The 144,179-nt window shown below is 40.7% G+C and overlaps 2 long non-coding RNA genes across 2 annotated transcripts; one reads left to right on the top strand and one right to left on the bottom strand.

The window, feature by feature from the left end:
• The first annotated feature begins 32,043 nt into the window (after window positions 1-32,043).
• On the top strand, window positions 32,044-105,464 carry LOC135297415 (uncharacterized). Its single transcript, XR_010359426.1, has 6 exons — window positions 32,044-32,152; window positions 34,741-34,852; window positions 80,016-80,554; window positions 82,396-82,485; window positions 84,396-84,544; window positions 103,280-105,464. It is a non-coding gene; the product is annotated as an uncharacterized LOC135297415 (long non-coding RNA).
• Window positions 105,465-130,806: 25,342 nt separating this feature from the next.
• On the bottom strand, window positions 130,807-135,236 carry LOC135298230 (uncharacterized). The gene is made up of 3 exons (XR_010360242.1): window positions 134,910-135,236; window positions 131,510-131,762; window positions 130,807-131,111 (listed from the first exon to the last, which is right to left on the bottom strand). It is a non-coding gene; the product is annotated as an uncharacterized LOC135298230 (long non-coding RNA).
• Window positions 135,237-144,179: the final 8,943 nt, after the last annotated feature.

Raw genomic sequence — 144,179 nt, 5'->3', positions numbered from 1 at the left:
CTTAGCACAGCTTCAGCATTTACAGGCCAGTCCTGTGCTTGTTGAAGCCACAGATTTCTAGGTGTGTAGAAGGGAGCCCTTCATGCCTGTTTTTGCCTTCTCTGCTCTGAACTTAACTCTTTAAACACAGTGCTCAAACTTCAGTCTGAGTTATCCAGCCACTATTTGCTCAAGGCACTTACCTCATCATCAAGGGATTTTACACCTCTCAGTCTAGGAATTTTTATGCCTCCAGCACTTTGTTTGAAGGGAGGAAGCAGTGTTATCTCTGGATTGCACAGGGATAGCCAGTGTACAGGGAGAGTAAGTGACTTGCCCAACACTCCTCACATGCTCAGTGGCCAAGAACATTGGAGCCTCTGTGAATGTCCACTGTTCACTCCATGCCCTGTCCCTGAAATATATTCTGTGAGAAGAGACCTTTGTATCTTGATAGAAATGAGCTTCTTTTTTCCAGCAATAGGAGAAACTGGCTTTCCAACGTACCCTTGTGAAGTACCATCCTTCTAGCATATTGGATAATTTGGGTAATTTGCATTAAATGCTACTGTTGAGGAAAAAAAGTTAATCCGTTGTCATTGAGGATATTACAGTGTTGCACACATGTTGAGGGAAAAAAGACTAGTGGTAAATAATGAAGCCACCTGGTAGGAAAAGTATGAAACAGAATATTCATTTTTCTTCAATGGGAATAACAGATGACAAAAGCGAGGCTTTCTTCAGATTGTTTGTTTACAGAAAATTCATATCCACTGAGACTGTATGTTAAATTCACTCTCTGATGTTGCTGTTTGCCGGATGCATGTGGCCACTAGAGTATGTTCTTATGATCTTACCATTTATTTACCTTGATACAAAACTCCAATTACTGTCAGAGATGCTTCTTGTTAAATATGGTAAGATCTCTAGCTTCTAAGAGAGTGAATATGTATTCTTTACTCTGGGGCCACACTGAGCCTGATGTTAAGGAATGAAAATACTGGGGACTTTGGTGCAAATTAATTAAGTATCTAAAGATAACAGTGTAATGAAAATAGTTTGAAGAAGTTTGGGCTTTAGAGACAGATGAAATTTGGAAGAGAGAGTAACAGTCCCATGTTTGTCTTTCTGTTTAGGAAGCTTTTTTGAAGCATTGGTTTTTCTTTTACATAGATATAAAGTCTAGTGCTTCCAGAAGGTGAGGATCTATCACTTTTATTAGTGTTAATTCTTAATAATTTAACAAATGCCCAGAGTAGTTTTAGCTATGGTCCCTGTAGACACACTGAGTACTTGGAAGCTTATGTTGTAAAAGTCCCCAGCTTTTAGTTGTCATTGTGATCTGAGGAAAAAATAAGGGCAGCTGTAACATTAGAGGTGAAGCAATTTTTTTTTAGGGAAAAAGTCATATAAGCCCATTTTTGGACCACTTTGTGTCATTGTCTGCATGTGAGCCATTAAATCACATCCCTCCATAGTAGTCCAAGCTGAAAATCTTGCTGGCAATCCAGAATGCTTTCCTTTAAATCCTGGCTAGTAATGGCAAATTATTTCTGGGAGAACTTTTTGCTGCTGAAGCATGTTCTAGACTCAAGGAATTTCAGTGTCATACTCTCAAAAACAGTCAGTTGGCTTAAGTGTAGTGACTGAAGATGAGCAGCTTGGGATCAAACACTGAGGTCAGCATAAGTTGGAGAGATAACAGTATCTACACAGTTGTTGGTGTGATTTTTTTGGTTTGTTGGGTTTTTTTTTAATTTTTTCTTTATTTTTAATTTTTTAAAATTTTGTGGCTCAGAGAAGGTTCTGAGTATCCCAAAATCCAGACTCAGTTATTGTCATGGTTTTAAGAAACCATGGACAGCAATAAAAAGAGAAAAAATATTCAGAAGGAAGGATCAGTAAAAGAGAAATATAACTTTTCCAAAAGTATTTTATCTAAATGTCTTTGGATTAATTCCTCTTTATAATAATTTCTTAAACAGAAGAAATTAGCTTGATCTGCTGTATGGCATTGATGTTACACAGGCAATTCTTCGTTTAAAATGTTAAGGAGGCAGCTGCTAGAACTGTAATGTGGAGTGGAACTGGTAATAGACAAAGCAGTTATACTAAAAGAAATATTGCTATGCTGAAAGCAAGTTACAAAAGGAAAGTCTCCTGAGTGAGTTTTGGCACTGGATTTGGTTGAAGATTTTTCTTTAATGATGCTGGCATGAAAATTGGAGCATGCTTGCATTGATGGGGAAAAATGAGATGCACTGGCAATACAGAGGAGGCCTTAAATCTCCCATGGGAAAATAAAGATAACTCTGAGAAAGCAAGTGAAAGAAAAGGCATTAAATGCACTAGTGAAAAATGTAAAGCCACACTCATAAATATCCCATTTCCACTGAAAACTCATAATTTAGAAGTATGTAAGTAGGAGGGAGACTGGAATGTAGTACTTGCTTTGAGATGATTGAAATATGTGAAGTATCTCCATAAACGGTGTTCTCGGATGAGAAAAAGATCTAACCTCTGTAAATATTCCCATGTGCTAATGCGGGCAAACCATGTTCAGGAAGAGGAATTTGGAGAGGAGTTCCTAGGGTACTCTGGGTTTATCTCCTGTGGGAGTACAATTTGTTTAGCCCAGAGAAAACAAGGCTGAAATAAAATAATATTGTTGTAAAATCACAAATAAAAGGTAGGAAAAGGCTATGTATGAAATGAGACTTACAAAACACCACCATGAAACAAACCTGGAAGAACTTAAAAATACGGGTTTACCCAATGGAAGGTGAGCAGATATAGAATGCATTTAGTCTGAAAAGCAGAAGGTGGTTACTAGGCATGGAAAAGGCTGTTTCCCTGAAGCAGCTTTAGCAAGAGCAGAATGTTCTTTCTTGGCTCTGTGCCTGCTTCAGGGCCTCCAATATCATCTTTAAGGATGAAATTCCTATGTCTATGTATCCCAAGCTTTGAAAAAAGTGTAGTGCTTTCATCTTTTTTAGCTAAAAAGCTAATAAATGGCTAACTCTGACTCCATCTGGTTATTGCAGGTGTCTTGAATCTTTCTTCTGCTATGATGTAATCCAAAATGATGACATTTATGTTCATGAGTGGTCTAGTCTTTTTTTGGCTATTGGCTGACATTTTATGGTCATTCATGGTCCTGTGGCTGCGTCAACTGTTCCTGTTACCACTACTGGTTTTAAAGCTGCCTTTTTTACTATAAAGTTGTATGAAGATTTTTAAGATGGTGTTTTTTTATTCCTTTCAAAAAACTCCAAGAAAGCTGGAAGATTTGTAATGGGCAATTTAATTTCATTCATCTTTCCAACAGTGCTCTATTTTAATTTTATTTTTTTTCCCCCGATCTCATGTCATCTTACTCAGCATCTTTCTTAAGTGTGTGGTGGAGTTTTTGTGACAACTGGACCCCCATAAACATGCTGTTGCACATCATCTTTATACCAGAGGCAAATGACTCCTTCTCCAGCTTTTTGCATTGCCTGGGAAAGATCAGTACCTGGATGAAGGCCAGTCGGCTGTAACTGAACCCCTTCCACAGGAGATAAAAATGCCCGGGAATTCATCCATCCACAGAGCAAAAAAGCAAGATTTGCTGGCTTTCCCACAATCAGCCAAGCTGCCATTAGTGGGTGGACAGAGAGAATCTCTTATACTTAGTGCAAGAGTGATAGCTTCCTGGATAATGTGGTGATAAACACAGCATAGATACCCAGGGCTGGAATTTTTGTGAAGCACGTCATTCTGGCTTCTACCTATACAGGCAATGGGGAAAGCTGTGTAGATTTCAGTGGAAGCAGAGACTGAGTAACTTCTGAGTTATTCTGAAAAATTTCAGTCAAGGTTGAAACAAACACAGATTTTGTTCAAATTTTTTTCTCAGGTATTCAAAAAGTATAAAAAGCTTTTCTTTAAGTGGTGATAGTTCTGTAAGGTGACAAGTAAGAAAAATACCAAATTGTTTCTGATAATAATTAAAGCAGTTGCTAAGCCTTGCTGATTTATTTTGTTAGCCTGAGCTGTATTTGAGCATTTGTTTTATTTATCACAGAATATTGTAATAACAATATCAAAAGAATTTACAGTGGGGTATACTAGTTTACTTTCATCAAAAAAAGTTACAGCAGATGCTTTGAATTTACTGCAGATGGTGGCAAATATTTGCCTTATTATGAGGTTACACTAGTAGAGTGTCATGGCTGTTATTTAGAAAATCAGCTCATGATTCAGGTGGTAATATCTATTAGCTGTAGCTGGCAAGGCTCAAGTGAAATCGAAAATAAACCAAATACTCAGCCAGTTCTTGCTCTTGGAGCAAATGTTTTTTCTTTGGAGAAACAATATTTTTTTTGTTTTGTTTTGTTATTAACTCTCTAATATCCCTCTTTCCTACTTGATTGTGAGAATTCCTGCAGCCCTGCAGGACTCCCACCTGCCCAGAAGCAAGGCTTCAGCATGAGCAGAGCTGCTGATGTGCCCTTGCTGGTGTCGCCCATCACAGAGGGGGTCTAAGGGGTGATGTTTAACAGGGGCCTTGCTGAATCCAGTGCTGCCTTCTGCTCCTGACTGTCACCTGAATGGCTTTGTCCAGGCCAGAAGCATGGAGCCTGCTCCAGAGGCTGGGCAACACAAGACATTTCTTTTTCCTCAGGAGCTCAATGGAGCTGAACATTACTCCTGAGCAGTAGTGTGATGGTGGATGCAGGAACCTGCATATAAGAGCTTGATATAAATGGATTTGACATAGAGGTGCAGGGGTGTGACCTTGTCCCCTGGGATCAAGAGGGTGCTGGGTTTGTGGTAGACCAATCCCTACAGTCTCAGAAGAAATTGCATTTTTATTGCCAGTGTCCCAAGTACACCATCAGACCTTAATGGTCAGCATCACCAGGAGCATCCACCACACCCTCTTCCCACATATTTGAGCTCTGTCCCTGCCTGAGCTGAGATTTGTTAAAGCAGCTTTAGTTTCCAGCTCAGCTGCAGCTGTGCCCCTCTCTGGCTATGACTAGCCTTAATCTCACTTGTTCTCTTGGGCCTGTTTTGTCACCATGGATGTCCCTGGTGACCCTTGGGCTGTGTCTGACTTGGCTGCCCTCAGCAGGTCTGATCCTGGCTCTGAATTGTGCTCCCGGCCTGATTTTGGTGCTGCCTCCTCTCCCCGAGCTCTGAGATGATCCTGGATGCCATCCTGGGACTGCCTTTCCCACCGTGCCAAGGAGTGGTGGGGCTGGGGTTTGCTGGTAAGGCCTCAGCCATGGGATTCCCCTCAGGAAGAGGGGACTCTCCCCTCAAGGAGAAGCTGACCCGTATGGTGCTCTGGGGTGGGTTAGTCCTGCCCCATTAGTCCTGCTCATTAAAAATGTCAGATGTATCTGAGCCCTTCTGCATCTGGGGAGTGAGCATAAACCAGGAAATATTACTGGGGTAGGTTCACATGTTTTCCTCCATCTTTTTCTTCTCCCCTCCCAAGACATGTGGGAGGAAGCCAAACATGAAGAAAGTTGCCTTTATTCCGTCTTATCAGCAGTGCTGCTGCACCTGGTGCTGAGCTTACCCACATGAAAGGACATCACTGCATCCTGTGTGAAGTGACGAGAGTGCCAGCTCATGAGGTAATTCTGAGCCGAGGGGGAGCAGGAAGCACAGCCCCTCTCCTCAGATATCTCACTCCCTGGGCAGACTCTAGAGGCTTGAACAGCTCAGATAAGTCACTAAAGTTTTTCATGCTTTTATCCCAGCTGGTTGCAACATATAAATCTCTAAGAGCGCAGAAAGCATAAAAGGTGTACTTGAGGTCCTTGAGTTTGTTCCCCGAAAGATGTGATGGTTTTCCTAGGTGAGAAGTGCATCCACACAGACCGAGGATGAACAAACATTGCTCCTTATAGAGCTTGATATCGTAACTGTTGAAAATCACAAAATCTTCTAATTCAGACACTTTGACAGGGTAAAAATTGTCTTATTTTGCCAGTTTGATCTTATGTGTGAGATAACTGATAATTTTTGGTGTGCCAGAATAGGTGTTAGAAAACAGGAGGAATAAGACAGGATTAAAATATTTGGGATAAGATCAGAGAAAATACTCCTACTTCAAATTAATAACTGCATAATTTGAAATATTGGAGTGCTCACAGCCATTTGCTGAGCTCCTTTTGGGAGTAAGGGAGTGTGTAAAAGTTAATCCAGTTCCACAAAAGGTAATCTTGTTATGAGTTAATACTAGCAATTTCTAAGTTAATGGATATCCATGAGGAATTGTCCAATGTTTATGCTATCTAATGCATGTCTACGTTATGAGGGGAGTGGGATTCACTACTCTTGCATATTTTTTAAGAAAACAATTGCCATTAAAAAAATGTATACTTTAGAGAGTTTTAATTATGTTAATTATCACATATTTTGTTAATAACATTTTCTTTTGAAGATGCCCATTAGAGGTTTTAAAGTGTTAATTTACTAGAAAATCAAATGAGAATGCTGTTTGAAATTTCCTTTTAAATTAACTTTACTTACTTTTATGTCCTAATTAAGTGGAGATAATAGTATTGATGGAAATATTACAGAACTAGGAATTAGTGCTCAGATATTTTACTTAATACCGAGACTTTAATCTTAGTGTAATGTATCTTTTGTTCTAATCAACATATAGCCTTTGCATTTAATTTACTGATGTGCTTTGATCAAAATATCTAAATAGGAACATTGATGCAGTGAGACTATCCTAACAGATAGCATTCTGATACTGTTGAACTCCTTCTGAGTAATAGGTTCCCCCCACAGCAGCTGCAATCTCTACTGGAAAAAGTGTTGAGAGTTTTTTAGTATTTTAGCATTACCTCATCGTGTATTAGGTAATACACAGTGATCCCACTTAAAACAAACTTTCCGTGGTGTTTGCAAATCAGTCTAGGATGTGTAATTCCCTTCAAGTTTGAACTGTTCTGCCTCCTGGTCCCACAAAAACCATGGAATTTGCCTATTGCATAGATCTTTATGTTGTGGCAGAGATATGTTGTAGTGATAGGGCTGTTTTCTCTGCAGTAGAGGGGGTGACATTTCTATGTGACATTTCTATGTATCATGGGTTTTGTATCAGTAGAACTGCATTAATTGCAGGAGATACACGGGAAAAATAAGTAAAAACCCCTTACTATCTAAGCAGTTATATTCCTGCAATATTGGTGTGGGGATCAGATCTCAGGGGAAGCTTCAGTCCAGCTGAATGAAATATCAGTTTTGCCCTGACACAAGGGAGTCAGGTTTTCCTGCGTGTCCTAACCCAGCCTGAAGGGACTGTGAGGTTTTGTGAGGTTTTCACATGCTTCAGTACAAAATGGAGAGGCAGAAGTGGTGGATGCCTGCTTAGCACATGCACACTCACACTCGGGGGATGCCCTTCAAGAGAATTCCACAGGTTTTTGTGAAGTTCATGCTTCCTGTATCAGGAACACCAGTGACATCTGTTCATTGACTTTTACCTCTATGTTCACTCACAAAAGAGCCATTCTGCAGTGCTTGGCCTTCATGTGATTTTTTTCCTCTGAAGTCCATGCCTGACAGTCTTATAAAGGGGTAGAATTGATCTGAACCCCTGGAAAACCCATTCCATGTTTCCTGTTCTGCATGTATCACTACATTTTTGCCATTGAAGCAAAACTTGTGTACTGTTGGGCTTGTGGCTTGCAAAGCTGTGGCATAATGTGATGTCTGTGACAAGCTGAAGAAGATCTAAGCAGAGCAGTGTGATGGGTTGGTGACTGAAAGGGGGCACTTGTAAAAGCAGTGCAAGATATGTAAACCAAATATCCAATTTGCTCAGAAGGGGTAATTTGAGTTACTTTTAAATAGTTAGCTTTTATGGTCAATTGGGTGCTGCCACATTACTAGTAATAAGCCATAAATCTATTTGGTATAATATGAAATCATTTTTTAAGACTCTCAGACTGAATTTTCAGGTAAAGAGGAGAAATTGAAATTTATAATCCATACCCCTTTTTTGTGTAAGTGTTATTAATAAATTAGCAAGAAAGAGGCAGCAGATGGAATGAATTGTTGTAGTTCATTAATTTTATGATGGCTTTCTTTGCATGAGCCAATTATGTCTGTCATTGTATCTCTAAACTGCAGTGGTGCCCAAAGGAAAGGGCACATAGACAGGGACAAATCATTGAGGGGATTTCCTGCTTTCTGAGGTTGCCAGAGAAAATTCAGTCTCTGTTCTTACTAATAGCTTTGGTGAAGATATCAAGCCCCAGAAGCTGTTGCAAATGTGGTTCTTAATCCTACCTTCAAAATCTTGGTAAAGAGATGATTAGTCTTGTTCTGTGCGCACAAAACTGGAATCTTCTGTCTGAAATAATTATCAATTCATGATGATGATTACAATTTCCAAGTTTGATCTCAGTGTGCCTTCACGTTCTCAGGATGTGTTCAGGAATGCTTTCCAGTGATGCTGTTCTGCAATTTGCAGAAATGAGTGCCTATGTGGTTAAGGACAATAGGAAGGAGAATTATACTTGTGGTGCCTGTGTCTCAGGAAAAGTTCCTTTGAATATGTCATTGTGACCTCTTTAATTAGAAAACACTCTGTTATCTCCTGAGACCCTCTGTGGTAATACACTGATAGAGTTTCATGTGGAATATGGGTTGATTTGCTTTACCTTCAGACCTTGTATTCTCGACTTGGAGATAGTGGTTGTTTTTTCTGTCAGATGTATGCTTCACTTAATGACTGTAGTTTATTACCCAGCAGGTCATATCCTGTATATATTTTAAGAACAAACGCCTCTGAGATTGTGACTTGGTGGAAGGAGGTGACATGTGTCATTGCTGTTGTTTTCACTACAGCCTTGTGGAAAAAACTAATTACCTTTTCATCTTGGTAAATTCAGAGGTCAGTTTACCACTACTATATCACAACATGACAGGGAACATGGGTAATTAGGTAGGCTGTGTAACCTGGATATTCCATGGATCTCATTACATCTTATTTAGAAAGGCTATAATTTGATTGGTGGAAAATTAAGGCATCTCCTCATGGGTCATTTTATCTTTCTGCAATAATAATTCTTGGCTTGATTAAAAATTGATCCAGTGTCTTAAAGTGAATTTATTATTGCTGCAATCTATCACCCACAGACAGATAATCTGGTTCCCATCTTTATCTGATTTGAAAAATCTGTCACTTATTATGTGTTGTTTTTTTCCCAATCATTTAAATTGATGGTTTGCTGAGGCAAGGCGTGCTACCATAGGCTTCTTGGAGAAAGCATGCACGAGACTTTCAGCCAGAATTTTTTACTGCAAGGAATCTGATACTGTGTCAAATATCGATTGGAGCTGTGTTGTGGCATCATTTTCTCTGGGAGGAAAAAAACTGAGCAGAAATTTTGGATGCAGAGCATCAAGGACAGGCAAGTCATACTGCTGGAGAAGATGGTGTGTGTGTTCCTGAGTGTCTGGCTGAATTCCTGCCTTGTGTACTGCAGCTCCTCCTGAAAGCAGATCTTAAATTGATAAGGTTATGTAGAGGCTGGTCCCAACCTGTTAGCCTCAGAGTCCTGAAACCACCTTAGCTATGGAGCTGTGTGCTCAAAACCTGACCTGTTCTGATAAAAGACCAGAAAAAAACAAAGGTTAGATTCATGAGCAGTCTCACTGGAATCACAGATTTAAGAAATATTTTTCCCTCTATTGTATGCTTGAGCTTTGATAGATCTTCAGGCTTCACTTTTCATTTAATTTGCTCATGTAAAAGCAGAGTGGGAAATTCTGATGAAGGAAGAGTGATCTCCAAATTACTTTAAAAACATCCTAGTTGAAGAAATGTTGCAGTAAGCATCACACTAAGAATACTAAAAGGATTTGACACATGCTCATCTCTGAAAACAACATTTATAAACCAGATGTAGTTGTTGGAAAGACACTATTTATGGTATAAGCACTAGAGAACCTCCATGATTCCTAGGCATTTTAACATACTTTCTTTCCAGTTTTCCAAAGTATTTTAAAAGAAAGGATCATATTTGTTCCTGTCCAGAACCCTAGCAGATCCAGTATACCTATACCTATACTTATAAGGGAACACTGGCAACTATTATATATGGTCTGATTCCTGCAACTACCCTGGAGAAAAAGGATGAAAGAAGATTGTGCAGCCAGCTGGTCAAGGGGTGGGTGTGTGAGAGAAGAAGTGATTATTAACAGTCCTGCTGTATGTCTTTAGACTGAGGCAAATACGTGAAAAAATAGAGGAACACAATTTTTGGTTGAATTTCTTGAAGCAGAGTAGAGCCTGGGTCAGGTGTTTCTCTCAGATAACTTCCTATTGTTTAAAATATGCTGGCTCTCATTAGATAAAAGATGGAATTCAGCTCTGGAAATTTGCGTAGTTTGGAATAGAAGACTGTCTATAAATTTGGACTGAAAACAAATGGTAGAAAATAATTGATGTAATAAACCCTTGGTTACGGAAGAGAAGCTGGCTGACAGTCTATCCTTTGGGCAGTCAATGGGAATTTTGCTGCTGACTTTTGTAAATCTGAAATTTCCCTTTGTGCACATTGTAAAATGTGTCCTTTTTAGCCCAGAATAGGTTGCCAGACCCATCCAATCAGTGTAATCCAGGGTTTATAGTCTAACATGACTTATTAAAGAAAAAAAAAAAAGTAAGAATTTCAAATGGCATGTGCAAAATTTAATCAATTCTGTAATGTTGAACGAGCATAGTTGGCTCCCTTTCCCAGCCTGCAAAGGACGGGTGTAACCTGTGATTCTGGATACTAATCAGACCAAGAAGTGATACTCTCAGAAGTGGGGGAAAATAACCTTTGTAAATTAAATGTTCCCGCTTATGTTCACTTACTGTATTTGTTCAGTCTTGCTGTCCGGTTTCACTCTGGGAAAGGGATGGCTCAGAAATGACCTGTACTGATGTATTGTGAGGTCCCACAGTCTGGAGACGGGCAGTCTTTGCAAGGGAGCTATGACAGGTTGTGCTTTTCTCTGTTTTGAGATGAAGCTTGAATTTGGGACCCCGGGGCAGGCCAGGAGATGGTCCTTCACCAGGAAGCATTTTGCTGTACCCTGGCCCTCAGAGCAGTATCTTGCCTTGGGGGAAAGCATCAACTGCTGGAATTCAGATGCGGGAGCCTCGGGGTGGCTGGAGCTGCTGCCTCTCCACAGTGTTCATTTTGCACTAGTCCTGCTCCCAGCTCTGGGCTGTTTCATGTGCTGTTTGAAGTCTGACTCCAACAAGCACCAAGCTGCTGACCTTTGGCTCGGGTAATGACTGATAGCAAGGGAGAAGGTTGTCTGAAGAAGGGGCTTCCAGTTGCACGATCCCTCATTGATTAGCTCTTGTCGCTCTTCCCGAGTCACTGTTGATGTGATCTTGCTGCTGTTAATACTTTCCCCAGAGACTGTGTGTTCATTGCTTATTGCTTGTCCATATTCCCTATAATTAGACCCGACTACAGGATTGGAATGCAGATAAAAGCAATAAGGTATTACTTTCTCTGTGATGTGCTACCAGCAATATGTGCAAAGCCATCCAGATGGGGAAAGCTGCACGTCATCTTCAGACAGCAGAGATCAAGCTGGTAGCATGGAGTAGTTTTCCTCTCTTGATTTCCCCTTTCACTGAGGGTAGCAATAACAGCTGCTGTTTGGTCTCCTTAAACCCAAATTTCAGTCCAAGCAAGGCTTAAAATTCATAATTGAACAAGATGTTTCTAGAAGCAGGGGATTCTTACATATACCAGTAGATTTTGTATTTGGGCTAAATATCCCTCGTGCCTAAAAAGCCCTGATGTTATTTTAATATGGATTTAGTATCTCCACTGAGAAAGTAATGCCAGTAGAAAATAGGGTCAACAGCACAGTAGCAGTAAGAATAAATAAGTAAAACAGAACTGCATGAAAAAATACCCTCATTGGTTTTAGTGTCCAAATCAGCATTGCAATCTGTAATTGGTGTTGCAAGATCAGGCCATAGTTCTGTGCCTCCTATTTAATTATTAATGAACTTTTCTGCTGTCAACTTATTATAGAAGGAGTTTTTGCACTTCATACCATTTGGGCTGAATTTGGGTTTTTCTGACGCAATGCAAGTGTGTGTCTGTAGCTAAGGACTCTTGTGCCAACACTGGAGATTCCCAAGGCAGAGCTGACATGCTTAAAGGCTCTTCTCAGTCACCTCTTGCCCTGCAGGCTGCTCAGGGCCTTGTTCCCATGGACTAGCAACCTGGGCTTAGGGTGCTGCAGTGGAGTTCTGCTTGTGGTGTTTAAAAACTTGTTTTACATTAGAAATCATAACATCACATTTTGTTCAATACAAATTACCATATGAGATTGTCTTGGAATTTTTTCCTCGGTAAGGCCATGCTGGCTTTAATCTTCCTGTTGTGTAAAAATGCTTGTGCTCATTTTCAAGCAAATGTACAGTGTTGTTCTCAGAGTGCAGGCTTGTCTTGTGGGTGTGGGCACTCTGAACAAGTCAAAGGGATTTGGTGGAAGATTGCTGTGCCCACACTCTCCTGAACATGGCATCAGTTACTCGGCTTCCTAAATTCACCTGCAGGCTCTTGGGCAATTGCTTTAGAAGGTGTTGGTCTGTATTTTCACTTTCCTCTTCCCTACCTTGTGATTTTCTCACTAAATAAATACCCAAGAACATCCATCTTCTGTCTTGTCTAATTAGATGAGCCTTCAGAATCATTGTTGGGTCACTTGTCCTGTCCATTTCTTCTCACAAGTGACAAACGAGGCAAAGCTCCTGCTGTATTCACCACCAGCAGTGATACCAATGAAGAAGGGAGAGAGGAAAATGGTTTACAAGGTATTGACACAACTGATAGCCCTGAACACTGTGCTGTATCTGAAACCAAATGGCACTTCCCCCTACTCTTCCCTTTATTTATAAATTCTCTTCTTGCCTTTATTTATAACTCTGTTTTCCCAGTACAAGAACTAATTATCACATTGTGTAGTTTCATTTACTCATCCTGCACATAAAAAGTACTTCCTGTGCTCAGAAAGTAACAAACTGCAGTAAAATCCAGTAATCTTATATACAAATGATCCAAGCACAGATACACTGTGTGTCAGAGGCTGTGTATGCTACCAGCTCTCCTGATAGAGCAGAGGCAATTCCACCAGGGCATTGGCAAAGTTAGCAGTTTCCCATGCATTATTGAATACAGGGAGAGGTACCAAATAAGCTGAAATAAAATTAAGTTAGTGCTGGTGATCTCAAGTTATTTAGTGTATCATATGTAAGGGTTTTTTTTTTTTTGTTTTTTCTTTTTTTTTTTTTTTTGTTTTGTTTGTTTTGTTTTGGAAGCAGGCAGGGAGGAGAGAAAAGAAAGGGGAAGACTTAATTAATTAGAAAATGAATCACATGAATTTGTAACTTGTAATTTCACATGAACAAATAGTGATTTTTTTTGAGGAACAGCTATTATAACCCCTATAAAACCAACCTGAAATACCAAAATAATACCTGCTGGATCAGCAGATGTTCTGAGGAGTCTCATACACAAAAGGAAAAGCTCTGGATCTTCAATCCCTTGGAACCATCTCTTCAACACAGTACACCACTGGATGTGTCTTGCTATGATCCTTTGAAGCCTTTGTACATGTTTTCTGGGATCCTTCTGGGTTGCATATAAACTAGTAAACAGTGATTTTGTGTAAATACACTTTCTTTCCAAGTGTTATATGGGACAGAAGATATTCTTGTTGGAGAGATGTTCAATGTGTGCAAATTTGTTGTGGGCTTTTTCCTTTCCCAGATGGTTCTCCAAAAATAATTTTATTACAAAACATAAGTCAAACAGGAGTGCAGGGTGCTAGGAGGTAGCAGGCAGCTGGGCTGTGCAGGAGGCATGAATGGGGGTTCAGAGTCTCCTTGTCAGTTTAAGCCCTGCCTCTTCTATATTTGCCTCCAGTAAATTAGTGCTCATCTGTGGGTACCTCAGAAAGCGTAACTCAACTCTGTAGCAGAAGTAGAAAACTGTATGAAAAAGATGTTGGAAGGGAATTCTGTTGATCACCTGGTCTGACCTCCCTGCTGAAAACTTTTTCCAGGACCCTGTCAAACTGAGTCTCTAATGTTGCCAGCAAGGGAGATTGCACCGCCTCTCAGGGCAACCATATTTCACTGTGTTGTTGTTCTCATGGTGAACAATATATATGTATTAATAGAGAATTTGTCCTGGAGCAACTTTGTTTTCTGCATAGAATTTGGTGTGTTCTTTGTCGCTGTGACTGAAAAGCCATTTTACAAACTACTTAGGTCTATTTGAGTATGTATGTTGTAAATTAACACATGCATGGGAAATGCAGATTTTTAATGAACATTCAGGAAATCTTTGAGAATAAAAATAGCCTTTGACCATCACTTTGAAATTATATCCAGGCCAGTAAAAAGCATCCAAGTTCAGTTCCTTTATGGATACAAGCTTTATTTACTAACTATGGCAATGATGGAATGATATTGCCTTCCATGTTACAAAGCTTTGATTCACCTGTTGATACCAATAGAAATATTAACGCTCTTTTGTGGCTCTTCCTTCCTTAGCACAATGCAGACTCATTTTGTGTACATGCTCTCCTATCAAAGGCATCCTGACAGTTGTTAAATCTGTTCTTCTTTATTGCTTTGAGTTAAGAGACATAGGCAAAGATGAAAAGAATGGAAGGGAAAGTTGAGCATTCAGGAAGAGAAATAAAAACCATTCTGGTGAACAGAGGCTACAGAATGGGAGACTCATGGCAGCAGGGAAGAGATTTGTCTGAGGGGACAGGCAATAAACCCACACAAGAAAAGTGTGGGGACTGGGGCAGAAGAAGAAATGGACAAAGGCGACTGTAAATTGATTCCTTGGCTTCCTGGAGATGTGCAATCCAAATGATTAACTACAAAATCTGTGATTTGATAGATCTGGTGCAATAGAAAAAAGATCACATCCTGCTAATGATGAAATGCATCGTTTGATTAATCCTTCTTTTCCTTTGTAAGTTTTGATTTTTGTCTAAGTATATCACTGCCAAAGCTGGTGTTTGCAGCACTAGGTCATTTTGGCTGTGTAACCTTTGCCATTACAGGGTGCTGGAAGGCACAGTGCCTTTCTAGTCAGAATATTTCCTTCTCTCAGCACATTTTTGAAACTAATGTCATTACATCCATTGTATGTGAACCATTAAACCTGATTTTTAAATATATCAGGAAGAGGTATTTTTCTAGAATTAGAAGACCTTTGATCAAAATACTGCAGGAATAGCATGGTAGAACTATTTATATTCTAGGTCTTTATAAAGAGGATGTGCTCCATCATATTGTAGAAGGGGGTGGGGGGGCACACAGGGGTATTTTTGAACCTTGCAAGAGCTGTCAGGATTTCTATTTTCCCTAGGAAGTGAAGAAGAAAATGTACTTCTGTTTTCCCTGGGGAGAAACGGATGACTACTCAATTGGAGATGTGCTATTACTCTCCCCCTAATTTTTCCCAAGGAAACTAGATATTTAATAATTGTTTTCATACAAATACTGCTGTTGGCTGATAGGCAACAAATAGTTGCTTGACATGAGCCCTGCCTCAGAATGCTGCTCGAGCCCAAGGCTGAATTTCTGGGTTGGGTTTCACATAAGTTTCCATTTGATGCTGGTCACCAGCACAACTGCGCACTTCTCAGCAGTGATTAATGTATTTGTTCAGTATGTCTTCCTCAAGGAGAGAAGAGGTGATATGCAATATATACACAGAGCCATGGGAGTGTTGTTCATTTTCCATTTTCCATTTGGGTGTTTTTTGTTTGTTTGTTTATTTGTTTCTTTGTGGAAAGCAGTGGGCTTTCTCTTGCTTTTTGAGGCTGCTTATTTCCTGGGTAACACCTGAGAATGAGAGATTTGTATTGATTGTAGGAAGTCTTGCTCACACCAGAGACATTCTAAACTAAAGAAGTCATCATTGATATTTTGTCCCACATAAATATTTTGTCATGTCCTATGCTTTTGGTGCCCTGGTGATAAGCACCACAACCCAGTTGTTGATGAGAGTAGCGAGGGACAAGGCTGCTTGGATGGACTCTCCAGATCAGCATTTCTGATTCATGGCTTTCCAGTGTGTTTAAGGCATCATGTCTTTGCATTGCTATGAATATAGTGTCTCAAGTTTATTTTTAAAAGCTTTATATTTTCTGTTTTGCAGAAGAGGATTTCATGGGAATAAGCTTCTGTGAATTGCTGGAGTTACACAGCAGCTTGTATCCATAATGGAAATACTAAACAGTTTTGGGTAATCTGATGCCCAGCTTCCTGACCTTTGGCTTCAGATATATTTGGACTCTGCTTGTCATACTGTTGTAGTTTCCTATTCAAACTATGATTTGAGTGATTCCCCTCCCCCAGCCTTAATGAAGATGTTTACCAGAGTTGCATCTGTCTGGTGTGACTTGCAGACGTTGTTTAGTGGAGGAAGGCCCAAGGCTGGCCTGCCAGAGGTGAGATAAATTGGGACTGAAATCCCCAGGGAGAGCCTGAGGTGTGAAAGCTGTTCTGCTATGACTAGCTCTCATCAGTAATGATAACCCCTCAATTTTGTGCCACCTAAATTCACCCAAAATTATATGCTAAATATAAATATTCATTTTATAAATATGCATGTTAATTAAATATACATTTATTTTAAATGCATGTGTTAATTATACATGTTACATCAGATCACAATTAAGTCAATAGAAATTGGAGATTTGCATATAATCATCCTTGTATACTAATCAGTTGTCAGTCTAGAAAGCCATTTTCTGCATCCAGATAGAATATAGACCTTGGTCCAGTGATCAGTTCAAAGACTGTGTAGCAACGTCAGTTCTTTTGTTTTTATGGATTTTCTTGGGAAGAAATATGACTCCTTTTCAATGCATAAAGAATACTCAATAATTTCTTCATGTTTTATACCACTGCTTCCAGGAGCACTGTGGAGTTCAGATTTTGGCTGAATGAGGTTATTCCTCTGATGCGTCAAAGCTGTGGTAAACCTACCTCAGTAATTTCTTTTGATGTGGGATGCAAATTCTCTTTGAGCAACGCATGTTCTTTTTCTGGTGTGCTACCTAAATGTGACTTTGCCTGGCCCTCAGTCTTCTGGGAAAAATACAAGCAATTCTCCAGGATGTTCCTGGATAGTAGTTCGGGTCATATTGCCTTCTCTTGCCTGTTGATTTCTGCAGGGTGAGAGTTTTGGGTGTATCTTGCATTTCCTATATTAAAAGCTATTTCAAATCTCCATGACTTTGGTTTCATATCAGTGTAGATAAAACGACATTTGTCCTGTTCCAATACAAATATATAAACATCTCTGAGAAAACAATTGAGGCCTGAACTGTTCAGAAAGCAGAGCTTGAGAGCTTGGTTTATCTGAAGTGTTTCTCTAATGGAAGGAGGTGAATTTAGTGCTCAGTTTTGCCTGACTCTATTCACTGGTACCCAAACTCACCGTGGCAGTTGTTGCATCCAAGGCCATCCTTGCTGGGCAATGAGCTTCAGTCAGCACCCTGTGAAGTGCCATCCTACCCAAAGGAATTGACCACGTGCGCAAGTGCTCTGGGGAAGGGACTTCTTCCTGCACTGGGATTTGGGGATCAAAGAGGAGATGAACACTGAGCTCCTGATGGCTTTGGCAGTGGGATGCTATGTTGCTTGGGAATAAGGACCCCATCCAGAGAAGTAGTTAAAGACTTGTTTTGAGGACTGCCAAGGAATGTGGTTTGTGGAAAGGAATATGTCCTTAAATCAAGGCTGCTTTTGCATCACAACAGTCTTGTGAGGGGAATATGAGAAAGTGTTGTGGTGCTTTCCCCCCCAGCATTCTCCCCACATTCCCAAATCCTTGGTTCAGTGTCTCAAACAGGACTGTGGACAGTGCTGTGTCTCCCACTATGTGTTCCACTAAGTCTTGTTGACTTTTCCTCCAGAGCTTTAAATTCAGTTTTCCTTGGAAACATTACCATTATAGAGCATTATTCACCCTGAATATTTTTCAGGTTAAAACCCAACAAGGTAGTAAAACAAACCCTGTGAAAAGTAGCTGTTTCATCAGTAATTTTAATCTTTAAAATATTTGCTTCATGTATCCAGGACACCGTTGATTGCTTGCTGTATTATGTAAATCCAGAGAATAAAATAGGTCACTCTTCAAATTGTCTTCTTGTAAGGATGTAATTAAGCTGCATTAAGACAATTACTGTATTGTAAGTATCTACTGATTTTTAAAAAACAATGTAGTTTTAGTTTTGACAGTGATATAATTCCCTATTTATTATGTTTTAATTAGAAACAGTGGCAAGTAGGATTAAGGTATGGTAATTTGGCGTAACTATTGAAATTCTGAAGTAATACAGTTAGTTTACAGTAGTAGTGGAAGGGGGATAGGGAAAGAAAAACTACTGATTATTCAAATCAAGAATTCTAGTAAATAGGAATCCTGAACCAGATGCCTCTGGACTCTGTTCATGTTTGGGTTTGACTCTCTTCCCCATTAAAAGAAGGGTGAACTTGGTGTTAACTTCAGGAATCCTAGAATTTTTGTAGGTGCTGGGAAGGTTGACTGTAATTTTGATGCCAGTGGTGCGATTTTTGTCTCAGTGTCTCCTTAAAGTCTGTATTTTGGCATTCTGCAAATGTAAGAATTAAGATGAACTGAAAAACTCAAGAAGTAGAAGATATAACCATCTTTTAGAGAGTGATGAGTAGAAAATGGCTGCCTTGGCGTGTCCAAAAGATTAGGAAGAATGAGAGAAAAAGCAAGAAAGCACACATGTGTGGGTAGAAACACTACTCAGCATAGACTTCAGCAATGTGGCAATAGAAGGTTAGGGAACAAAGAGAAAATTGACAAGAAATCGGGTCAATTTTGGCTTTCCAAGGGTCTGTCAAATCCATGGTCTTCAGCTGTATGACAGCATGAAAATGAGCTTCCCAATCTGTCTGTTCCACTCTAATTCCCAACACCATTGTAAATTTCTATGTCTAATAAGACCATTCTTTCTGTGTCCTGAGATCTGCAGCTATGGAGAATAGATGATTCCTTCAGAATCAGCTCTTCAGCTGTAGGCATTGCTTGTGAAACCTTGGATTATCCTTCCTTTGGACAATCAGACTACTTAAATAAATATTGCTCATGTTTGCCCAGGACTAACCTCATATCTTGGGTTGGTAACTTTGATTTTAAAGGAGGAAAAGCAGTTGGCAAACTTCGAAGTTGGCTAATTTCCATCCATCATGGTGTTATGGCTGCAAAGTGAAGTGAAAGGAGATTAGAACAGCAGTAACCTGGCCAAATTGAAGGCTGAAAATGCAGAGTTGTAAGGGAGCTGCCTGACTGGAGGGACACTGTGAGAGGTCATCTTCAGGAATGGAATTTTAAACCTGGTCATATGTTGGAATCCAAAATGCAGGGAATTCTCAGAACTTTGGGTCTGTAAGCCAAAGCTTAGAATTAAGTACAGGATTTGGGACCTTAGAAAAGGCTTCCAAACTTAGGTGCTAGAAGTGAGACTGTAGATTTATAGTTTAAAGCAGAGACACATTAATTTAAGTAGAAGAAAGTTTAGGATTTTAGAGTTTAAGATATAAAAAATAAAAGTAGTTACAAAAGTAAACAAGGAGTTTAGAATGCAGTACTGTAAGTTTGTGTGTCATAACATGATTAGCTAAGAAAACTTACACTATAGCATGAGTCCATAAGATGAAATATTTAAAGACTAAGTCAAAAACATAAATATCCTTGTTAGCAGTGTTTTATTAGCCAATAAATCCTTAAAAAGTCTTATAACTTATAAAAGTCTTGTGACCTTCTGAGCCATAAGGTGAAGATGTAAGCTGAACTCACCCTTCCTGCCTATGTAAAAAATAAAAAAACAAACCACATCATCTAAAAAGTCAAAGTCCCATCTCTAACTCATTCAAAATTCCTTAAAAAATCTGCATAGTTGTGGTTAATGTTTCCTTCAGAAGTCATAGGGCCCAAAATTTTGAAACTTATTCTTGAAATGTGCAAATGATGCAATGATAGAATATGAACATTTCATCGTAAAGAGCTAGACAACCTATTGTCATTGAGGTGGGAGAGAAATGGGATAATATTGCTACATTAAATTTTAAGTCACAAGTGTAAGAAGTAGAAATAATTTTTGCTACAAGCAGGAAAATGCTGCACTTGGACATAATTTTGGAACCAGGCCTACTTGTGTTAAGACTTGACCTGATCACAAATTTCTGGCCATTATTAATTACTGTGGGCAACACAAGCCTTAGATACGCTGTGAGGAATTTTTGCAGTGGGAAAACACTGGTGGAAATTTGTGTAAATTTTGACCATCCATGTTTAAAAAGGAAGAATTCAGTCAGGAGCATGTTCAGGCAGGTGAAGGAGAAGTTTCTTTTACAAGGGAAGACAACAATGTCCTACATAGTCCATTTAAAATCAAGGACATCTGACCTTTTCACAACAAATTAGGAAAAGATTCAGAATAGGGAGGTTTGCACTATTTATGATAAAGGATAATAAATATTAAGAATGAACAGCTACTAATAGGCTGGGAGTACAGTTTTTACCTCTGTGATCCTCCATGAAATCTTCATGAAACCTTTGCTTACCATGGGGCTCTGGCAGGTGAAATATTTTCTGAAATTTCTCTGAGGCTGCTGTGAGGAGTCAGCAGTCTTCTCCATCCACTCCTGGGGACTAGGCTTGTGGATGGGGTTGTGCCCTTGGGGCCCATTACCTCTCTACAAACACCCACAAAAGAATTAAGGCACACAAAAAACTGAAAGCAGCCCCTGGAGGGGAATTTGGCATTCCAACAGAGAAGTCTCCTTCCCCCAGTGTGGTCTGCCAGCTGGCACAAGGACAGCAGGGTCTGACTTGGTCACTGTGATGACCTCTGGAATAGCAGAAGTTCTCCTCCCAGAGAGCCATTACCCAAAGCAATTGCGGATGAGCAGCAAAGATGGGAGCTAAGGGAAGCAACACCTCACTACTGCTAGTCTGTCAATTTTAGCCAATTTGCACTCATGAATACAGATTTTTTCTTGCTTCACAGGTGCACCCCTGCTGCACCAGGCATATTATTCTAAGCTGCTGTGAAAGTGTGGCTGCCAGGGTAGGCTGTTACAGTTAAATTGTATATCTATATTTTACAAGATCCATAATGCTCATATCTGCAGATATTCACTTATAATTATATACAGAATTATACACATGTATTTACATTAAAAAAAAATCAGGCTAACCAGCTATCCATTAAATGTTTTGCCATTCTTGTCTTCTCTTTTCCTTCCTTTCTTTCATTCCAAAGATCCCTAGGACTCCAAGATAACATTCTTAAAATAAATGTTGGGCCTTTAAGTAAAACTTCTTTTCTGTGTAAAGAAAGGTATTGTGACTCTTACAGCCTTAACACTAATCACTCACTGCTCCTTCCTGGAATATAAACTAACTCTGTTTATTAATCTGAAATAAACAGCAGGAACATCTCTGGCACCATTGAAAAAATGAATGCTGTACACTTTATTTTAAATGTAGTGAGTGGAAATTTAACTGTTGGTGCTTACTGAACCAGATCAGGTGAATAATTTAGGCATGAAAATGTAAATTAATTGGTAGGGTTTTTTTCCTCCATCTTGGTTTTACTTAATGCATATGGCTTATAAATTTGTATCCAGATACGGAGTGAGATATATTTTGTTTAAACTTGTATTCCAGGCATGTCTGTGGTGGTACCAAGTACCCCGAAATCATCTGGCATCTGTGGGAGTTGCAAGAGTTCAGTGCTGAGCAGAAAATCAGGCTCTTTGTGCTTTGAGAATGCTAATCCATTGTTAGGGTTTCCTTTTAAACTGAAAATAAACACAATGTGTGTTCTGTTAACTTAGACAGGTGCTAGAGCCGACAGCTCGAGGTTTAAGGGCAAGGGTCAAGCAATCAAAAGTGGTCCTCACTGCACAGATCATCAAACAGGGAGTGCATCAATGGGCTCAGTGGCCAAGGCTGGAAATTAATCAGCTCAGCCCTCTGTGTTTAGCCATGCTGATTATATACTGGCAAAGTGAGCAGGAGCTGACAGGCCAGGGGAGCTAACGTAATAGGAGCGCGTTCCCAACAAAGGCAGGGAAGAAAGATCAATTTGCAATATTCTTTTCTGTACCCATGCAACAAAGCAGAAACATGAAAGCAGAACATTAAGGGATGCTCCCTATGAACTGGACAAATCAATAAACATCAGTGGTAAGGGGAGAAAAAAAAAAGTTTCTCGTTCTGTTGTGTACCCTGAGGCCGCTTCTGTCTTTGTGAAGTGCTGAGTAGCAGTGGCCTCTGTCATGTTTCCTGTCACCTACATGGTGTCATCTGCTTCAGTCTGAAGGTGAATGCTGGTTTGCACAATCAGAGCGAGTGTTTAAGGAAATTATTCCATCTCTTTGGGAAGAGATGGTAGGAAACAACACTCCACAGAAGATGCAGTGGCCGCTCAATACACGGAGCTCCATTTCTACATTGGAGCTCAGGGTAGAAACTGGGACTTGGTGCTTGCACCTGGTGAAAGATTGAAATACTTTCAAAGATTTCAGTTGAGAACACTTGAATAAGTGCCAGATACTTTCACAGGGAGTGCCAGATGCAAAATCTGGTTTGATGTATAGGAGTTTACCTTTTCTTGGAAAATGAATTCCCACAATCAATAGTTGGAATAATGTAGGAAGCCCAGGGAAAAAATAGAGAGAGATGGATCCAGTTTGTAGACATAAATAATGATTTCTAACAGCATTTGGGAAAGGGAACTACAACTGAAAAGAAAAATGTTTATTGCAGCCACAGCTAAATCCGGTGTTTGGCCAGTTATTTTATCATCTTAAATATTTGGCTGTGAGAGCCAAGCCTGTAAATGAAAGTATTTCCAGCAGTGTTACAGCTTTGCACTGACCATTTTCACCTGTATGTGGAATATCTATTAGATGTACATTCAAAGCTATTGGTGAAAGAATACCTTTCTTTTGGCTTCCCACTGACTTTTTGGTGGAGTCCTCACTCTCTTGGAACTTTATTTTTAAAAGCAAATTGAGTAGAATGCTCAAGCACATGTTCAAGCATGAGACTCCTCTCTTTTCAAGGAAGCCTGTGCTCTACACGGTGTGAATAGGCTGTTACCTGCTGGCAGGGAACCAGTGAGGGCTGGGGGACAGGTGTGGGCTTGTCAAGGTGGGCACAGTCCCTCTCCACCCAAGCAGGACAGCAGATCTGGTCTGAGGAGAGCGCCCGTGGCAGGATCCAGCACGGGCCCTGGTGAGTGTGATGGCACTGGCAGCTGCAAAGTACTTTGGTGGTGAATGACAGTAAATGATGAAACACGTTGGACTCAGGAAGGTGTTTGTGTTTGTCAGCAATTTTATTAAGTTAGTCTGTTATTTAAGAACAGTTTTCCCCCATTTGCAAATGGGGTAATTCAGCCTGGCAGGTCCAGCCAGCAGGAATTCAGTGTGTGTCCTTCTAGCACAATCCCCCAAACTCAGCAGGTGCTAAAAAGCCTGGATACCTCCTGCAAACAAGCTGTTTAATTGCAGAGCCAAAGCAGGTCACCATCAAGTCATATGTGATATGAGATGTATGTCGTGGCTAAGGCATGGGTGAGGAGACCTTTTTTTGGCTGATTATTTTCTGGCAGATTTACAGGGTAAATAAATTAAAAAAAAAGTTATGATAAGCCACTAGTGTCTGTCTCTTATCCATGATCAAGAAGTCCAGCAAAGGGATGTGGGAGGAGAGAGGAGTGGGAACAGTTGCAGAAGCCAAACTTGTGCCTTGGATTAGTGTCTAGTATTGAAGAGTCAAAGAGAGGTGCCTGCTGCTTGTGAAAAGCAAATTGATGGAAGTTTTCTAGAATAGATCACCTTTATGTAAGTGGTGCAGCCATGTGCCAAACTGAAAACTTTGGCATCCTGATAAACAAGACAAGAGTTGTGTGTGCTTGCTGTGTCCCCTGAGGGAGCCCTGGGCAGCCTGGGCTTCCTGAGTGTTACCGGGGAGACTGAGAAGAAATGATGACACAGGAAATGGAGTGAGTCTTGAAAATGGTAAGTTAATAAATATTGGGAAAGAGAGGTGCAAGGATTGGTGGTGTCCTTTTGTCATACTGCTGATCTCTTTATCATCAGCAATGCCTAATCATAATGCTTTAGGCCTTGTTAGTGTTCTAAAAGATTTGATCTAAGCAAGTTTCTTTTCCACTGTTCGCTGTGCTTTGAGGTTCATGTGGACTTCATACACAGAAAAATCCTTGTTTTGTAACCTGTTTTGTATCCTTGCAATAAGATTGCAAGAACCTGAGGGCTTTGAAGTAATCAGAGGACTTCTGATGACTTAAAATGTTTAAATTTTTCTAATGACAAGGTTTGTTTAAAGAATATTACATTAAGATGTAAGAAATCACGCAAAATGAGCACTTCCCAGGAAACAAATCAGCCTAGGGCATCGATTCTGGTTAGAGAACTGAAGTGTGGAATTTGTTATTTGTTTCTCTTAAGCATTCAACTTTGTGCCACCTGACTTGGTGTGTGTGTGCTGTGTGTGTGCTGATTGCTTTTCTCTGGATAGCACACAACCATATTTTTTTGACATTTGTTGAAGGAGAATGTGAAGTGTTCAAAAGTTAGATGGTCCAGCTGATATCCCACCTCTGTGAGCAGAAAGCACGAAAGAGGCTTGTTGGTAGCAGGACATTTCTGCTAAAATAATGAGGAATGGAGCAGTTAAGATTTTAAGAAAACATATTGTCATCTCCAAGTTTCTAAGTGTCTGCAATGGAAAGCCAGAGCCATATATGCTCTTCTTTAGTGACCTCTTCACAATGAGAATGGTAGACATTTTCTGTATTTAAATAAAATAAGCTTTCCTGTTACAGTAGATTCAGGAGTTTTGTTTATCTATCCAACTTGATGAAAGCTGGACAGAAGAAAATAAAAATTACATAAATTTCACAGTTTTAGTTTGGATAAGCAAAAAAGTTCTAAGTCGCTTATGAATACAGGTGTTGAAAATCTAATGTAACCTGGGTGGACTTGAAAATGTTGCCTTGTCTTTTCAAATAATATTGACAAGAAGATCTTGCCTATTGACAAGAACATTTTAGATGTGCATGTTGTTAAGAATGGAACAGGAGTAATAGCTGATCTCTTTGACCTAACAAAAGTGCTCAGAATTTTTAAACAGATGAATGTTATCAACCATTTCTATTGTGCAACAGCCACAGCCTAATGAACAATCTATTTTTGACCAGCAGGAATAACATCCTTTCGTTATTTAATTTCAATTAAACAATTCTGTCTTACACTTTGGAAGTGCTATTCCATTGATGGAAAATGTGCAGAGGTCTGTAGATATTTTGGCTGTTGTAATGGTGATGGAACTGAGAAGAAATTTGAGGAAAGAATGTTAGTGGCTACAGAGGAAGGAGAGCTTCTGGAAAGAAATGTGAGGAAAGGGACTAAAAGTTTAGGCTGTCTTCTACTTGAGTTCATCATGCTCAATCCATCTTTTCTTTCCTGGATTAGCATCCTGCTTAGTTTCTGCTATATTAAGATATGGTAAAGAAATGGTTGCAGTGGGAAATGCCTCGAAGGGTATGGATGGCCACCTGGCTCCTCCAAAGGTCAGAGCTGGTGCTGGGCATTCTGTATGTGGATGCTGCTCCTCACTTCTTTCTGATGGTCACACTGACAAACTTTGAGATCTGTTTAAAATTGCTGCTGTTTTTTTCTACTTTTTTTTCCTCTGGTGTAGACTTCAAGTGTCCCATGTGTTTTAAAAATTCTATGGAACATAAACTTCCTTCTGAACACACCTGATTTTAAGTTGCTGGGCATGTAGGGTTTTTTTGTTGAGTTTTTTGCCTCAGATTTAAAGCTGGATAAATGTTGGTCATTGCATTCTGAGAATGCTGTAATGTTGGCATTTGGCCATCAAGAAATTCTTTGTGAGTGTTTTTCTTGAGCCTTCATTCCAGGTCTTCTGAATAAACCAGTGCTGAAAGCTAAAATACCAACAAAACTTGGAAAGCAAACCTGATCGAGCTGATGTTAAATGACAGGCTCTTTCTTTTCCAGATTGTCTTAATTGCTTGTAGTTGATTTTCCTGTATCCTGTCTTTTTAAACTGCTGGTTTTGGGGATTGTTGCAACTGTGTGTCAGCAGGGACCATCAAATCTTGATGCTGTTCCAGGCTCTGTCTCTGAAATGCTCAGAACAGGCTTTATCTTCTTGAGCATTCCCCAGAAGTTCTAGTTTTCATAATCCCTTATTTCCTAATGCTTTAGGATGTACTTTGGGTTATATGTGACATGTGTCTGCATTCTGTTCCTCTATTCTATTGCAGTAGCTTTTTAAAAGAAAGCTGGTTTGTGGTATGTTAGGCAAACTTTGCATATGATTATACTGGCTCTTCTGACTTCAGGAATGTGAAGGCTCTGGGCAAAATCTGGATGATTTTTCTCTTTGGTTTGTGGTAAGTGAAATTATAATTAAGAGCTCTTTAAAAAAAATCAAATTCTTAGAAACAGTCATTTTCATTTTGCATGTGAATGAAAACACAGATGGAAAGAGAAAAGACATTTATAGGAAAAACACTGGGTTATTTTGTTTTGAATTATTTCTTAAAATGAAAAGTTGGATCAAAACTTTTCAGAATAGTAAAATCCAGCATTTTGATACCACAGAAAAACTAAAGAAAAAAAACCCCAAACCGTCCGATTAATTTTTTTTTTCCTCACTGAAAACATAAAGTCAACAGTTTTGCACAACAGTGCTTAAAGCGTTGCATTTTGTCAGGGGGTTCTGGAATCTGGGATTTGGTTTTCTGGGGGCTGCTCTGTGGTGTGGCGCCTTCTGCCCTGGTTATTCTGATCTCTGCCTTTGGAAATTCTCAGAGGTAATAGTTACTTTTCCTGTCACTATTGCCAGACCTTATCAGTCCTGCTAGCTGGCTGCTTATCACTGAAATAAGCAAAAGTTTGCTCTGTCATCTACTAGCTGCGAAATATCATTCAAAAGCAATTTTTTCTACTGCAAGATGGACATGAAACACCTGCTAATTTCAGGCTGGTTGGAAAATCGCTCTGGAGCCTTCACAGGAGGCTACACACAGGCTGTTCCATCCAAAACGTGTGAGTGTTTTCAAAAGCTGATGTTGATTTCTCTGTGACCTGCATCCACACTCAGTTGCCCACCTTATGGGACTGCAAAAGCAACTTTATTTTCCAGGATCTCTCTGGATCCCTCTCTGAAGCTCATCCCTGTTATCATGTCGTGTCCTACACTGTGTTCAAAAATAATTTTGTATTAAGCAATGAAGATGCTAGGTTAGCATGCTTTTAAAAAATAAAAGCAGACTGTTTTTAAAGTAGCATGACAATTACCATGCCAATTGTTGCTGATGGTTCAAAATCTCTCCTTCCAAGTTTCAGTTTTTTGCCTGTTGTTAATGCTCCTGCTGAGGCTACAGTGGTTATCTGCTCTGATTCACTGGTACAACCAATATCTGTGAACTCTCTGAGGACATTCTTGGCAGCTGCAGGACATAATTACCACATTTGAGAATATTTTTTAGGCATTTGGATCTATGGCTGGCTTTTCAGATTGCTCCCCAGCTAACGAACCCGTTACTGGTTTGACACAGTTGACAGCTGGCTGTGCTGGTGGCTAAAGAACTGCCTCTGGGGCTGTCTCAGAATGAGGTTAATGATGGGCTAGATAAGTTCCCTGCATTTCCTATCCCTCATTTACCTGGAATTGTGCTCTTCACTAGACTTTCCATGATGACAAGAGACCTCACCAAACTGCCATATTTACAGAATCGTGCAGCTATTCTGCTGGGCCAAATTTGGGCTTATTTGCTGGGTTTGTTTTTTGTTTGTTTGTTTGAAGTAGTGACAACAGGAGCAAAAAATCTCTGCTCTGAAAATGCACTGTTTTAATAAAGGGAAGGGCTGTCAAACATCCATTTTGGGCTGGACTCATACTTGTTAACTGTCTGAGCATCCCCCTTCTCTCTCAAGTTATTATGATCCACAAAGGAGTGTTTGTACTTCAGTGTGCTTTTGGTTTTCTTGCTTCCTCCCTGCAGGGCTTCTGGAGACCATGACTAATGATGGATTTGTGAAGCTTCCATGTAGATCCCATGTCTGTAAGTGCCTCACACATGGAAGTTTAATAGCTATTTTTCTTGTGATACTTCATTTGTGGTCAGCTGTGCAAGGTGAAGAGCAAACATAATGTTGATATGTGGTGCTGATATTTTAAACAGAGCCACAGGAAAATAATTATTATATTTGGGGAGGACAGCACTAAAGGGATCTTTTTTCCCTTAAAGCTTTTCCTTCTCCCTGGGATGGTTGAAATAGTTAAGTCATTTTAAAAACAAATTCCCATCCTCCCTGATTTAAGATCTATTCCTGCAGTATGTATTGAGTGGGGGAGATACTGTAGCATTTTTATGAGGAGATAAAATATTGGCTTAATGATAATTTGGCAAAGTTTCAAGATATGTGAGAAGACTTCCTGGAAATTAAAAACAACTCAAATGTAAGAGAAAATTAAGCTACTGACCCCAAGTACAAAAGGGGAAGAGCTCAGACATCCATTCTTCCCTGCTCCTTGATTTATTCTTTTTTTTCCCTTTTCTTTTATTTTCTTTTCTTCTTCTTCTTTTATTTTTAATTTTAAATTCCCTTTTGCTAATTATCTCCTCTTGACCCTGACTGCTCTCATTACAGGGTGGAGGGATAGTTTGGTGTAAATTTGCTCTTACGATAGCTGAACATTTTTAATTTTCCTGGGGTTTTGTTTCTTGATTATGGTAAAACTTTTTGTGAAGACTTCCAAATGGAGCAAATGCATCTGAGACCAAACCTCCTTTCTGCTTGTGGTGTGAGGGCTGAGAAGAGAGACATTTTCTCTGAGAAAATTAAATTCTTCTCTGTACTTCAGTCATTTGCAACATTTTTCTACAGGAAAATGTGTAAATATCTGGAGGTGTGCAGGATGTCAGAGAGACTATTTTGGTTTTCCTAATGCTGCTGCCTGTATATGGATCATCTGAGCAGACTTCTCCATGCTGTTCCCTCTTAGGGACCTCACCTGATCCTTCTTAGCATCCTTAGATGAAGACCTTATTTTTGGGATCTGTATGAGTTTTTGCTCAGTTGGAAAATACAGAATCAGACTCACTAGACCTCTTGTAGCATAAGGAATAATTCCTTCTTATCTGTGGAGCTCCTGACCTCACTGCTGGGAAAAGTGGAAGGTGTGGTAATTGGAGACAAGTTTCTTGGTTTGGTTTTTTAGGAGGGTGGAAAGAGATTTTGACATTTGTACATGCGGAGCCAGATGCACCATTGACGTGTTTCATTTAATCACATCAGCCAGCTAGTGATAACGTTTGATTCCTGCACAGCAGACATTCCATGAGAACTGCCTGTGCAGAGCCTGAACATCTGATCTTAATCCATGGTATGATTTAGCCTTTTAGAAAATTGCTGCTTTTTAACATCTCAATCCTGTTCTCTTCTCCATAATTCTGGGGAAGGCTGGACTGGGAAGGAGCATATGACACAGAAGTCTGGAAAAGCTGAGAAAGCAAGGAAAGGGATATCAACAAATAGGAACCAGAGTAACATTTGTGGGTGGTGTTGAAATGTGTGTTTGAGGAAAGTTTCTAGCCTTTACAGCTACAGGACACTCTGGATGTCACCCAAATGTGATGGAGGCTGGAGTCTGCAGTCAGCCTCAAACAGCAGCTGTTGGGAATGTGCCTCGCTCTGAAATCCACTGTTGCTCGTCCAAGTGATTTGCTGTGGTACAGAGCACAGAGAGGGTTCATGGGCTATGCTTGGAGCCTAGGCTGGTTTTGTCTTGGGGAAGGCAGCTGGTCCTATGAAAAGCCTGGAAAAGCCACAGACATCAGCCTGAGGTCTACTGCCACCATCAGTAAATCCCACAGATGTCAGCAGTTCAAGGGCTGATGGAGTCCAGCCTTTTAGAACAGCCATTCACAGCACTGACCCTGGTCCCTGATAAAAGTCAGCCCTGACTTCCAGGTTTAATTTATTTATTTATTTCCATGCTGACCCCTTAAAAGCAGAGTTTCAAGCCTTGCACTCTGACCTGTTTTTACTTGGTGTTCCCATTCGTAGCCCCTTAGCTCATGTTCTGCCTGTCATCTGTGTGCTCCAGAACCTCTTTTGGAAACTGCTGTAATTACCTCACAGAGCAGTGCAGTTGGTCTCTTTTCTTGTCCAAGCTCAAGTTGTGAGCCTGTGTTCTTTTTTTTTTTTTAAATTTATTTTATTTTAGATGTAAATTACAGAAACTTGTTAGAGAGACTCAGTCCTCCTGCTTCTTCATTGCTCTGTCTTTGCACTGGATATTTTGTTTTCGTTCATGCCTTGCCTTTTAAAACAATTGAATGCCTGCTTAGGGTATGTGTGTCTACTACTCTGGCTTGAAGAACAGAGGTCACTGAGATGAAGAGGATGTTTCCCACTGCTTTGACAGCAAAATGCTTCAGGACAGGATGCTATGGATAGGCCAGCTGTGTCTGCTCCAAGACTTGAGCTCTTTGGAGGGAGGCAGTGATAGAATGATGTTAGTGGAAATCTTTAGGAATAAACGGGCTTTGGTCCAAGCCAGTTGAAATGTAAAGGGACGTTCAGAAAATCTATTCTACAACTGGGCAAGAAAGGTAAGATTTCATGGAGCATCTCCCCTGATATCTGGGCATAGCTTTGGGCCTACCAGCTGCTTGGAAAGATGCCAAGAACTGGCTGCATCCAACATTCTGTTGGCATTACCAAGATCTATGCAGAGGCTGTTGGAGTGCTTCTCCCAGTAAATGCCCCTTACTGTACTTAAAACCAGGGATAAACTGAGCTGATGGTTCAGCTGTCAAGATAAGCCACCTAACCTGGATTTTGTGCTTGATTTCTTGCCACCAGCCCATCTCTAAGATCATAAGGTCTCTGAAGTTTTGGGAACTGTTCTCCCCTTTAAAACAAGGATACCAGCATGCCCAGCCTCAAAAAGATAAGTTAGTCTACATTCTCTCTTTGTATTCTTATGTTTGCACTGAACTGAAAAAATGAGGTGAGCTGAGGAGGAAATTCTAAAGACATTAGTGCAATTTTGAGGTCTGGCTGGTTTTTTTTTTTTTTTTTTTTTTTTTTTTTTTTTTTTTTTTTTTTTACTCAAGTTAGTTCAGAGATCTAACTTGATTTTTGGATAATCTCTGAAAATGTGTCAGTTACATAAAAAAAATCTTGTTTGTGGGATTCAAGATATTAAGATATAACTAATTAGTAATTAAGGAATTAAATAACATTGCAATTTCAAAAACTGGGGAGACTGAATGATGTTTCTTGGTGTATTTTGTTTTTTTTTTATAGTCCTGTTTTGCAGTGTGTAGGTCAAATATTAGCTGTGCCTGTTTAGGCATGAACCTTGGGTGGGGGACAGAGGCCTTGTCCTTGGTGTGCTGAGCATGTTCCCTATCAGTGCTGGCTGCTCTGTGTGCCCATGTTTCACAGGATGTGCTCCCCCTTGCAGCTCTCAATCCTTTTAAGGCTATTCTCTCATTTAGTAGCAAGGGTAAAGCATTCAAATGTTCTTTTCCTGCCCTTTTATTGCAAAAGGACAATTTCTTTCAAAAGCAGAAAGGCTCGACTTCCTTTACTGAGGAATCCAGCTGATGGGTCAGGGAACCTCAAATTCCTGGCAGCTACTGAAAATTTAGGTTTGTGTTTGCATTGCTGGCTCTGCGCTGTGGGTCTTCTGAGAGCTGCTGTGCTCACCCTGCTGGGGATGCAAGCAGGCCATTCCCAAAAGGTGAACAGAACTTCCTCTCACCTTGAAAAGGGCTGGGGAGCTGTGGCCATATACAGCTTTACAGGCCTGAGCATCACCTGCTGATGTTATTTAACTAGAAGGGAAAAGAATGTGACTGGGTTGTTTGCTTCTTTTTTTAGTTGCAGCACTGTAGAAACTCAAGGCAACTGTCAGGGACTCCATCAGAGGGCAAATGACAGTGGGGGGAAAAAAGCTAGAAGAAGGAGGTAGGTTTTTTCTCACTAGACTCCCTATGAATTATATTCTTGACAGGAATGTGCATTACGCATACATGCAGCATAGGTTTGCATCCAGAAATTCACACCAGGGACTTAAGATTTCAAAGACTTTGGACATTTATCTGTTGTAAATGTAATTGTATCTAGAAGTAAATAAGACTCTGCAATTTATAGGCACTTTAATCTTGCACTATTTATGGACACAGGATTGCTTAGAATAATGCTGCCTTATTTTATACTGATGGTGTTGTATTTTCACCACTGTAGTAAGGGTTATTTCAGCTGTGAAGCTTTATCAGAGTCTGAGTTTCTAGAGGGTTATAAACTGGCTCGTGTTGTCTCTGAAGAAACATGAACTCTCAAGCTTGGAAGAACATAGTTAAAAATTTAAGATCCATCAGTGTACCAAATATTTATGCTTATGGATAAATATAGAGGATTCTTTCCAAACATGAGTGGGTGTGCTTGTATGAATGTTCTGAAGAGAGAGTTAAAATTAACAGTGGTTTATCTGATTCTGCTGTTTGTTATGTAAGGAGAGAGAGGGTGCACTCAGAACTAAACAGAAATACTTCTAAATTCAGAGAAAGTTGCCGTAAATAGACCCAAACCCCTTCCTTCTTCTGGGAACTGATCCATACACAGTGCTATTCTCTCTCACCAGGGCAAGGTGGATGCGTTATTGCCCAGCTGGACTAATTTCTGTCAGGCTGTTAGACTGCAGGAGAGCACCCACAGGTGTAATATTTTAGTAAGAAAGAGGGTTTAAATTTCTAGCACCGAAATGGGCTGGTAGCAGCAATGTTAACACAAGACAGAGTGTACCTCCTTTCTAATTCTAATATGCTGGCTTTTAATCAGCAGTGCTTTGACGTCTGCTGCTGAATAACAGTGAAAAAAGAGAGTTGCAGAATCAGGGCCCAAGTTTCTTAGCTATTGTATCTTGAGACAAAAGAGACACGTCAGGTCACTTCAGAGTAAACAGTGGGGTTGGAAAGTGAGGTGAAATGGAGAAAATGTTTTGGATCTTCATCAACCCACACTAAAATCTCAGCTGTTGAGTCAGCAGTAGAGATGTTTGTACCTAACTTTAGCCCTTTTATCCTTCCTGCCGTGCTGGCTCAGCTGCATTTGGGTGTACCACAGAGGCTTTTCTTAAATGTGAGGTTTGTGCAAGTCTTTCAGATTTTTCTACGTATTTTCTGCTATTGCTGCCTCTTATTCCCTTAAACAATAACCTTCCCTACCCCACAATGCACATATATATGTGTGTATGTATGTATCTACATGAGCTCCCTATGTGCAAAGACAGTGTTCACACTCTGGTGTGCTGGTGTCTAGACAGGTCAATTTATAATTGTCTCCAAGTGCTTACTCTTGCAAACGGGAACATTGTTTATTTGCTGCTTGGTGACAGTCAGATTCTTCTGAAGCATCATAGAAAATCAAATAAATTACTTCAAATTTTATCCTTACTGGAAGAATGTACATTGATCAGTGTAAGTGAGGAGCCAACACATCCCTGTCAGCAAGTAATAGCCTCTGGGAAGTAATTTTTTGAGCTAAAGAGGTGAGCAAACCCTGTAAATGGTGATCAGTAAACAACAAAATTCCCCTGTACTTCAATATCAACAAGGATACCATCAATTCTCCTGCTGCTCATTTTTACCATCTCTATTATTCTGTGTTGTGCTGTCCTTGCCTGAGATGGTGGTAGTTCATTGTGTCAGATATTCTTGCTTTTCAGTAAAAGTAAATAGATTTTTGATTTAGAATAATTTATGTTTAGCAATAGAAGGGAGTGTTTTATTTTCTCTTTCTCATTAGTTACAGTTTGTTAAGGCATTTGCATTTGAAGAACTTTGTCCTCTCTCTTCACATCCTCCTGCCTGTTCAGATACTTGAGTGCCTTCTCATTTGAAATAGCTTCCTTTTCTTTATTTTTTTAAAAGGTCTTAAAGGCTAATAATCCCCCAAATTACAATTATCAGTATTTATCAAAGTAAAACATGGTGTCATGCTGCATTTGATACAAAAACATCCAGCTGAATATTCTATTAGACAGGTCCTGTGAAGTTAAAAAGAGGACCGGGTTGAGTCATCTCACCATGGGAGGAAAAAGGCATGCACAATCAGATATTTAACACTCCTTTACAATTATGGGAATTTTTATTCTCTCCCTGGTAGGGAACATAGCATTTTACTGCAGTGTTTCAAGTTTGCCTCCAATGGTATCTGATAGAAGTGCTTTTATCCCCTGAAGATACAGTACAAAATACAAATCATCATTGGTTTTATCTCAGCTGGAGCTGCCTATTTTCTAAATGAGTTTACTCTGTGCTACTGCCCATCAGGCACATTTTTCATCCTTCATGCCCACTCTTTTACTATAGCTGGGTTTAAGTCCTTTCTTCTGTCCTTTGTTCCTTCAGCTCAGCGAAGTAAACAGCAGGATTGATCTTACACTGCATTTTGGTATTGTTCCAACTGCTCATCAATAGACATGGGCTGGGAATGCACTGACTGGAAAAGAAGGGCAAGATTGAAATTCACTTTTTGTTCTTTGTGCCTTTTAGTGTGCAGCGGAATGTCCCTAATCTGAAAGCTGCTACACTGACTGCCTATCAACATGCAAATTAATCATCAAGTGACGAGTCCCATATTCGCTCAAAGTAAAAGTCTTTAAAGGTATCTATGAAAAAAAAAAGTGTGTGTGTGTGTGGGGAAGTAAGAAAAGCCTTTTTTGTTGTTTATTTGTTTTTCTGATGCAGTTGCTGGTGACTGGTGTGGGGAGCAAACATTACGGGTTTTGAATCGACTCCCTTGTTTAGTCATAAGCCTAATGCTTTGGAAGCATCTGGGTAGGGAGGGGAATCTTTTGGTATCCTCATAAGCAGGACAACTTAAACTAAAGATTACCTGCAGATAGCAGCAAAGCAAAGGAGGGATTCCAAACAAAAGCAATATCATGACTGCAAATTATTTGTACCTGCTTTCCTGAGGAAAGGCAGTAGAAATAAACTTACAAATGCTGAATGCCATAGTTTCTCATTTTTTTTAGCACACAGTGTTTCCACTTGTAACTTTTCCCTGGGGTCTTGAAGGATTATAATTGAATTCGGGGCTGTAGCAAGAATATACAGTACTACTGTGCTTTAATATCCATTGACTTTTATATGGCAGTTTGATAAAATGTTTGAATGCAGGAAAAATGTAGGTATTCTTTATGGAAGACTAAACAGCTGGCAGAGAATAACTGAGGGCTGGAAAAGAGCTGGCTTACATGTTTGAGAGCTGTTCTAGTGTGCTTATCCGGCTGTTGAAGAGCAGTATTTCAGACAAGGTCTCACTCTCCATCATTGTTGGACTGATATGCCTATAAATACATTGCACAAGAAAGGCACCAACCTGTGTCCCTAACTGAAGTAGTTTAATTAATTATCACAGCACTGAATGTATTTCATCTTCCTGTTCTTACTAGTTCTTCAGGACTTATTCTTCATCCTTGCCTGTGTGATTAGAGTCCCAACCACAGAGCTGTATGTATTCTGCAATCTTGAAAACTTTATTTATTTATCTGTCTTGCCCACTATATGATCTGAATATCTATCTGTATCTTAGAAACAGGAAAAGAGGAAGAAATAAGAAAGGATTGCATGCCGGTCTCACACCAGAGACCTACCCACATCCAAAGTTGCTCATAATTTTTGTGTTAGCTTACATTTCTTTCAGCCTTCTTGTTCTGCACCCAGGGGTAAAGTATCCTTTGCTATGTAGATAGGGTTGTAATTTTCATTCTTTCTTGGAGGCAAAAATGCTTCCTCCTTGTCCATCTCTGGAGGAATCTTTCAGAAAAGGGAAAAGGAAAAAAGAGAGAGAGAATAACAGAATATTTTATGCTGCGCTGGGTCTGAGCTGTGAAGCACATGTAACAGTCCCAAACCTCCCACAGTCTGCGGGGTGAACACTCTGCTTTTTGCCAGGGTGCCTGGTTCTTATGGGGGCAGTGTGGTGTGAGATGGAAGTATGAGCAGGGAGGCCAAACCCAGGAGAGGAATTAAAGTCCCAGCCAGGACATGGGTGCAAAGGAAGGTGTGTGTGTGTCCCCACAACAACCTATTAATGGCTGGGGCTCTGCCTGCAAGCTCTGCGCTCACCTTTGGCTTCCCAGTGTTCTCTGGGCTTGCTGTATCCCCCTGCTGCATGGAAGCAGTTGGGTGCAGAAGTGGATTTACACCTGGGCAGCAGGAAGAGTGTTGCCATAGCTAACCTGCCTCAGCACCATTTGGGAGTGACTTCCAAGCTAGCTGAGCCTGGCTGCAGGGACTGGGGCTCTGCCTCAGCACTCACTGTGGGGGCAGACTGGGCTGGGGGAGAGAAAGTCTGAACACACTGAGCAGAGGCTCCCTGTGGCTTTAGGTCCAAAAGAATTAGTGTCTTTTAAAAATAGAAAACAGATTTCTTCTTACTCAGGAAAAGAATAAAGATTTCCATGGGAACAAATTCTAGTATTTTTAATTTGTAAAGCAGTAGCATGTTATGCCTTTGTTCAGTTTTAAGCATTTTTGGGGTTGTTTTTTTGTTTGTTGTTTTTATTAGGTGAAGGGGAGTGGCCAGCTTTCTCTGACTTTCTTCCAGCTCAAACCAGCCAACTTTGCACAAAGTTTGCGAAGCGTCTCTTTTTAGCTGGAAGTGGCTATCTTCATCCTCCCTATCCCACTACTGTCCTTTGGCTGGGCTGTAGCTGAGCCAGGATCCCAGCCTCCTTCCCAGTTCTCAGCAGGTGCTGTAAGGTCCATATGCAATGAGGAGAGCTCCTGCCTGTATCTGGATGTGTGGGCACGCTGTCGCAATGGAGCTGCATCCCAGCTCCACCTGGTCCAGTGCCCCCCTGCCAGAGGCACCTGGCTGCTGCCCAGGGGAGCTGGAGCTCTTCTCAGCTGGAAGTTACTTTCCATGCCAGCCACCAGGCTCTTGACTCTCAATATGAAAGGGAACAGACTCTGTTTGCAAGCAGCCAAGCCAGGTAATGTCTGTACAGAGACAAACACAGGCATGTGCTGATTTTCTTCTTGGGGGGGTTGCAGGCAAAGCTTTGGTTGCAGCAGCATGTCTGTAAACTGCTGACATGCAGTAACGTAACCAAGACCTGCATCTAGGCTTGTTGGAGTCCAACAGTGCTTGTAGCCAGACTTGAGGTTTGAAATGGGCTTTGGTCAAGGCTCTGACTAGTCCTTCCCAGCAAGGATGTGCTCTCTGCTGAGAGAAAGCTTATTCAACAAGGTTGGCAAGACAACAGAGTGCTGACATGTCCATTAAAATTAGTGAGATGTCCTTCCCTCTGCTGCTGGTCTGATCCTTGTGAGCTGTCTTTGTCAGAAGCACCATAGGGATAGGCAAATCAGTGCTGCATATTAAGAAGGATGTCACATAAAGCAAGAAATCTTATGAGGTTATTGTCTATGCACTCCTTTGCTTTTCTTTAAGCATACAGGTCATGGTCTAGGAATGGTACTCCCCAGTTTAGTGCTCCAACTGAGAATCTCCAAATCATGAGCCTCTTGCTCCCTGCTACTTAACTTCCCTCTACAGTGGGATGGAAAGGAGAATTGGAGGCACAAAAGGTAAAGCTCACATATTGAGATAAGAACAATTTATTGGAAACAGCAATGAGATAAGAAAATAAATATGACAATAGCAACAATAATAATTGTGACAGAGGGTACAAGAAAGAGGTGAACAATTCCCAAGGAAACCCTCTGACAACAGACAACACCCAACTGCTCCCTCTCCATGCTATGCCAACTGGAAGAGACCCCTTCTTCGTGAAAGAGACTCCCTTTCCCCCAGCCCTGGCAGTGACATAAGGTGGTATAGAATAACCTCTGGGTCCTGGCCATACCTGCCCTACCCTCTCCAGGTTACTGCAAAAATTAACCCTGTCCTGGCTGGAACAGGACAATATGTTGGACTTGGAGAGAGACAGGTGTTCCCATAACTAACCCATACCCAGATAGGAGTGGTGGGAGTAACAAGCAGTAATTTTACTGTCTGCTACTCTTTCCTAGACATTTAACTGAGATGAAGACATTACATGGTTTGTGGTACCCAGCCTCAGTGCTCTGTCGGGATATATGCTTTCCTAAACAACTGCAGGCATTTTTCACTTGGTTGTGCAGGGTCCCTGTTTCTGTAACCTCTGAATTTTGTGCATGCCAATGGCGTGGAGCTTCCTGGCTTCTCTCCAAGATGCATTAACCCAGGAGTGCTCTCAGTCGTTACAGCTCAGCATGTGGGTATTGATCACTGCCGCCTGTCCCGGAGCCAGCGTGGATGAAAGCAGGTTGAAGAGGGCAGTGCTGGCTTGTGAACCAGTGTGGGTGACATTCTGGCTCTGTGACATCCAGCTTGTCCTGTAAGAAGTGGTCTTCTGCTCTTTTACATTATTTTGTAGCATGTTGCCGTGCTAGTTTTATGCAGGAAACACTGACTACAGGTATCCCTAGTCACAATCCCTTCTCCCTGTGAGTGGCTGTGTACTGAAGTACTGTCACAGAATGTGCATGTACCCATATAGGGTACATAGCTGGATTCCTGCATGCTTCTGTGCTGGTCCTGTGATTTTCCTTTTGCAATATTACTGGTGGGTGGGATCTTTATCTCCTCTTATCTGCATATGCTGCCCATCCCTTTTCCTGGGGAATTGGGCAGTGATGGTGGGGGTTCCACATCTTTGGATATAAGATCAGAAAGGGAATCCTCCTCAGTTGCTGACTTTCTGAAGCTGGTCACATGCTGTGCCAGGAAGTTTTGCTCTTCACCTTGGCTGACTTCAGAGGTCAGTAACTTGGGGCCAGACGATTGCCTGGAATGTTACATGCTGTTCCTGTAGCTTGTGGAAAACTTAATTTTACTGTTGAAGCATTTCACTGATAGTAGCACAACTTTTTTTCACTCAAACAGGATACCTTTACAAGAGCAGGGCTTTTAAAAGCAATGTAGTGCTTTTTCTTTGACTTTTAGGAAGTGCCCACTGTGCAGGCTCAGTGTTTGTAGAGTAGGTTGGCATGTACATGGATGCAGGAGGTCAGGTGCTAATGGAATCAGCTGGAGATGCATGTGGGTCCCTGTGTCACTTGGCCCAGCTGGTCTTTAAGAGGTGTTTTGGAGACCTTGCAGCAAGGGAGAATGATAACTGTGCTTAGACAGTACAGGCAGGTAAGCCCAGTGCCTACAGTTTAGGTGTACGTGGGAGTTTTCCAACAGAACAATGCATTGGGCCAGACAGTCTGCTGACATCAAAATGTTTCTGCAAAAATGGGGCTTTTTATTACAATCTTCCAGAGCTATGAGCTGTGAGGCCTTCTTGGTTTTTCTGCCTGGTCTTGTATTAGTGCCAGGCTGCATTGATAGAGTTCAGAGTGGGAGCTGAGCTGGCCTGGGAGCTTGGATATTAGGCCTACAGCCTCTTTTTTTAACTGATGTTTTTAAAAATGTGAGGGTTTTCTTTTTGCATGTATATGTGGGTTTCTTTGCTTTTTTGGGGGAGGGGAGGGTTTGTTTCATTTCTAAATAATTCTTTTTTTCAAATCATTAGAGAAGGAGAATCTTACAGCTCAACACAACTTAAAACTTAAGGAATCTAGACAGATCCTCTGACTCCTTCCATATTAGTATGAAAGGTTTGGCTGTATTTGACTTCTCATTGAAGTTATCCCTGGAGATAGCACAAATAGCCTTAAATGTTACCAGATCATCCATATAAAGGTCACTGTCTTCTACAGCCTGGCAGCTTTTCTGGGCCTCTAAGGCTCCCATTTGTGCTGGAACTTTCCAGGGCATCTGGGATGAGATGGTCTCCAGCCCCAGCCCAACCTACAGCCTCACCGGTGAGGGCCAAGGATTGGGCTGTGGTGGTCTGCAGCAGTGAATTTAAAAACCAGACAAAATCTTTTGGCAAAACTAATTTTCTTCTGAAAGTGTTCTCCATTACACTTACCCCCCTCATTTTTATAATGGAATGCACACAACAGTACGCATATTGACTTATGTTTTCAGTCAATATCAAGATTTATTGTCCCCTGAGTTAAATGAATCACAATATTGACCTCATTGTAAGCCAATACCAGCTTAATGTATTTTTTTAGAGTATTTTGTATTCATTTTTAGTAATAGGGCCCATACAGTAGTCTATAATATTCATTTGTATTCTCCCTCTTGCTCTTTCCCCCCTTTTTTTTTATTTCCTCGTCTGTGTCTGTTGATGGCTATCACAGCAGTAGACACTGGATTCATTTAATGAATGAGAAATAAAGATGTCCAATAGCTGGTGTATCTCCATTATAGAGATGGAATGAGTCATTTCCACAGTCAGCATGCCTTTAGCTTGGGCCAGGAAAAACAAGGTGCAGTGCCTCTAGCAGGCACTGATATAGAAACAATAGCCAAGTGTTACTTGTGTCTTACCACTTCTTTCTTTCCTTCTTTTTCTTTTTCTTTCTCTTTTTTTCCCCTTTTGTTTCTGCATTTAAATTTTCCACAGGAGGGGAAAAACCCAGTATTTCTTTAATATTGAATTCCATTTATCTCCATAAATTGGTTATGGTATACAATCTAAAGGACTCAGCTGTTTTTAAAATAGGTTTATTCCTTTTCCTTTAAGATTATTTCAGATTATTTCCACACAGTATAGGCGAGTTATAAGAAGACTCATTTTGCAGACTTCAGTGAGAGCTGCACATTTGCAGTGCATCGTTTCAGATGTGGAATGTTGAACAAAGAAATTAAATTTATATGTATCACCTAAATTATTTCAGATTCATGGTTCAGCAAAGAGTTCAGATCCTAATCAAATATGTAGTTTGCATGGGCACTACACCTTTTCTCAATAATAATATGGCAGTTCTATTTACAATGCTTGACTAGATTTTGTAATAATGCTTTTACTGAAATTTACCTTTTGTTTTTCTGCTGCAGTCTTGGCTGCCCATAAGACATGTGCACTCTTAGAGTAAAGATAATGATTGCAAGTAACTTTTCTTAAGAGAAGGGGTGAGAGAGAGTGAAATCAGGGCTCCTGTCAAATATTCCTACCTCTCAGACTTTTCCAGTGACTACTAAATGCTACAGTGACTTCCAGTGACTACTAGATGTTGATATATGGGCAAGTAGATCTGTATTCTGTGTTAAAAGGAACAGTTTGAATATCAAGGTCATGAGAAATTATCTGAAAAGCTGCTTTGCTAGAATTGCCCCAACTATCACCACAACAACATCCACTGCTTCTACTGCAGCATGAAGGAGAAAAACGCCAATAGAAGATGTAGAGGAGGAGAAAGGGGTGTAAGAAGAGGAATAATACATTATTGGAGCTGAGCCCAGGTGAAGGAGCATCCTTCTTTTGTGTGCTGGTCTTGGCTAAGAAAGGAGGAAGCCTTGAAATGCCTTATTTTTTTCCTCTGGCCTGTGCAACAGTCCATCAATGGACTTCAGGGTGTTCCACAATGCAATGCCCTGTAAATTAAGAATGTAGAGGCAAGTAATAAGCACTCTTTCCCCATTTTGGTTTTTGCAGTGGACTGCAGTTGCTCCACTTGTCCCTGAGCAGAGCCTGACTGTGAGAATTTGAATGACTGTCCTAGTTTCAGGTGAATGTCCAGTGGAATATCAGCAGCCCCACTAAATGAGTACTGAGCTAGAGCAGGTCCACAAAAGGCTGCACTTCAGTCTTGCCTGAGCTTAACTGGCACACAGTGTGTGTTCTAGGTTTGAGATTTTTAGACAGCAAGGGAAAAGCATCAGTTTCCTTATTGTTGAGGTATTGCTACTGATGCATGCAGGCATAGGATTTTTCCTGTGTCACACAATATAAAACACCTGCATGCAAACACTCCAACCTGTGTGAGCAAATCAGTCACGTGTGCTCCCCTGAACAACATTTCTCTGATGGGCAATGTGGATTTGCTGATGTGCCCCCTGAAGCAAGCCCAGCTGGAGTCCCTCCAGGGCCTTTGAAGGAGACCCAGATCTTTGCTTAGCCCACATTCACAGCTTCTCTGTTAGCGTCATCACAGCTCACTGTCTGCTCAAGTATTTGAGTTTCTTACTCACTCTGGTTTTTTCTTTCCTTCCCAGAAACCCTTCACTGCTCATGCAGCTTCAGGAATGTCAGGACTCAGAAGGAAATTTTAAAAATCCAACTATAAACTTATATTTTCATCTTGCAGTTTTCAAGGCTGCCAGGGTGGTGCCTGAAGCATCCTTAGGGTAGGGATTATTGGTGGGGTGGTGAGAGTGTGAGCATGCTTGTGTGTGTATGTGTCCTCTTGGGAGAGGAGATCTGGGGCGTTGGAGAAACATCAGGCAACATGAGAATTACTTGGGGTTTTGTTGTTCTGCACTGAGGGTTGCTATCTTGTGCTGAATGGTTCTGTGCTGGACTCGGAGGTCAAATCCTGTAACTGATACTTTGTTGGGATTTTTTGGTTATTTTTTTAATGACAAAGGAAAAAATCCTGCTTTGAAAATGGCATTGTGCCTTATCTTGGTCCATTACTCAGAATAGATTTAACTTGTCCTGTTCAGTGATTTCCACTGGTGTTACACACCTCCAAACCTGCTTCATGCCCTGATGGTGGTGGTTGTAGATTTTTTTTTTTAAAGATCTGTGATTTTGTTTGTTATTTGGAACATGCTTTCTGCGTGCATCTGAAGACCTGAAAAAAAGGGACAAAATAGTTTCCTAGTATAGGAGTTTCTCGCTTCTCCAGTCCTTGTTAGGAAGAAGTGGGAAACCCAGAGGGGAAAACAGTCACCCCCAGAGCAGTTCTTACATTCCTCTCAGACTTTTATCACTTTAACTTTCTCTTTTTTTTCTGCTTGTCTAAAATTCTTATCTGACACTGTTGGTGCTGTAAGATCACTGCTTCTGAGGAATTTTGATGCTGAAAATAGGTGGCTAGGGAACACATGAGAAACTGTTATTTGTAAGGCTAACTTCCTGCTGGACAAGTCTTGCCATCTTGCCATTCCAGTGTCTCTTCTGCTTGAAGAGCTTCAGCTCCCTGGGCAGCTACTCTTTCTTTGCCATGCATTCTTATCTGGAAACAAGTAATCCAGAAAACACCCAAAGGATGATGTTTTACCCTCTAAATCCTTCCTCTCTTCTGGAAACACAACTTCCTTTCTCCTTGGTTGAGTGAGTGAAAATAGAGAGGAAGTAGATACAAATGAGATATGAAGTTTCTGTTTCTAGTTGTTTTTTTTTTTTTTTTGTGTTTTTTTTTTTTTTTTTTTTTTTGTTTTTTTTTTTTTTTTTTTTTTTTTGTGGGGGACAGAAACCAAAAACTCAAAGTCCCCAGAAATAAGGAAAGGGAACAGAGGAATTACATAGGAAGGGAAAAAGAAATTGCTTGGAGATGACTGCCTCACCTTATGTGTTGGGGGTGGGAAGCCAGCTGTGTAAATCTTTTTGGCAGAACTTCATGATTTCAGAGGTAGAAAGGAATTCTTCCTCTCCCTCACAGCTTGAAAACTGCAAGGTGAAAATATAAATACAAGTTTATAATTAGATTTTAAAAATTTCCTTCTGAGTCCTGACATTCCTGAGGCTGCATGAGCAGTGAAAGGTTTCTGGGAAGGAAAGAAAAAACCAGAGTGAGTAAGAAACTCAAATACTTGAGCAGACAGTGAGCTGTGATGATGCTAACAGAGAAGCTGTGAAGGAGCACACGAGAGAGGGCGTAGAGAATTGGGATTGTGTATACTACAGCAAAGAGAGTAGATCTGTTAGTTGTACATTAATTGGTACAGGAAGGCAATTAGGCACCGAAAAAGGCGAAATGCTGGGCTTGTAAATGCAGTTTTCTGTCCAGAGGTGCGTCTTTGAAAAATCCCTGGCTTGTTCAAACTTTGATGTCATCGATCAGATGTTAGCACCAGGTAATTAAATGATAAAATAGAAAGAGAAAGTCCAATAAAAGCCTTTTTTTTTTCTTAATGAGGATGAACTTAACATTCTCAGAAGCTGTTTTCAGGCAGAAGAATTACATTTGATATCTGGTCAATAGTGCATTTGCTTATTAATAGAGTGAATGATTTAAAATTAAACAAATGACCATTCAGATATTTATTAGTAGGCATGATAATGCCTGTAGTACTAATACAGTGCTTAATTTATTTGAAAAAGTAACTTTCTCATACTTTGTAATGTTTTCTGGTAGATGTTGTTCTGCTGGGAGAAGGAATAGCAAAAGAAGTAAAGTGGTTACAGCCCCATGCTTTTTATAGATTGCCTGCTTGGACAGACACAAAATGCACCTCCCCCTTTTTTTTTCTAAATTTTTTTTTTTTTTTTTTTTTTGTACTATACCACCATCCATGTATTGGGGGAGAAACCCTGATTTTTAATATTAAGAAGGGATTTGTAGAGAGGAAACTAATAGGAGGCAAAACCAGCCAAAACCATCAGTTCTTCTAGGAGTGGGATTCCTCAGAATAAAAACAAATCTGTGGTTTTGGGGATTGCAGAACTGAAGTGAGTTCAAAAAGGCAAATACCAATCTCCCACGGGCTGAGTTAAGCTTTGGGGGGTTAATGTGCAGCTGATGGCAAGCTGAGAGGGGAGGGGGCCTAGGATGCCGGGCAGTGGTGTGAGGGCATGCACAACTCTTTGCAATGCTGAGATCCTGGAACAGTGCTGGCTCATCCTTGCTGTGCTGGCATTGGAGCTTTGCTGGGGGACTGGGGAGCGTCCTGTGCAGCGGAGGTGGGAGTGCAAGGCAGCAGAAGTAATAGGAAGGAGTTAAGTGGAAAGCTTTTCAGTGGAGATGCCGGGCTGAACAGAGCTGTGACTCAAGATGTGAGTCTGTTAGAGGATATAATGCTACGGGAGCTGGGTCATACCATAAAGCATCATTCTCTCTTTTTGCCCTGACCACGTTGCGTCCTGGCTCCCCTCGGTGTCTCTGCTGTGATGTTTAGCAGCCCCAGGATGGGCTTTCGCCTCCTGCAGAATATGACTGACCCTTTCAGCAAGCACCGTGGAAGGAGTTAAGGATGCGAGTTCAGCCTGAAGCTCAGTTTCCTGCCTTATGTTGGTTGTTGCCAAAATCTTAATGTTGTTTTAATGCATTTTTGTGTTCATGAATCCATTTTCCAGAGCTGCCGATTGCACACACTAACCCTTTTTATGTGACTAAAAGCCAGCTGTAGTATCCTTGAAGAATCAAATGCTCTCATAGCTCTGGAAATTGCTCTGGGTGTGCATGCATGTTTATTTGTGCGTCAGCTCTTTTAATCTTTCTACTGAAAACCTAATATACTGTAACTGGGACATTTTCAAAAAAGAGAACACTTCAAAACAATTCTAAATATAAATTAAATCCATTTCCAAATGGCTTGTTAAAAAATGCAGATGGTTTATATTTATTATATCATTTTTTTGTTTTATCACCTTGCAAAATTTTACAGCATAGAATCTTATTTAACACGAAGGCATTTTAAGCAGCAATATTAGACAGCTGTATGTGCGTCATACTAAGAGATTTTTACAGGATATTAAAGTTGGTTCTGATGTAACCTGGTGTTTTGAGCAGCATAGATTAGGCATTTTCCAATTTTATAATTTTTTTAAAGTAAGTAGGTGCTTTTTTTTTTTTTTGCCCCTCCTAAAATAGCCTTTTAGTCCTTGATTCCAATTGTTCTCAAGGTGTAAGGAAATTCAGGCCAGACTGATTGAGAAATTGCTCTCTGAGCTTATATGAATAACAAAGAGTGCCCCAGATATTATCTCAGCTGAAATTAGGGGTAATTATACTCTATAGCAAATTATATACATAGTTAAAATAAATAACAAAGCACAGTGTTCATATTCTGGTGATTAATTCTTTTCCCCCCAAGTTCTGTTTGCCTTTACAATTTTTCCATTGCAATCAACATGAGAATATTGCCGGGTAGCAGCAGCACCTGAATAAGTGCCAGCCTGATTTGTTGTTTTTTTTTCCTTCTCAGCCTCCAACAGGCACAAGCAGGTTTAATGTTAACTCGACTCAACTCCAGCTCCTCTGCTGGTTCTCACACCCTCCAGGTCAGAGCTAAATCCCCTATTAATTAAACAGAAATTATATCCGAAATAAATCACTTGGCGCAAGAAATCCACGGTGGAATTTTTTGAAAGATGTTTGCAATAATTAAACATTCTGTGACTGGTGACATTTTAAATAACTCTTAAAATACCAACCTGTGTTGATATTTAAAATAGGCTCTTCAGTGGAAAGGCAGTGATCCCATTGAGCAAATAAGATAAACCACGTCATCGTATAAGAAGGGAAAAAAAGACAATCATTCAATAGCAGCAAAAACCTACCAAATGTTTTCATATGGCAAGGGTCTTAAAAGTCCTTGGAAGACACAGATTGGGGGTGATTCTGTCGATGCTTGTGAAAGAAGAGCTGGTAAACCTTCAGTGTCTGTGCACTCCATCTCTGGTTGTTGAAGGGTGTGGGTTGGGTTTCCTGGGTCATGGGCACCGGTATAGGTAGAGAAGGGTCAGGGATTTTGGCTGGTCTTTTAGGGTTTTGCTATCTGTTTTTCACCTCCTGCACTGCACCTTTCCTCCTGACCTGGCAATTTCAGGGGCATTTTGTGCAATCAAGCAGAAGCCCAAGTATTTCGTCAGTGTCCCCAGGCAATGTGCCACTTGGGCTGATGGGAGCTCACAGCAGTGCTGCTGCACACTTGCACGGGCTTGCCTCACCCTGTGCCCACTGGCTCTGGAAAACATACAAACAAAATAATGCCTCACCACCACCACCAAAAAAAATCCCACAATGGTTCCCTTCTCCCAGAGCATGTGGGGAAAATAAACAGTGAGTCTTGCCTGAACGCAGGAAGAGAGGAGGTGGGGGAATGGTAGTGTAGGAGGAGAAGACATTGTGTACATCAGTGGTGGTTGACAGGTCTTTGTAGCCAGCTGGAACACCTCTGTGCAATGTTTCTTGCAGGCTGGAGAGAGGGAGAGGTTTGGGTGCCTTGCTGAGGTGGGGATCAGCGTAGGTGAATTGGATTTTGCTTTTCCCTCTTGTGCTCATGGCCTGGGTGACTGTGGCCACCAGCTGGGAAGAGGCAGGGGAGAGCGACCGTGGCCTCTGCCCTGAGAAGGCAGGGAGTTTGTTCAGAGCTGGGCAGACCTAGGGACCCCTCCAGACCTGTTCTTCCTCTGCCCTGGTCTCTGTGAGGTCTTGAGGTCTTAGAGCAGGCAGGGGTGTCTTGAGGTTAAGTGCAAAACCAGGATGGGGATAAGAATGGTCTTCCTGTGGGAAGTGCAGGCATCTCACACTGCTCTACTGCTGTACTTTCATTAAAGGTGCAATGGGTTGTGTTCAAGTAGATTGTGTATCTATACAGTGACTGAAGACTGTCACACAGTACAGCTGTACTCTAATTTCCTCAAGATGTCTCATGTTTGGTCTCTTTTCCAATCAAACTGTCACTGCTGCTTGTTCTCTTAGCTGCCTGTTGCTCTCCATCCAGGTGGACCATGCCCTTCATCTGTAATCTCTGCCTAGAAAAGGACCCTGTGTGTAGCCTAACCTACTTTCTCAAGGAAAAGTCAGGAAATCCTGTTTGTCTTGGTTTAGGTTTTTTTTTTTTAAACTGCATTTTACATTCCACCTGGATTTTATAGCAGGCAACTCCAGTGAGAGGCACGAGAACCAAGAGACTTGGCATGTCTTTACTTGAGGAAAAATTGTCTTTCCTACTGCTGCAGCAGTCTGGCTCCATGTCTGGAGCTTCCTTCTGTTTTGCTGGAGCTTCTCCCCTGGCTGCTTTCAGGGAGTGCAGCTGAACAAGGTGCATGGCTAAGGAACCTGGGCAGCATGGTGCTCATTTGGAGCAGCTGGGTGGCAGCTTGCACCTGTGGCTTGTACCTGCAGGTTGGATTTACGAGCGTTTGGGAAAACACAGCTATTCTCCTACCAAAACCATGGCATTGCCAGTCTAATCCTGTTTTCTCCTTGAAGGATTAGTTTCTAAGACTGGGATAAATCTTTCTGGGGGAAGAAGAGGAGGAAGCAAACACAACTGTCATTTGGAACAAGAATTAAGAAGATGAAATGTGAAGAAATTCTGACTTAGACTGATCTAATCGCCAAACTGTAGTTCAGGGGTGTGAGCTACGAAGCTGAGGCTTGGACTACAGAAAACCTTGGACAGGTAAAATACAATAGCTCCTCTCTGTGCTGGTCAGTGCATGTCCTCCTCCTGGTGTAAGGCCTGAAGGTCTGACAGTCGGCATCTTGAGGTTACAATAGCGATCGACAGCCGTGGCACCACTGCTCCAAGCCTCTGATGGTCTGGGAGGGTTTTCAGGGTCCAGTCCTGCCAGTCGTGATGCTCCTCCTGCCAGGGAAGGTGGGCTGGGGACAGTCGGTGGCCTGCACATACCAAAGTGATTTCTTAGTGTTTAACAATTGGTACGGGCAGATATAAATTATCTCTCATCCCAATTGCTTGATGCTTTTAGGTGGGGGTTGAGAGCTGTACGCTGAGTGACGGCGCGGTGGTTTATTACTGGTCGTTGTTAATTATTCGGGAAGCGCTGGTCAGGCTTGCCCCGTGAGCCCCACCGCAGCGCCGGCTGCGTGACGGCGGGCCTGGCGGAGCCGGGGCTCGAACTCGCGGCCCCCGGTGCGGCCCGCTGCGGCGGGTGGCCGGCAGAGGGCGCCGGGCCCCCAGGCACGGGGGGAGCGCAGCGGGGCTGCCCCGCGGCCGGGGAGCCCCGGACACCGCCTCCTGCTCTCCTGTCCCCCCATTCCCGGGACACCGCCTCCTGCTCTCCTGTCCCCCCATTCCCGGGACACCGCCTCCTGCTCTCCCTGAGCCCCCATTCCCGGGACACCGCCTCCTCCTCTCCCTGCGCCCCCATTCCCGGGACACCGCCTCCTGCTCTCCTGTCCCCCCATTCCCGGGACACCGCCTCCTCCTCCCCTGCGCCCCCATTCCCGGGACACCGCCTCCTGCTCTCCCTGAGCCTCCATTCCCGGGACACCGCCTCCTCCTCCCCTGCGCCCCCATTCCCGGGACACAGCCTCCGTCTCTACATGCGCCCCCTCCGCACGGGCACGGCGCAGAAAAAGGCAGGGGAGGGGTGGTGTGCGGAGAATAAAATAAAGCTTAAAAAAATCTAGAAAAAAGAAAAAATTCCCAGTTTTAGCCAGACCAAACTTCTTCCCCCGTGGAAGGGTCGCCCCCGGCGAGGAGCGGAGCGGGAGTGCTCCAGCAGGACGCCGTGGGGCTGCAGGGCTGCCTGCGGGCGCTCAGAGCCATCCTCGCTGCCGCTCGCTGCGAGCCCGCGCAGGGAGCGCTCCCCGTCCCGTATATTCCTTGGACCGGGTTTTTGGCACGTTGGGCCCTTTAAACTTGAGCGGATTCATGTACAAATCAATTCGGAATTGGGAAACCATCACTTCCCTTATGTATACATCTCTCCTGCCTTACCAGTTTTCCAGCTGGGAAGGCTGGCAGGCAGACGGCTTCGGAGGTGGCTGCCAATGCTGATTCATGACCCAACCCACAAAGGATATTAATATGGTACCATAGGAACATTTTTGCCTCAAAGACAATGAATGTGTAGTTTCTGTGATGCAAGTGGAGGTCAGTCTGATGCTCCTCTCTTGCCAGTAAGTTATACAATAAGTTTATAAGTGTAGTTGTTGGACAGAGCCAAAACCTCAGAACTGCTTTCAGAGCCAGTTTTTTACCCCATTTGGTTTACTGTGAGCCCCTGGTTCTTGGCCAGCTATAGTCATACTATAAATTAATTTTATTCTGCCATTTTAGAAGGCACGGTAAGGTTTAAGAATATTTTTTCCAGTTGTCACGTTTTTAAATATGCTGTCTTTTATTTTTGCTATATTCAATGCCATAAAGCACAGCTTAGGAATGTAGTAGGAACATAGGAATTGCCACAACAGTCCATCTTGTCAGTCTCCTGTCTCTGTCGACTGCTGGTGCCAGATGCAAATTCTTGAAGGAACTACGTAAAAGAAGTTCTCCTAAAATAAAAAAATACTGAGGTATGGCGGGAGGGTAGGAAAATAAAAGTTGCAGGAGAGACTGGGCAGAGAGCCTTTTTATTTATTTTATTTATTCATTCCATCTACTTACAGATTTGTTTTACAGGACTTGAAGCTGATTTTCATTTTTCCTTCTTTTCCTTACTAGCCCTCAACTGTGCCACATATGAGAGGTAGCAAAAACAGAGCAGGGAGCATCTTACTTTCTGTTTCAGGAGAAGGGAGCTCACTTTCTCTGTTGGGAGGGGATGTAAAAGGCTTCAAAAGATGCCAATGATTTGTCAAAGACCATCGGAAGATGCAGCAAATCATTTAGCAGAGGCGACAGCGAGGATGCCTTGTGCAGCACGGTGCCGGGAAGCAGGATATGCTGAATATATTTACAGCAAGTTCATCTAGCCTGTCTAATGGCTAGTTGTTGTTTGAAGTGCTTGCATGAAAGCACAGCACCGTGTGAGTGCTAGAAAATTCAATGGTACAAGGGAGTTATTTGGCTTATGCCCTTGAGATTAATCACAGGCTCGGTAACTTAACTCCAGAGCAATCTCTCCTGCTCTAATGTGACTTACTCAGATAGCAGCTGAGCAGCCAAGGGCTGGGCACTTTGCAAAAATCATAATGTCAGATATTTTTGATGTGGAGTGGAATCCCCAGTTTGGGAAGTGCAGCTTTGAGCCAGCGGAGCAGCAGGATTTGCTCCCCACCTCAGTTAAAGCGCTGGAGAATGGTGTTCCTTGTCACCCTTGGGAGCCTGCCGGGCTTCAGCGGTGACGAGGCACAGCAGGGAGAGAGCTGGAGCAGGCACAAATCTCAGGGACACTACTCTGAGGTGTGAACGTTCCCGCTGATGTCTGTGGAATCATTTTCCATGCTGCAAATTAGAGTGAAATATCCTCCAGGTGTTCGGTGTCGAGGATTGTGATCTGATCTTTTAGCGGGTTCATTAGCTGCATGAAGGGGACTCTTACGGCTTTTCCTGATGCTGTCGTGTGCTGGGAGCTTACTGGAGACTTCAGACCAGCATTCAGTGTGAAAGAATACAGAAAATGCAGTGGATTAGAAGAGGTTTGTGTATAAAAGTTACTAACCCTGCGATGAATCTTATTCATAAAGGATTTTAGGGATCAACATATTCCTCGCTCAAGAATCTTTCCATCCTCACTGATAAGTGTACTGGATGAAGGACATCATTAATTTAAATGAATGTCTTGTGCTTATGTCTGAAGCTTATCCTCGTTCACTGGCAAGGAAAAGAAATGGTTTTTTTTGTCTCTTTATTGCAACTCTGTGTGGCGTGGTCCACCAGCATCCAAGGAGAGATTTTTTCCAGACACATGTACCCCCAAAATGTCGCCCTAAATGATCAAGAGGAGAAAAAATAAAAAGGACATTCCACACACATAAAATATGTAATTAAAATGATGAATTATTGTAAGATAGAATATTAGCCTTTTGACATTTTAATCTGAGCAGGAGAGAGTGAGAGAGTGCATTTGGAGCCGCTCAATTAAATTTAGAATTTTTTCCCCTCCATTGTTATGAATAAATAGAAAGATTCTGTAGCAGTCTGCGGAATTATTAATTGCAAGTACTGTAGAAGGTGCATGCACCGTATCATGAAATGGAGTATCATTGTTAGTGACTATATTTCTTGGTAATTAAGGCCCAGACTAATGATGCAAGTTTTCTTCAGCATGATTTTCATCTGATTATGAGGCTGCTTCATTAAGAGCACTCAGACTAACGAGCTGTAGCTGTAATAAAGTAATTTTCTGTCTTGTGCTCTGATTGATAAAGAGTTTCTATAGCTAAAAGGAATTGAAAATATAATTATAATTAGAAATGGTTGAATAAAGTTATTACAGGATTGCTGAAGGGTAGTGCAATTGACACCATAATGTTTTTTGGAAGTGTGCATCTTAAAATTAGACTTTATAAAAGGAAGGGGGAAAAAAAAACAACCTACAACCCCAAACCCTCTGTGCTAATAAATGGGCAGAATGTTGCTGCTTCCATAAAATGAACTGTTAGATTAAAGTAAAATGAGGTTTTCCCACATTGTTCAGAACAAGAAAAACATATGCAGGAAGAATGCTGTTGCCTTTCTTCCCAGCATTCCTCTTAAGTGAAGTAAAGCTTATGAAAGTGCTTTTTACTCCATTTATAAAAATTTTCATGCTGCCATATGTTGCAAAAAAGATCTTTTTGATTAAGCTGATGTGTTTTGAAGCATACGGTATAATTTCGGTGTTTCCCTTTAAAAACGTGCAAAGAGTTATGTGAGTCTTTTCTGTGTATTAGCATACAGTAACTAGTGGGTTTTTAATATATGTTTTTGAACAGAGAGGTTTTCCTTTCTTTCTGTCTTTTTTAAAATCTGCTTGCATTGGCCAATATCAAAATATAACTGGGTCAAATACAAGGTCTTTCTTTTTTTTTCTCTAGGGGAAGCAAATCAACTTTTTATCTCAGAAACCTTATTCTTTTTTATGATGTTCATATTATAAACAGCACAAACTCTGTTAGAGCAATCCTTTGTGCGTATATCATAGGATATATATGCTGTATTGATAGAAAAAACTATAATAAGGGTTTTATTTAGAATTAGCTGGTGCACTTTAGTACTCAGAAGTTGTTTGACTTATTTAATTTGGAGGCTTTCTGTATTGCTGTATCTCCCTCTTTGGAAGCCATGCATATATTTTAAGGCTACAGTTATGCACATTTGGTTATGTAAATCTGTCCCATGCAGACTCCAAGGAACTTTATTGTATTGGATTGAAACAAACAGTAGATCATCTAGAGGTATATTTATGCTAATTAACTTAAAGCCAGCATTTTGCATTGATTGCTCAGTCATAATGCTTTTTGGAAGATTTTTAGAATTTTTGAAAATCATTCTTAACACATTATATGGTGATAAAAGTGTGTTATTGGAATACCATTAGCAGGAATAAAAAAAGAGCAGAATTTTATTGGTTGTTCATTGAAAATGTTAGCTGTGATTAGTTACATAATCCTACATTAACCTGTAAATTAAAATTCCTTGGTGCAATTTGATGGCTGATTTAATTTTGTCTTTCTTTGTTTGCCGCAGGCTAATTCCATTATGAATTCTTTATACAGCCTTTTCCCTCAATGATTAGCAGCTTCTACTCAAGTTCTGATTACTATTGTACACTTAGCACTACATAAAGCTGGGGATTAATATTCCCCTGAAGAATTGTTGCTATGGATCTGCTCTATTCCTTCTAAGAGATGTTTCTGCAGCTTCAATTGTCCATAAATTATGATCTCTAGTGAATTATCAGTGGGAGTGAACTAAGCTTAACAAGCTGAAGAGAGCACTCTAGTTCTGAAAGAAAAAGGGAGAGAGAGATAAAAAGATTCTCAATTATTAATTGCAAGGTTTCCATAATACAGAAGTGGTGATACTTTCCCTATCTTCATTCCTGTGAGCATGTAAGAAATCAGGGTGAGTCAGAAATACTGAAGTCCTAACCCCCTCCAGCACTTAGAGATAAAACCTACAGGAGGTTCTTAATTATGTGGAGACAGAGGTGGAAAAACCAGCCCCGTCATCCTGGGGTTTAAGTTTGTATTTTGGCTCTTCTCATTTCTGTTTCACCATCTCTGTCCTCCTGGTATAGTTTCCAGCCTGTCGATAGCACTGTTAGTAGCCTGGTTCAACTGCCTTTAAAATACAGTCGGGATTAATAGGGGATTTAATTGCAGATGTCTGAGGAGCTTTCATATTTGGAGAGGTTTTATTAAGAGACAGCTATTCCAGTTCAAGTTTGTGAGCACTTTGCTATGCTCCCATCTGTTCCCCTTTGTTAGGGCTTTAAAGTCATATTTCTCCTACTGATTCATGGCTGTTTTCCTTCTCCTCCCTTGAAAAATCTGTCTTGAAGGCTGCACTGCAGCATTATTCTTTCTCTCCGGGTATGTTGGATTTTCCTAACTGAGATGATCATGTCCTTCTGCCTTCCAGCCCCAGCCAAGCCCCCCTTGCTCAAACTTTAGGCTGTTGGGGTTAAAGACTGCAGCAGTGTGCCTCATTTTCAGGGGAGTCCTCGGGGGGCACAAAGCTGGCTCGGAGCCACCATGAGCTCCTCCTCCCAAGGTCAGGGAGGCAGTGACCTGGCATCACTGCCCAGCAGAACCACAGCTGCCTTGTCTTTACTAGGGCACAGATCAGAGCATCTTTGGCTATTCCATGCCAAAGGAAACACAAATCTCCAGTTCAGTTAGACTGACAGTGTGTTTTAGGTTGTTTTGAGACCTTTAGGCATATTTTAAAAAATTTCTTTATGCTAAAAGCACTGTTGGATTGCATCTGCTAAGCTACCTCGTGCGTTGTGGTATACTGTCTGTAGTGATAAATTATATTTAGTTGCACACAATGTTAGAGGGCCTCTGTAACTCCAGGAATTACTGTGCTTTCTTGAGGCCTGTCTGATAACCTCCCCTAGCCCAACAGAGTAGATTAGGTGCTGGAGCTGACAGTGTTTCAGACCTATTCTAAGAGAAAAAAAAAAACCCAAAACTTTTAACATGTGACTAATAGAAGGTGTTTTTTCATCTCCCTTTTCAAAGCTCCACTTGATAACATTCAGCAAAATCTGTATGTGTTTTAAATTAAAACCAGCAGCTGAGTCCAACTGGTGTTTTGTGCTTGGAGCTGGTGATGGAAAGAACAAAGGTGACTTAGTTGGGTTACTGGATCTGAATTCTCTGATCTGCTTAGTCCACTTTGTGCTGCCTACTGAAACTGCTGGAGATGCCCATCAAAAAATTCACTGTGGAACCTCTTAGCATGTAGCACGACCACGGGGTTATGGTGTATACAGAGGAGTTTTGACTATCCCCAGATGCTAGAGGTGGGACTAGGAACATTGAGGAGTAGTTAGGATGGTCCCTGCAGAAGGGCAAAATTCTTGATTTTTTAAATTTTTGTTTCCTTCTCACCTGTGTGTTCTCTGCAGTACCCAAAAACTCATGTTAATAGACAATTTGAACTTATAGTTTCTGTTCTGTCATGTTGAAACTAACATACTATTCTTGAAGAAGCTGTTCTTTTTCTTCCCAAACCACTCTCTTGTCTTCATAGCCTCCTTTTTCAGTGCCAACCTCAATTTAGGAGAGAGCTGTTGAAATTTTACCCCCTTTGCTAGGATTTTGACCTGCCCAGTGTTATTTGGGTGTTTTGGAGCTCTGTTGTGAAAAATAATGTCTCACATACTTGCCTCCTGTGTTCCCTTCATGATTTTAAATTTGCTATATCTCCTTTAGATATGTATTTTCCACCCTGAAGGTTACTGCCTTCCTACTCTGAGTGTCTCCTCCTCTGGTCAGGAGCTGGTTTTCCTTCTTTGCTCCTTCCCCATTCTGTTGGACTCTTTTCCAGGTGTGGCAATCAGAACTATCTGCAGTCCTTCAGACATGGATATGTTGGGAGTTTGTCATAATCACATTTTCTTGAGTTTATTGGCATTTTATTGTCCAGTCACCTAGTGCTGAATGAGTCCTCGTGGGCTTTGGGTGGGGTAGTCCTAATATTTACCCTCATGTGCAGACAATGATACTTTTGTTAATCCTTCTATGTTGACAGTGAAGGCAAAAGAGTGACTTTATGTGAGTGTTTGTCATTCCTGTTAATTGATGGTAAGGTTGTCTTAGTAAGGATCTTAGCTTAAGCCTCAGGCACAATCATGTCAGTGAGCTACTTACTATCAGTGCCATACTAGGCTGTGGTGGCCATTACTTCTTTTCTTTTCCTTTAATTTGGCAATGGCAATCATAATTCTCCTGATTTCTCTGTTTTCCAGCTGAGATCCTATTTCTATGTTCATCTCTAGCATTCACCTTGCACATCAATGAAATCAAATATCAAAGAAATGGAGTAGTAATTGCTCTTGCTCATTTTTGGGGTTGGGTCTAGCTGTGACTGAAGCTGGCTTTACTTCAGTATGAATTCAGTAAGATTTTTACTATGATCCAGATCCGTAGAATAGATGAAATCTTGGTCTGAGCTTGTTTTCAGTTCAAGTTTATTTCTCCAGCAGGGATAAACCTCTTAAGTTCTTTGCTCGATCCTCTCCAGCCATCTCCATTTGAGTGCCTGATGTCTCTCCAATGTTATTACTGCCTCTCTCCTCTCCCTGAAGTGCTGGCTTCTCTCTCTCTCTGCTCCGCCGTATTCAACTGGACTAAAAGTGGTGAGAGAGGGCAGCAGAGATCCTTTTTAATAGTGTATCTGCCTCAGCTACGAAAAGGAGAGTTCCTAGAGCACAGAGGCGTTTGTAGCAGCCTGGTGAAGGGCTGAGGATGATGCCAGTGGAATTCCAGGGGAGGAAGCACAAGGCAGAGATGCTTGTGTACCTGTGAAGCCAAGCTAGCACAAAGCTCAATCAGTCCTGAAAAAAGGAAAGGCCTCAGAACTGTACTGCTGATAGAGCAAATGGGATGCAGCCCCAGAATGCTAAAACCATTCAGGTCTGAATGTGTGTACCTATTCTACAGGTATGCCAAGCCAAACTGAGCACTGATAATGTCCTTTAGTGATCTTTTCCAACCCAAAAGGTGCTCTGAATGTGAAGGCAAGGATGACCTAAAAGAGGGGGAAATATGAGTAATGCTGGAGAGAAAGCAGTGAATCCCCTTGACTCATTTCTAGGGGGTTCTCCTCCAATTCCATGGAATACAGAATCCATTAAAAATTGGTCTGGAAGGTGTTCCTCATGTGTGTGTGGAGTTACAGCAATCTGGGTAGAATGGTTGGATGCTTTCCTGTGGCATGTTTGCCCAACCTCTTCTGAGGGGCAATCAGTGATGGAGGTTATGTTGCTGCTCTTTCTTTTGTGGCAGTTCTTTATGGTGCCTTGTGGTGTTGGCTGTAGTCCTTACCTTTAATAGATGTGTCTGGAACCTCCCAGAAACTTCATCCCATTGCTGCTTCAGCTCCATCCACTCTTGAAGAGAGTGCAGTGTTCCTGTGAAGCCCTAGTGATACTGCAGAGAGCAGGGGAGTTGTGCTGGGTGTTTTGCAGGCTGCAGACCCTGTTTATCTCTTCTAGCATTATGTTTTCTCTTTTCTCGCCAGCAGAGCCATGTTGACTCTGATCCAGTAACCCATAAACATGTTTCTGGAGAGCTGCTGTTTAGCCACATGTTTCCTGTGTTTGAGCAGTTAAAACTCCAACATCTCTTTTTACTGGTCCTGGTTTAATTTTGCTCTATTTTTTTCTGTCTGATCCTGTGATTTATCCAGAGCATTTGAACCCTCTTCATTCCGCTCTCTGCTACTGTGAATTGTGCTAAACTTTGTAAAAATGAATTTTTGCTCTTCATCGATTTTTAACTGGGCTGTTAAATCATGATTTTTCTTGTACCATGTACAGCTGACATACATTGTTCTGTAGGTCCCATTGTCTATGTAACCTTAAAGGAAATTTTTTGCTCCTTTGTTGGTGGCTTTACCTCTTCCTGTGGGAAATAAACCTGGAATTTCAAGGCCAGAGGGCAATTTTTCACATTTAAGCTGTCTTGCCTAATTTGCTGTTGTATTTGTTTCTAAGTCAGATCATAACGACACCATGGCATTTTTCATTAAGGGTGTATCTTCCTGTCAGAAAATTCATAGGACAGTGAAAAGTGACCCCCTAGAAAACTTCATCCACATCCTTGACTGTCTTTCTCAGACGTTTTTAAGTTTGGAGATTTACTTCACCTCCACTCCCCTCCTGTCCTCCTTTTTAACAATGCCAATACTTTCTGAGAGATCTGCATGGCAGAGGTACTCCTTGCAAGTTTCTGGTTGAGCACTGAAAAATATTTAAGTGATATGACACAAGAGCCAGTGCATTTTGGAGGAATCATTGCACGTCTCACTTAGAAGTTGAGGCCAGCAGGCCCCAAACATCTCAGTTCTCAAGAAGGGCACAGACTTGCTGTGCTGAAGAACACTAATAGAGACAAGAAAACGGGAGGATACAGGCAGCCTAGACAAGATTTACAGAGTGTTGTAGAAATAAATACACTGCCAACAGCTTGTCACATGCTCCATTCACGCATTTACTGAACTCTGCAGAAATAGATGTGTTTAATCAAAGAACTGGAACTTTTTAAGATCTGTTGGCAAGTGCACCTCTGCCAGATTTGTTTTCTGGACATAAAGCTGTGTCTGTAGCAGGGTGGAAAATATTCCTTGATTCAAAGATTTACAGCAAGGATGAATTTACCAGTCAGGTAGATATTACACCACATCTTCACATGAATAATCCAAAGATTATCTGTCTGAAAATGAAACTTCTAAACTCTGTTTCTGAAATTTTGCAGACTTTACAAATCACCTACCTGGCATAGAGATGTTTAGTCCTACTTTATCTCTTTCTCCATAGATGGTTTAACCCAAAGGTGAGGAATTATTTTTGTAGAATAGTGCTTTTAAATGAGAGTGGATGATTTGGAGTGCATGAAAATATGATAATTCTCATTATTGCCTTTCCTTTATTTTTATATTCAGTATCTCCCACAGCTCTCTGCAGCAGCTCTGATGACCAAAGACCTAAATTCGGATTGCTGTGGACTTGGTGTTAACTTTCCATGATGAAAATAGGCTCAGGTCCAAAAGTCCTGTGTGAATATTTGCAATTCCTGTTAACCTCAGCAGTGCGTAGCACACATTAAAATTGCTTCTGGGTCCTTCACCATATTTCCTATTAAATTGCTTAACTATAATCTGGTCACCAGAGGTGTCCCCAGGGCTCCTGCTGGGCCCAGTCCTGTTTAATATCTTGTATCAATGGTCTGGATGAGGAGATTGAGAGCAGTCTCAGTAAATGTGTGGATGCCACCCAGTTTGGTGGCAGTGTGGATTGCTGGAGGGCAGGAAGGCTCTGCAGAGGGATCTGAGCAGGCTGGATCCATGGGCTGAGGCCAGCTGGTGAGGTTCTGCAGGGCCAGGTGCCAGGTCCTGCACTTTGGGTTCCAGAGCCCCTGCAGCAGCACAGGCTGGGCAGAGGGGCTGGGAAGGGGCTCAGGAAAGAGGAGCTGGGCATGGATGGCAGCACTGAACAGAGCCAGGTGTGCCCAGGGGGCCAGCAAGGCCTGTGGCACCTGGCCTGGATCTGGAACAGTGTGGGCAGCAGGAGCTGGGCAGGGATTGTCCCCTGCACTGGCACTGGTGAGGGCACACCTCCAGTGCTGAGTCCAGTTCTGGGTCCCCCTTCCTTCAGGAAGGAAGTGCTGGATTCATTCCAGAGAAGGGCAACAATGCTGGTGAAGGCATGGCTGAGGGAGCTGGGGGTATTTGATCTGGAGAAAAGGTACCCAGTGGTGACTTTATCACTCTCTACAGCTCCTTGAAAGGAGGTTGTAGCTGGGCAGAGGTCAGGCTTTCTCCCAGAGAGGACGAGAGGACATAGTCTCAAGCTGCTTCAAGGTGGGATTCAAGCTGGACATCAGGAGAAATTTCTTCACAACAAAGGGTTTTTAAACATTGGAATGGGCTGCCTAGGGAATTCATGGCATCACTGTCCCTCGAGGTGTTCAATAAATGACTGAATGTGACAGTGCCATGGTTTAGTTGACAAGGTGGTCATCAGAGGTTGGGCTTGATGATCTCAGAGGTCTTTTCCAACCTAAATGACTCTGTGGTTCTGTGTAATGGCTCCTTATTAAATGTTAATATCCTCTGATCCTTTTTACTGGGTATTGTTCACCATCTATTATCTTTCTCCAGCTTTAAGCTTTTTGTCCCTGTATTTTATATTTTTGTATATTTAAAGATAAACTAAGTAATTATAAGAATCTCCATGGCATACCAACAAAATAAAAACTACTGTACTTTTTCAGACTAAAGGTTCAGCAAATCCAGCATCCTGTTTCTGTTGATAGCTGTAAATGGATGCTTGGAGAAGATTAAGTGTGAAAGTGTTAAGATCGCTGTGTCCTTACCAATACTCTCCTAATCCTCTAGTACTTTCCAATCTAAGGATTTCCTAATCAATGTGTGGTATGTACACAAGGAGTTTTCATCTTGAACCACTGAAAATGTCACATTGTCCCACATACTTTGCTAAGGAGTTCTCCAGGTGGCTCTTCATACAAGAGAGGTGTTAGACCTCCTTTGGTGGGCTTTGAATTTCGCTTCCACAAGCTTTATTTGATGATCCTTTGCTCTGATATTGGAAGATTCTGCCCTCTTTAGGCTATGTGCAGCTGTTTAGCTTCTTACCACACCCAAAATAATTTATCGTGCCAGATCAAAGTGTCACAGCCTGTTTTGTTCTGCATAGAAATATTGTTCAGTGTGCAAGTGTGTGTGGATGAAACCTAACTTCCTCCCTGTGGTGGAGGGCAGATGACTGAGCCGTGTACAAAGGCTGTCGCAAAGGAGGTGGCTGAATCCAAGTTTTATTCGTTCTCATGCCTGTCCACTCCAAGCAACTAATTTCTGGAATTAGTGAAGTGTTTCTTGTTCTTTCCCTCAACATCATCATAGGGTTTGTTGTTGACCAGTTCTCCTGCAGAGGAGCTGAATATTTTGTTTCTGTTGTGTTCCTGCTCTGAGCTGGCATAGAGGAATGAATTGTGGACAGTCACCTCTTGGGCTGATATAAATCAGCACAGCCCTGTTGATTTCAGAAAAGCAGTACAGCTGAGTTAGCCAAGTCTTTTGATATGTATGGGAACTGCTTAGTTTCCTACCACAAAAGTGGTTAAGTATGTGCCTGACTTCAAGCATCTTCCAAAGAATGGTGCTGAAAAGGAGTTGATGCAATAAACCTTCTCCATGATACTATATTCCTCCTCTGATGTTTCAGTATATGCAGTAGTCAAAATGTTTGCACATGGGTTATTATTATTATAACCCCCAGTGAACTTGTCTCCCCAGCAGGAGCCCAGATATACAAGATAAAGTTAATTGGGCTCCCTTTCAAATGGAGAATTTAGACCTCCTTCCGGCTTTTCAGGTAAAGGAACGTGTTTTGGACTGTTGTTATCTCTCCCTTCTCCCTTGAGCTATGCTAATTCAAATACTGTAAGCTGATAAACATTATTCTAACATTGGTAACACTTGTATAAACTCCAGTGCCGTTCCCTTCTTAACACCTCCCACTTCCTTGCATCCGTGTAAATTCTTTGCCCCAGCATGGTGCACAAAGGTCCGATACGGATCGTGTAACATACCCGATACAATGAACGCTTTCTTTCCATCTTTGCTGGACTCTGGAACTCTTTTGCTTTCCTTCTGTTCAGCGCTGAAACCCAGGCCAGCTTGCCAGTGATTTATTGGGTATTCAGGGTTTCCAGTGATTTACATTTTCCATCTTCCCTTGAAGGCATTCGTGCTGCTTCAGGAAGATGTGGTGTTTGGCTTTAATGTAAAATATTCTTTGCAATGATTTTGCATCTGAATTCAATAGTCTTACCTTCTTTTTAGGAGTTTAAAAAACACTACTACTAGCTGGATTTGGGCTTGAGAAAGAAGAAAAGTTTCTATTTGTAAGCATATAAAAAAATGTAATGGCTTTGGTTTGTTTTTTCTTTGCTCTGGAAAGAGAGGGAGAAGTCTTGGTTTGACAGGCCCCAATGAATTCATCTGGAGTATAAATTTAAGTCAATCTTTTCACAGGTATTCATCTATTTGGAAGATACTCTTTCTTGTCTGCTCAAGGTCTAGGCAATGAGTAGAACTCTTCCTTTCCATACATAATTGCTAGTGAAGGCTCAGCCTTTCTATTTGGGAGCATTTCTGGGAATATTTATAAAGAGATTGCATCCTTTGGTTAAAAAGTAAGATCAGACCATTCCTTTCTCTCCCCCTGCCCCCTGTTAATTTCCAGGTTAGTTGAATTGCCATTTAGCCTTTGGTTCAGGGAACCTGAAGTTACTTGTTTTAAGGGCTTCACTTGCAACTTCTGAGTTTTGTCTTTCATCTTCTCTGATGCTTCAGGCAGTGAACTGCCACAAGTACACTGCCCACCCTAAGAAGTGCTGCCTTCCTAGGAACATAAATTAGAGCTTCCTGCTGCAGCAGTTAAAATTATTTCAGTTTTCCAGGTAGCTGTGTGTCAACAGGACACACCTCCCCTTTGTCTGGAAGGTCCAGCTGACCCCAGCATTTTTATCTGCTGGGGAAGTAAGGTGGGCTGCAGGATACATGAGAGGCTGTGCTTCCCTTTCCCTTCTGCTGAGGTGTGTCTTCCTATTGTGTGCACAGTTGGAGGATGATTTATTCATCCCCTGAGAGCACAGGAGTCCAAAATGGCAGCTACAGCATAAGGTTTCGACCCTCCCAAGATGCTGGCAGCCTCATGGAACTGGCTGTGCTCCCAAGATTTCTCCCTTTGTGCCTGAAATCTCCCAAGCACAAATGGGCTGGGCTCTGCTCCAGATACGAGTTACAAGGTCACATCTTTCAGGTGTGACAGCTACTGCCATGGCTAAGACTGTAAGGCCAAGTTAGCTGCTGGTGAACCTCACCTTGCAGTCCAGAGTGGCTCAGTCTCTTTTTTTCTGTTGAGCAGTGCACATGGAGTAGAGGGTGTAGCAGGAGAAGGAATAATGGAAGAAGGTGGAAGTTAGTACCATGGAGCAGTGCAGTTCCACAGCAGCACCTGCTTTTATTGTGAATCCAACAGCACTGAAATGAAGCCACAGGAGAATATGATTCTTCCTCTGTGATGGTTCACCTGCTGCAGTTCCACTGCAGCCTCATGGATAAGGCAAATGAAAAGATCTCTTGGAGTGTAATGTCAGTTTGTTTTATTTAGCTCTAATATCCTTGGGCCCAAAGTGAATATCTAAAATCCATCAGACAGGATCACTTGTAATATCTTTGAATAAAACTGTTGAACTTAAGCTCCTGTAAAACCTATAAAGCAGTTTGTCTTTCTTTTAATATCATTGTTGCAAGCTATAATTTTAATTGCAATGTTCTTTCTTGTGAGGCTTTTAAGGATTACTTCTTGAAAGGTGTTGGAAAGGTGAGAATGACAATTAAATCTTATCTCAAGTGTGATTTAATGGTTATATTGTACTATTCCCCAGAAGTATGGGTTTGAAATTGTTGTGGGCTCTGAGCAAATCTCTGGGGCATAACTGAGAAGAAAGTGCCAAAACTTGAGTCTTTAGCCCAATTATTTTTATGTCTGCATTGGAATGAATTTTCAGCTTCTGGAACTTCTTTGATCATTTCACTAGTGTCATTAAGTAATTATAGTAAAAGAAATAGTCCTGTCCTTAAATATGCTATGTTTGTCACAAATTGTTGGAAACTAGAGAGCTGAAAGGATTCTGTCTGAATTCCTAGAACCAAAACTGTGTGTGTGTTCAAATGCAGATTTGCAGAGGCATTTGAAATGTCCCTTGCAGTGACTTCAGTCTTGAGCATGACTTATTCTTTCTTGGTGTTGCAGTTAGAATTATTTTATTTTTCAGGCAAGATTATTCTCTGCTATCCCAAAAGAGAAATGGAAATTCAGTTTTGTGGTTATTTAAATTATTTTCAATTCTGGATGAAATTCAAATGTTAGTTTGGGCTGAGTAAATGGACAAAATCTCAGGAAAGTGTATAGAAAATGTTTTAATATTGATCTAAAGGAAATTTTCCTTTCTTTTAATAACACTTTTCATTCTTAAAGAATTTATATTTTTTAAAAATAGTTTTGGTGCAATATGACACTTTCATTCTACCCCGAGAAAAATTTTCTTATTTATTCATTTTTGCTGAGAAAAATTTGGTTTCTGATAAAAAACCTATGCATTTTAAAACTTTCTTTCATATTCATGTAGCTGTAGTCAAATCTGCAAGGTTAGATCATGGGGATAATTGAATGAAAGGGAGAGTCGGAGGACACTGCCGCTGCAGAAGCTTCTCACAGCATGGAGCTTCCTTCAGATAAAGCAGTTTGTTAGTTCATGCCTGCAAGCAGCTGGACCTTGAGCCAAATCTACCTTGGAGCCCATCCACCCCGTGGTCCTGACAGTGTCACTCCTTTGTGGGTGACCTCTTCAAACTGGAGTCAGCACTCATGACCAAGCTCGAGCTTTTTTTTTCTGTGTGCAGTCTGCAGGGGCAACTTAAAAGCTGAGGTTAAAAGGATGACTGAGCCCAGTAAATGCATCTGCAGCTCTTGAGCAGAATGAGACTTTTGTAGAGGGATTGCCGACAGGAGATTGCTCTTGCTGTGAAGGAACTGTCCAGGAACTAGCAAAGATGGATGGTAAATCTCAGATCGCGATCCTAAAAATGATCAGACCTTACTGGTTTCAGAGCTTACTGGTTTGTCAGCACTTACTGGTTTTAGACTCAGCCCTGGCTGAGAGCTGAGTTCCTCTGAGAGCAGGAGGACACTTTGCATTTTGGAATGATTCTGGTTGCACACTTTGGAAAGGTGTAGTGAATGTACCTGCCTGTGAGCTCAGCCTGAACAGGTCCCAGGTAAAAACACATTTGGAGAGGCAAAACCCCAGGAATTATTCCTACACTGCTAAGTATGATATGCACAAAGAACAGGAAACAAACTGAATGTTTCTTCTAATAATATTTAAGCCTGCATAATATTATGTTTTCATCAAAAGCTCATGTGGAATGTAATTTATTCTAACTTTTTTCCTTTTCTTGTTTGTATTTCAGACAGTTCCAATAGTAACTTGGAAACTGTCAAAGTGCTTTACAAATCTAGGGGGGTTTAAATTATTTTTTTCTAAAGGGATTTTTTAAATTTTGTGGGGCTTACTCATATTTTTTAAAACTTCCTAATGAAATCTAGGTCTAGACAGAGGTTGATATTGTAGAAGTCAGGCCATATTTCTTTTTCTCCCTTTGCAATCTCACAATTGAATGACTTCTTCCTGACACTAACGGGAGTTACACATTAATAAGGAGAAAAGAGCACATTCCCACCCTCTCGCTTTAAAATGTATCCAGGAGATAATATGAAAGGCTTTACAGTCCTAATGATTTTTTTTCCCTAATGTTTATTTTAAAAAGTGTTCCTCTGCAGGGGGTTGATCCAAAGCCCATTGAAGTCAGTGGGAATTTTTCCATAGAATTCAATGAAGTTTGGATCTGGTCCTTAGATAGCTCCGGGAGGTAGGCTGCTCATTTTTTGCAGCTGTCCTTGGGGGTGTTGGAAGAGAGCTGCTGCTCTGGCAAGTCCATTCAGTGTGGAGCATGCTATTGATTATAAAGCATAACTCCTGCAAAATTTCAGCTGGAAGGGAGTGGGAGGTTCCACATAATAATCAATAGCACAATATGAGACTGTATCAAGGAATTGGCTTTTTAACAAACACTTTTAAAACAACAAAGGACATGAGATGGTTTTCATTTAAAGGGCAAACTCTCCTTTATTCTTGGGATTCCAGGCAGATTAGCCCTGGTATGTCCAAAAATTCAGTACTGAACATATTCATGATGCTTTCTGTTCTCTTTGCAGAAGCAGCACATGGAATACTTGCCTTTCTAAATGTACTGGTAAAGTTGCACCTTCTTGTTTGCTTTGTAAAGCTGCTCAGTATCTTGTGAGAGACTCTGGCAAAAACCAGAAACAAGATGGTTCAGAGGGAAGCAAACTGAAGAAGGTGATGAACCTGTACAGTATCTGCTTCTTCCAGTTCTATATTTTCCTATTGTCTAGTGGCATGAGAGTCCTCTGAAGCTCTATTTTCACATCTACACCACTGCTTATCTGTTCAGTGGTTACTTAAGTGTGCTAATGAAGGGAGATTCATAAGGGTAGGTAATGCGTGTGTACTGTTAGAGCATATTAAGGTAAAAATCCTAATTCAGACCCAATGTTTATCTTGAAAGATAAAGTCAAGCTCATTCTGTTCGTGGCAGCTCCCATACACGCTCCAGTCAAAGCAAACCTGTGTCAGAGTTTGCATGGAGCAGCTGGACGCAGAGGTTTACCAGCTGGGCATGGCCAGATCTCTGTGCCTGCAAGGAGCCCCATGGATTTTTGCCTGGTAGGTGCTGCTCAGATTCAGCACCAGGTATGTAGTGAGGGTAGAGGATGTAGAGGTCCCCACCTCTTTGTAGAAGTTTATGCTTGTCTCTTATCCCAGGTGTTAAATGAACAGTTTGGTTGTGGTGCCATTGATATTAAACCATAATTAGTCAAATGCTGTGGTGATTCCATCCAATACAGGGTGGAAAAACACCTTGTTTTTCTTTGCACCACTCGTTTTCTATTGAGACATAATCACACAGGGTCATGGATCTTTTCTCTTTTCCACTACTCATGAAAATATGTAACTTTGGCCCCCAAACATCTGGATCCTGAGGTTAAGGTGATATAGGAATCTAAGGCTAAACAGGAGTTACAAGGCTTAATGGTGATATTCTTCTCAAAATCAATTATATAAAACATAATAGTCAGACACGGCCATAGTTCAGCTCCACCTGGTGTGGCTGCTTGCCTTGGGCAGCAGAGATAATCTGTGAGCAGGCAGATTCCTGGACAGGTTCTCCTAGCCTACATCAGATTGTTGTGATGGGGTTTTCTGAAGTGCTAGCTGTTATTTAAAACTCGCCAGTGGGGGGCTTTTGTCTCTTTGTGTCCTCCCCCATAACTTTTCCATTCCTTTGGCTGTTAGAGTTGTTGGTGTCCTGGGGCAGGACCACCGAGGTGAGAGTCTCCCTTTCATCTTATACCACTTCCTTTGAAGTTTATTTGGTATCCCTCAATTCAGGGTTGGAAAAGATGGACCATCCTGGTCATCATCTTCATGACAAAATTTTATCTCTTTTTCCATATATGCAAATGTCAGGAGAGTGGGAATTGGAGGGACCAAGATTAATAGTTATATGTGGGCTTGTTCTGAAACAAAGACATTATTTTGAAATTTTAGTGATTTTATTTGCAGAAATCTGTAGTAACTATGTATTATTAAATTGGACTTTTGTACTAAAGAAGTTTCCTGTAACTTAAAACACATTGGTTTTTGAAATTTAGCTCTTGGGAATTTATTTAGTTTTGACTGAGAAACTGTTAAATTCCTTATTACTGTCATTTTGTTCCCATCCAACAGAAAAATTGTTCCATTTTATTAATGTTCTTATTTGCCACAGTGACATTATATACAATAGATTTGTTTGTGTATGTTTTGTACTTCTGCTTCTTAAGTCACCCAGCCTTGCACAACAAATGTTCAAAACATTTCTTCTCCTTCTCTCCTTCTTTATCTGTCTTGGGTTGAAACTGAATAGAGCTGATTAATGGTTGTGGGGGTGAGGGGGGATAGAAGAAGGGACCATGTGAAACCTCTCGTTACTTTAGTCCCTTTACACATAAAATTTGAAAAAAAAGGCCAATTCCCAAATGCAAAATGAAGAAAGCCTGGCTCAGAAGCAGTAAAGCTGCCTGTGGGTCTCTGGGTGAATGGATGCAGGAGCCTGGTGTGGCCTGGTGCTCCACCAGTCTTGTGGTGGGGTGGGCCTGGGTGGCAAAACACTTGAGCGTGTGCTTTTGGGGAATTGGTGGTGTTCCTGCTGGTCACTTACTGATTTATTAGAGTTGGGTTAGGTCCTTGGGGCAGGGCAGTACAGGAAGATGAGCACAGGCTCTGGACTGCATTCCGTGTTCAAGGTTACCAGGTTCTGGACTGCAGCAAGGGTTGGAGCAATGCCTCCTGTGGCTGTGTGTGTGCTCCAAGTCCCAGTGAAGATACATGTGTGCAGATGTTGGTCAGTGGGGTAAGGCATTCCCCAGTGAAGAGAGGGTGGGTGCTGCAGTACTTCCAAGGCCTTGTGCACCTTCTACATTTCTGCCCTGCATTGTGCTTTTTCCTTGATATTGCAAGGTTTTAGCATCTACATTGTCAGTCTGACCTTTGTGTGCATGACATACAGTATTTATTGCATGCCTGCATGTGTATATAATATATAGTATCTGTATATAATAGGCATGCAGTATATTTTGGATTTAGCCTTTCTCTTAATTTGTTTCTTTATCATATATAGCTCTCTGTTCTTGTTTGTGCTTGGCCCAGTTGACTATGTTTTTATTTCCAGGAGATGAGTCTTTTCCACCGTCGCTGTGAGGTGTGAAGGATCAGTGCTCTTAGTTGTGTTTAAATGGATTTAGGGAGCCAGTTGGCATTGACTGTTCTAGAAGTGTGATAAATATTTACTTATATCTATAGACACATTTAAATCTCACTCCTAAGACCCTTTCCCCTGCTCTGTTGAAGACATAAACTCTTTCTCTTTTTTCATCAATAGTTCTACAAAAGAAGGAAATTTATATTTAATGAGGGCCTGTCTCCTGGTGTTTACAAATTCCTCTGTGACGAGACTACAGCACTAGCACATGGAGATATTTATACTCTAATAGGATTTACCTTTACAAATATCTGAAAACCTTTTAAAGCAGAGATTAAATTGTTTAGCTCAATATTTAATCTGTTACTTCCTCTTTAAAGATGCCCAGTGGAATTTGTCATACACTGAGCTGATAACACGTAATATTGATCAGTCATAAACATAAAACAGAGAAATCTCAGGAAGTCTTCTGCAATCCTTTTCTTTTTAATTAAATTTTGATCTGAACTGCTTTTGATTAATTTTCTTATTTGTAAGTATGTGAATTCTGGGGGCCAGTGAGTTTCTTAAGTTGCCTGGCATTGGTCTCTGGTGAGTGGCTTAGCTCAGGAACAGTATGATTGCATTTTTATGGTTTTCAGATATTTAATAGCTTCTTCCTGTCATTTTCTGAATGAGTGAATAAGGTTTAGCCCTCTGGGAGCCAGCGCAGCATCAGAGAGTGCAGAAAATGAGTCGAATCTGTGTACTTGACTGATTGCCTTAGTCTTAATTGTTCTCTTAATTAGCTGCAGTAGCAACTGCATCTGGGGAGAGATCACGGTATTGGTAAACAGCTCCACCTTGGAGCCCTGTGTAATGCCTTTTGGAAACATGACAATGAGCTCTGCATCTCCGCTGAGACACAAACCTGCCAAATCTTCTGCCCCTGAAGTCTTTGGTTTCCTCGTGTGATCTGTCACTTTCGTCTGCGAGATGCAGGCCCCCAACTGTTTGTTCTTAAACAAATTAAGCTTTAATATGCCAAAAGCCAGCTTTATTGAGCAGAATAAGGGAAGGGGAAAACAAAAGAGTGTCGGTAGAGGGTTGTTCAGACAACTTGAGGGTGTTATCCAGATTAGGAGTGGGAGACAGATGTGCTTTAGGGAGGCAAGGCAGGCTTGAAATGTTTTATGGTGGGAAACGCAGGCAAACTGAGGTCAGAGAAGATGTCTCGTGTCAAAGCAACCTTCTTCCTGTGGGGGTTGGCTCAAGCCTTCAGCGTGAGCTGCTGGCACAAGCCAGCCACAGCCTCCAAAGGGAGCTATTTGGCATGTCTGTGGAATGAAAAATATTGGGTGGTGGTGGAATTGCCCACCAGTCCAACTTTGTTTCCCATATACTCAGTGATTCTCTGAACATAACTCTGGGACTGGCAGTGAGAGGCGTGAGGTTTAAGGTTGCATTAAGATTTGTGTCATTTAATTCCTAATTCAGCTTTGTAATGCAGTCTTGCTAGAGCAGAGAACCTGCAATAATGGGCATAGTGGATACCTAAATCTGCTGGGTTTTAAGAATATCTGCTAATTCTTAGGTGCTTTCGTTGCTGAATAGCTGGCCCAAGATGTAGACTGAGACCAGGTTTTATTCATCACTGCACCCACACTGTGAGTGCCCATTACAGTGCCTATGGCATTCCATGCAACAGGGAACTGGCAATAGGAAGTGTGAATTAATGGGATTTTTAAGTCTGAATGAGGCAGGTTTGGAGACCAAAAATATTTTCTGTTTTTAATTAATTTTTTGTTTCTTTAATCCTGCAAGCAAAAAAACTTACCATAATATTGCAATATTCCCTTTTCAGTAAACATCATATTCCTTTTGATGCACCTATCCAAATGAAGAGAATACTGCTGGATTGTTTGGTTTTGGTGCTGCCAAAAGGAAATGCATGGAACGGCATGAAAGGGTTTGTTGCTGTGTCTTACCTGGCTTTCAAAAGGCTTATTTTCAGACTAGTGAGTATCTCTGTCTTAAGGGCCATCAGTGCTAGAAGTTGGATGTTTCCTACTTCTTACAGAGGTTTAGTTCATAGCATCATTTGTTGTGTTACTATAACTCAAACATATTTTTTAACAAGATTACACTTAATCTGCAGAGTTCACCTGATCCCTAATTAGGAACAATTTGTGATTATTTTGCATTGTAGAGGTGTGAGATTTGGAAGACTTCTCCTGCAGTAATATGTTAGATATCCTTCATCTGGAAGCTTTTCTGTGCTTAGAAATTCTTTGTAACTCTTAAGTCTTCTGTTGAACCCCTTACTGAACTTTAAGCTGTGCAAAGAAGGCAGGTTCAGGTGAATGATGAGCAGATAATGTGCATGGGATAAAAAAGGCCGTTTAGTCAGGTTTGTAGTAGTTAATTCTGAAATTAGTAGTGAAGGTTAAACTACATTTTATTATATTAGGGGCAATAAAATTCTGTAGGGAGCTATGGATGCTGGAATCCAGGATCAGCAGTGGTTAAAGTTTTATGGCAAATTAACTCATCCTATGAAACAAGCAGAAATTGAATCTACGTTACAAATTCATGCTATTTATTCCATGCATGGCTTTACCATTTTTAAATTCCTGTGGAATACTGAAAGTGCAAAACAGATATTTTAAAAAATATTGTTGAAGTGGAAAAATGAATGCATTTACTGTAACTGTAGCAAGTATCTTTCTTGCTGTTCTGAGAGCAACATAAGCATGAAAACCATTTGCAGCTGCAACAGGGAGATGTGAGGTGAGAGAACATTCAACAGGGCATTAGAATTTGGAGGAATGTGACTCTAAATGGGTCATCCTTTCTTTGTTACTGCTCAGCCCTTCTGATCAAACACAAAACAGATGTGAAGGTGAGTGGTAGGCACTGAGAGAATAAATGCAGTGGATTCTATATGTCAGGGCTCTGAGCTGAAGTTTTTTTGTATAGGATGTGTGAAATAGAGGTCAATAAAATATAAATTTCTGGTTTTTACAAAAAAAAAAAAAAAAAAAAAAAATTAAAGTGGTCCTCCTGATACAGCACCCAGTTATTTCTGTGTGTATTCACTCTTGGAAGACACTTTATGTCAGCTCATTCTCTGGTGGTGACTAATGATAATATTAATGCCCTACTGTTTAAACCAAACCTAAACCCTCAGAGCCAGTGAGTAGATTATTACCACAACTGTACTTGTATAAATCCAGTTACCCCTGCTGACTTCAGTAAAATTACAAATTCTTGGAGAAACTTGTAACAAGATCCTAATGTGATCTAATCTTAATACCACTTTTAAAAGCCTTAGTTAAAAGCCGTGGGTTACAGAGTATTATGTTCTAAGGGCCACCAATAATAAGCAACAATATATCTAAAACTCTGTTTTCTAATTTTTGCTATCAAACTGAGATTGCAGTTTGCTTTGCACTTGTTCTACACTGTTTTTAAGCTAACTTGGGCACATTCCATTTCAATGGGCAATTTCCTATTCCCAGGTGGGTAAAGATAGATTTTGTTGGAAATAGACACTTATGCTCATTAGAAGTTTTTTAATAAAGTGAGATTAAGAAATAATTTGCTGGAGATTTCTTGTTGTTTCATTAGCTATGTGCCTTTCTCACATCTCTACCTCAAGATGCCCCTTTGTGTTAAAGAGGATGATTCAGAAAAGTTTTGTCTGCTCTGTGAAACAAAAGCTGTCTGTGCCTGTGTAGTTTTCTGTTTTCCCCAAGCCCCTTCTGGATGTGCTTGTCTGTACTGCTCATGGAGAGTCATGCTATGAAATCCCACAGTGTTTGGAAGCCTTAAGGGCCACAATAATAATAATAAAAAAAATTGTCAGTCAATCCTTGATTATTGGGAATGCCACATATGTTATGAGCACAGCCATAGATTCTTTCCCTGTCTGTGGTCTAGGAGCTGCATAGCCACATTTTGTGGGTTGCTGTGCTGCCTGGTGTGGCTTTGGGATGTTTTCAGGGATCCCCATGTTCCACAGTAAGCATCACAGATGTTCTTCCTTTGTAGAGTACTCATTGTATGTCCCAAATAATGGATCATGCAGTTATCACTGTTCTTTTTCTGGATTATTTTCTACTACGGTGTTACCCAACATACTGAGAGTTCATCATCACTTAGAGTGGTTATTTCTAAACCAGTGTAGTAATCATAAATGTTAGCTGCAAATGCAGAAGGTGTAGGGTAATCAAGAAGGGAAGTTAAAAGCTGCTGTTTGTGATCCTGTTGTAAACATGATGCTCATTCCTAGAAGTCACAGTCCCTTACTTTGGCTTTCAACTTGCTATTTGCTGTTCATCTTAAGCCCTGATCAGCCCAGTGTGTTTAATCTCCAACCCAGAGAAGTTATCTTCTTTACTCCAGCCCTTTACTCTGAGAGACTTTACTCCAGTAGTCTTGGGCTACTGAGGCAAAATGAGAACAAACGAGCTCAAAGTTGCCAAGTTCACCAAGAAAGGCAGGGGATGACTTGGAGGGCATGCTGAGCAAATCCATGCAGAACATCTCTCTCCTATTCCAGCTTTTAAAGAGAATGAAAAGCTGATCTTATTCTCAAATCTGTTTTGCATTTGTTTCTACAATCATGGGTTATAAATATATGCCAGTTACAGTCAGATTTTCTCAGGAAGTCCATTAATTGCAGGTGTCTGAAATTCCTCTCATATATCACTGTGCTTCTAAAACCCAAAATTTCACTTTATGGTGAAATCAATTATTAGATTATTAGACTATGGTTTGAATGACCTCAATATCTTTCTGCCACATGCTTGACTACTTCCAATTAAACTACAGGTAGTGGGTACATTTTAATATGCATCATGACAATAGAATTAGGCAGATTTTTGGTTAATCTTCATAGTGATTAACTAAAAAAGAAAGATTCAGATCTGAGTGAATGCTTGAATCACAATTAATAATTTATTCAATAAATTGTTTGTGCAGATTGCAGAATTCTGTGATTTATTTGCTGTAGGAAGTTGCTCACAAAGTTCTTCAATTAATAATTCATTGTTTGAGGATTGTTCATAAATACTTAGGTTTGTGCACTTGTGATTTGCAATTCATATTTTATAATTGTTAGTCTTTTTTAGCCTGCTGTCTGGTTGGACAATCAGCTTTCCTGATTAATAAATGTAACTTGTGCATATTGCAATTCTGTATTGAGGTAGAAGTGGAGATGATTTTTTATATTTTTGTTTGTTTGTTTTTTTACTTAAAATATGGTACTTTCAATATTTGGTCACTTGTGCTATTGATGTCCAAGAATCAAAGTTTGGATTTGAATGCCCACTCATTTTCCATGTGTATATTACACTGATGAAGTGTGATACAAAATACACTCAGTTTCCATGTGTATATTACATTGAGGAAGGGTGATACAAAAGGTCAGTCAAATCAAAACCCAAAATGACAGCAAAGGCAGCCAAAAAAATTAGTAAATCTTCTTTGCTGAATCGAAATGCATGGTCATGGGCAGGTTCCCCCCATCTGCCACTGTCCATTCAGCTCTACAAGAATTATATTCAGGTCAGCATAAAAGTATTTATTTGTCTTTAATTCACAGGTTGATTAAAAAAGTGACCGAGGTTTTGCTCAATGCTTAGAAATGAAAATGTACCTGGTAACACTTTGGTTTTTCCTTGACTTTTCTGTGTCTGGAGATGAAAATCTAGCATCACTGAAGATAACAGCATCCATCATGATTTTAGGCTTCCTTCTGGGTTTAAGAGAAAGGACTGATTATCAAGGTAGTGTAGAAGTAACCTGATCAGCCTGGGTTCTGAGAATCCAAAGTTTTTTAGTCAAATACTCATTAATGCAATTTTTAAAAAATATATGCTTAATGCTGGTACCTGGTAAAACTTTGCCAGTGGGAGCTTATGGAATAGGATTTCCTTTGTCTGTGACAGACCAAATCTCCTGGGTCTTCGAATGTGCCCCCAAAAGATCTCAGTTCTGGTGCTGTTGATCAGAAGCCAGAGTGTTTTCCTGAAATTTGGTAGGAAGAAGAATTATTAAAATTTGTCCTAGGTGTTTTGGAAAAAATCACCATGAATTTGGGCATAAAAGACTTCTCAAAACAGTTATGATTAGCTTTCTACTAAACCAGAAGAAAAGATGCAACATCTTTTTTTACACCCAAATTTTAATCTCTGGTTGAATACTAATAATTTTAAATAAGAATGAATTAACCTACTAATGTCAATCTTCTTTATTTGGTCAAGACCTGCTTTAATCCTCACAATAATTATACAAACAACTGTCCACACTGGGCCAAATTCCATCCTGACTGAAGGTGCATTTGGGATACAATGGCCCAGAGCTGTTCAGTGTAAATATTCCAGCGATTCTGAATATTACCTTTTTTTTTCGCCTCCTGACTCTCCATTATATTATCTTTGGAAGGGAATAATGTCAAAAGGCTTTAAAATGTATATATATTATTTTAGTGATTATGTTATCAAAACCCCTCTGGGATATCCTTGCCTCTCTCTCCTTAACACACTACTTCCCCGGGTCCCCCTCCCCCTGCTCTCTCTGGTGTTGTCTCTGAGACAGCAAAGTAAAAATTAAATAATAGTTGACATCATTTGGTTGGACTTGTGCTCAGATTATCTCTATTATTCATGTGATCTTTCTTATTATTTTTCTTTTTCATTCACCATTATATTTTATTTACTTTAATGAGCTAGATGCTGGGCTTCAGCCTGGGACTGGAGAGAGACCTGGCGTGCTTTCAAACTATTGTTTCACTGTGGTTGAGATTAACGTCAGCAGGATTTTCCTCTCTGTTATTTATTAAATCTTTTTCTTTCTCTCTCCCTCCCTCTCTCATGTGTGAGGAGTACCTTGGTGATGGTCATGAAATAGAAGCTACATAAAAATAGTGAATACAGGTTTGGAGTCTTTCATTCACACCTTTGTTTATGGAGGCAATGTTAAGTGTAGCAGATCTCCAATTTTATTTGTTTCTCTTTTCAAATCTGAGTTGGATTCTAGCAGAGGAAACATTTAAATTGCACTTGTGTAGATTCCCTCAGTCTCAGAGGTAGCCCTCACTAATAAGCCAGTATATATGTATGGTGTTAGTAAAACAATGGCAGAGGACAAGTAAAGGCCTCTGTATCTCAGCTGCAAAGGGCAGAATGGGATTGAATTTCCTTTGCAGATCCCCTCTGCAGAACAAGTGTGTCTTTTGGTCAATTTGTTGAGCTAAATATACACTTAGAACTGTAGTCAGCTCTAGATCTTTAGATCTAGATGGCTTAGATTCTCCCACCTGCCTTTTGCTGGCTCTAAGCTGTCAGAGTTGCCTACCCAGGAGGAAATGTTAAAATGTCAGTTTTAGACAGAATACAGTCTGTTGTGGTTTTTTTTTTCCCATAAAGGTATAATTTTGGAGAAGGAAATATTTAAACCTAGAATTTTGATATTCAAAGGATATTTTTTGTCTGAAAGCAATGTTTTCAGTTTGTCTGGCAAACTGCAGCATCTCATTTTTGGTTGATGACCATGAAAATTAAGAGGATTTTTATCTGAGAGTTCATAAAATACTTCAGTTTTGCTTGGTCTTGAGATAGAATAGATATTAAGAGAAAAAGGAGGCACATGGGTTAAGCGCAATAGCTGGAACAAGGGCTCTTTCCTCAGAGTCTCTGCCTGTGAATGCATCTTTTGAAAGGTACCTGTCTGTGTTGGCTTTTTTTTATCTACTAGACAGGATTTACTGCATCAGCAGTCTTCAACACTGGAATAAAAGGACAAGCTGAGAATGTAATGAGGTCCGTGGCACAGTTTCTCTTAAAATGAAGAAATGTTCTTAAGTTTTTTTGGTTTGGTTTGTTTAGGCTGTTTATCACATAAGATTTTCAGGTGAGTTCCAGTATTCCCAAGTTGTTTAAATCAAGACTCCTTTGTCCATTTTCAAAGAACTTGGTTCCTAGGGAATCTACTTGAGCCCATTCAGGTGTGTTGAAATACATCCCCTTTTTCTGTTGAACTACATTTGTATCTGAAATTTCAGTCATTGTGGAGGAGTATCTTAGATTTTTTTTTTTTTTGGTATTTCTTCAGAGTTAGTCTTTATTCTTAACCCTCCTTGACCTGGAAAGGCATTTGTATTGATCCCAACATGTGGGTCTCAGAATATGAAACTTAGGAGCTCAGAGCTGACCTCTGGATGTCTGGTGACTCCATCCTCATTTGTTTTAGCAGAAACAGGGACCTGGATATCTGTTCTCATTTATCCTTTGGAATCATCCATTTTTCTCCAACCACTGCATCTGGCATAGATAAGCTTTAAACTCTTCTCTTCCCTGAAAAACTTTCTAGGTTTACCATCCTGCGGAATAACATGAATTGAAGATCTAGTTAAATGTGGACTGAGTTGGGGCTGTGTGGAGAAGGAACAAACACCAAAATAACTTTTAGGCTTTAAGAAAATTCAGTCTAATCTTAAAACCTCTGGAAAACATCTCAGAAAGACTCTTTTCAAGGGTTGTTTTTGAAAGGGATGACTCTGGAAGATCTTTCAGTTGAGGCTTTCCTTTGTGAAAACTCCTTTGCAATGTGATTCCACAAATGATGCTTCTGCTTGCAGTGTTAGTGTAGAATAACACTCTTTTATTCTTGTGTGTGAAATTACAGATAAGCTGATCCATAATAATTGATCTATACTGCAGCTGGACCAAATTTGCTACTCAGGAAGTAACTCAAGATGCAGCCTGAGAGTTTCTACCTTCAAAGGATATAGCTAAAGATAAAAGTGTGGTAATGATGTTCATGTTTTGCTAATTGTTACATTTCCTTGGGGCTGACACAATGGAGTGTTCAGGTCTTAATGGCTTTGCTGTGTGTTATGGGCATGTTCAGTAACACCTTGAGAAAACCAAGCCATGCACCAGAGTGGTCAATTTTTGGGCATTAATTAATTTAAGTGGTGCAGGGGAGTGACTGCAGCAGCTGGAGTACTAATTCATCAAAAAATACCATTTGTGCATTAACTCTGTTTGTGGGTAACAACCTGCCATCCATATGTTTCTGGCTTATCCTTGCAACTCATTTTCTAAATAAAGTTGGAACCTAACTAATATGGTATTGAGTCCCTTGCTGTTTCAGTTTGTCAGATTTTCCAATAAAAAGCCTGTGTATGATGGCTTCATGCTTTTGGTATGTATCAGAAATAGTTCTATGCATATACATTACAAAATTAGGATTTAATTTTTGTTGTGTAGCCATAAAAAATTAGATTATATAATTATTATGTTTTCCTTTCTTATCTTTTATATTTTTAATATAATTTTTGAGGATGCCACAGGGCACTCCTGCTGTGAATTAGCTGCAATAAACTCTCTTAAACAGATAAACATCAAAGAGCAGTAATGTTTTAAAATGAAGCAACCTGCATTCAAAATCCAATTGCTTTACGTTGTAGATCTTGAATGCTTCAGCTGCTAAAAGTGGATGGGGTTTCTCAAGGGCATGGGGAGTTGCATTAGTGGGATTTTAATGCAACAGGGATCATTCGAGTGAAGTTGCTAGAAAAAACCATTTGTTTTCACAGGAACAGTCTTCCTTCTATTTTTCTTCTTCCTTCTTATGGAAAATATCAAGATATGAATAAATTCTCTGCTACCAGGAATCCTGCACTTGTATTTAGACTGTTCTTATTGAACGGGTTCATAAAATCTTGAGGACTTCATGGTGAATTCTTGTGGATAATTGATTAACTGCAAACTTTGGTAGGAATATCAACTAAATAATTAATTTTGAAATAGTTTAGAGGATTTTCTGTAGTCTGGTATTCATGCTGAACCTAGAGCTGCTACTAGAACTGAAGTACCAAGCCTAGATTCTATTGAAATGCTGTCAATGTGACAAAAGGCCCCAGATTTGCATTTTGGGACATCTACTTCATATAACTAAGGCACTCTACCTGCTAAGGCTAGGGCTGCTTGGAAAAGCCACTTCCTGACAGTAATGTGAGTACAGGATCAGAAAAGCAGGCACCCACATTGCCCAAAAAATACTCTGTGAAAGTTAATAAGACCTCACACATGGACTGCAGAATGTTTAGGGTCTTACCATCAAGGGTTATGTTTGCCTTGAGCTCATCAAGAGTCTCCAGTTTTCAACCTGACCTTGGTAACAGTTGTGCTTTGCCGGTGCAAAGGTAAAAATATTTATATTTGGGCACACAGCTGCATTAGGTTGCTCCATGCCTTTAATGCTTCTTTAGCTGTGTTGCCCCTTTAATATAGCTTCTTTAATATTGTTTCCTGATGATCTGGGGTCCTGAAATCATGGTCAATATATTGGTATTTTGTTTAGTTGTAACTTGAAATAGATATCAGACTGGGGCAAGACCAGAGCTGAATAAAGCTCCCTATTTCTTTTTTTCTTCTTAAAGCAGAACCTGTGTTGAAAGATGCAACCTCCTTGATACAGTAATTACAGGGTGCTATCCTTAGTGATGTTAAATAGCTCCCTTTAGTGTATCTGTTTGATCTTGAGCTGTGAATTCCCATTCTTTCGTGGGTGTAACTGTAAACAAGAGGATTAACATTGCTTCAGTGATGTTTTGCTTAAGTGAATCAAAGTTGAAAGGGTGTCTTGAATATCTGTAGAAAGCTTTGTGTGTTGCAGGGTTCCTGTTCTATATATATGCACAGTGCACCTTTCATGGTAAACTCCAGTAATGCTTTCAAGTTTGAGTTTATTTTAAGCTTTTTACATCTTGGCTGTTTTTGTGGACCATTGTGAGTGGGATCCTCTGGCTCTCTGGTAGTGACCACAAAGAGGCTGTGAAGTTCCAATCTATTATAGCCATCCTTTCAGCTGCATAATTTTTTCCAAGACCTATCACAGAGAACAGTTTCTCGCTGTAAGAGGTTTGCCAAATTTTAGGCTTTCCTAAAGTGCAGTGATGGCAAGCAGTTACTACACCAGGGATGTGGATCCTTAGGAGAGTGGAAGTGCTAAACCATTGTTTTCTGTTGGTGCTTGGAATGCAAGCAGAGGAAGAACTGTTTCTTGAGGGGAAGGTCTGATGGCATTCCATGGCTTGGTGCCCGTGTGGGTTGTCCATCAAATCCATAAGGCTCCTCATAGGTTGTTGCTAGCCCAGTGCAGGACACTGAAAACGAAAAAAGAAAATGGGGAGGGAAGAGTGTGAATATTTTCAGTTCAGTCCCTACCTAACATAGAGAGGCTCCTGTGTCATGTCATCAGCTGTGAGAAAGGAGAGGAAGGAGCAGCATCCCTAGAAACTTGTCCCTCTCCAGGGCTCCCTCCGTTGCTCACCCACGCTTCAGCAGCCAAAAATCTACCATTACAGCCCCCTCTGCACATGCATTTTTTAAATCAGAACTTTAATTAGAAAAATACAGTCCTCCTCCCTTCCCCTTGTTATCCAAGTAAAAGCCTAATATTATGAGTCTTTTTTTTTTTTAACCTTAAGTCAGCCAGATTCTTACTGTGCCTGACACCTCTCTGTGACATGATTGATGTATTGAGGGTTTCCCTGTTATCTCCTACCTTCACCTGATATGGCACTCAGAGCTTGTCAGTGTCCGAAGCTGCATCTGCCTCTTTAGTTGTGGCAGGAGCCCAAACCCTGTCTCTTGGAGGGGACTCACTCCTCCATGATTCCTTTCCAGGTTGTCAGTTGAGTCTGTTGTTTTCATTTCAGCATGCTTGCTTGCTCTGCTTGGAAGGAGGCACTCTGCTCTGCTTGGAAGCAGTACTTTCAGGAGGACAACAGGAGTTATGTGGGCCCTGTTTTCCTGCCCGAATCCTGTGGAGGAGGAAGCACTCACGTTCACATGCTATTCGTTGTTTCAAGATTATTTAAGAAGCCACTGCTGTTGAACTGGCAGGGGAGCTTTCCTTCAGTGACCTTTGCCAGAGCAGCTGACTGGTGTGCCCCAGCTGCATGCCATCATTTTCTTGGGAAAGTTTTAAGACTGTCAGAAAAACGAGCATCTTCTTTCCTAGCCCTTACTGATGTGTATGGGCTTTGCTGGCCTTTCCAACTCCAGTGTGCAAGGGGTTGTTTGTTTTCCTTTTAAATGTTATCCTGCCATCCTCCTTTTTTAACAATGCTGTATACACATGAAGACTTTCTGTATATTCAGTGTGGCACATGGACGGAGTGGATGCTTTGAACTGCTTTTGCAACAATGGATTCTGCTTGACTGATAATGAAACCATGGGATAGACCTCAGGGAGGTGAGTCATATGTTAATTTGCTCTTGACGTTTTCTTGGTGTGTTAAAAACTGTGATCTTTCAGAAAAATATCTTATTTTATTATATTTTTTTTAAAGCTACTTCCTGGGGCCATGGCAGATGCTGTTTTGGAATGGCACCCAATGAGTTGTTTAATGTAGTTCAGTGCTTGGTTGGCATTCCGCTATTGTGCGAATATTTTTGGTACTTCTTTTACCACAAAGATATTTTATTAAGAGTGGCACATTGTTATACACATGTGGTGCTATGGAGCTCCAGAATATGCATGGGACATAATGTTGAGCTGCAGAAACACAATAGCAATGAGTCACTGAAATCCCTTGTTGGTCACAAGAGTTTGAACAACTGCAGTGATAATCTTTTGAGACAATGTACAACTCCAGTGGTATTTGCTATCTGCTCTGTGGTCTCCCTCAGTTAGCTGCTTGATTGGCTTGGCTTTGTGGGTATCCTAATCATGTTGGCACAGTCACTTTGATTAACAGAGACATGCAACTTGGAAATCTCTAGGCTTGCACCGACCTCAATAAAGTTGTGTGCTTTTTCTCTTTCCAAATTTCAGCAGCTTCCTGAGGGCACAAGAAATGTTTCGCACAGCTTTCCATGATGGTTGGTGAATATTGAAATGTGGGGTTCAGAGGAGTCCATCTGCTTCTATGTAAACTGTAGGCTCAGAAAAAGAAAGAGCAAATACATTAAAAAAAAAAAAGAAGAAAAAAGAAAGAAGAAAGGGTGAATGCAGGATACTTAAATCTGTGCTATTTTTTCATTTTCTATGGCCTTTCCCATAGGTCCCTGGTCACTTTAAGCATTAACTTTAGCCCTTTCTTTGGTAATACAAGAGAGTAGTCTCATCAACATTACTTCATTTGTGCCTAGTCTGGCCAATCTTTTCCTGTTACATCTACAGTATATTTCTAGGTGTCCTGCTGAATCCTTTCTTGATCTTATTTAATTTCTGTACAGCTCTGTCTTTTGAGAGAGTAGGCTTGTTTTTACAGCCAGGTAAACAGCCTTGCAGGTCCTTTGGCAAAATGAGGGAAAGCTTAATTCCTATTATGCCTCAGACCAGAAGAAATAGATGTTTAATATCTCATATTGCACTTAAGGAAGCTGAGAAATCCATGTGGTGGTTTTCCTAGTGGTTATTCCTCTGCAAGTTGGTCCTTGACCATATTCCTCAGTCTTCTACTTGTGTTTTTTAAGGAAATAAAATATTTTCAATGGCCATCATCTACTGCTATGTGGTACTTGAATTACCATTTCCATCACTGAAGGTAAGGATGTCTTCTAAAAGACAGCTCAGTCAAACCAGAAGGGTATTTAACTTAGATACTGTGAAAGGCTAAGTGTTCAGTGCTGAAATTTGAAATAAAATGTGATTTTGGAGTGAGACATTCCCATCTATCCACAGACATATGTTTTTTAAGTATGCTTTAGATGGGGTAGTTCTCCCAGTTGTTTAAAATGTTATTCATAGAGAGAGTTTGTAGATCTTTGCAGTTTTGATTAAGGTAGTTTCCAGGACCTGTTTGAGTGGTCTGTTTCCAAAATCCTTAAGCTTGTTTCTTGGAGCCCTGTCTCCTCCTTAGCTGAGCTCTGCCTTGTCTCACAGGGGTTACCAGGTCACATGCGCATTTCAGGGGAGTCATCATTCAAACTTAAAACCTTCCCAGCCCCTCTCTGTGATGTTGTTGTTAGGGGTCAAACTTCATGCTTTCATTTCTCATTGAAGAGATTGTTACTTAAAATATACCACAACACCTGCTTCCTTGACCCACTTTGCCTTAAGCCCTTTTTTATAAGATTTTTTTTTCATAGTGGTAAAGAGATGAGGGATCCTGAGGTCACTGTGCCATGTGGGCCATCCACTGAATGTGCCAAAGATTGTGAACACAAGTCTTCTCACAAGTGAGTTGTTTCCTGGTGTTGAAATTTTCGCCATTTACAGTTATCCTTCCATTCATCAAACATTTTTTAGGTCTTTAATAAAAAAAAAAAAATCACTCTTTAGTCAGAATTTATCGTAATCTGTTCTTGTCCAAAATAATTGTGTTTATTAGTGACTACTTTGAATCATTCTATGAACAGGATCTGCATTTTCAATCTTTCAGGAAAGGGAAGGGAATGACATGTTTTAGCTTGTTTTGCCTCATTATGAAAAAGTCCATTTCATTCTGTCTTTTTCTGTCTCCTCCTCCTTTTGTCTCTTCATTCACAAGATCATTCAGACTTACAGACATAAGTAATTTTAAAATCATTTTAGTTTTTATTGTTATAGAAGCTGCTGTCTTGTCACGCATATTAATTTGACACTGTTGATCCTATACAAACACATTTCTGGTACTGACTTTGTAGGAATGCAAGTACTTTAAGTATATCAGTGTAAACAGAGTTTGTTAGACTGATAGTGTCATGCACATGTCACTTGACTGTCCTAAATCACCACTTATTGCATATGACACCTGCTTTTGTCTTCTAAGTTATTCGAGCTGGGGAAAGTTAAGCACACAGTAGCTAGGAAAATAATCTTGTTTTCAGCTACAAGCTGGTTTTTGCCTCTTTTTGAATACTCTGACTGTAGAATGAGACATTTATTCACTTTGAAGGGAACTGGTGTAACACTACAGAAGAATTTAAGACAGTTGGATAACATGCTAAGAGAAGATACATAAGCATCTGTATGAAAAGATGATTGTTTCTTTAAGAAAAGATAAAAAAAAGGGGGAGAGGTGGAGTGGTCCTTTGTTTCATTTCTGCATGTTATCAAAATGAACATCCAGTGAGGATGCTGCCTTCTGCTCTGGGCAGGAGCTTGTCTGTCAGAAGGAACAGAAAAAAACTGGGGGAATCTACACAGAGGATTTTGTACCTTGCATTTGTGAACTGAAGCTGGAATTGCCCCTTATTTTAACAAAGGATATTTTCCTGTTACTTTGGCTGGGAATTGAGCGTGCAATTTTATCTCAGTGTCACGCTACTGCAGATGCTGGATGGGAAAAGAGGCCTTCAAATGGAGTTGAAAATGCAACCAAAACACTGGACAGCTTGGGCTGCTGAAAACCTTTTGCATGAAGCCCTGGCTCCTTTAAAGTAGCTGGCAGTTCTCCCATTGAGTTCAGTACAGCCAGGATTTTGCCTTATATATTTATTCTGATTTATGAAAAGCTCAGTCATCGTGGTATCTAAGCACTGAGATACGGTATTTAGTTACAAACAATCATTTTAAGAGTGATGCCAAAATCTACACATGCATTAGACTTGGAGATTAAAGAACATGGAGCTTTGGTTCCATGTGCTTCTCCAGTTGTAATTATTCTTCATTCTAAACACTGCAGACCTCCGTGCTGTTGGGCACAGAAGGGCTCCAGACTGAGACAAATCAGAAAAATTATGTGATATAGTAAATAGCTATAAATTAATGGATCTTGCTGAGGTGCCAGTAACTACCTTGGTTTCCCTGTCAGCCCCAGAGGAATTAATAGTTTTTCAGATTTTAGCCAGCCATTGCAGGAAAGGATTTTAATCTTCTGCATTTTTTAATGGAAACTGTTTACCTTGCAGTAACTTGTACAGCTCTCCACTCTGATGCTGCATTACAATAACTTGCAGCAGAAGAAAGCTGATGGAGTTCAAGTGAAATCTATCCCAAGGAAAGAGTATCCAGAGCAGCTGGTTTCATTTATATATTTTATTTCTGAAGCTCATGAGCATTCCAGTGAGAGATGGTATAATTGATTTAAATCAAATTATGAAACACTATACTTTTTATTCTAAAATCCACTTTTCTGGCATTCAATTCTGTAATCTATCACTCACAGGTAATGCTGGTTGAAGTTGAAGAGGCTGAAAATTCTCCTGTGCTTCATGCAGTCCATTGTTACATGCTCTTGCCTCAGAGCTGAAGTCAAAGTTTCTGTTTGTAACAGGATCATCATATCATTAAGGAATTGAGGCTCCATTGCTTTAGGTGAGATGCGAAACTGTATTGCTTGAATTTCTTAGTAATAGAAGTGTTCTTGGTTTTTGGAGGAACATCTTGTTTCAGCTGATATAAGTGTACAAAGAACAAATACATGGCAAGCAGAACAGAGCTGTTTTTAGAAAGGGGTAATGTTGGACATTCATTGCAGCACAGGTTGACCTGCATTTTAAGAGGTTCAAAATATTCAGTGTTCAATTGTTCACTCAACTTTTTAAGTGTTTGCTAAGGCTGAAGACCTCGTTAGTATGTTAAAAGCTTGCCAGAGTGTTTGTTTTCCCTAATAACTTCTGAACTGGCTTATTTAAACCAGATTTTATGGAGGTTATGAAATTCCTATAAATTTTCTGAAAAATTTTTGGCTGAGCAGAAAGAAGAAGGAACAACTGGTGCTACCAGTAATGGAAAGGCTGCAGCTGGAGCTCAACTGCTCTCTGCTTAGGTTTGGCCACCCAGCTTGGCTGGCTGGGAGAAACACTGAGGTGTGGTGCACGTGTGCAGCTCTGATCTACGGCCAGCAGATACCTGCCCGTGCAGGAGGGATCAGCTGTGAGCAGGTAGATGTGTCTGCAGAGGAAATGTGTCCTCCAGAAGGAGCACAACAAAGGAACAAAGGTGCTGGAGAGCATCCAAAGGAGGGCAACTAAGCTGTGAGAAGGTCTGGAGCACAGTTCTGATGAGGAGCAGGTGAGGGAGCTGGGGGTGTTTAGCCTAAAAGAAAGGAGGCTTAGGGGAGACTTTATCACTCTCTACAACTTCCTGAAAGGAGGTCGTAGCTTGGTGTCAGTCTTTTCTCCAAGATAATTAGTGGTAGGATGAGAGGAAATGGCCTCAAGTTGTACCAGGGGAAGTTGAGATTGACCATTAGGAACAAAAATTCTCATGGAAAGAGTTATAAGGCACTGCACCAGGCTTCCCAGGGAAGTGGTGGCCATTCCTGGAAATATTAAAAAAATGACTGGATATGGCACATGATGACATGGTTTGATGGTGAACATGGTGGTGGTGCTGAGTTAATGATTGGACTTGATGATTTAAGAGGTCTTTTCCCACTTTAAAGATTCCGTGATTCTACGTCAACCTTGCACAAATGACAATGTGATGATACCCTTTAGAGAGTTCTGTAACTTCACTATTTCCAGTGCCTGGTTTGAAGCAGCTGCTGGAGGATGGCTGGGGACATGTGCCCTGCCCTCACTGGCACCATACTGCTGCACACAAGCTCACTGGAGCTGCCTGTGACTCACGGCCTGGGTTAAGGTACAGCACAGTAGATTGGGAGGTGACATGGCAGCCTGAGAAACAATTGCACCTAGGGGCAAATTGCTTCACTAGGAGGTGAGTGTTACTAGCTTTAAGGAGCCAGTATTACAAAACACCATGACAACAGATTTGTATTTATTTACTGGCACCCACTCAAATTGAGTGTGTATCTCTGAGCAGTGTCAAGTTTCAGAAGTCCTGGCGCTTTTCCACAGAATCCAAGTGCTGGCTGGTGTATGTGGACATGGTCAAGGTTCTGTGTTTTACACTTCTGTCCCTTGCTCTTTGCTGGGCCTGTGGGTTTGGGGCATTCGTTTGCTGCGACAGGCCAGTGTGGAAGCAGGAGATTCCAGCTTTGAAAAGCACATTTCTAGAAGCTGTTAAAGTAAATGCTTTGTGCACTGCACTTAGCAAAAGCTTGATGTGGGATGAAGGCCTTTTCAAGGTTTCTCCTCTTTTTTTATTTTCCCCTCCAGTAGGAACTTTTCTGCCAGGCTATGTCCACTGTGAGCCAATCTTCTATTGTACTTCTCAGGTGCTCAGTTTAAGTGTGTTTGGGAAGCACACAGGTAGTTTTTGCTCAGTTCTCTAAGAGGAGTCCCTATCAGTGATAATGTATCTGTATTTCCTTCACAGCCCCTGTTGATGATGTGAGAGAAAGCATTTGTCCTGGACAAGATGGTTTTCAGCTCCTGTAACTCAAATCTGTTCTTATTCTGGGGGACCTTTCAAATAAGCTTCTCAGTGGTCAATAATTGTATTAGCTATTCCTCTTGGCTTAGGAATAGACTGAGACCTGCTTTAAAAACGTGTATAGACATAAATGATCCATTCTTATCCGTGTTTATACCATCACTAGCTGGATTTGAACCTACTCCCAGTTCAACGTCTGATTGCCAATACTCCGAGCAGTCTTTCAAGGTCAGTGAAGTGGCTTCATAAATGAAGTATAAAATGTATCATACCAGTGGTTTACAACAAGCCCACAGGACAGCTCAGTTGGTTGATGGGCCATCTCTGTTTATGTTAGCTGTTAAAAACTCATGCACACAGCCATACTAAGTACTGATGCCATCAAATGTGGTCAACACAGACAGTTCAGCCTGCAAAAGTGAGCCAGAAAAGGCATTAAAATGCTTAGTCTATTACATACTTCCTTATTTTTGTCATTTTGACATTTATGTGTTGTATCATTGAGGCTTTTGAGAAAGAAGACACAATTCTTGAAGCAAATTGAACGGAGATGTTCAGTTTATAATGCCACAGCCGTCTGGTTTGCATTTAATTCCAATTGACCACCTGCATGCTGTTAACCTCTGGAAGGTTACTGTGATCACAGTTGTTGTTGTTTATTTAAAAGTTTTGTAGCTCAAGGAAAATATTAGTAATCAGTTACTTAACCTACACTGTTTACTGATCTCATTGAACTTGCAGATGCAGCTTTGCTGGCCAGTGAAAACTGGGAGTTGTCTGGTGCCAGTAATAGCTTGCACTTATTTTTCAGGCAGGAGTATGTTGAGCAATTAAAAGAATTTTATTTTTTTAAAATAAATATGCTCTTTGTCTGTTGGCTATTTGTCTTTCATGTCAAAATCCAAAATATAACTTAGAGCATGTGGAAGGTAGCTCTAAATGAGCCAAACTTTCACAGAGGCGTGCTTGAGTTGTGAATGCTGCTGGCTACACAGGCAAACCCCCAGAGCTACATGTGAAAACATACAGGAATTGCAGAGGTAATTCAAGTGTATAAGACAGATACATTCATATTAATGTTCTCTTACCAGGAGCACTTAAATTGCTGTAATGAAGCATTTTACTAAATGACAGAATTCAAAAATTAGGAATTACTTCTTCAAAAGTACCAGCATTTTTCTTTTTAAAACATGCCCATTGCCAACACCCACCTCAGCCTATGAACAGAGACCCTGTTGCCCCTTCAAACCCTCCCTTTCCTCTAACAAGAGCAAAATGCCATGACTTGGTGACTTTTAAACTGAGACTTCAGCTGCATCTTTATTCCTCCAAGAGCTTAGCACAAGATCACAGAGTGATGGTCTCCAAATAGACAAGGAGTGTTTGGATTTATTGCAAGCACCACCTAATTTTCAGTTTGAGGATGCTCTGTTAGTATGGACTGCTGGAAAAGCTTTTTCAGGTATGACTGATTGGGTGTGTAGGGCGTAAGGGGAGAGAGTTATTGCTGCATTCAAAATCTTGAATATTAATAACAAATCAAAGGCCAAATGTGGTTGGGTCTAATATAGTAAATATGTATTCTGGCTCTAAATCCATTTCTCTGATGAACCTTGGTTTATCAGTCACCCTGGTTCTCCCTGACCACAGTGTGCTGGGATAACTACTTGGACTACAGACTATGGGGATGTGTGATGGTCAACCAAATAATACTGCAACAGCAACTCTAATTTCTAAAAGAAAGTGAACTTGGTTTCCAGCTGAAATTTAGGAAGACTCAGTGTCAACACCTTTTTCAAAAAGACTATGTAGTTGAAAACCAAATTTTCTACCAAAAAACCATGAAGTAAAACTTTCTGCCAGTCAACCTCTCTTAACCTCTCTATTGCTTTATTGGGTTTTTGTTTGCTTGTGTGAGTGTCTGTGGGGACACTCGGGCATGTGGATTCAAATGAGCTGTTCAAATAGATTAAAGAACTTTAAACCCCTCTGTGGTCTTTGGAAGTGAATTAGATTAAAGTGAATTAGAGCTATTTTAATTCTGAATGAGTGAGTCCACATGGGCTTAATATAGTTGTATATAGAAACCCACATTAAAATCACATCCTTAGTTAACTCAGATTGTTTCCCGTGTAGACAAACCCATCCTGTGTCTGTTCAGTGGGGCATACAGAGCTTGCTTCATCTGTAACTTGCACTATTGACAAGCAGGGGAGCTAAATCAAAAATGATTTTGTGCTGGTATAAATGGTTCCACAAACAATAGGTCGGTAATGCATCTGGCCTGGGATGTGTCCAGAGAAAGAAGCTGGGCCTGAATAGCTTTTAGCTCTCATCATTGAAATCAACAATGCTTGCCAGAAGAAAGCCTTCAGCATTAATTCCATAAGCTATAAATTATTACAGGGCTCTGATTCCTTGGAATGAAATGCAATAGATAGATGGCAGAGAAGTATTATTAATGGATGGTTTACTACGTTCCTAACTGCACTGACTTCATGAGAATACATTATATTACTATCTGGAATAGCAATACTAGGGATTTATTAAAATGACTGAGTACACATTGTTAGCTAGGATACCGTGCTATATTGGAAACATAAAGTATTCTGCATCAAAGCATATAATCTACATCTTTCCTTTTCATCCTTAATTTGATTATGAACTATTACCATGCTTTGCCATAAAATAGCAAAGTTGTACGTTTTGATGGTTTCTCAAATGCTGATTTTACTTTCCGCACAAATACTTTGTATCTTTTCAGCATAATTATTTAGCAGCCATTTCGGGTTAATTATTGTCATTAACAATATGAGTCCTATGAGGGAATATCAATTAAAATATGCACAGCTGAACTTTCAAATGAGTAAATAATTTAGTTTTTGAAAATGACTGGAAACAGCAGGGTAACAGTCAAAAGGGGAACAATTATTTTAATGCTTATTTGACAAATGAGTAATTTTTACAGCAAATTAGTTTCTTATTGTAGCACCCCTACTGGTAACAAGAGAGAAACTGTTAACATGAGTTTTAAAAATAAAACCTGCTAAGATATGCATGCAAAGTTAAGGAAATCATTTGTATGAAGAAAAGGTGATTATGATACACATTGTTAGCTGAAGAATGTTGCCATGGGAATCTAATTAGGGATATAAATCACACAAAATTATGTTTATATATAGGGCTGGATACATTAAAATCATATGCACAGTTATACATCAATTTCATTCTTTGTCAAAGTATTGAAGATAGACCCTCATTGCTCTTCATTCTTGACCACTAAATGGAATAATTGAAAGTTAGCAAAGGAAGCATGGAATTCCAGGTGCGAATATATGATGTTCATTCATTTGCATAGCAAAAAAGAATGTAGAAAAACTTTGCAAGGTGATTGAGTTTTATCCCTGTTTTGGGGAAAGTTTTAACCTACACATTGACTTTTTAGCAACGCCATCCTGGTTGTTTATGTAGCTATTTGGGAGGGGCAGGGTGAAAATAAGAGAAAGTGTACAGAAACCAGAGCTATTGAAAATGTTTGTGTTTTTTTTTCTCCAAAGCACTGAGAAGGTGTTGTTTCAAGGCCTTCTATGTTAAAATGGAAAGGGAATTTCAGCAAAGATGTGTTTTGTCTTTTTCTTATTTGCATACTCTGTTTCATTTCTGATTTTCATGTTCAGCCTGATTGCTGCCTGTAGTCAGTCTCAGTGCTGCTGATGGTTTCCCACAGCTATGATTTGGCATAAGTGGGTAGTTTATAGTGAAACACTGATTACTAAAGACAATTCAGAATTTCTCTTAGGTTTCAGTGACTTTTTTTTTAGTTCCTCTATCAAGTGTGTCGAACTGCACTACTGAGTTGCATTGAGTGCTACTGAGACTTGTGCCCAGAGGAGTTTCAGTGAAGGTGACCAGACCTTTTAATGACATTGGGGCTTCCTGGACCAGGGAGTGCAAATTGGGTGGCCCTGGCATGGTAAGGAATTGAAAAGAAATTTAGGACAAAATGCGATGACAATGAAAAACTGAATTTGCCATTTCTTGGCAGGAGTGGGCAGTTGTTTCGACTCTCACCAACTGGTCAAATTCAGTTTTAAACTTTGTTACCACCAAACATTTTGCACTCTGTCTGTTCTAGTCCAGAGGCATATTTTGTGACTTGATTCTGACTTGCTAGGAAGTAATCTTCCTTTTCCACGTGACCTCTGTGCAATAAAGGGAATTGCAGTACCCCCAGTGTGGTCACACACTTTCTGTTGACATCCACAACTAAGCATGTAATTAAGGGTGTCGATTTAGTGCTGTCTCATTTGAGAAGCTGCTAGAATTGCAATGTCTCTTTGACAGAGATATTCCCTTACTGGGGTATGTCTTCCACTTTTTTTTTTTTTCAGTGATGTAATGAGAAAAGGGGAAGAACCATTTAAGATGTTGAGAAACTTCATATTGTATACTAGAGCTGCTAGGGCTGTTGAAGGCTGGAATCAAGGAATGACTATGAGCCAAGGAACAGCCAGTTTGATCTGTTTTTAAGGAACCTTTCCAGTTTTTGTGTAAACATTTATTTCACAGTAGAGCCTCTTTAAGACAGTTTCACCTTTTTTATTTGTCCACTTCACCACAGCATTCTCCCACCCCACCTCAAGCCACCACACAGCTTCTCCCTGAAATCTCACAGCAGAGAAATTCCATAGGAAAACACAATGATGTCATTTCAGTCAGACCATAATTTTCCAGCTGTTGGAAGAAGGCACATTGTGGTGTTTATTTCACTACTTATAAAGATTTGTGGCAAGGAGGGAAATACTTTACTTCCAAGATCATTGTTCAAGCAATTGAAACTGTTCATCTGGTGCTTTGTGCCAAAGTGGGGGAGGCAGAAGGGATGATGCGGGAGAGCGACCGCATGCATGGCCTGTAGGTAACTGTGTGGATGAAGCCTTGGGGGAATTAAGGGATATTTTTCATTTTTGTTCTTATGGCAAGAAGGAAAGAGGCATGGAGTAGGCAGCTTTTCAGCCAGTGTGAACTTCTGCAATTCCCATTACTGGCTTTGATTTGACAAGGCTTTGTGTGGATCAAGCAAGGTCTCACCTGGGCTGGTGTCAGGGTGTCTCTTGCATCCGTCATGGACAAGCCTTTGTCTCCTGAGCTTCTAGTTCTGCTGTAAGCCAGAGCTCGAAGAATGGTGGAAATGGCTTATTGTAACATTAGTCAATGTGGATTTGAAAGTCTCATGGCAAAGATTTCCAGAGGCAGCTGGGACTTTCAGCAGCTTAGAGTCTACTGAAAATGACAATACTTGGTTGTTGCTTAAAAAACCCAAAGCACCAAACAATCAGTCCTGAGCCCTGGACTATCTCATCTGTTCAGAGTGGCAAAGCTCCATCATGTTTTATTAGTGGCCCAAGCACTCCTCGTGCTTTAAAAAAGCCCTTTCTGTGTGACAGTCTGGAGACATGCCCTCTCATCTTTGGAGATGACCAGCTGTCCTCAGGCAAATGAAGGGGGAGGAAGCAGGCAGATGTCTGAGAGATGTGACATATTTTGATACGCTAATTTCTCATTAGTTAAGTAGCATAGTGGATGGTGGAGTGGCTCTGACATGTGAAACTTTTAGGACAGTCCCTCTCAGTACTTCAGTCAGGAAATGTTAGCCAAGCTCGCCCTCCAGTTCATCTGAGAACTCCGGAAGGGCTGGATGCAATAACGAACAAAAGCCTTTTGGATGCTGCTGTTGCTCATTTTTTCGCTGTGTGGGTCCATTAAAGCATTGCTGCCTTTTGGGAACTCAGCTGGAAGAAGAAAACAGGCCTGGAAAAAATAACTGCATTATGTGAGACCACTGGCTACTGCTGGAATTGTGTCAGTTTATAACATGTTAGGCAGGTTCCCCGTGCATCCGCTGCGAAGCTTCTGCTGACAGGACTTACTTGAGCTCTAGCAATGAGAGCAGCCAACAACAGCAAAAAAAAGCTGTCGGCTCTTGGATCATGTGTGATCCCAGAGGCTGTGGGCAGCATAATTCAGTAGGAGAGAAAATTAAACTGTTAAAATGTTCCCCTGATGTGCCCTGCAGTTTGTAAGGACAATCACCTGTTCAAAGGGGTGATTTCTTCATTGGAAGGAAGGTCTGTAAGTGAGTGATAGACAAAATAGCTGCAAGTTTGATTTAGTCCCCAGATTTTTCATAATGGTCAACTCTACTTAATTTAACTTCACTTTTCCCTGCTCTACATGCCTTTTCTCTCGTGCTTGGCACCACACTTTCCACTCAAAATGCCAGTTTAAGAGAATTTAAGTAGTCCAGCACAGAAGTGTTTGCTAGCTGGACACACAGTAGCCACCTCTCACTGGTGATTGAAGCATGGACAGAAGCAGAGATGAAATTTGTCATTGATTTGGTCTAGAAATTGAAACAACCCCTTGAACCTGGCACATAAATATAGTCACTTCAGCTTTTAACCCTGCTCCCCATTACCTCATCATATTTTACCATGAAGGAAACATATACTATAATGTATTCTTTGTCAGATACAGTCTGCACCCTTGTGTAAACTGCATTTTCAGTCCTCTTCCCGTGCAGACACATTCCCCAACAGGCATTCCTCAGACATGCCAGTCAACGCTTTACTGCTTAGCAAATCTATTGGATTAACACAATTACAGTAAAAGCGTGGGACAAAATAAATATTCCCCAAAGAACCTTTAGGAGGATTTTGCCATTTCTTGGTTAGTAAGAGATGATCCCTCAACAGACACCAGGCTGACCCTGCATTCGTTTCTCTTATTTCATCTGTCCCAATGGAGCAAGAAAAATATATCACTGTATGGGCAGCAGGAGACTGAGCAGCCTGGTATTATCTGTGCTTTTTGATTCAGTCTGCAGAGAAAGCTGAGAGTCAGGGGAAGAATCAGGGAACTCTGTGTTCAGCCAAATTCCAAAGCCTTTGGTGTCTGGCCAGATTTACAAAACTTAATTTTATGTTTGTATTGTGTGTTGCAATATCTCAGAGGTTTGCAAAGTGGTTCTTGTGAATCCCTTTTGGGTGCTTGGCTCCTCCAGACATTCCCACTAAACACGTGCACAGCTTCCCTGCTCATGGTAGTGTCCCCACACTCACTGGGGTATGGTGGTCCTTTACCTCTCCAGTCATCCGAGGGAAGCACAGAGGGAGGCTGAGCTGCTCAGTTGGTCAGCCTGGAGCTGTTCTAAGGCATGTTTTTCCCCTGGGGTGTTGGCATCAACTCCTGCTTCCCCAGCAGGGATGTAGCAGAAGTGGGTGGCAGCTCATCATACCTGCCTCAGTATTCTCTTCCAAAGTGCCCTGAGGCAACTTCAACCATTTTAGTTGTTCACTGTTAGTTTTTGCCTTTGAGTCATATTGCAGTTGATGACAATGCTGCTTTTTCCTTACAGAGGCACCATTGATAGGTTTTTTTCCCCACCACTCTTAACTTCTTGGTCCATTTGAGTCATTCAAGCTTGGAAATATCCAGTGAGTTTGGGTCTGGATGTGACTGGATTGATCCGTGCCAGTGCCAGTACTTCTTTAGTGGATAGGGGGAGAGAAAAAAGGAAAAAATGAAGGCAAACATTGAATTTATAGCACTCCAGATGTCAGAGAAATGAACATAAAAGTGCAGATGCCTTATAGGCAGGCAGACTGCTCAAATGTATGCAAATGGGTGACAAGTTTATGTGAATATAGTTGAAAAAATGAAAAAGCAAGGGGGAAATACTTAAATAATCGCGTTCTAATTGCAGTAAGTCTTGGAGATTGGGTTTGGTGGGAATCACAATTGTGATGACCTAAAGAAAGACAAAGCTTTGGTAAATGTGGCCAGCTGGATAGCCTTTGATTGGTCCTAATGTTCTTGGACATACCATTAAAGTAACATAAATTCATACCTTCTAAGTTATGGGGCCTATTGATCAAGCTTTTCCTTGCAGAGCAGTATTTAGATTATTCTGCAAATCATCTTCATGGCTAGCTGTGAGAGATGGCTACAGTGTCTTAGTTAGGGTGGTGTAAATGTATGGATTTAAGTGAGAGCAGATGTATTTGCACGTACATTTCACATATGAGCTTCTCGATTTTTTGGGGGTAACAAAACAATTCTTTCTGTCAAATGTGCTTCCAACTTGTGAATTAATTATATCTGCCTTCCTGCAAACTGTTTAAGAGCAGCTGGTCTTCCTGGCATTTTTATTAGCTTGCAAAAAAGTTTCTCCAAAGCATGAAATGCCAAAAGGAAAAACCTCTGGCTGAGTTCTACCATGGATACACAGAATTCATTGCTGTCTGTCTGCAGCCAGGTAAAAGAAAGAGCCAGTGGTCATCAGTCTAAGGCATCCCTCTGTGCAGGACCTTGAATAACTTTCTATGCCTTTTTGCTGTTGGATAAGAGCAACTTAAAATTATAGTAGTAGGCAGCCATAACGTTGAGGAAAACTGATACAGTCTGGATAATCTGCTGCTGAACAGCTTGTGTGGGTCTGTGTCCAAACCCCATGTCTTTAAATAACATTTCAAGCCAACTGGATTCCTTTGCTTAAAAATCAGACAGAATTTTTGGATGGCAACTGCTATTAATGTTACTAAGCATTGCTCGGGTGTGTTATTGCTCATTTGTGCAGGAAAAGACCTACCGTATCCACAGTCCCATGATGCAATACTAGAACCTTTTAAAAAGTTATTAAACAGGTTGTAAAATCCCCTTTAAAAATATGCTTCGATTTGTACAATTTTTAGAAATGGCAAAGGACAAAACTACATCCTTACCCCCATTAAACTCCTAAACACCCCCACCATGCCACCACCCCAAGCCTTAATTTAAAATATCTTGATTTTGCTATATAGAAAAGGTGAGAAAAACAATACAAGTGCTACATCACACTTACAAATACCAGCTTATATGAGCTAACACTGGCACTTAACATCTTAGACTTTTCTCAGCAATAAGCTACATCTGCAGAACTTATGAGTTGGGTTTTATAAAGTTCACAATTCAAAAATGTCTCTGTGCTAAAGGGCTTTGGCTTTCTAGCCCAGGGCAAATTTTATATGCTACAGTCTGTAACCATCTTTGTTTCTAGAGAAGTATATGCATGGATCATGGATTAAAACGTTTTACTATGTGCCATGTGGGTTTTATTATCTGAATAGATCATATCCTAAACAGGTCAACTGCCTCTGATTTAAACACACAGAGAATGGGAAACAGCATTTATTCATGGGAAACAGCAGAGGGTAAATCATGTAGTACTGCAGGTATTCTTCAGTCCCAGCCACTACCCAAAAAGGAGAGCAGTATGCTGGGCATCCAAAAATCAACATCAAATCTAATCCCACTTCATTTCAATAAATGCAAGTGTTGGTATGAAGAAATAAGTCTCAGCAGTCATTGTGATGAGGCGTTGTATATGAGGCATTATATATGGCATTGTAACTGAGTTTGATGGAGTGTTCTCTCTTATTCTTCCTGTTTGCAAATCAACTCCTTCACAAAAGCTTTCCTGTGCACCAAGAGCCACAGCAGAGACCAATGACAGTGTGGTATAACTGCACCCAAAAAATAGAAGATCAAGTGTGCCTGTATGCTCCAGGCACCTCTGCAGATGCTGAAGTTCATTGTGATTGCATACAGTGGAAAACACAAAAAGTGTATGTATTCAAAAATCAGAGGGGAAACAGAAGAATAAATAGGTATAATATCTGTGAATGGAAACAGTTGTCTCTATGGGACAAAGCCAGGAGGGGTAGTATTACTACTACATATTTATTGTTACAATTAGCTGCTATTAAATATGTTTCAGTATTGTATTATTGTTTTCAGTGAGACCAAACTGACTATTATATAGCTGTGCAACAATTTCCCAAGGGGAGTATGGGGAAGCTATTTACTGATTTGCTTAAATCTCTGTTGAACAAAGCAGTGGAAAATACTTTGTAGGAAATAATCACCCATTGGCAGGAAGCTGGAATAGGTTACATAATAGGGATCGTATTTCTGTGACAATGAACAATTCTGTTTATACAATATTCATTGCTGGTCATGCATTACTCTACACTTTGTTTATTTTTTGTCTCATCCCAAAATGATAAGAAGATAAATTCAACTTATATTTTTCCAAACGGTTGTAAGAAAACTGTTCAGTGTTTTTTGCCTAAATTTGCACATGGCAATTTTAGGCACGTGCACTCTCACCATGCACACAAAGTTTTGCTTCTCCTGGAGACCTACGTGTTTTTCTGCACTGAATTCTTAACAGACTGTAGTATCTATCTATAAAAAAGGGAGAAGGGAGAGGGTCTTGGGAGTTATGCACTGATCAGTGTAACCTTGATATCTTGAAAGGTATTAGATACTAGAACAAATTATTAAGCAGTCCATGTGTAAGCACCATGCAGATAAAAAGGTGATAAAATAGAGTCAACACGTATTTGTCAAGAACAAATCATGTTAAACCAATCTAATTTCTTTCCTTCCCAGGGAAACTGGCTTAGTGGATAAGGTAAAAGTGGTAAATGTGATACATCTTGACTTAAACCAGGATTTTTGACACTATGGGAGATTATATGCTCTCATGTAAAGTGGAGAAAAATCCAGAAATTTTTCTGGGGATGGCCTCATTCTTTAAAAGCCCCACGCTGAGAAGGCAGTTAGTTGTGATACCCTGCTAAAAGGAGAATTCACTTTTGCTCTTGGAGAGGCTTAATTTTGGGCCTGGTTCCCATCAATATTTTCATTAGTAGCTTGAATGATGAGATAGAAAGTGAACATGAAACAGAAAATTTAGACTGAGGGTACAGAAGTGCTTTAGCACACAGGATTAGAAGAACAAACAGACAGGATACATTGGGAAAAATATGAAGGCACTCAGATTATACAACTGCAAAAGAGAATGTGTCAGAGAATCTGTGACCACACAGGGACTTGGCAGCAGGAGGGAAGATGGAGCTTTAGTGCCTGGAAAGTGGAACAGGAATAAAAGATGCAGTATTAAGAGAGCACCTCTTAGTGTGCAAGACACCTCTGTCCAGTGGCAAGAAGTCAGTAGATGGATTTTTGGATCTGTGTTTTTTCACTTATTTTAAAAGTGATACAGAAAAGTGGGATGTAATCTAGAAGAATGACCCATATTATTTGAGACTTATGATCTGTGCTGAAAGATTGAAAGATTTGTGTGTTTTTGTCTAGAAAAGATATGTCTGAGGAAAGGTATAAGTCTTGTAGGCAACTGCTCTTAGAAAGGGATGCAGATCTATCAGTCACCGTGGCTGTGGAGTGTAGGACTGCAAGCACTATGTTTTCACACATGTTTAATAGAAGGCTCTCTGTAAAAACTAAACTGAACTCAGATTTATCAGATCAGTGCTTTTCTTGCTCAGGCATGTGAAAAGTATCACACACTTAGTTCTCAACAGTGCTACTGGCCCTGATCTGTGCTTGTTGTTCTCTCTGCCCAGATTGCCATTGTGTCTCTGTATTTAATTTCATATCTGTAGGGGCAGTGTGTCTATAGCCTCGCATTCAGCTGTCAGTGCTTTCAAAGGGGTGGAGTTTCCTAAAGTGTAGATTAACCTAAAGTGTAGATTAAAGATGTGAGAAAAATCCAGAGACTGGCTTTATCAGTAGCAAAACAAGGCTTTTGGTTGTTTAAAAAATATCTATATGAATAGGATTGTTAATTACTGGAATAGGTTACCGAGGGATGCTGCAGACTCCCTTCTAAAGGTTTTGAGAAATTTGATGGACATATGTCATGGCCACAATTAAACTTGCTACTGCTTCTAGGTAACAAGAATGACTGGAAGCCGTCTTAAAATCACTTTTAGTCTGATGTCTGTTCAATATCTGTGATGTAATGTTTTGCAACAATGTAATATATTTTATATCCCTGCAAAAAAAAGTACAGAACTGACATAATCCAGGCAGTTTTGCTTTATGTTGAGAGAAGAAAATGTACATATGCATTCATAAAAGTCTCAGGAAAATAAATGCCTGATTTGACTTTAAATAGAAATGAAAATGGCAAGAATGATATGTTGAATAATGACCCTGCAAAAAAAAAAAAAAAAAAACTAGCTCAGTTCCTCAGTACTAACTATCACAGGGCATTGATTATCTATCATGTCTAGTTTGTGTGATAACATAAGAATTTAAATTGTAGCCTCACCCAGAACAAACACAGATGCGTTTTCTCTAGGTGTTAATCTCCCAAAGGCCCTCAGTCTTGTAATGTAAACAGACCTTGGAGCCCCAGCCTGGTTCACTCTGTATCAAATAAGCTGTATTAATATCCTGGGTCAAAACTTCCTTCAGGCAGCCTGAGGGCAGAAGCCATCCAAACCCATGTGCACTGACACCTTCCCAGCGACAAGGCTCTCTCTGCTGGACCCTTGATTTATGGCTTGTGTGTTTTCTATTTGTGAGAAATGTAGTGTTTATTTGACACATGAGGCTTCTGATAACTCTGCTATTGTTAAATTTCATCCTGCTTCTGCAGGGAATGCTTGCCCTGCCCTGCCCCGCCCCCTCCTCCCCCCCACAAAAAAAAAAACCCAACCCCCCCCCCCAAAAAAACAACAAAAAAAAAACCAACCTAAGGAAGGCATGAAGGGGAAGGTTGCAAGGAAATCTAATTGAACTCCTTAAAATACTGCTTCAAGAAAGGGCTTTGGAGTCAAGCCTTCTCATTCCAGCCCCCACTCTTTGAATTTTCTCTGTACGAGAGAAGCTCAACCTGACAGTGGTGAAATTAGTAAAACGTTTGTGTGAAACGGTTCCTTTTTTTCCCTCCTGATTCACTACCATACAGCCCCTGGCTCTTAAATTAGAGTATGTCCTTACTAAATCACTGACTGGGTTCATCTGCTCCAGGTGCCCTCCAGCTCTTCCAGGAGGGTTCCTTCTGCTGCTGCCATGCTGGCTGTAGGTATTATCTTGGGTGCTGCTGGAGCCTGTTTTGGGAAGGTAGCTGTATTCTGGTGCCTTGCCTTGTTTGTGCTGCGAGTGGCCTCTGAAGGCAGGAAGGCAGAGGGCAGTCTTTGTCTTCTGTGCACAAGGCCTGAGAGGCTGTTAATACATGGCTCATGTCCACGGAAAACAATAGCTACATGAGAGATGGCTGCGTCCCATGGGTGGCCTTTCAGGAGCAGGGAGATTTTGAAAGAAATATGCTGCTGTGCCCAACTTCCCTTGTGTACATGCTGCTACCAGAAGCTCCCCCTATGAATCCCTTTTCTTCAGAGCTGAAGCCAAATCCTGCTGCAGCCCATAACCAGAGGAGCGTCCTGCTGACTTCTACGGGAGACTTGCCTGAGGGTGGCATGAAATGGCTCCCAAGCAGCAAATCCTTCCAGCTCCCTTCTGGTGAATGCTGTGGCTTAGCTCCACTGCCAGTCTGGAATATGACCCCGCCCTCACCCATCGCTGCTTAACCCTTGGAGATCTGCTAGCCCTGGTGGTGCCTCCTCTGTCCATGGCCGTGGTGGCAAGATGGGGATTGCTGCAGAGTTCAGTACCAAATGTGAAGTGTTGAACACTTCTTCTATGCGTCACATCAATTCTGTGTTGTTTTATCAATTCTGTGTCTTTGCTCATAATACAGAGTGCTTACAAGCCCTGAAAAATCTGCAAGTCCTACCTAAGGATCATTGATATGAATTTTAAGGAAAATCCTTGAAAGATTTGGCCCAAAGGAAAGCTTGCACTCATTTTTATGGTTATTTTTGGCACTGCTTGTCTGACTTTGAGGCATATGAAATGTCAGCTTTGGTCTCATTGCTTCAGTGAGGGAACGTGGACATTTGGGAAGAAAGTAACTGTCTGTTAGGTTTCAGCTGGAATAATGTATTAAATTTTCAGACTAGACTTTCTTCAAGCACGGTGTTGACAGCATGCTCAACTTGTAGCACTTGGAGTTAGATGGATATTTACCAAAGTAACACATCTTAAACAATTTAACAAAAATGGAAACAAGCAAAAACCTCAAAACAAAACACTTTTCTGACAGATTGGTAGTTACTGTCCTAGTGTGAGTGACTTTGCCCCTTCCTCAGTTGTCAGTGTTTTTTCCCCAGAACCTTTGCTATTACACCCCCAAAATTTCCAACCTTCTAATTACACGAAGGCATAAACAAATAGAAATAAGGAAAAATTATAGACAAGAGCCTAATGTGTTTTCAGTTGTACGTTGCTTCTAATGAAAGTCATGTGTGCAAAAACCTCAGTGATTTTGTCCTGGCTTACTGAAATTAAACAACGAATGATACCTATTTATAATCCTGAGAGTCCTGCCAGTAATATATTTTATCACTATGGTTGCAAAAAAAAAATAGCTCCTGAGGAAGTATTTTTCACAAAAATGAATGAGCATAGAGGGTTCCATGGAAAGAGTTGCTGCTTGTGGTGGAGTAGTGGGGAAATGTGAAGCAAGTGAGGAGAGGCAGTTAAAAGCGAAAAGGGACTTTACTTTTATTATGGTGCTGATGTTTACTGTTCCCTTTCATTTCATCAGCTTGGTTTGCAATAACCTTCTGTCACTTACATAGGCTGGTTTTTCTACTGTAGTTTCAGCAGGGAAGAAAAGCGGGATATTTAAAATAATTTTGTTTGTTTGTAATTAGAAAGCAAGTAACTTAATTTCTTTTTCTTAAATTGAATTGATTGCATTTAATAAATACAACAGAGGGCTTACCAAAGTGTTCTCAAAGTAATGTAAACCACATGTACCATCCCACAAAAAAAAGGACATCAAAATTGAATTTCTGAATGGTTTTATGTAGATTAATTTATTGTGGCTAAATGCAACCAGCCTCCTTTTCTGCTGCCCCACTGTGTTCAGGGCTCACCAGCTGGCATTAACTGCATAATATGGCCCCTTGAAGGGAGTGGCTGGAGCACCATAATTGTGATAGTGTGAGGCTATAGGTGAGACCACAGCAGGAATCCATCCACAAACTCTACCTAATCCAAAAAAATGCCTGTTGCAGGCAGTATGCTATGTGTGACAGGTCTGAAAAATGTAATAGCAAGATTCGGACCTGGTGATCATCCGTTTCAAGGAGCATGCACAGAGTTCCTTGGTGGTGGCAGCTATTTTGGGAAGACTTCTGCAAGCTGTTTGAAAAGTGACACTCCAATCTTTACCAGGGCATTCAGGGTATGAGCAGTACTCATCACCAGTGCTAATGAGCCTGAAGGTGTGGTGTTCAAATCCTGTTTGTCAAACCTTCAAGGACTCCTCTAGATGAAATTTTCTTTACACTTGTCATCTTCTAAGAAAAGAAAAAAAAGTGGTTTATTCCTAGGGAGGGAAACTTTTAAAAGACATTTGCAGCATTAAACCTTTGGGTGTTTTTAGGTGTTGCACCTCTTTGTCTCTTGTGGATGTGAAGAGCTGGTTTAGGTCTGGCATCTTCCATAACCCCACATTAGTACTTGTCTGTCATATCAGGTGTGTAAAACTAGTCTGCCTATTATACAGTGAGCTGTGATTGAATCCTTTATTTATGACTTCTGCCCCACATTGCATTAATTAGAATGTAAATTAAGTGTTTCCTAGAAAGCTGCTGTTTACTTCTGGCATACTTTACATGTTTCATTAGTCTTAGGACCCTGACAGTCAAGTTATGTCAATTTAACAAGTTATCAGTCAGCAGAGCTGCTGTAATTGTACACACACGTGCACATAGGAATTTGAGGGCTGCAACGGGATGCAGACTTGGGTTTGCCTCCAGCGAAAGGTGTTTAAGATATGTTATCTTGTCTTGTCTTAGCTCCTGGGCTCAGCTAATTAGAGATAAATTTTTTCCAAAATAATTTCCAGTGCTTCTGAAGTCGACTTTGTAAGATGTTTTTAACTGAGAAGCTCAGTTTTCGCTAGAGTAGATTATTTGGCCACTGCACTTGGTAGTAACTGAGCAGTCTGTATCCCTGAGTAGCAGCACCATAGGATGGTTTGGGTTGTTAGGGACATTAAAGGTTATCTGGTTCTAATCTTCCTGCCATGGACAAGGATGCCATCCACTAGACTGCATTGTTCAAAGCCCCATTCAACCTGGCGTTGAACACTTCCAGGGATAGGGTATCCACCAGCCTCTCTGGGCAGCCTGTTCCTCTGCTTCACCACCCTCTGAATAACGGATTTCTTCCTAACATCTAATTTAAACCTGCTCACTTCCAGTTTAAAACCACTTCCTCTCGTCCTGTCACTATTTTCCCGTATAAAAAGTCCTTTTCTCTTCTTTTCATAAGCCCCCCTATAGGTGCTAGAAGGCTGCATTCAGGTCTCCTTGGAGCCTTCTCCAGGCTGAACAACCCCAACTCTCTCAGCCTGTCTCCATAAGAGATGTGTCCTATCCCTCTGATTGTCTTCAGTGATCTCCCCTGAACTCGGTCCAGCCAGGTCCACATCTTTCTTGTGCTGAGAACCCTGTTAAGGACCACATTGAGGTGGATTGCAACTAAACAGGCCACAAATTACAGAAGTTTTTTGTTTTTTTTCTGTTTTAACCATGCAGTTTAGCACAGTCTGCATTTTCATGTGTGTCCCTGTTTACCAGCCTTTAGGAGCTGACACTTACTTGAGTAAAGCAGCTGTGTTCGGTGCCTCTCTAGGCATGAGGGCATCTGCTGAGGTTTGGCAGTGTGGCTGAGCCTGTTGTGTGAGGTTCCCTCACCTTCCTGGCACAGATCCACAGAATTTTGGTAGAACTGATGTCCTGTCTGAAGATTCTCTTGTCTCTTCTTTCTTGTTAGGTGCTGGGTCTGCAGGGGAAGCCACATGAGGAGCAGCACTTGGTCTGTTCAGCCTGAAGAAGAGGAGACTGAGGTGGGACCTCACAGCAGCTTGCAACTTCTTCATGAGGGAAAGAGGAGGGGCAGGCACTGATCTCTTCTCTCTGGTGACCGGTGACAGGACCTGGAGGAAATGGCCTGAAGCTGAGTCAGGGGAGGTTTAAGTTGGATATTAGGGAAAGGTTCTTCATCCAGAAGGTGGTTGGGCACTGGAACAGGCTCCCCAGAGAAGTGGTTGCAGCCCAAACCTGACAGAGTTCAAGAATCATTTGGACCATGCTCTAATGCACATGGTGTGGCTCCTGGGGTGACCTGTGCAGGGCCAGGAACTGGAATGCAGGGATCCTGATGGGTCCCTTCCAACTCTATGTCTCTATAGCTGTGCAAAGTGCAGAGTTGAAAGATTACATTTTCTGTTTTGTAAAATGTTGGGAATTATTTCATTTTGGAGGTAAATCTATTTTGAGGGCATGGTTAAAGAGTGAAAATGGTGGTGTTGCTGTGTTGATGGTCGAACTTGAGGATCTTAAAGGTCTTTTCCAACCTTAATGATTCTGTGATTCAAAAATAAGCGCTACTATCTTAACCTTTCAGGATGCTCTGGTGAAAGACGAATATCTGGATATGTTTGAACGCCAGAGGAAGAATTTTCACGCAAGAAGGAGCTTACACCAAAGTAATGAAGAGTTTGGCCCCTGTCACCGTTATTTTCCTTGGCTCCCACAGAGACAGAAGGGGGTGGAGGGAAGTAACCTATCCCATTTCTGTTTGAAAATATTTAGCTTGAGTGATGTGAAGATTTCAGTAGATCTGTGACAAGATCAAAGACTATAAATTATTTAACAGTGGTTCTACTTTTGTGGAATTATTTAAAGTATCATAATTGCAGCTCAGCTTCCCAGCCTTCATTTTCAAGTCTGGAATTCTGTTGGGAACTATCATAATCACTGAAGAGTATAATATTACAGGCTGGGTATAAAAATATCTTTTTAATGACTAGCAAATTAGTGAAATGTCTTGACCTAAATCTAGACCAAACAGAAGACAGTGTTTTTATGGAGGGGTAAGAAAGACTAAATTGTCACCACATTGTTATTCTTGTTAAATTCTCCACTACTTAAAATGTCAGTTGATTAGATAAAATTTGTAACACTGTGCATCAAGGCAAGTGATGAAGGGCTGTGTGTTACATAGTATCTTGGCATTTCTGCACTTTTGTTTTCCTTTTAATGGTAGCATGCACATTCTGTGGCTGAATCTTGGAAAAATAAAGGCTATTCATTACTTTAGTACCCTGTGAACAATAGAGATCATGAAAGGCATCGCAGGGAACTCCTCTGTGTGTTGGCTCTTCAAGAAGCGAGATGAACCCTTGGAGGGTTTTCTCATCGGCTTCAAGTAATTGTTGTGTGCATGATCTGCCTGGCTAAACTCTTTGTGTCTGACTTAAATAAGATCTAGAAGAGACAGGAATGTCTCACTCCATACTGTGTGATTCATAGTGCCAACCATGTCTCTGTTAACATAGAAAGAGGAATTTATTCTCCAAATTCTGGTTTGCAAATGACTTAAAGGAAACTGAGCCCTTGTGTTCTTGTATGCAATCAGTTTTCAGTGGCAAAATACTCCATCTGATGAATTTTGACCATACAGTGAAGATACCATGCAGATCTCTGCAGATTAGGACTCTATTTCCAACTACCTTGCCAATTTTCACTGCGATTTGGGGCAAGTCACTGGCCTTTCTGTCCTTCATTGCCTCAAAATCTAATCAGAAGGGACAACACTGACTGGTTTACATGTTAAGCATTATGGTGCTGCAGCTGCATTTGCGGGGCAGAGTCTGTAAGGAGAGAGGGAAATAAGAGTGGTGGTGCAGACAGGCTGTCTGCATTTTGCCTTCGTGCCAGGGTACAATAGATATTTCTGAGGCAGAGACCACTTTGTGTCCTGTCACAGAACTCCTTACACAATGAGGCTGCAGTCTGTAACTCTGAGCACCAAAGGGAGCAACAGGAGCCCAGAGATAACACAAGGCAGGAACAGAGGTGGTCTCCATTCTTGCCTTCTCCCCACGTGGCCAGGGCCCATGGTGCTCTGCCTTGCAAAGACAAATGACAAATTTGTTCAGCACCTGGCTGCTATGAATGTGATTAGTCTTTAATTAATACTAATTAAGGCATGAAGCATGCATGAGCATGAAGAAGATTCATAAATTAAATGGAAAAGACTGTTATCTTGAGAATTTGTATCCTGGTAGGACCTGTGTAGCAGGTTGGAAGCCATCTACAGCAAGGTTACACTCAGTACCTGCATGGATTGTGGATGCATGTCAGTCGTGGAATGTTCTCCCAGAAGACAAACACAATGTGAACAATCCTTTTTACTGGCAAATGTCATCTGTTAGATATCAGCCTAATTTTCTCCAGTGACACAAAGCAGACTTCACCCTCGCTGTGTTGAGCATTTAGTTTGGCTGTGTGCAACCTAGGGCTCTGGCTCAGCTGCTCCTTCAGGCTGCGTGTTGACACACACTGGGGAGCTGGAGTCTCCAAAGCGTTTAAGCAAGATTGTATCATGGTGCAGCCATTTCTTTCACTTCTCCCTACTGAATAGCATCCTCCTACCACCCTAAAATTACAGTAGAAATGTATTGCTTGTAGAGTTTTCTCGTTTTATTACCATTCCTTGCTGTCTGGTTTTGCTGAAGCTGTGGCTGACAGACCAGGAAGAGCTTAGAAAAGGACATTAGGAGAATGATCAGAGACGTGGAAACCCTATACACATAATCTCAGTTTAGTTAGTTTATCCAATACCATGACCGAATGTTTCCTAGATGTACTTTGAATGAAGATCTTTTTGATTACTGGATAGTTTTTTTCCTGTCCCAGGAAAAGGCTGGACAAAATAGGAAATGAGGATTTTGTTTGGATATTTTTGTTTTGTTTTGTTTGCTTTTTTCCCCCTTAAATTGTAAGAGTGATTAACTACTGCTTTCCTGGGTATGTGGTGAGGTCTTCATAATTTTCAGTCTTTTGAACTTAAGCATTTCTTTCATGAGTCATGAGAGTGTTTTATGACCTGTGGTTGTAGGAGCTCATGGTCAAGCAGACTTGTTTCTTCCAGTTGTATGTGATGGGCTGCAATGACTTTTCTGGCCCCTTCCAGCATAGTATTCCTAGGCCTGTCTCTTCCAAAAAACCCCCATCCTTTGATTTTCAAGAAGAATGAAAGGCTGAGTGAAGCAACCATTGGCCTTAGATTTTCCAGTATAAGAGCTCAGATGTCCACAGTCCTTCCACATGGCTATAAGTCTGCAGCTGTACAAACTCAGCTTGATAAGTGGTAGAAACTCTCTTTCACTGAAGAAGCTCCAAACCCCTCTCTTTACCAACAAGATTTTACCAGGAAGTCTCTCTTGGTGAGACTGTGCTCTATGTAAGCAGGCTTTGGAAATCTTCCAGATGCATTCCACACTGTACACAAACTAGACAGGGCTGAAATCTCATCTAGTGTGTGTGTCCTGGAATTACTACTCATCCCTCTTTATAATAAATGAGTGCTGTTTGGCTATAATCTTTCTAAGCTGTAATGCAGTGGCATCCTGGAGTGTAAGAGTCCTATCTTAGATGACTACATTCAAAGCATACCCTGGGGACTGTTAGAGAAATTTATAATTGTCCTTTTAGAATCCCAGGATTAAATTCTAAGTGGCAAGCAAATAAATAAACAATGTTTCTCCCTAATGCCTATTTATTTACTGTAGATCAATGGAACATTCAAGGATGAAATTGGTTTTCTCAGAGGATTAAAGATATATTTAAAATAGGCTTTATTATGAGAATTAATAGTGTGGGTTCTGGAGGGGTGAAGAGTTAGTGTGAGCCAGGTTATCAGAAACTGTTCCATTCTGGAAGTGCTATTAAGGGATAGCAGAAGATAAATTCAGTTAAAGGACGACTAATTTTGGTTCATCAATCTGACATCCTGCAAAAAGAGGTCTTTGGAATTGCCTACTGTTGCTGGGAACTAGGCAAACCATGTGGAAATGCATTGACATGTGACATGTGGGCCAACAGATGGGATTGCAATACCTGTTCAGGGCAGGACCTGCTGTTTGCCCCCTTTTTGTGCCCGGTCCAGAAGAGCAGATGACATCTGTGTGCATGAGAGGTGACCTCAGCAGCTGCAGAGCCCAGCAGCTGGAGTGCACCTCACTCCTACCTCCTCTGACCAAAATACACCTGGACACAAGGCAGGTTCCTCCTGCTCTTGGACTAGCTGTGATAATTAATGCTGTTTTCCTTTTCTAGTTTTTACTGGGCTCCTCATCTGTCTGAGTTTGGAAGGATTCTTCTGATTCTGTATTGCCAAAAGGAAAAAGGACAGCAGTAGCAGAGTGTCCAGGGCTGTTTAACAAAAGTGCACACTTGAAGCACTGTGGATTGGGAAACTGTTTGTTGCCACCTCATAAAAAAGCCCTAGAACATTCTTTTTTCATCTTTGGGGGGAAAAAAACCAAACCAAAAATGCTGAATAAACAATGTTAGCAACCATGGAATGAAAGAACAGCCCATGCAGTCTGCAAGAGCAGAGTTGTTGGACTACAACCTCAGTAAGTGCCCAGGTGAATAAAATACCTGTGAAAGGAAAATATAATATTGAAAATATCTTGTGTTTGTATAGAACATTTTCTTCCCTCTCTTTCTGGTTGTTGTTCTCTGTGGATTCTGAGTGAGCTGCAGTGCTCTCAAAGACTGACAATATTGCAGCTCTTTTGACCAAGATGTGGATTTCAATGCAGCCTCTACTGAGGAGAAATGAAGAGTATTCTGCATTGTACACGTGGAATCTGCAAGGGTGTGTGTAGATTCTCAAAGAATCCACTATGTGCTGCATGTATCTTCTCTACCCTTACATTTTTTTAGTATTGTTTTTCCTGCACATATAATTTTTTAAAATTGAGTTCCATTTCTACTGTAAGGTTTACTCAAGCTGTTTCCCTGATGTGATGGTGGTGACACCTGAATGTTTAATTTGCAGGGCAGTAACATCCTTCTGTTGAAGCTGTGTCTATAGTATTTCTTTCTAGTGCACAGGCAGTGAAATTTGCACCTGGAATTCTTGTGCTACCAAGATAGGGGAGAGCCTGTTACAACACATGAGAGTCTGTAACAACACATGAATATGGCAGAACATGAGAGAAAGTTCCTTTTGATTAATTTTTTAGCACAATCCTTTTTTTCTGAGTTAAAACTTGTGTTCCACAGGAGGCAGTGATTCCTGCCAGGCTGCTGTGTGCTACTCCAGCCAGGAAAAGCAAAAGAGTTAAATGTTATTGGGTATCTGTGATTCACAGGCTTCATGTGGAAGAGGGGGATGGCAGTGATCGAAGCAAATATGAGAAAGAATAACTGGGGCATTTGATTAATGATGGCTGAAATCTGAAGAGGAAGGAGAGTGACAAATTTGAGTACTAGATAGTGAACAGGAGCCTGAAGGAATGTTGAAGATATGTACAGTGGCAAAAAGAGACTATAAATGGTCTATAAATGATGCAGGAAATTGTGAAGGCTAAGATACAGTTGGGGGACTGATTATATATAAAATGGATGGACTTAAAAATTCGTACAGGTGTCTGGAGAGGTTATGTGAAAAGGAAAATTTGCATGATGGGACTAAAAGGCATTGCTAAGTGATAACGATAAGCTCTGCTTTTGAAAGGCCATGAGAATTTTAAGTGTTTGGAGGGATGATTGTGGGCTTTGCAAATGAACTCTTTGTGTCAGGGGGAGGAGAAATATTCCTCTGCACTTTATTGGAGGACTCGAGTTTTGGGGTTGTTGTCAGAGAAATGCTTATGGCTGTAAATTGCATTTTTAAAAACTCTCTTTAATTTAAAAACCCTTTGTCCCATTTGCTGTATTAGTCTTACAGTTCTTGCTTTAGGCTTATATTAAAAGTTGGCAGTCTCAGCTGGAGGAAAACTAGGGGATAGGTCAGATGCTAATTAATTTCATGCTAATTGTGCCATAATTTGAAATCCAGTGGATTAGTTTTCTGTGGGAGAGCTGAAATATATGGAAAGACAAAAATGAATAAGGATAATTAATCCCTGTAAAATTGCTTGGGATGCTTTAAGAAGAGAGGGTTTGTTGTTGCTTTTATTTTTTGCTTGAAGTGTTTTAAAGGCGCCTGTGCTGTGGGTTATACTGAAGATTCATTTCTGCTGAAAAACAATTTTTTGTTCCTGAAACACCTAAAATAAATACTTCAGTGGCTAGCTAAGCTCTTGCTGAGGGTTCCCAGCTCACAGGATGAGTGTTTGGATTTGGACAGAGCTCCTGTTTCACCACCATGGGAAGGTAGTCCAGACCTCTGAGCTGAGTGCCTGGGAGGGAGAAAACAGTACTTGTCCTAGGATCATAGAGGGCTAGGTTGGAAGGGGACTTTGAGGATCACCTGGCCCAAACTTTCTTGGCAAAAACACAGTCTAGACTAGGTGGCCCAGCACCCTGTCCAGCTGAATCTTGTAAGTTGTTTATTTATTTCTTTTCTAGAAGTCGACAAGGCTGGAATGGACAAGGGATGGATGCCAACCACTTCTCGCTCTCTGCATTTCCCTCCTGCCGAGTCTCCAGTGGCTGGTTGGAGAGCTTGACTTGGAGCCAGACTGGGGGGAGTAATTTACTGCCGGCCTCTAATGGCTATAAATTACTACGTGCCCTGGGGAATTGCAGCTATAAAGGTAGAGCTGTGACTCAGAGCTGGGTCCCATGCTCACCACCTCTAAGGTTGTTCTCTTACACATGGGGAACCAAGCTTGGACAGACAACAAAAAAAACTTTCCTGTGTTTCCAGGCTGGTCCCATACAAAAGGTCTCTGATTATTGGAGTTTTCTCCATATGTATTGCCAGTCTACTAAAGTTCAGCAATGTAATTCTGAAACTCTGGGGAGCAGAGACTTCCTGAGAAATTGTCTCTTGTTCTGAAATCCAAGGAGCTCCAACCCAGTGAGGAGGTAGAGGGGAATGGCACAGGTTTCACCACTGAACTTTTGCTTTGCTTTCTGCTTATGAACACCATGCAGAAGTTCAAATAGCATTACAAAGCAAAAAGCTTTATGATTAATTATGCTTGGTACAGGTATAATTTAAACATATTGACTTGTCTGAAGTAAGTGCCAGACGGTGCAATAGGGGAGACAGGAAGTGGCTGGTCAAGATTGCTGAACCAAGCTGGAATAAGAAGTCAGGGAGAGGAAGCGCATCATCATTTAACTTTGCTTGGCAGCTCAGCAGAAAACTGATGCAATTGCTGATGGACGCTGATATCAAAGGGAGAAAAATCATGACAAATTCTTTGTGCTTTTAAAATTAATGTAAAGCTAATCAATAGCTTGACTTGGTGCAATATAAAAATGTAGTACTGGGACCTCCATTAAAATGATTTTTCTTTAAACCTATATTCTGGGATTGCTATTAGAGAGGCTTTAGAGATAATAACAGCAGTTAAAAGAGAGCTCTCCAATTCCCACCAGGTTGTTGCATTTCACAGCAACTAGTCTGTAGCTGTGCTGGGAACTAGGTAATGTCAGCCCTTGAAAGATTATGTTTTCTTTAGAGTTTTTTCTTTACAGGCCAGTGGGTCCCTAGGAATATCTAAGATAGCACTTAAATGGGGTCAGGGATGGAGAGAAAAAGAAACCATTTGACTCTACTAGACTCACTGTGCTAAAAGAGACCTTGGCTGGTATTTTTTTTCCTCCCTCTCTCTCTCTCCAGAAAACTGTGACCATATGTGAATCTGTGAGCCACAGTTCAGAATCCAATCAGCTGCCTTAGGTTTCTGATAACAGATCATATTATGGTGAGGGCTTTCTTACCTTTGATAACCCTTGTGTCTAAAACCAGAATATGTGTATTTTTCTCAATTTAGTGGGAGTGTTTTATCACCCTGAGCTCACATTCTTCACTCTCTCGCTCAAGCTGGTCATAGCTGTTTAATGGTTATGACTGTGCCATCTGTAAAAGTGTTACATGGTTCGCCGCAGTCCTGCTTGGAGACATCTATTACTCCTAAATTTTGTCTCTGTGGGTGCTGGTCACAGACACTCGGAAACTCAGCACTCCTGGAGCCGACTGGTGATTCATGCCTCCAGAGTTCCATGATGCTGGCTGTGCTGAAGCCAGAGGTAAGCCTTGTGCCCAACACATTTCTCCCTCCTCCTTTCCTGAAATGCGCTGGACGCCGTGAAATCACAGCTATGCAAAACGTTTGCACAAAGAGTGAATGTTGTGCAGCTAGGTGAAATTTGTTTGCATAGCGGGGTTTTGGAAATGGCTTTTTTTTTGTCTATGCAGGGCACTATTCCAGGTGTTCTGGTTTTACTTTTCTTGTGTGAGTAGCCTCTGCTCTGAGAGAGCTGCAGTGTTTGCTGGACTTACCTTTAGGGTTCATCAGGCTTGCCTCTTCTATCACCTCAAATATGATCTGAGCTTCCCTGTAATCTCAGCTTCCCTGTGCTGCTCTTTGGAGTCCTAGTGCTCCTGTAGAATTTGCCAAGGCTGAATCATGGTTCTGTGGCAGCTTCTCCACTTCATTTTTCTGAGATTCCAGAGGAGATAATTTTGTGATTTGGAGTTCCCTATTGCAGCTGTTGCTAGTATCTGTGTGGATGAGATGAAGTCGCAAAATGATTTGGTGTTGCATGCTGGCCTTACTCCTGAGTTAGTCCTGGGAGCTTTGTGATGGTAAGTTAAATTTCATCAGGAATGCTTACAGTATAACTTCACTGCAGGTCCCTTTTGACAGCAGTGGTCACAAATATGATGTCTCCATAAATCTGCTTTTCACCTTAGTATGAGTTGTTGCACCTACTAAGGCCATGACATTGCTAATAACCCATTATATGAGGCCAAAACAAGTCCAAAGAATTGCCTTGATGTGACTCTTAAACATGGCAGAGGATTTGTGATTCAGCTCTTAGGATTTCATTTACATAGGTGGGGTCATGGGAATGAAGGGAATGTCCAAAGCTTAACGCGAGCATCTGGATGGGATGGTAATGAAGTTTCACTGTGGGAGAGATTTTGAAGGCATGGAGATGGCATTGTGAGTTGCTCTGAAAGCCGCCAATTGTTGTCAGTATGTTGACAATTATTTTCAATTTGTTTTGTTTTGGTTTTTAATTGTGAAAATGTTCCCAGAAGCTTAGTAAATGAGGACATGTTCTTATAAATAGTGAGCTAAAATGTAAAAACTCACATGGCCCAGCTTTGGTTATGAAACCTACTTCTTGCAGTTGGTGTCATTCTGCCCCTTGAAGGCCTGTGTTCAGAAGTGATGCCTCTAGTTGTGGGATGAGGGCATTTATCTCAGCCTACAATGAAATAATGCTTAGAGTGTGCCTCTTTTAAACTGCACATGCAGCTTTACAAATGGATTTAATCCCACTCCAAAAAATGGCTTTGTTTGTGGGCATAGGAGCCAGAAAACAACAATATATTCTGTATGATGTTTATAAGCTGTATGCAAAACTGCTGAACCAAAAACCAAGTCTTCAAAAATTAAGATAAGGATTGTGCTTTCAGACATGTTTTGTAGTTAGTTTTCTTTCATCCCTTAGATATCTTCTTTTTCAAAGATGATGGAGGTTGTTGAAACTTCTGGTGGTCCATTGCATTCAAAAATTCTTTGTGAAATACCACCTCAAGTGCGTCTAAGAGATTTCCTCCTCCTTTTGTGCATGACTAAGATCAAAATTAAGTGACTTCCTCACTGTTTAATCAGCTGTTCCCAATAGTGTAGTGGGGACATGGCAGATCTGGGTAACCATCCCAAAGCCAGTTTTTGAAAGCCAAATGTACGCTGACTGGAGCTGAAACAAATGGAAGGTTTTTTAGCTTCTTGCTCACATATTTACATGAGTATTATGGAAAATGTGAAACTTGTACCCTTATGTTATTTACCTGCTAATAACATCTCTGTTCTTGCCTAGACAGTGAAAGACAAAATGAGCAATGAGTGGACTAAAGGCTTGAATTCCACTTGATTTCTTGATGGCTCCAAGGAGCCCTTCAAATGAGTACTCCAAATGAGTACTGCTTAGAGAGTAAGTTATCCCTCATTGTGAACATAAGTGGCAGAATTTAGCTCTTTTGTTTCTCCAAACCAATGTTTCTAATTCTATGCATTTCAATTCTGCAAACTGTTTATTGTGGCTAAAGAAATTAAACTTGCAAGGATGGTAAGTTTTGTTTTGCTGCTGATAAACCTGCTCCTACAAATACTTTTTTATTGCAAAAATAACCCCTGCTGACTTGTGCAAAACAACACCTTGATTTATACCTGTCCAAGACTCAAAGCATTCAAACTCGTCTGTGGGAAGGAAATACATTAAGAGAGGTTACTAGGAATTCCTCTCCTTATGGGTTTTTCCATGTCTTCTGTGGTCCATCTGTGAAATGGACCATAAGAGAGAAGCATAGGGAGTGGGAGATCAGCATAGTGGGAAGACAAAAACAATGAAACCTCAATGAATTGATGATGAAAGGAAGGGAGACAAAAAGACTCCAAAGTGAGCTGTGGGTGAGCTGGGGGAAAAGAAAGGAGAACATAGTGTCTTAATGCCCAGAGGAAAAGAAGGGGCCACAGAACTGTCGGCCAGTTAAGCAAAAATGAAGAAACGAATGAATGAGGAGAACAGCAATAAGCTGATGCAGTTTGCAGCATGCAGAATTAGAAACAGAGTTTGCAGACAGGAAAGGAATACATTTTGCTTGTTGTGTTTTTATTGAGTAGGACCTTGTCCTGTTTTCAGCTGGGATACAGGTAGTTTTCCTCTCAGCAGCTGGTACACAGCTGTGTTTTGGGTTTGGGATGAGAACAGTGTTAATGCACTGATGTTTTGGTTGTTGCTGAGCACTGCTTGCCCTAAGTCAAGGACTTCTCAGTGTCTCCTGCTCAGCCAGCAAGGAGCAGCACAAGTGAGGGAGCATGGCCAGGACAGCTGACCAGAACTGGCCAGAGGGATATTCCATTCTACAGAGCATCATGCCCTGCAGACAAACTGGGGGAAGTTGGCTGGGAGGGGGTGACCATTTCCTGGGTTTTGGTCAGTGGGTGGTGAAAAATTGTGCTGTGCATTACTTGTCTATCTTGGTTTTTTTTAATCTCTCTCGCCTTTTTTTAAAAATCACAATAATATTATTATTATTGTTGTTAATGGTAGCACTAGGTATGGGGGTTTTTTAAACTTTGTTTTACTATTAAACTGTTCTTATCTGAATGCGTGAGTTTCCTTTTTTTTTTTTTTCTTTCTTTCCCTAATTCTCCTCTTCCCACTGGTGGAGGGAGTGAACAAGCAGCTGCTTTGGGACTTAGTTGCTGGCTGGGGTTAAACCATGACAGACCTTAATCTCTGAATGGTTTACCTGTCTTAGTGGACCAACTGGAGAAATTGGGTGTGATGCAGACTGAATGAGAGGGACAGCATCTGGCTCTAAATTTGCTGTACTCCTGCTTCATGTCAATGCCACAGAATAAAGTTTTGTATTAGGGAAATTGGGACCTCCATTAAAAATGTATATCACGTTAGGTGATATATTACTCTTCCAAACCCTCGTTGCGGACATCCAAAAATAGCTTGCCATGGACATGTGAGGCAGGTCATAGACTCTGGTGAACAATATTTAGTGTTCCATGGGGATGGGGAGAAATGCTCTAATGAAATCACCAGCCTTGAACTAAGCTGCTTTTCTTAGGTGGCTCCCCCAGACCTCAGTAAAAACGTGTCTGTGCAGGTTCAGCCAAGCTGCCTGTTGAATAGTTTGGCCAAATGCAGGAAGCAAGATCTTTGACCTTCTGCAGTGTCCTCATTGTAGACGCATGCATATAATTTCCAGTAATTTAACAGGAGCTTTAGTTTGAAAAAGATTTGGGTTTTATTACTTTCATTCATCATCATTAACTCATGCCATGTGGCGGAGAGGAGGGAATGACATATTTCCGCAATTAGATTCAGTATTTTGCATGAAAAAATGAGCTGTTACAGCAAATGCTTCTTTTGAAATAGGGACTAAAACCAATGGAAACAAAAGTTGTGATGTGTGCTTGGAAGACAAGAGTTAAAAAAGGATATTTTTACTATGAAGTCTTCTTTAAGTTGTGGTTAGAAATAATTTAACCTTCTAACCTGTTCCTACTGTGTACTTGGCTTATGTTCAAAAAATGTTTTCATCCAGTACCTTGATGCGCTTCTAATTTGTCTGTTACAAATGTGTTCTATTTCTGCTTACTCTTAAAAGTGCACTGACTTCATCTGCTGAAAGTACCTTTGTGTAGGGCTGCTGCAGTGTGCAGGAGGAGTGTGAAATTTCTTTTGATTTTAAGTTTGTGGGGGTTTGCTTTGCTTGAATTTTGATTTAGCTGAGCCCAACAACTTAACACAAAACATAGGTAGGAAAATCATATTTCCTATGGTATGGAATGCAAAAGGGATTAGTTCTTTGGAGTGGCTTGTTCTTGGGCTGAGGTGCACTTCAAGCATTTTGCTACACTTTATTTTTTAACCCTTTGCTGGGCAAGGGCCTGATCCTGTTCTCCATGAAGTCAATGGGAAATTTCCCATCATGGGAGCAACATGGGGCCTGATGTAGGTAATGAAACCCAAAACTGGGCAAGTTTTATGTCGTTGAATGTTCCTGCCAGCATTCCTCACGACTGTGTTTGTGACACATGCTCCCTTGATAATCTAATGAAGAATATGTGTAGAGCCAAACATGTATTTTATTTCACAGAGCAGGCTGCATTTTCAGTAATTTGCCTTTTCTCCTTGTATGCATCTTATTCTTGTGGATGTTCACATGAGCCAGTACTCCTGATAGCTTTTCTGCCTTCCTTCTTGGAATGTTGGTTTTCTTTTCTGCATGTTCAATTACATGTGCACATTCATCTATCATTAGTTCCTCTCCACTGGAGGATATTTTACAGCGCTCTTTATGCAGCATTCATAATATTCTCATCCATGATTTGGATTTCTTACTGACAGCAATAGTTCAATCCTTTTTGCTGCTGTTTTATTCATTTTATAGCTTTATCTAGATAAACTATTTGCAAGTTCTATAGTGGAATTTTAGTAATTTGGTTGAATTTTCCCCTTCTAATTCAATTGTGCATTGAATTCTGTTCAAATTTATATTTATTTGTACTGGTTTTAAGACATTTAAAAATGTAAGGTCCTCATTTATCAGGATTTCTCTACTGATTGCATCCTTACATTGTTGTCATAATTCTCACTGGATTTTTTTGCTGTTGCTCTCGCTCCTCTTTGGAAAAATGATTCTCATTGTTTGATTATGCTTGCCAGCTCATTTCTGTTTGAGGAGAAAAAAAAATCCTTTGTGTTACTACACTCTATTACCTGTGTTAATAGTGAGAGCACATGTGTCTAGCTGTAGGTGATGGGGCGATGTAGAGAGGCATACCACTGTAGGAGTGTGTCCTTGCACCAGCTGCCCTCAAGACTATTTTTGCTACAATATGCACCATGAGAAAGACATTTATTGAAAATATCATCTAAACTCAGTGATATGACATATCTATAACCTATAACCTATAACTCAGTTTATAACATATTTTCTTGTGACCTCACCACAGGCATGAGAGGAAGAATTCAGGCCTAGTTTGATTTCTCTCCTGCATCTTTTGGAAGAGCACAATGCCTGCCTGGCACTCTTAGGAAGGTTAAAACTTGTCCTCTCCACAGCAGGTATATCTGGGGCCTCAGTTCTTACTCTTCATTTCAAACACACACACAGAGCTTAGCACAAGACTACCAGAGTAAAAACTTTCTGGTTCAGATATATTTTCCTGACAATATACTAAAATGCAGACTCTAACATTTGGCTTAAGTGTCAGAGAAGAAACTACACCAGTAATTTATTTCTTTTACTAATACTTCATCTGGCTATTGATCAAGGTTGAGTTTGGCTCCAGCTCTGCCCTTCAGCAACTTTTTTGTAAACAGGTTCTTATCTTCATGACATTCCCACTCTGTGCAATAAATTACACCTGTGTCTTCAGTACCATGCTAATGCCTGGATTTAGTGACAAAAGGAATTTGAGCTCAACTTTTTATCTTGGAAGGCTTTGCCTTTTCCATTACTCAGGCTCCACATGGAAACTTTCTCTCTACCTCCTTTAGTACCTTACAGAGAGAACAGAGTGAAACAAATTCATTTCCCATCTTTGGAAATCTATGTTTTAGTTTACCTTCTTATGTTTTTGGGGTTAAATTTCAATTAATTTTAAAGGTAAAATGTGGAAGGGTCACGTGATTACTCATATAAGAAATGTATCCATAGAAACAAATAGGCTTTCTACACTCAGGGAGATTACTAATATGAGGTGAATTTACTGAAGAAATTCTAGGATCAGGCCCATGATATGGAATTTGATTTAATTCACTCATACATAATGATTACCCACAGCTCTGAGCAGATGTAGTAATGACTACAATTACTTGCAGATCATTTTTTACTATGATTAAATCTGTACATTATATTATTCTTGAGGCAGCAGTTTTTAATATTCAGCTTTCTCCCCTCCCTCATCAACATTGACTGTATACAAGCTTAGAGGCAAATACCCAGTTCAGCAATGAGTAGCTTTTTGCCAGAAGCAAGTGTTGGTTTGTGTTGGAGTCCTTTGGTGTGTTCATCTAATGCTCCAGGTTCAGCTTTGGAGCACAAAAATTGTGTGTGTGTGTGTGTGTGTGTGTGTGTTTTCAAATGTATTTCCATTGTGAAGCCTCCCTCCAGCTTCAAGAGAGTACTTTCAGAACAATGTTGAGTGTGCAAATAGAACTGTCACTGTGCTGTGTCTCAGTGATCAAGGATGAAAAAATGGAGTGACCAGCAACCTGACCTAGAAGTTTGATCATCCCTTGGGATCTTTCAGCTGACTCAGGTTGGTTTTGCTGGGGCCAGCAGATTTCTGTGTTCCACTCTTGGATCTGCTTGAGTCTCTTTGCGTAAGCCTCGAGAAGTCTACAGGCTGCCTTTTAATTTGTTGTTTTGTTCTCACAAAGCAGGGTAGGAGTTAATTTGAGAGCAGAAAGACTTGAATTGTGTAAGGAAATGCTGAGGATATGCAGAAGCTGTTGGTGGGCATCTGAGACAACAGGACTATTTGAACAGGGCATTTGCCAAATGTTTGTCATTCACGTGTGATATTTGTCTCATCTTTTAGGTTAAGCACAGCAAATATCACAAATAGACCAAATGGAGATAAATATAACTGAACTTTAAAAGTCACTTTATAAGCTTGATTGTTCTATTTTTGGTAAAATATCTTTTTGATAATTGGAGACCAGGTTAGAGGAAATCAGAAGAATATCATTGTCTGTGGACTAGCTGAAGATTTTCCAATTAAGAGAACAAGTTTCATCAGCCACCTCCTCCCTCAGTATTTCTATTTCAGCAAAATGAGACTTGTCAAAAAATACTCACCACTCTTGACTGTGGTTCTTTATCCACCTAGGGAGGATCACTGCATCAACAAAGGCATCTGTCACAGTTCTTGTCATCTGTGTTTGTTTCTGGATTTGTATTTCTGATGAAAGCCATGACAAAACCTCTGATTAAGATGAGGCAATATTTAAAAGCAATGAATTGGCTGGGAGGTGAAAAGTCATTTGCTTGTAGAATTTCTACTCAGCTGGATGACCAGGAAAGAGCCTAAGAACCTGTTAAGGAACATTTTATTTCATGTTGCTTCATGGCTAATACTTTTGGTTTCTAGTTTGCAGTAAATTTTAGGAATGCTTTTGATTGCAGGAGATGGTCTAAAACAAAATTCTGGAAAATAGCTACCATAAACACTTCCTGTTGCAAACCCCATGATTTTAAACCATTGCCTTAGGGCAATGTGATAAAGGAGCACAAAGAAAAAAAAAAGAGAAAAAAAAAACTGATTCACAGTAAAATGCCACACTATATGTGTAGAAATCAATTCTTTGCATAAAGCAGATGAAAGGAGTGTCAGTACTCTTAACAATTATATTTATCTTAATGATTAGCTGCAGTAACACTCAGGAGCAGTGGACTCTGCATTGATTACAAGAAAATTATGCATGTTGCTCGATGCAGATAAATGATGTTCCGGAGTGACAAGTTGATGTCTTCAGATTGAACAAAGCCCCCTGTGTTTTATAAGCTGGCCTCTGGTCAGAAAGGGTTACTGTGATCTGCAGTGTCTCGAGGTCTGCTAATAGCAAAGTGGGTAAGAGCTGACATGATACTCAGGGTTTGGTTTTATAAAAAGTCATTGACCACTTTAAGGGACACTCTTAGCACTCTAGGCATAACTGCAAACCTGGAGGCCATTTGTCATAAAGATTATTACTAGGTGGTTAAGCACTTGAAAGGCTACCACTTGATGCAAGACCTTCCCTATAAAAGCTTGGCTATAGGTCGGTAATTTGCCAATATTCCTGGGTCAGGAGAAAGCAGCTTAAGATCAGAAATAATAATAGAACATTTTAAAGCTGACAGTACAATGCCAGAAATGGGGGAAGTATTAATAATTTTCATGATGAAAAGACCCTATCAGGTTTAGGGGGAGGAAAAGAGTCACAAAGGAATCTAGCTGAAGATTTGAAGAGATACTTCAAAGGGCTTCATTAATATAAAAGCAAAGATTAGCCCAAGAACAAAAGAATAGGAGAGGAGTTTGCAGGTATAAAGCCAGCAGAAGAATTACTATAATGTCATACATGGAGTTTTTGAGTGAAAAGCTAAAGAGAAATTAAAACAAAGCTATCTTTAAACTTTTCAATCCAATAATGTCATTAAGGATATCGTCCAAAAGTTAAGATGAGAGTTTTTACGGAATGCTGCTGTGAAACTTAATTTTGAACACAAATGTAGAGCTGGCACAAGGAAGGATAAGAAAAGCAGCAGAAGCCTTACAGCCACTTTCATACACAACCTAGGGCCAAGTTCTTCAGTTCTTTGGGAATTTCACTGCTTTTGTGAGACAACAGCAACTGTAATTTCTTCTTCTAGGGCTTAGAGTGTAGTCCAAGAGCTTAATAAAACAACGTGAAAGAAAGCTCATTTGCTTGACTTTGTATGCAAGTTCACATTTGAAACTGAAGAGCAAACAGTGCCATGAGATACCCATTGTGGCTCATGAATGGAAAATGAATTATGTTGTTCAAGTATCATGTTCACTTGCATATTTCCACGTTGCAAAACAATGGCTTACAAAATACTGCACGCAGCATGCCTATAATTTTGGGTTGGAGTTGAAGGGCAATTTAGTAATATTTTGCCCAAAGGCTCCAAGCAGCATTGACACAGTTTTGGCCCCTTGTGATGATCCCTTTTTGAAGACACAATAATGACCTGGTTTACATCCCAGGGAAGTTATAATCTAATTGAAGATCCAAGAATGCTGATGATAAACAGGGAGGAAAAAATAGATGAAGGGAAAAGGATAATATCCATTTACCTACTGGTAGAAACAGTATCTGTCCTCTCTGCTGCTGTGCTTCCATTCAAGCACTGTTCAGTGCCTGTGACATCCCTACAGCAACAACGTGTATTAATTCAGAAGCTCAGCAACTTGGGTTGACTGAGCTCTTCAGTTAGCCTGGATGACGTAGAATTTCTTTTGGATTGAGGGAAAAATGTGTAACTAGCTTTCTGCTGCTCCTCGTGCTTGTACCTTAGTTTTTGATGCTTTATTCAGTATCATAGGAGAAGGGTGTAGGTAAGCTGTAGCCCATAGTGTGGAGGCCCTGCTGCTGTCAGATCCTGGGCCACTGTCACTGTGGCTGGTGGGAAGGAGCTGCTTGAGATGATGTCTGCCCTTGGATGGAGGGGGAAGTGTCTTCCCAACCTGCTGGAAGTCCAATGCAAAAGCTTGTTCATTTCTCCCAGGAGAAGGGAAAGGCTGTCCTGTCTGCAGAATTTCAGTCAAGAAAATAGCCTTCTGGAAAAAATGAGCAGTTCTGTTGAGTAGACCCTGTTAATTGACTTCTCTCCCCAGTGTGACCACATTTTTAGAGAGAGACACTTTTATACCCACATGCATCTCACTGGCAGCTCTTGTAAATAAGTTTGAATTATTTTTCTCCATCAACATCCTGATTTCTGTGCAGGCTCTTTTCATGTCTTGATTATTTTAGCCCAATGTTCATTGTTTGCAGAGGTACTGTATACACACTATTTTTAATTGACTATCCAAATGAATTACTGTTGCTGATTTGGTTACACTAAACCCTGTTCTGTTATCAAACAAATTTGCTGTCAAATGAAAGATCAATGTTATTATACTATGCCCCACTTCATGGATTAAAAAGGGTATTTATTCTAATTAAACTATCAAGAATAGCACACAGAATGTTCTAAAATGGGCAGCACTTATAGTCACAGCTGTTAACAAATGTGGTACATCTGATTCGAGATTAAGATACAAAGGAAGAGCAATTAGAATTCAATACATTAAATAGGTTCTTAGGACCAAGGTTACAGTAAAAGACAATAGTTTTGAACATGCCTGTATGAGAAGGTAATTTACCATGTATGACTTAAAAGCATACAATCATTCAATGACTCAGTTCTGGATCAACTACATAAAGTGATGATGATGATGATTGCCATGATAAATCGTTCTGTTCTGAGGATGGACTTTATTTTTCTCTTGTGAGTAAATGCAAGGGTAAGAATTCTTCCAAGACTAGAATACATGGTTATCAATCATTTATACCAAGCACAGACAGTCCTGCTCACCTGTCATGGCAGAAAGTGCATTTATTCCTTTTCTGAGCAAGCTGCAATAAGATCTTTCTTCGGTTGTGGAATGCAGGCTTACTGTGTTACTACCAAACTTTTTTTTGCATTTGAATTCTAAGGAAACAGAAAATAGTTGGTTTAACTTGGTCTCACAGTACACCAGACAGAGCTGTACATTATCTTTAGGTTTTCTTAGCTTTACATACACTCAGATAAGTTTTGGCTCCTTCTGTCTAATGCTGTTTCCTCTAATGGTTGAAGAAATGGAACATTATACTACCTAACGTGTGGGGGTCACATTAATCACAGAAAATTCTTTTAATGTCTCAGAAGTAACTGTCAAACTGGACATACTGAATCTATTTAAACTAAAGCATGCCATTTTTTATCTACAGTGATCTTTAATTCACATAAAAGGGTCAAGAAAATGTGATTAAGTGACAGTTTTAAAATGTACTATAATATTAAATAGCTTGATTAAGTGACAACTATAAAATGTAATACAATATTAAGTATCTGGCTGTGTCCCAAAAGAACTTTAAAGTATTTTGAATGGTTTGGGAATTCTCTAGCCCATCATGAGTTACAAAAGAGCATTTTTATTAAACATAAACAGGCGAACTCAGGAGAAAACCCAACAGATAATGTCTTGTCATGGTGCAAATAGTGTCAGTCCTGGCTTCAAATTAAAATGTCTGCCTTTTCAAACAAGATCCAAAGGAAACAAATAGGGCTGCTTCTAATTGTGCTGCCCGCACGAGAACACAGGAACAAAGAACCCTTTGACTAAGGGTGTAAACAGAATAGACCAGTAGGTCAAGTAAACACTTTTGCCTTGTGTGACTAAATAAAAAAAGTTCATATGTTGCTTTCCTACCTTTCCAAGTCTGAAGTATCTGTACATTGGTGTGCTTATCACTCTGGGGAGTAAAACCCTCAGATATCTGCAAATTCCTGTTTGTCTGGTATGGCCTGTCCTTTGTTAGGAGCCTGTATGTGCCATTGGGCTTGAAAAGGAAAATTAAAGTGAGGAAAGTATAACTTATCAGAATATGACCTTGGCCACTGTAAAACATCTAGTCTTTGGAAAGAAAAGAAGGGTTGTTAGTGGGGAGAATGTTATTTTTCAGCAGGTTTATGGGGAGCTGCATTAGTGGTTACCATGCTGGAGAGGCAAGAGAAGACGTGCTGCTCAGCAGTTCACTCTCCAAAGTGCGTAGTACTGAAAGCAGACCTGGTGTGCAAAGCACTGAGACATTTTGGGGTCGCCTTTGTGAGGAAATGTCATCACCAGTGCTGTCTGTGTGAGCATGAACAGGCTTGCATAAACTGGGGAATTCTGTTGTCTCACCTCTTTGTACCAAATTTAGCTTTTAGTTGCTTCTTTTCAAACAGAAATTGATGGTTTCATGTGTGCTTGCTAGAGGATTTAGCACTGTTTGTTGTTTTAAATTCCCTTGGAATTTTAGTTTCACAGCTTTCCCCTAGCTGAAGGTGGGAAATTTGCTGAATTTTGGCATGGGAATTTTGAAATTCTAATCTGTAACACATCTAGTCATTCAGTTTTGTCTGTTCTTGGTGTTTTGTCTGTTTCCTGGGTTTCCCTGGATGCATTCAAAGGGATGTGAAGCTCAGCAGTTCTCATGCTAAGATACTTGAAGCAGAGCCTGAGGGGTATGGGGTGGATTGATAGGAAATGTCCACAAACAGGATCATGGAGTTTTCTTATTAAATGGCATCCAATTCTGGGTTACTAGGAACTCCAGCCCCTCTGGTGAGCTTCTTTACACGTGTCTAATGCATGGTTCAGGGTATACAACCACTCACTCTTCTAATGGATTCATATACAGAGCACATATGAATTGAGAAAACCACTCCCATGTTGTGCTGGTTCTGACCAGTTCTGTAGTCTTCAACTCAGATGCTAAACCAGTTTTAGTGTATATTTTCCAATTTTTTCATGCTGAGCAGTGCCTTTTGCATTTTTTTTCAGGGGCTATGTGGAGAATGGGTATGGTTTCCCTTTAAATATTGGGAGCCACTCTGGAGTTGCAGCAGTATCTGTCACAGATGAAAATACTATAACTATGTTTCTCTGTAATCCATTCATTGGTTTATGGACCCCAGATCCTCAGGAGAGGGACACAAATCCACATAATGTTCTTACATGCTGGCTTTTGCATTTGGATCTCTGATGTAGCTGACAGATGTGCAAAATCCCATCTAGCCAGATATCTCCCTTCTGACTACACAATCCGTGGAGATCGAGAACACACATTATTCCAGTTAAAGCCTTGAATCCAGGCTAATAACTTTCCCTCCTGATCTGCTGGTTTCAGATGCCATCCTATGAATTAGGCTTCTTGGATGTTATCATTACTAAGTCCAGGACAACACATAACCTTTACTATTTCCTAAATTCAATAATTAAATGACTTGTCAGTTCAGTAAGTGATAGAGCACAAATGAGGCTTAATGCCACTCTGCTGCAAAACCTTAACTAAAAAACAATTCTGCTGAAAAACCTTAAATATAAGGTTTTATGTTATTGATCTGAGAAGCAAAGAATTGTCACAGAAGATGAGGTGTGAGATCTATCAAGACCTCCATGGCCTCTTTAGAAATGTCCAAAAGCAGAGATCCAGAAAAGGATCTAGGAGGTCAAAATTTTTGTCTCTGCCAGTAAGCACTGGGTTTCAGCTTTAAAATTTAACTGTTGTCCTTGTAAGAGGAAGCCCCAAGCTTTGTCCTGCGGTCTCAGAAGCACCAGCAGAGATGTTCCAATCTGATGATTCTGCAGCAAGCACAGTTACCTCTGGAGGCTGAGCTCCTGGGTAGGGTAACTCCTCAAATGTTTGCAATTAAACATGTCACAATTTATATGTCAGAGACAAGGTAGTTGGCTTGTGGGGGTAGGAGTCACCCTGAATATGCAGCACCGGCACTGTAATGTCAGTGAGGATAAATATTGGAGTGGAATTTTTTTCTGACCTTAAAATAATAATTTCCACAGAGGAAAAACCAAACAGACCAAAAAGAGCACAAGGGGATTTCAGCAACTGTGCTGTTCCTAAGTCAAAGAAAAAAAGAAAGCCAGCTGTCTCCAGTTCTCCTTAAATCATGACCCGATACTTCAGCTGAGATGAGTGGTTTATAAATGCTTGAACCAAATATACTAACAGTATATATATTTTAATTTTTTTAGTTCATATTCATGGCTATTAGAAAATGCTGCAGTCACATTGCTGGTGTTCTGTGGGGTCTCTTTCAGCACCAGCTGATTTTCTCTGAGGTGCTTTACCCACAGAGGGAGAAATTGGATTTCTGACGTGCTGGCTCATTTTCACACTCTCCACCTCCATTGTCCTTGTGGAGATATAGGTGGTCCTGTAGAAGAACAACTGCTTGCTCCCAGACCCACTGGAGCTAATCTCAGTATTTCAAAATGTAAAAGATCCATCTAGGTGTCTCATTCTGAATTTTATGGCCAGCTAAGCTATTGTAGCATGTGAAGAAGTAGCATCAAGGTGAAGAAAGAAGCCAGCAGAGCACAGCTCTGTTCAGGACTGGGTTTCCTGAGGATTACAAGGGAGGGTGAGGACAGGACCCAGTTGGGACTGGCTCCCATTAGGTGAGATTCCACTAGGAATTACTGAGCTTTTCTGATTATGAAGCATTGTGCACACTTCCTTATGGGAAAGCAACCCAGCCTGTTCCTTTTGCAGCTGATGACACGTTGTTTGGTAGCATATGCACAGTCTGGATGTTTGCTTTCATGATGAATCCAGGCAGTGAGTAAACACCTACCAAGTAACAGCCACCCCCACCTTCTTCCAATCAAATAGCTGTCACTTGGGTCTTGCATTTTTTTATAGGCTAACTAGGATGATGTTGAAAATATGAGCTCCTATCCTTGAGTAATTTTGAAGCAAATTGAAATCCATGCTGGGAACCTGATGTGCTTGCTTTAGCTGACTTGCTAGCAGCATGTAAATTATTTTAATTACAACTTGTGTTTGATGCTCTAGAAGACTTGATCATGCAATGCTATACAGACCAAATGCTTGAGATTTGCTTGCAGGGTGATGCTTCCAGGTTTGTGTGAGCCTTTGAAACTGAATTGAGCTGGAGGAGCCTGATCCCAAATCTTTTGAACTGAAGGGAAAAAGCAATCTATCGTCTTGGGTTTAGATTGAGGGATTTGTTTTGACTAGGTCCATCTTCTCCTTCAGTACTTTTCTGGTTTCTGTTTTATGTATTCCGGGCTCGAATGGATCTGACAAAATTTTTTCACAAATGTTCTTCCTCTGTGAATTGACTGTTTCAAACATGAGGGATATTTTTTCTGACTGGCTACATAAGTCACCTGCTGCTGTTTCTATTCTGTCATTGGTTGTGTAGAAATATTCTTCCAAAGTAAATAATGGCATTTGCTTTAACATTTGTTTTCTGCAAACACTTGTGCCAGGAAACCAGATTGTATGGCTGAAGTGAATGAATATTTTTATCTGCATTAGTCACCCGAATCTAATTTTATATCTCTAAGGAAGAAGGAGAGAGAGGTGGGAGTTCGCCTGATTTGTGCTAATCTTAGTTGAAGATGTATGTTACTGCTCCAAAGTCAGATCCTTTTAGTACCCTGCTTAATAATCAATAAATGAGCTAAAACATAGTTTGAAAAGATTTTTACATTGGCAGTAAAAATTATTTTTAGTATATTTTGACTGTATTTTATTTCTTTTTACTTCTCCAATGTGCTATTGGCCAAGGTTGCTGAAATGACAGTGGTAGCTTCATTAAAATAATAGAGGCTGGGGTTTTCAAAGAGACACAAGAAAGAAGCACCTCCCATTGAAATTCTATGGAGTAACCTGTATTGTCAGGATCTTGCATTATAGTCTGTTTTGTGAATGCATTTTTGAGGCTGTGTTGTACTGCAGACATAAATATTTATAGCTAGGGCTGTGATCCTGCCTTTGCTTATGCATGTGTCTAACTTAAACACATGTGAGTATTCCCCTTGGCTCCAATAGGGCTATTTGCATTCATAAAACTGAGGAGCATCTGGTATTTTTTCATGGAATTGTTAATAATTCTACTGTGTGAAACTGCAGATGCATTTTTGTGAGAGAAAAACTGCACCTCTACTTGGGAGGATACAGTTCTGTATCAATTGATGCTTCTATGACCTTCACTTTTATACTCCCAGGACAGAAAACCTGAGCTGCCACACCTCCTCGGACACACTGACCATCTATTCATTCCTTCCTATGAATTTTTTATAGCTGCTTGTCTTTGTAAGATACGAAGCAAAGAGACAGATGCAAAGTTGGCCATCAGTTTTCTAATGGAGCGAGAGCATAATTAATCAGAAATAACACCTAGGAATAACTGGTGCAGAAGAGTATTTCCCAGGGAGGTAACGTGGCCTCCTTGGGATGTAAGTCAACTTGTATTCATCACATTGTAAGATTGGTGACAGTTTGCCTTTGCAACCTTTTGGAAATGCTAGCCAGCAACTTTCTAGCTAGTTATTCAGATTTGTGTGGGTTTTGATTTTTGGAAAGGGTGAATGGAATATTAGGCCAGAGATCAAGAGTCATTGAGTCAAACAGAAATGCTGGAAAACAATTCTGACGGTGATGAAAGACAAATTATTTGAATGGAGACAGGGACAGAGCATCACCAGAACAGCAAGTGTTGTGTCCCCTTGACAGCTCTGACAGGATTATTAATGTACTGCAAGCAGGCATCAGGGCTGAGCTGGGGTTTGAAAATTGTCATGTTTACTGCCATTAGTGAATGACACTAAATGGGGTCATAACTTTCACTCCAGACTCTTGCAAAAGATCTGTTTTGGAAGTTGTATGGCTGAGAATGGTCTCAAACCTGGAGCTGTTCTAATTACTTTTTTACTGGCTCTGGTGATGTCATAAATGAACCCAAGAATGTGTTAATGTGCTGATTATATATTTTTTGTGACTCGGATATTGTATCTAATGTCTGTGACTGTCTTGGTCTGGGAGAAGTCTTGTGTTGTTCATTGTTTGTCCCACAGTATTCCTAGCAGAGAGATAAGACAATATGATGGACAATCACATCACATTTTGCTTTATTTTATAACACCTTTTTCTCAGAAGATTTTAGTTATGGTTTTCACTGTTATTCACAGCTGTTAGCAAGTGCTTACAAGTAAATGTGTGTTTTGAGCTGTTTTCTGAAAATAAAAAAAAAAGAAAGTCTTAAGCACATGCTTGAGTGCTTTTCTGAACCCAGGCCTAAGACAGGTTTGATTAGAAAAAGATGATGCTTTGCCCACATATATAGTAGTGCTTTTGTTTCCTCCTGAACAGTAAGCTGGACATTTGGACTTGGTTCACTTGGTGCTAATGATACATGACCCTGCAGGCTGTGGTCTCAGCTGGCTTCCATTTTGGGTTTGCAATTTCCTCAGCAAATTTTATAATGGCTTTTTGAATTGGTGATGAAATCTTATTTTACTCTGTACCTGTCTGAATGTGAGTGCTGGCCATGGAGAGATCAGCAGGTAAGGAGAGGTCATGCCTTTTTCTGCAGGATGTGGAGCTACAAAGGACAACCTGGGCATAGGTATGTTTTTGAGCTCTTCTGATCTACTTCTCCTTAGGAGAACTTTCTCTTTTGCAGTTTATTTCCTTGGAAAATCCTATGTGGAGGTCTCCCTTGCTGTGTGCTTCTGGTTGTCCAGAACTCCCTCTAGTTCCTTATCATCCAGCAGAGTGTTCCATTTCCTTTGTGGTAGTGTTTGTGCTGCGTATCTTGTTTCACAGAAGTCCTGCCACTGACTTTCCCAGCTGCTTGGATACTCTGGTGTGGTGCAATTAATGCTGTCATTCACTCCTGCTTGGACACAAATGGACACTTCCCAGTCTTTTCAGAAGAGCTTTTTTACTACCACCCACAGCATGATGAGGAATGTAGTACTTATGAATTTGGATTAAATTCCATGGCCCAGTGTGCAGGACTTGTTTCCACAAGCCAAGCTTTTGGCAATACAGGTAGGAACATTTCCTGTGTGCTAAGTTTTCAGGAAAAAGTCTCTTCTTTATACTGAATTGGTTGTGCAGAAGAAAAACTATTTAATTGATGTGTGTTTTTTTCCCCACTTTAATGTGATCCGGGGATCTTGCTGGTTCTCCAGTTGGTGGTGGGAGATTTACTTGAGCCAGACCTGAATTTCTACTCTAGAATCCAAATTGTCATGCGTTTTTAAAGACCCATAAGACAGTGAAGTTGCACAAATTCTGTTTTTCTTTGGACAAGTCTCTGTTCCTTCCTTATATAGGGAGGGTGTTCACTTTTTGAACTACTGTTGTAACCACCAAAGAAAGTTTTGGGTTCCTGTACATGTAGGTCAGAACTAACAAGAGCCATGAACCTTGTTTGGGCTACACTGATTTTCTCCAGTTGGAGTCTGGATAGAGCTGTCTAATTTTGAGAATCTCTTAGCTTTTCTTCTTTGACTCAGACCATCTGATTCTCTATATCTGAACAAATTCTGATTCGTGTTCATGTTCTTCCCATATCTCCTTTGCACCTGGTACTTGCTGGAATAAACAGTTGATGAACTGTGGTACAATAAGTGTACAGATGTTCTCTCAGCATGGCAGCTGCACTTATGATTCTCCTCTCCATAACTGTATATCTTGCACCTTTACTATACTTGAGATTACTTGTAGCTGTTGAGCCTGGTTTTATAGGGAGAGCTCCTGTTGTGTAGCAGAGGCTGATGTCAGCTCCCTGGGTTTTTCTCCTTAGGTTAGCAGTGCTTCAGAGATTTCTCTCCAAACACAGAATTCCTACAAGAGCATGAAATATTTTGCAGAACAGTGGGCATCAGGAAAGTGGAAGAGTTGATGCTGTGATTTAATTCTTTATTTGCTCTCCACTTGTGTACGAAAACAGATGCCTTCCATGGCATATACTTACAGAAATATTCACCCTGTTAATACCCTGGTATTCATTTTCACAGCAAAATATTCTAGGCTTCTTGTACACAAAACCCCTAAGAACTAATTTTCTCCTTAGAATTATTTGACAAGCTCATCAGTTGTGCAATGATTTTCTTTAATGTTCTTGTTTATTTTTTTAAATGTAATTTCTCTCTGGGTTTTTATACCACAAGAGGTAGCCAAAGATCAGGTATTAATTTCCACCCAAGAATGTTTGTTTATATCTTCCAGATAAATTAAAATATGATTCAGTGCATCATCAGGCTGTAAATTACAATACTAGGGAATGCTAATGGTTTTATAGGAGCCAGGACCAAAATTTATATGAAGACTGTTGATCTGTTTGGGAGTGTTATGGTAGGCTCATCAATTTTTCTTGGGCTGACCTAATAATTACCTTCATCAAGGCAAGGCTTGTATGCCTTAAATTCCTTCTTGCTTTGTTGGTTTATACGCTAACCTGTTTTTGCCAGCACTTCAAATACATCTGTGTTTGGAGGGGAGTAAAAATAAGACAGTTTTGTCACTTAGATGAGACTTTTAAGGCTCAGGGGTGCTCAGGCTTTTTTGATGGAGGGGCATGTGTGGTGGAATCCTAAAAAAACCCTCACAGGAGCAATTTCATTTTAATGCTATTACAATAAGACAGACTAATTCTCCTGAGCTATGTTTAATTTTGCTGTTGTGCTGTTAAAGCACTGGAGATGTTGTAGCCCAGACTTCTGGACGTAGTTCGGACTCCACATGGCACACTGAATTTCAGGCCAGTGTGTCCTAACCTTCCTGTTTTTGAACTTTGATGTCATGGTCCCTTTTTCTTCCCTTGTTCTGGAGTCAGAGTTCCCACCTTTCCATTGGAAGGAGACATCTTGTTTGGTCACAGGCAAGGCATGCATGGCAAGGGAAGCTGAGGTACTTCACCATCCCTAGATGCTGATGAGGGGCAGATCTTCATAGGACAGCCGAGAGGTTTTATCCAGAGAGGTTTTATTCTCAATCTAAATAAGCAAACATTTGTACTTTGTGTTTGTTCACAGTCATGATTGTTAATAACAATTTTTTTTTAAATTTCAATTAAAAAAGTTGAAGACCATGTACAACAGGTTGTTTTTAAATATCGCCAAGGATGGAGATGGTGCAACTTGCTACTGTTTAACCACAACAACAGTAATAATGTTTTTACTATGTTTAAATGGAGCTTTCTGTAATTCAAAATGTGCCAGTTGCCTCTTGAGCACCTCTGAGAAGAGCCTGTCTCCACCTTCTTTACTGCCATCCAAAATCCCCATCAGATATTTATGCACATGGATGGATAAGGTCTTGAGTCTTCTCCAGCCCTTGCAACCCAAGCTGTCTTGGCCTCTTTCCATGATGCATGCTCCAGTCCCTTACTCACTTTTGTTGCTCTTCACTGGATTTCCTTCTGTGTGTCTATGCCTGTCTTGTACTGGGGAAGACAAATCCATTTCCTACAATATCTACGTCGATGTATGTAAATTAAATCCACACACTGGAAGGACCGCCAGTTCTCTCCTTTCCAAGTCAGGTGCCCTGTGTTTTCCTGGGAGTGTTCCAGTGCAGAGACCATGAGCGCTGCTGCCTTCACTTGGGTGCTGGTTGCCGTGAAGCACAGAAGTGTCTCCTCCTCCCTGTGCAGAAATGTTGGCTGCAGATTAAGTGATGTTTTTGAGTGTAACCTGAGTATGTTAGATATAAAAACCCTGGGCAGAGTGCAATGAAAGTGGAAAAAGCTGCTAACATAAAATCTGCTATATTGAAGCACAGATAGAGGTTAATGCAGGGAACACTGACCTGTTATACATAGTCTATGGGCATAAGACTAGAAAATTTTGGGGGCAACGACTTGAATTAAAAGGTACGAAATCATAGAGTCAATTTACATTCTAAGCATCCCTATATTCTACTGAAGGCAATAGGTTTTTGCCTAAAAAAAGCTTTAGAACTTTTACCAAATTGAGTCAGTCTCATCTCACTGATATGAGTTTCCAGCATCCTGCTTTGGGATATCCTTAAATATGTGAGGTTTTTTGTGATGGTTGGGCCACCAACACCAACATGGTGTTCTGTAAATGCTAAGCTGACTCTTGTTCACTGTGATTTAATTTATGTATGTATTTATTTGTTTATTTTTCTGATGAGCAGTCAACACCTAATGGCACATAAATCTGTATTTGTCAAGATTTGGCATGAGACGTGGCTGGCAGTTTAAAATTCCCCTTCTTTCAGGGGAAGAGCAAGCTTTATGGAAATCACTTTTCTTCAGGGGCCAGCTGAAACTGTTTGAATTCAATAACTTGCTTTGAATGGAGCAGGTGATATCCTAAGTAGATAGGTTTGACACAAACCAGTGTGGCTGCCTTGTGCCACTGAGCTCTGCTGTGTAAATACTGCGAGTTTCTCCAAATACTGTTCAAAAGCATAGAGGAGCATTCTGGTGCAAAAATCTCTAAAGAGAAGAGCAAAAGACTAATTATTCAGGAGAAAGAAGGATTACTAATTGGCAAGGAAACCCAAGCTGCTGGAAGAACGCAGTATTCACAGGAGGGTCGGTACCATCACTGGCAGCAGCAAACTTTTCCTTATTACCTCTCATCCTGGTCTTTCATTGTGTTTGAGCTGGAAAGCTGCTGAGATAGATGAGAACTCTGCAAAGCACATGTGGTGTAAAGTCTTCACAAACTAAATGTGTCCTGTTAATCCTCAAGTGAAAGGGGCATACTGGAGCAGGAGAATCCCTTGGGTGTAAGATCCCTTTTACCTCTGGTCAAAACAAAGAGCAGAGCATCCCCTCTCTGTTTTTTTTGCAGCTCTGCAAAGGGGAAACCTGGTGGCTGGAAACTTCTGCTTGACAAAAATGAACAGGGGCTGCCTTTTTGGGTTAACACATACCAAACTCTATGAAGCAGAAAAAAATCAAGTAGAACCTCAGCAGCCACACTTGCAGAAGGAAAGTGTGTTTGTATGTTCTTTTTCACTCATTTACTGATATGAGTTCCTATTAGCTAAATTGGTTTGGATATCTCTCCCCTTTCTCAGACCATAGAATTGGTGGTCTCTGTGTCAGTTATTAAGGACAGGACTTAAAAGGAAAAATAACATTTTTCATTTGGAAATTTTCTTTAATTCCATTTCCCGTAAAGTGTGGTGAAGAGGGGAGAGAGCCTTGAGCCTGCACTGTTGACTGGTTAGTGACCTTCAGCAATTTGCATAAGTTATTTCCTCACCTATGGAATAAGGATAATGATACTCTAAAATCTACTTTAAAAAAATTGCATCAGGGTGAGATATTGTTGAACTACTGCTTTAGTACAAAGAACAAATCTTTAGCAGAAAAATTTCTGGAGACAAAATCAGCGGAGGAAAGTGAATCTTCAAAAATGTGTTATTTATAAAAATCTTTAAATTGAGACAACAGGGAAAAATTAAAATGCTCTTAACTTTTTTTTCTTTCTCTTTTATTCCCCCCACCCCCTGGTGTTTACTTTTCAACATGGTGTTGAAGTGGGTTTTGCTTTTGTCTATAATCAGTTCAACCTCCAAGTTCTCAGCACTGCAGAAGGCTCTATTTATTCTTTGCTCTGGAATTTTTGTTTTAAAGTCATAGGAATGTGGTGGCTCTTGCAGCATGCTGGGAAAGCTTATTTGGCAAAAATCTATAATTTCAACCAAACTTGAGATGACAGCACCAGAAACCAGACAATTCAAAGCTGAAGTAGATATCCTCTTCTTATTCAGAGTGGCACATAAAAGACTTCATAGCAAAGCAATGTTGCCCAAACTCCAATTTGAGGGATCTGCTGATGCCTCAACAGGTAGTGTTTGTACCAGATTTGAGAAGGGCCAAGTATCATTATCCTGTCATTAGCCTGGCAGTAGTTGTGTATTCTTGAAATTCAGTCATCTGAAGTCAAGATGCTATCTTATCTGTGAAAATCTTATCTTTCATTAAATCCTGAGGTCCCAGGACTTTGGAGATGACTCTAAAATGTGAACCCCAAAGACTCAAAAAACCCAACCAAAAAAAGTAGGAAAAAACATTGCTTTTTTTCCCTTGTTTAAATTATGTGTTTAATAAGGAACTCTTTGAACTATTAAGAATTCCAGTGGATTATTTTTAACACTCTAGGCAGTCTGTTTGGGAATTTGTGTGTCTGTGTATGTGTCATCCCATTGAAATAAGTTATTTACTCTCTTCCCTCCTAACTTTTCTCTGTGTCCTATCCTGCTAAGGGTGGTGGGTATGTGTTTTCTCACTGAGATGTGTGTCTCCACATGTCAGTAGCAGGAATGATCTCTCTCAGCGTCTCCATTCCAACTCAGTCTCATGGGGAGCTTCTGTTTCTTCTGGAAAAACTGTAACTCATCCCTATGAGTGCTGACTAGCACTTGGCTCTTGTGAGAGCTGCTCTTCTGCTGCTTTCTTACTTCAAAGTAGCCCTTGAGGTGGCATAGTGCAAGATCTCTATCACTATTGTGGAACATCATCCCAGAGTGGCAATATCAGGTGCTGTGGGGAACCATATAAAAGCCAGTGAACTATTCCTTCAAGTACTTGGATTTCTTTAAGCATGTCTAGGCTGCCAGCAGCAGATAGTCAGCTCCCCTAGAGACAGCACTGTTGAGTTGCTCTCTCAGACAATACTCTTGGCAAAAGCTTGAGGAGCAGTGTAGTCTGTAAGGGAGATTCTTATTGTCTTAGTGAGATGATATGAGCTCCCTTGCCTGGGGATGTCAGGATAAAGTCCTACATACTGTCAGAATAAAATCCTACATACTGTCAGAATATCTTTAGGGGGTGTCTCCCTTCAGCTCTTTTCCTTCCTTCTGTTGCTTGTATCATCCCTCCTTGCCAAACTGCTGTGTCCAGTAGATGCCCTCACAGCAGCTTTTCCAGAACCAAAGCACGCCCAAGATTATGATGATAGCTGGTGATGCTTCATCATCCTCCTGGAAGGGACTGCAGACACTTCTTCAGTGTCTGGGACATGAAAATGTGCATGCTTGAGAAACATAGTAAAAGATCACATCCTGAAATGCCTAAGACCATCTGGGAAGAAACATTGTTGTTAGAATTGATCCATAGGATGGCTGCATTTCATAAGGTGCATCTGTAGAGTTTATTCAACAAGCAGCTTGTGATGACATAGTTGGTTTTGGTGGGGCTTGGATAGCCCTTCCAGCAGCAGCTGTCTCCATCCCCTTCCCTCCTCAATCTTGCTGTTGAGACCAATCACCTCATTGCCAAATTTATTTTGTCTGCATCCTTGAAATGTCTTTAGTTATTCCATAGTCTGAGACTGGCCTAGTGTTTTGGCAGCAGGAAGTAATGTGCCTCAGGAACTCTTCCTTATGGACACTGTACTTATAAAGCTAATCTCATTTCCTTCCACACCTTTTGCGGGCAATAAGATACCTTTGTGGTTTTCGTTGTGCAGAAGAATAGAAACCCCATTCAGGTGTTTACCTTGCCGTTTCCTTTCTTCAGGCAGAGATGCTGGTTACATATTACAGACCAGCTCAAAGATAAGCTGTTGCTACTCTGGAGCTCACTGAATGGCAGAGTTCTTGTGCTGCCCACTAAGTGTGTACACTCAGTGTTCCGTGTCTGACTGAACTGCAGGTGTTTAGAGTCAAAAGGACCCATTTTCAGTCCTAAGTTTTGGGTCATCCCAGCTAATAGGGCTTTTCAGGAGAGTTGTGCCTGTGGTAGGGATGGATGAGTCTGGACTGAGTCCTCAGACTTCCAGGCAGCTGTGAAGAAGGTATTGGGTAATACCAGTGGATGCTGTCCCTGAAGAAAGGAAAATTTAGGATAAGCATGTTTATTCACCTCTGTTATGGGTAGGTGGTTTTTGTGGTTTTTTTTTTTTGTTTTTTTTTGGTTTTTTTTTGTTTTGGTGGGTGTTTTTTGCTTGTTTTTGATTTTGTGTTTGTTGTTGTTGTTGTGGTTTTTTTGTTTTGTTTTGTTTTTTGTTTTGTTTGAGTTGTGTTTCTGTTTAGCACTAAGCATTTCTTTCCCTTGCCTGGACTTGTAAAGTGACATTTATGTTGCTTTTAAATCTGAAGAAGCTGTTCCTGCATAGTTCACTTTCAGGATAGGTTTTCAATAGGTTTTACAACAAGAGCAAGATTTCCAAAGCACTGTTGGGTGGGTTTTCAACAGGACTCAGCCAAGCAGGATGCTTAGCTTGTTGACTGTCTGGGTGCTGATTTGTGTTGAAAAAGCATGTCCCAGATATTGGTAATTCCCTCAGAAAAGTTTGGAAATAACTTGATGAGTTCACTTGTGTTCCGTGTGCTGACTACATCTGCAGGTTACAAAGTACTGAGTGAAGAACCAGCTGTGAGCCAGGGATTATGGAATATGCAGGTAGAGCGCTTCATCCTTCGTGGTTTTGAGTGAGGTCACGTTGGACATGCTGGAAAAAGAAATTCCTTTTTGGTTGCCAGTTCTCCAGTATACATGAGGTTACTTCTTTTGCATGTTTTGCTTTTGGGTGTTGAGCAGTGATGTGTCACTCCTTCGTAAATGAATGTATATTACATCTTGCTGGTCATGGACAAATGCCACAAAATTATATCATTGGGCAAAAAGGGAAGAGAGGATATTTCAACATGTCAGGATTCCTACTTTTGAAGATTTCTTGGGGTGTTTGCTGTGTTTAGCAAAGACCATGCTTTCTCCTGGAAACAAAATTCCCAGGACAACCTCTGTCACCATACAGCTGATGTACTGAGGCAGATTCCCTCCAACCTGTCTGTAGCACCCTAAGTGAAATTCCCCCCGTAGCACAGAAGGGAACATCCTTTCACAGAGAAGTGCCTCAAGGGCAGCACACATGTGGCACATGCACATATTGTCCTTTTTTCATCCCTTTGGGGGCAAGTGGGCAGGGGCATGCATCAAATTCTCTTATTGCATTTTGGATGTGCTGACGGGGTGAGTTGCTGGAGATGAGATGAATCACTAGGAGTGGTTGCAGCTAGTCAGCATTACATCCTCTCCTGCTGGGTTTTTTATTTGAGTAGTTTGTTGATCACAAGGCACCGCCTTTTGCCTCTCTAAGAAAGCTGTGCAATAGTATCTTATTTTATCATGCGTTAAATGTACAGATTGTTTCATGAATCACTACTCACTTCTCATTCAGTTTCTCAACAAAGTATAAGCTGCAATACAACCTGTGAAACACTTTGTTTTTTAGCAAAAATATATAATATTTGTTAATGTGGTCTGGACTCCTTTTATAAGATACTGTCTTAAACTAATTTCTTTGAAGTCCCTGGATTTTCATAATCTGTAAGGATTAAAAAAAATTTAAAACCCCATGATGTAAGAAAATAACTTGTGCTTTCTTTACAAATTAATAAGGTCTAAGAAACATTGTATATTTCTTATTAAAAGTGTATAATAAAGACCAGAGGAATGTGCTGCTGCACTGATGACCACAGTGGAAGAAAGGCTCTTTTTCTCTGTTTTGCTGTGCTAAAACTCTTGGGGCTGGTGTGTTCTTAGGCTGATACAGTAGTGTTGTTTTGGGTTCCCACTCACTGCCCAGAGCAGTCCCACATGGCCTGTGGAGTTGGAACATGAATATGAAGCATGCTAATGCTAGCATCAATTAGACAGTGACCCAGAAATTCTTGGAAGAATGATTTTTCAGCTGTAGCCTGTCTCCAGGGCTAACAAACCTAACAGTAGCTGCTTGCTGACTTCTATGTAGAAAGCTGGAACAACTCGGGAGTGAGCCAGGGGAAGATGAGGGGCGACCGAGCTGAGATGCTTCTCCTGAGACAAACAAATCATTCAAGCAAAGGCATAATCAAACCTCTTCAATGGCTAATGAAATAACCATTTCATTTATATGTGCCCAGGATTGTATCAGGCCCAAGTGTCATCTAGACAGATGTACTCACAGTTTGCTTCCCATAATAAGTGTTGGATTTTTGAAAAAAATTTTAATGACATCTGAGCATTTTACTAGGCCTCAGATTCTTGATAACTTTCCAGGTCATGCAGCCACCTTTGCATTATCTGGCCTCCCAACCTCTTCCATTCTTTCAAGGTCTTATGAAGAACATTAAACTTGCAGATACAATTATTGTATAATAAAGTATTGATTTCCTAAGGAACCCTTTAACATCTGCTTTCATAATTAGCATTTACAAGGCATCAGAAATTAACCATGTACAGCCTTACCAATTAATTACAAGTCCGTTTTATTTCTGAAATAAATATCAGTGCTCACATGCTGAGTAGAGCTAAGCATTTTGTCTCACTTCACTGAGTGCCAACATATGATGTATCTAGATAACACTAGTGTAAAAGCAGAGTATCAAAAGACAATTTTTATGTTTTCATATGCCATTTGCTAATTGCCTTTATTTACCCATTTCTTTCAGCTACTTAGCATTTCTTCCCAAGTGTGCCGTAATATTTTTTCCCTGGTAATTTCTATTTTCTGCAGCAGTGGCTGTTCTTGAGAGGAGCTCTGGTCAGCTCCAGACATGACAGCACATAAGGCATTTGTTGCTCAATTAGATGTTTTCTCTTTCAATGGTATAAATCTCAGAAGGATGCTGTGGCTCAGTTTTATTCCCTCACAGGAGTAAACTCCCTGGCTGTCTAATCAAAAACCTTCACTTTCTGATTTCTGTTGCAGATGAAATCTGCAGGAAAAGAGTTTGGTGCCCCAATTTGGTGCTGAAGACCTATGCAGGGGCTTTTCTTCTCGGGGTAGATTGGTGGCTCTGCAACAGCAGCTGCTGTTTTAATACATATGGTCTTTAGTTCTCATTAGTTTGGGCTCTGTGTTCCTCAGCAACCTGGAGATCTCTCTGTGTCCACTACTGCCCCACGCCGAGCAGTTTGTCCCCTGCTTCCCTCATAATTGTTGGTGAGACATAGGAAAACATGCTGATTCTTTTTTTCATGCTGTCTTTGGAGCTCTTAAAAAAACTCTGTTGTGGGCTTTATGGTCTAAAACTGAACCAGAGACAGGCAGTAGTGCCCTCTTCGCTTAGCAAAGGAGAAATCCTCTTTCAAAGACCTGCTCAGATTTCACTTGTGTTCAACAGGACTGAGCTCCATGGCCCAAAGCAATACAAGAAAAGACCCAATAAAAGGATGTAAGAGTAGTGTGGGGATTGACAAAATTTGAAGGAGTCTTCTTTGTGCTTCTTGGGCTAATAAAATCCTGAGAATGGAAAAAGACATTTTTCATTTATTAGTAATGGGCTAAGTTTGACTCAGCAAAGGGGGGATGGTGAAGACTCTTAGGAGACAGAAATCAAGAGATTAAATGTATTAACTCACTATATCTGACTGGAAGGGGTTGGAAGGAATCCCCCCCAAAAACAATACAGGAAAGAGGAACTCTGAAAACCCAAAAAATTACAAAATTTAAATTGCAGCTAAATTGGCTTCCAGGGAGTATCAGGCTGATAGTTGCCATAAAAACAAAGCTCTGTTGACATTTTAGTCAATAACCATCTCATCCCACCATCCCAGGGTATCCAGATTTGGATTATGCTCAGATACTTTTTAGTGCAGCTTTATGCAAATTTTTTTCTTCCAGAATCAATTTTCAAAAAGAGATTTGAGCAGGGGAAGTGGGGCAATATGCATCATTTGGAGGGGACTCTTCTATTTTTAGGAGCACAATTATGGTATCATTTTGGTTGAAGAAAATCTTTGTAGCATCCTTCATATCTACTGACCAAACCACTGCCTTTTACATAGATTCTAAAACTCTGTGTTTAGCTGCAATAGCTGTAAAAGTAGAAACATCAGTGTCTGCATGCCTGGTCAGAAGTTTGTTTTCAGAACTAGCCAATACTCTGCCATTCAAGCTGTGGGTCAATTCAGGTTTCAGAAAGGCAAATTTTCTGTGGCAGCAGGTGTTATCTGCTGGTATTCCAAAAAGGCAAAATTCTCTACCACAGCCTCAGCCTTTTTCTGTTGGTTTGGCTGCATGTGTCTCTTGTTGGATAGACACAGCAAGAAAGCCTCTGCACCAGGTTTTGATAAGTAACGGTGACAGAAAATATGCAAGAGTGCCAATCTACCCGTTCACTTACTGACACTTCCAGGTACAGCCTGTTTTTCCTGACAATTTTCCTAGCAGGTTTTGAGTCTCTGTCGGGTTCACAATCCATTTGGCTCCTCAGAGCCTGTTTTTTTGCCTGTTGTTATCCAGTGGCTCTTCCCAGCTGCAGTGAACTCAAGAAGTGTATCTCTGAAGACACTGGAGTCTGCTGAAGCCAGATGCACTTGGAAGAGCTCCAGCTTTCCAAGTATTCCACATGAAGATGTGTAGCTGAGACCTGCACTGCTGCTGGCTCTGGTACCTGTGCTTGGAAATGCACAGTTTCTTGACTGGTTCCCATTTTAGATGAGTGTTGAAAAGCAAATGTCCCAGGGGATGTGTGCTGACCCTTGTACAAGGGCTCAACACACAGGCGTGCTGTGAACCAGTTACCAATCTATCCCACATTCTTGTTCTACTGCAGCACAGATTCCTGGCTCTAGTTTAAGTGTCACCACTTAGCTGTGCTTGGTTTGTGACAGGGGAATAGGCAGGCACTTCTTCTGAATGAGAGCTGGCTGTTCCTGGATGAAAGACAGGAAGGCTGACCTGCACATCTCAGTGCAGCAGTGACAATACCCTTGTTTGTGCTGCTGCTTCAAGCTGTTAGCAGGTATGGCTGTCAGGATTAACCCTGCATTCCAGAAAATTCCTTTGAATAAATCACTTGGAAAGTGGCTGTGGGCAGGGTACTCCTCCCTCTGCGTGCAGGTAAAACTCTCAGGGTGGTACAGTCAAGTTACTGCATTGAGAGTAGACTCTTGGATGGACACATGCACACACACATATTTGTCTTATTTGGGGCGTGGAAAGAGGGATTACTTAGGTTATCTGTTCAGGATTTTTTTTCTTTTGAAAGGCCCTTTGTCTGGAAGTACCAGAAAGGATGAGACAAACTGGTTGCCTTCACGGCCCAATGAGCAAAAAGAAAGCAGTACTCCTGTTACCTGGAGACATTCAAGAAGGCAAGTGCAATTAGTCAGTAGATAATTAAGCTGTACATAATCAGAGTAGTGGAGACAAACCACCTTATTCCACAGATGTAGCAGAGCAGGAGAAGCCCTTTTTTAGAAACTGCATGTCAGGGAAGGAAGGCAGAAACTGCTTGATCAACATTATTTGTGCCATGTCCTCAGCAAACAGAAGCTCCACTGGGGCCTTTTCTTGCAGCCTTCCTCCTGGAAATGCTGTCAAGGCAGGGAATGTTTCAAAGCTTGTTGTCTTCACTCTGGTCTTGCTGAGGCAAAAGTTTCACTGTTGGAAGCAACTTGGAGTGGCTTGCTATTTTAGTCCAGTAAGACTAGGGGTGAGAGTATTTAGGGAATGAGCAATACCCAGGAGGGTTGGTGATTGCTCTTGGTCTCCCCCTGGTTCAAGGCTGCCCCAGTGCTTGGTGCAGGTCTCAGAGAGACCCTCTGTTGTCCCTGACATGCCTACGGGGTGGGGTGCCCAGCTACAGAGGGCCAGTGGAGCTCAGCACTTCCCTCTGCCCAAGGAACTCATAGCTGTTTGCATCAGGAAGCCCGATGGGTCCGTCAGCCTGCTGGCTCTGTTCAAGGCACACTTCACTTAACCTTCAGGAACATTTATAATTAATGCTTAATTGATTTCCATAATGCAAGATCAACACATTGGCCTCTTCCTGTACATCTCTTCTCACATGAACAGTCCTTACTAACCTTATTTTGTCTTTTCTGTAAGGTTTAACCTCAGGCAAGATTCCTGATGAACTTGCTGCTCATAAAAATATCCAAATGTTCCTAGCACAGATCAAATGCTGGCCTCAGGCCCCTTGGTGTTTCTTTTCCAGGAAGGGTGGCTTCTTTTTATCATAATGTTAGGAGTCTGTGTCTTTTCCAAGTCTCAATTTTCGTTCTTGTATCTGCCCCTCTGGGGAAAGGTCATGTTCACTTCACTCTAGTTGCCAAATTTTGAAAACTCAGTCTTAGAAAAGTGATTCTGTGTAGGATCACCTCTGACATTCTGTTCATATCAATGTTGAGGTTTTTTCTCTTCTGTACAGGAGATTTACCCACTCTGGAACTGAGATTGGAATATTGTCCCAATAAGCATAGTTTGTGCTAGATCACTTTCAGCAAAAATAGCCCAAACCAAGCTCTCCAAAACTCATATGAGAGGTTCTTGTTGAGATTCCTCAAAAAATAGATAGTCCAAGGAGTCCAATGGATGCAGTGTCAGCAACCCTCCTTGACCCTCAGTCTGGGGAAGAGGGGGGGACTTCCAGTCTGAAATGATGTTGTGGCTTTTCTTCATATCTGTGAGAGTGAGGACAAATGCAGGAGGAGAAGGAATTTGGAGAAGGACACTAATAAAGATGACAGAAAATAAATAGTCTTGCAGGAAACAAAACAGCTCATGGTGTCAGAGCAATGGCCACTTGAAGTCTGTTTCTGCTATTTGTCATTGCACTTTTCAGGTGGCTTTATTCAGGCCACATCTGTGTGTTTCTTCACAGAACTGGTGCAAGACTGTATCATTAACACAGAAAGGAAGTGTTGCCATTATCTCTGTCCTTTCAAAGCCCGAGGTCTGAGGTTAGAAAACAAAGTCAGCAATGCCAGGCAGTGCTGCTTCACATTGTCTTGGTCCAACCATTTATTTTCTGGTTGTTGTTGGAACTTCTGTAGTTGTGCCTAAACATTACTTTCTACACAACTCTGACAGTTTGGAACCATAATTATGTGTTGTCTCTGTGCCTGATTTCTTTTACTTCTGAGGTGAAGAAATTGGTAAAAGGGTGAGTTTAAGTTGACCGTGTGTTTTTACATTTTGTGAGTTGCACTTTTATTTTCTCATTCTCTTTCTACAAAACACAATCAGGTTGACCTTCTACCTAATGCCTTTGCAGACAGGACAGATTTTGATTGTTCAAGGTGAGAGCTGGTCTTCTAGAAATCATGGACAGAAGAGGAATCTACCATAGTGAAAACCCAGCGTTTTCTAGAGCAGGTGAAGGGAGAGAACTTTCAAACACACGTGTGCTGGAGAGAGGAGAAAGCAAACTCCTGAAAAGCTCAGCAGGGACCTTGCCCTCAGGAGAGGAGGCACTTTCCAAGTCACAGTTACAGCTCTTCTCTACTATCTGCTGTTATCAAATACTTGGATGCTAATGACAAATAGTGATGGATGCTGCTTCCTTGAGGTGGGAGAAGAAAAGCATTGCTGGTGGATTATCCTGTTTTGTTAATTTCACACATCAGATATATCTTAGTTTCAGTACAAGAGTGTAATTCACAGACTGCTTTTTTATATATCAAGTGTAATTTGATAACTAAAATGAACAATTTTCCTATTGATGCTTAAAGAGAACCATGGATTCTATACCAAATGCTCTTTTATTCTGTTTGAGTGAGCATGCAGGAGCACATGGGAGCCTCAAATTTGCATCAGGAACACATACTGTGAGGTACTGAGGTATAGAAAGTGAAAACAAAATCTTTCCCAAAAGAAGCTTGTGGTCCAAACACATCAGTTTTGAAAACTGGCACATGTATAAAGAAATTCCAAATAAATCTACATAGTAATGAGAAAAAGAAAAAAGGGGGCTACTGCAGAAAATTAACTACAGGATGTGTGTTTAATCTTTTATCTGAAATTAGTAATGTGTGTATTGAGTGGATCAAGATGAGCATGCTAGTCTTATAGAAAACTTGTACATGTGAAACCTGTCATCTCTTATTAAAAGACAAATGACATTTTGAGGCATTACATAAATAATGGAATCACATGGCCACCTGATCTTGGTTATTTCTTAGTGAAGGGTAAGACATTTCAAACATCCCTTTATTCTGAATTGTAGAGCTGTAATTCTCCTGAACTGTCAGCACAAGTTGAATAGCTCTAAAGGCTTGGAATGAATTCCTAGTCTGTTTGAAGTCAGTGGGAGTGGTGTGCCTGCCTAAAATGAAGCAAAGGTTTTCAACTTCAGTGCCTGGGAAG

The sequence above is a fragment of the Passer domesticus genome, chromosome 3 (genome assembly GCF_036417665.1).
Source record: "Passer domesticus isolate bPasDom1 chromosome 3, bPasDom1.hap1, whole genome shotgun sequence".
NCBI lineage: Eukaryota > Metazoa > Chordata > Aves > Passeriformes > Passeridae > Passer > Passer domesticus.
This window is presented reverse-complemented; position numbering and strand designations above follow the sequence as displayed.